This window comes from Bombyx mori, chromosome 17 (genome assembly GCF_030269925.1).
Source record: "Bombyx mori chromosome 17, ASM3026992v2".
NCBI classification, from domain to species: domain Eukaryota; kingdom Metazoa; phylum Arthropoda; class Insecta; order Lepidoptera; family Bombycidae; genus Bombyx; species Bombyx mori.
The window spans coordinates 3,894,194-4,038,372 of record NC_085123.1 but is presented as its reverse complement, the minus strand read 5'-3'; the positions used below and the strand labels follow the sequence as shown (position 1 = coordinate 4,038,372).

General features: G+C 38.6%; 2 protein-coding genes and 1 long non-coding RNA gene across 3 annotated transcripts; 1 reads left to right on the top strand and 2 right to left on the bottom strand.

Moving 5' to 3' along the window:
- Positions 1–38,685: 38,685 nt before the first annotated feature.
- Positions 38,686–100,849, top strand: LOC101740529 (homeobox protein unc-4). Its single transcript, XM_004921896.5, has 4 exons — positions 38,686–39,395; positions 73,986–74,158; positions 96,154–96,293; positions 97,320–100,849. Exons 1-4 carry the CDS (start codon positions 39,182–39,184, stop codon positions 97,837–97,839), a joined length of 1,047 nt encoding a protein of 348 aa, XP_004921953.1. The 5' UTR covers positions 38,686–39,181; the 3' UTR covers positions 97,840–100,849.
- Positions 100,850–102,253: 1,404 nt separating this feature from the next.
- LOC119629784 (uncharacterized) lies at positions 102,254–110,156 on the bottom strand. The gene is made up of 3 exons (XM_038016955.1): positions 107,694–110,156; positions 102,784–102,935; positions 102,254–102,452 (listed from the first exon to the last, which is right to left on the bottom strand). Exons 1-3 carry the CDS (start codon positions 110,154–110,156, stop codon positions 102,254–102,256), a joined length of 2,814 nt encoding a protein of 937 aa, XP_037872883.1.
- A 4,416-nt stretch (positions 110,157–114,572) lies between these two features.
- LOC134200400 (uncharacterized) lies at positions 114,573–115,431 on the bottom strand. The gene is made up of 2 exons (XR_009975298.1): positions 114,878–115,431; positions 114,573–114,764 (listed from the first exon to the last, which is right to left on the bottom strand). It is a non-coding gene; the product is annotated as an uncharacterized LOC134200400 (long non-coding RNA).
- Between the last annotated feature and the right edge of the window lie 28,748 nt (positions 115,432–144,179).

Below are 144,179 nucleotides of genomic sequence, written 5' to 3'. Positions count from 1 at the left end.
TATATTATTTCGGATAGTTTACAGTTTTCGTGGTCACAGGCGACTGCGATGTCATTGATGAAAAAAAAAATTTGTTAAACCATAAAATTGGTTGTAATTATATGTGCGATTCAAAAAATCCGAAAGAAAATACTAAAATGTTTACTTTCAAATAAACGTTTAATGTATCTTAGGAATTCTCGCAAGTTAGGCGAAAACGCGAGAACAATACATTAGAAACATAGCACCGAGTTCGAAGGCAGTGAATCATATTTATTGCCGTTTCCACCGAACATTTCGGCGTTTTCCTGAATTATTGTATTTTCTATAGCGTTATACTAACATCGTAATGTAAAAGTGTCTCTCCTTGGATTTATATATAAAGGACATTGACATTAAGTATATTTTTGACACAATGACCGACTTTGAGTCAATGTTAAGCGGCCCGACGTGCCGCTGTAAAGACCGGCGTTGTTGGTCGTCGACGATCGCCTCAACGACCCGTACGTCAGGCGCCGCGAGTCTGGTTGTAGTGTTGACCGCGGGAACACCCCTACTCTGGCCGGGTTCTGACCCCAGATGGAGAGTGAAGGGGAGTCGTTTCGTGCGGTAGGGCCCTATAATACCCTTGGACCAGCGGTCTGCTCCCAAGATCTGCAGACCGTCAAGTCCCACATACCCTACGTCCCCCTAGGTGCGGGTACCTCGTAGGAGATTCGGCCCCCAAGCCGAAAAAAAAGGTTGTAAAGTATACACTACAGCGATCATGCAACGCTCATATTGACACCTCACGTCGGAATCACATTGGAATATCTGCTAAGGTAGAAGGAGCGAATGATTCATAGTCGAGTTAGGTAGGACAGTGGTTGGACTCACTATTACCGTAAAAACTAGGGGTAGATGATTTTAAAGAATGGAACTGAAAGTTGGGCGACGAAAGTAAAGCATGAAAGAGGAGTACATGCGGCAGAGATGCGAATGTTGAGACGGATGTGTGGAGTGACAAAATAAAGAATGAGTATATTGATTAGAGGAAGCGTGAAAGTAGCCTCGGTAATCAACAAATTAAAGATCGGACGGTTAGCGTGATATGGACATATGAAACGTAGAGAGAAGATGCATGTGACTAGGGAATGTATGGAAATGTTAGTGCAAGGTAGAGGATGGATACGAATGGAGTGTGTGAATGACGATATGAGAGAGAAAGGAGTAAGTGTTGACATGACAGCTGATAGAAGAGAATGAAAGAGAAAAATTTGCTGTGCCGACCCCACCTATTCGGATAAAGTGGAGAAAACGAAAGAAGAAGTACATAATTTGTACATAATTTTCCTATTACTCTGTACTGTGTCTTGTTTTCTGTGTGTACATAAATAAATAAATAAGAAGACGATTTTAAACAAGTTAGTTTAGGATATTTTAGGATCGGACTGTGTTGTTGTGTGTCCGTATTCTTGTTTATAATTATTACATACTGATCAACTAGTTTGCTTATCACAACATGACCGAAACTATTTTAAAGTCAAATTTAATTAGAAGTTAGCAGTCATTTAAATTATTTGCGCATACGATTACATAAACAAAATTTACAGAGTAACTACAGAGAAAAAAAAATCGCGTAAGATCCTCAAGTCTGAAATTTCATGACTAGTGCTTTGGAAAGTAAAAGCATATTTTCGGTATTATTTCAGTATTCTTGAACTTATAAACCGACTTCTAAAAAAGAGGCGGTTTTTTTATTGCTTAGATCGGTGGACGAGCTCACAGCCCACCTGGTGTTAAGTGGTTACTGTAGCCCATAGACATCTACCACGTAAATGCGGCACTCACCTTGAGATATAAGTTCTAAGGTCTCAGTATAGTTACAACGGCTGCTCTGAAACGCATTACTGCTTCACTGCAGAAATAGGCAGGGCAGGTTCTGTGTTACTCGAGCTTGGACTTAGTTAAATTTTATCAAGATCTGCCTAGCAGTTTTTGTTCCTTAATAATGCAAATTTAATTGACTTTGACTAAAGTGGTAATATTCTCATATTCCCGTTTTCTTTTGTCGAAATCAGTATGTACTTTTTTGTTTGTTGTTAAAACGTTTCATTAAATCAGTGTGTTTAATTGCGTCATAGATTTTTTCATTTAGCAATTGCCAGTCGAACGCCGGTAATGCATCACGGCGACAACGAGGTCCCACCAGGGACGCATAAGTTGCGAGCAGCCGATCAAAGCGCCCACGGCACGATGGACCGGCGCTGGATTTACGACGACGCCCTACGGACTGATACAACGATACGCGACGATGTAGTGAAAAATAATGACGGTTATATTGCTTTTACGATTGTTATTGTTGGCTTTGCTGTATCTTTTGTCGGTTATTGTCCTAGAACGAAGTTTATTTGACAGGGAGAACTTTATTCGGTGCGCGGTAATAAATTCGCAGATTCATAAGCAATAATTCGCACTCAGTTCTTGTATTCGAAATGAGGTTCAGCGGATTATTTTTTAACACAGTTTTTATTGTCATTAATAAAATACATTAAGGTATTTTATAATACAGTTCCACTCTATAACGTAAAGAATATTTCCCGAAAACCTTCTTATAAACCCGAAAAATAGATTTTTGTTAAAAAATTAAGAAAATGCATAGAGAACACATAATGTATGGGAATAACCGAAATTTTAGTGCTTATTTTTATGTATAATTAGCTGGCCCCGCAAACGTTGCTTTGCCATATAAATTATTTCTAGGAAAGATATATAACCTAGATATCCACTGCAGCGCCATCTGCCGGGCTGATTTTTAAATCCAAACCATTCTCGAATCCACCTGAAGGTACACAGAAAATTTCATTACAATCGGTTCAGCCGCTTAGGAGGAGTTCAGTGACAAACACACGCACAGAAGAAATGTGTCATTCAGAAAAATTACTCTGCTTTTTGGGAGTGGCTTCTAGTCTCACATAACACGGTTTGACATAACACGGAACTTTGTAGGAACGTATCTGTCGTGTTATAGGAGAGTTACCTGCATAAGAAAGTTACTCACAAATCTACTAGTGTTAGGGCGTTCTGTTAGCCCGCACGGGTACATATCACTGCCATGTCTGCTTCTGCTACGAACTAGTGATGTGTTCCAGGTGGAAGGATGGCATACTTTTTTTCCTTTGCTTAGGTGGGTGAACGAGCTCACGGTCCACCGGTATAGCTCTCGAAAAGTCTACTTCGAAAAGCTGTTCGACAGTTTCAACCCTTTGTCTATCCGTCCAATACGGGCCGCAGAAACTAGAGTTTATTTAATTAGCTTCGATAAAATGTGAAAACGACCCAACTGCGGCATTGTCATACTTCCTCCGATAGTGTCAACTCATATAAGTTAACAAATTGATTTCGACATTTCCTCGGAGATAAGTGCAGGAGCCGTCAAAGTGTTTGCGTTCAACGCGATAGGTTTATCACAGCGAGCGGATGCAGGAGTCGTCTCGGAGACAAGATAACCTATTGCGAGATGTCGAATTTAGACGGTAGATACAGTAACGAAATTGAGCTTTTGATGCGCCGACTTCGGATGTGTTCATGCAGTTTTGATCACTTTTAAATGATTGCCGTAATATATAAGTAGTGGCGAAGATTTTTTTTATTGCTTAGATGAATGGATTAGCTCATGACCCACCTGTTGATAAGTAGTAGTTACCGAAGAGCCCATACACATCTACAATTTAAATACCGTCACCTACCTTGAGATATGAGTTCTAAGGTCTCAGTATAGTTACAACGGTTGCCCCATCCTTCAAACCGAAACGCATTACTGCTTCACGGCAGAAATAGGCAGGGTGCTGGTACATACCCGTGCGGACTTACAAGACGTCCTACCACCAGTAATTACGTAAATTATAATTTTGCGGGTTTGATTTTTATTACACGATGTTATTCCTTCACCGTGGAAGTCAATCGTGAACATTTGCTAAGTACGTATTTCATTAGAAAAATTGGTACCCGCCTGCGGGATTCGAACACCGGCGCATCGCTCGATACAAATGCACCGCACGTTTTATCCTTTAGGCCACGACGACTTCAAACGATTTTATATTCGCATATTTTTCGTAATGGTATTGCCATTGCCAGCTGTGTTTGCTGAAAAGCAGTCGTGAATTCCGGCCTGAAGAGTGGGACATGGTACATATAGACATGGACAGTGGTACAAAAAAATGTGATTTTCACCTTATATCTCAAAGGAACCTTATGTTCACGAGGTTGCTCGTTTGTCAGACAAAAATAGAAAAAACTTAGTACATTCTATTGCATACCATCCTGACCAATTTAATTGGACTTTTAAACACAGGGAGCTTGTGATTTGTGCATACATTTATCGTTATGATATTATGTAGTTAATTATTATTCCTTCTCATTGAATAGTGTGCGGTGTTCTTTGAGATCGGTACGTTCCGACCTAAATAAATGTGTTATCACGACAATTCGTCATATCGGTTGTAAATCTTAACTAGATCATTATTCCGTTCCAACTAATTGCACGTAATTATGTTTGTGTTTATAAAACATCCGGTGTATAATTTGTGATATCTATTTTTGGTATAAAGCTATCTAATTTTTTGCTCAAGTCCACCTGGCTTTATGCGGCTTCTGCAAGCAGCGGTATTAGTTAATACTCCAGTCATCGTTCTCGTCGAACCCGTCGCTTACGACGAAGGGCTCGACGAGTAAATTAACCCTCAGACACAGCCCACTGAGTTTCTCGCCGGATCTTCTTAGTGGGTCGCGTTTTCGATCCGGTGGTAGATTCTGCGAAACACGGCTCTTGCGAGGGTTCGTGTTAGCAACGTCATCAGGTTTGAGCCCCGTGAGCTCACCTACTAGTTAAGGCGACGCTGATGTAGCCTCTCAAGGCTTAGGTAGGAAAAAAAAGAAAAAAGAAAAGAAAAAAAAGTTAATACTAGTCAAACAGGGTTCGCGTTACTGGCCATTCTTTGATTTGACATCGATCCAACCTAGGCTCGTGTGAGTGCTCTGAAAATTTCATCGAAATCATTTCAGAGTCTATTAATAATCAGGTCAGGTAGTGAGTCAGTGTGCTAAGCCATCTTTGTCCGTTTCATGTAAGTGTTCATGTGTGTTATTAAGTCTTCTTCACATTAGATATTATCAAGTGGTCGTAAGCTAAAGATGAACTCGAGAGCAACTACATCGGTCTTCAAATCCTGTAAGCATGTACTATTTTTTTTACAGATACGTCCTTGGCGTTGTTGACGAATGACTTTCACGATGGTATTGTAACCCCGCCCGATATATGGTAAGGCTTATTGTAAGGCCGCATGAACCGGTACCAGCACCGTGTCTGCCGTGAAGCAGTCATGTGTTCCCATTTTATGGGTGGGACAGCCATTTTACAATACATTTGAGATGTACTTGCACACGACTAAACGTAGTTCGACGTCGTATGACGCCTACGTCATCTCACCTGACGTTTCGTACCGGCCAGTATTATTATGAACTAGCGACCCGCCCTCGCTTCACTGCGGAAACATTAAATTTTATTATTGATAGGCGAGTCCCGCCATGTTGCGCGCGGTACGACAATAACTCCGGGTGACGCCGCGGGGCGAAACTAGTCTAAAAAATAAAATAAAAAAATAAAAAAATATTTATATGTATAGAAGATTAATTTTGGTGAAGTGTTCACTCAACTGTTCTTCCTAGTTCTAACAAACTCGTCTAGTTAAAGCCCCGTGAGTTCACGTACCGCTCGGCGAAGCTAACATAGCCCCTCGAGGCTACCGACGTAGGTACGATGAAGAATAATCATTCCGTGTGCTTTGTAAAATTGACCTGACCAATACAAGAACTAAAACCTTCACCATTAACGACGTTGTATCAAGCGGGCCAGGAGCTTGTAAGCCCGTATGAAAAAGAAAACATAGGTAAGGTAATTAATTAAATACATAAACAAAGATATATCAACAACTTCGGAACATTAAATTTTATTATTGATAGCTGAGTCCCGCGATGTTACCCGCGGTTATTGTCGTACCGCGGGCGATGCCGCGGGGCGAAGCTAGTCTAAAAAAAGTAGCCTAAGTTACTCCTTATATCATCAGCTGCCTACCAGTGAAAGTCCCGTCAAAATCGGTCCAGCCGTTCCAGAGATTAGCCGGAACAAACAGACAGACAGACAGACGGACCGACACACAGGCAAAAATTGTAAAAAATGTTATTTTGGTGTATGTACCGTATATATATATATTCATATGCATGTAGTAAAAGGGGCTATTTCAATATTACAAACAGACACTCCAATTTTATTTACATATATAGATATATTGTATATTTAAATTATTTAAAAAAATTAAAAAATTGCGAACCTTACATTCGTCATTACGACATTGTACCTTACGATGTATGAACGAAGTACCATTTTCTTTTGTTTATTTGTCGATCGATTGTCGTTTTCTTTTTTGTTTAGTATCTAAATGACGAGATTACTTTATTCTATGCGACATTCAACGTCTTGAAAGGAAAGTTAATAATGAAGCCTTCTTTATGTGACGACAACAATAAATTCAGTCAACAGTATCCCAATGTCTTAATTAACTTCTGAAAATTCAATTGCAAAAAGCAGAGGGTAATTGACCAGAAGAGTTATTTGCTGGTATGCAAGGGCTTTGTCAACGTCTTCCTGGATTTTGCTGCACAGCTTCGCCTTTTCGAAAAACCCGTTTAATTTTCTTTATGCATTTTTTATTATTGAATCTTTCGTCATCATCATCTGTTCCTATCTGCAGCTGAGTGCAGAGCATCGTGCACTGTGGTATCCAGGGTTGCACGAATATGGTCCGTCCAACGGGTCGGGTTCCTGCCTCTTGGTCGCTTGCCCTCGACCTTTCCAGTGACCACCAATTTCTCCAAGTTGTCACTGTCTTTCCTTACGATGTATCCTTCGCATGCAAATGGTGGAGAGTCTAGTCCGGATCTTCAACTGAGCTAGGATGGATACATTGGTGCGACGTGCGGTCCAGGGAATACCCAACATCCTCCTCCAGCACCACATTTCGAAGGCATCGATCCGATTGCGGTCAGCTTTCTTTATAGTCCATGTCTCTGCTCCGTATATGAATATTGAAAACACTAGTGTTTTCATCTAATAGATCCTCAATTAAAAATGTGTTCTAGGCCAAAGCGAAGGGTTGAATTAACCAAAAAAAACAAGCTTATTTTAATTAACTTCAGCCGTCGAACGTAAAATAATGATGTGGTTACATTCTATGGACTCGTTTTAACACGTTGGCATTTATAAGCTACCCATCATTTTTTTTTCATTTACAGCTTAAGGTAACTTTATTTGGAAAGGCATAATTGACTTGACGGTGATAATAATTCTTTACATTCTTTGCCAAAGTTAAAACCAATTGAAATTTGTGTTCAAGATTGGGATTGGGGAGAGGAAATAAGTTAAGGAAATAATAATAACTGGGAACAAACCATGCACGGCCGTCCGGCGCCAATTTAGGTTTCTCTGTGTTATGGGTACTAGAGACTGATAAAAATAGTTATATAATATGTTTATATAAATACATGTATAGATAATAAACAAAGAGCAAATAAACCTGTTTTTCACACGAATTTTTGCTTTATCTGGGAATCAAAGCGACTATCATCAACTAGTATCTACTGAAAATTGAAACGGCTTATAACCTCTGTATTTTGTACCGTATGTTCTATGGGGAATGCTCTGAGGAATTATTCGAGATTATACCATCATCTCGTTTTTAATATCGCACGGCCCGCTACCGTAGTAGAGTTCACCCACACTACCTACACATTATAAAATATTCCGAAAGTATATAGATTTTCATTCAATTAAAATAATCGATATTGCCTTTTACCGAACGCTGAGTAATATCAAAGATAAATAAAACTGACGTGAATTCAGTGGGCTGGGGCGAAAAAATGGCCCGCGGTGGTAAAAATTAGCATTTTATCTTTGTTAATCTTTTATTTAATTGAGAGAAGCGCGAAAGTGCATCGTTGTCTTAATTAACGAATGATTAATGATCGCCGTCAAGTATATCGATTTATTTTAATCGATAACATCTTTGAATCGATCAAAGGTGCGAACAGAAATCGATATTGCAGCTACCGTGGCATTTAATTGTGTTCATAATTAGTTTTTTGTATGTATTGCGATATTCAAAGGACTTATTTTGTATTGTAAATTATCGAACCTATCTATTTGTAAATGGACTACAGTAGAATTGTATTAAAAAGTATTAAATTATCCCAGAGTCATAATTAAATTCGCACTTGATAGCGGTACAATACGAGATTACGACACAACAATAAAATATCAAAATCTTAACAAGCTCAGCCTTGATTATATGAGTTAGGTATGAAGGGCGCCCACGCTTGAACATAATGTGGCTCAATAAAAATCGAACAAAAAGCTTGTGATATATCTACCACAGTCATTATCGAAAAGCCGAGAACATTAACAACGGATCAAGTTAAGTTTCCAATTTTAAACAATGTATAGGTACAGATAAAACCTAAAATGATTTTTTATGAGAGAAAAAAACCTTAAACTTTTTGTGGACAACCTTAAGAAAACCTTTATTAATGTAGACAAGAGCAATCACACATAGACCATTAAAAAAGTTGTTTAAACGATTTTTGGGATATATCTGGCTTTTAGGGTGTTTTTTCAAAGTTATACAAGCTCATCACACTACACAGTCTAATTTTATCATACTGCCAGTGTTAGTTAAAAGGGCAAATGCTAGGCCCTTCTAGGTTTACTAAGGGCGTCCCGTTTTTGGGCACTCAAGGCCCGAAACCTTCAATAATGTAGACAAGAGCAATCACATATAAACCATTAAAAACGTTGCTTAAACAATTTTTGGGATATATCCTGGCTTTTAGGGTGTTTTTTCAAAGTCATACAAGCTTACCACATTACACAGTCTAATTAATTATCATACTGCCAGTGTTAGTTAAAAGGGCGAATGCTAGGCCCTTCTAGGTTTACTAAGGGCGTCCCATTTTTGGGCACTCAAGGTCCGAAATTACTTAGTGATTCGATTTCAGCGTTTTTTAAGTTGACTTCTTCTACAAGCTTAAGGAGAGCTCTCCGTAGTAGACAGAGGCACTGGCCTGGCACCGCTGACGTCAATGAGTCCGTTGTATACTTACAAAAGCCGACGAAAACTTTAAGAAATACTACAGATTATAACTAGTTTCATTAACCAACGGAGTTATCCACAATTTCCAATAATTGGAACGTCACAGTGTGGCAACACAATTGAGATTTATACAGCCATACGTAATAAGCGAGTTCCCGATCTGTCATCCGTCAATTTTGGTTATAAAATCACTTCCTACGCATAACGATACGGCCACATAACTTTTATTAACACCTTCGTTTTGATTTATTATTTTAATACTAATAATAAATAATTTACGTTAAAGATAACAACATTCAATTTCGTTTGAGAAATAAAGCGTTTTTGTACGAGCATCGGCTATTTAATGGGATATCGTTATTGATTGAATGCCATTAGTCTTTTGTACAGTTATAGTTATTATAAGCGCTTAAAGTGTAATTTTAACGTTTTAATTTTTTATTCTCTTAAGCATGGTTGTTAATGGTTAATGTATTTTTTTTTTTCATACGTATTCATTTGGGGGTGTTTGAAACGATATATATATGAAATAATTTATCGTATCACGTTCTATGGCTAAGCACACATACTTTAGCTTACGTATCGTACGTTTACACTGGTGGTAGGACCTCTTGTGGGTCCGCGCGGGTAGGTACCACCACCCTGCCTATTTCGGCCGTGAAGCAGTAATGCGTTTCGGTTTGAAGGGTGTGGCAGCCGTTGTAACTATACTGAGACCTTAGAATTTATATCTCATGTTGGGTGGCGCATTTGCGTTGTAAATGTCCATGGGCTCCAGTAACCACATAACACAAGGTGGGCTGTGAGCTCGTCCAACCATCTAAGCAATAAAATATATATATATCTACACTGCTATTTGAATTATTGAAAATTCCGCGAGCTGTGACATACGATAAAAAATTGGGAAGAATATACTTACTTTTCGATATAACAAAATGGCAGCTGAGGCCTGCATCGACGGATCTTAAGCAATATGAATATGGACTGTATTACTCTGTATTTTAAACAATACATGTAATATAAATACATGACGGGAAAATATTCGTGCGACGAAAAAAAAAGGTTCTTAATATCTATATTCGTATATTCGTCCCTGGTTTCCCTAATACTTAATCCTTAGTACTTAAATAACTCTGGTTCGAGGCCAGATTATTGTTCCCGACAATGTTTAATAAGGCCTTCAAGACATTGCAAGACGAAGGCACTCACTACGTTTGTTAAGCCGTCTGTACCATCCAATTCGCTTATTTTCAGTGACAAGTCCTAAATTAATTCCTTAACTTAATAAATGCAAGGTAACCGTCATTTAATTACAATTGGACGTGGTTTCGTACATCTGAAATCAATTTGATAATTGAAAATGTCATTCTCTGTAGTGAGCATAATTTGCGAAATAATGGGACAGAACTATAAAAATTTGATATAATATGAATGGTTCGAACTGCTATAAAGTATTTATAATTTTATTTAGAGGACACGCTAGAACAACAGTTTTCGTGGTAAGTTGTAGAGGGCCTTTGTTATAAAATCGTGTGCTATTCAACAAATTTTTGTAGTTTATTTTCATTAAAAAATGTAGATTAACGCAATGAAAAATAAAGCACAAATGTGTAGATATTTTCAATATATTTAAAAAAAGTTGTATAAAATACCACATTACTTTAAGTAATTTAATTTCCCAGGGTAAATTTTTGTGGTCATGGTGAACCTACCATCAAGGATTCTTCATTGCCTCGCCGGCCCCATGCCGCGTTCAGGATCAAGCCCAGCAGGACTTCTCGTCTCACATTAATTAATAGTTTTCAACCTTAACTGAGTAGACCGCTAAATACCCTATTCCCTCCGGGTTCCCGCTAAGTGCACTAATTGTGTGCGTAATGTGTCGTTTTTTTTTAACCGATCCAATTTCAATGATTGACATTTTAAAATGAGTTTTAATGGCCGAATTTTACCTGTTTGATGTTTGTACGGAGTGAGGCGCTCTTAACAGTTTCACGTATGCCAAATTGTGCGTGACTCGTTTTCTTGGTGAAAGGTAGTATTTGTGAGAAATTTGTTAACCGATGTTTTGACGGTGTGCACTTTGGGCAATTTTGGCGTATGTTTTTTTTCTTTTTTCTTATTAAATTCTTACAACTGTTGAGCGTTCAATATACGTGGGTTCTGCATCATTTTTGAGTGCTTTAAAGTAAATATGATACACATTAATTTAATTGTAAGACTGGGAAATCGATCTCGAATTAAAATAGCTCGTCTGATAGAACAACATTTCGTAAAAGTCACCAAGCCTACACCTGATCCGTTACAAAGGAAATTCTATTATTGTAAACGCTAGGAATGCGCATGACCAATCGGCCGAATTTATCGATACGATTGAAAAAACATGAAACGGAAATGATCGAGCCACGACAGATGAGAATGACCCTGGAAATTGAATAAGTCGAATCGATAACACCAAACTTGGAATTGAAAGACGATTGACTGAAAAAAATCGATCGACGCACGGTTACGGTTGATTTTGTGAAACTTAAAGCATTCGGTTGGAGATTTTATATCGATAAAATTTATCGGATAAATTATGAACACTATTTTCGGGTTCTTATCATGAAGTTAACTTTTATTTAATTCGAGATTTTTCGGCGGTATTGCAATCACAATTATCACACGTTCATTTTTACTGGTGGTAAGACTTCTTGTGAGTCCGGACGGGTCCGTGAGTCCGTGAAGCAGTAATGCGTTTCGGTTTGAAGGGTGGGGCAGCCGTTGTAACTATACTGAGATCTTCGAACTTATATCTCAAGGTGGGTGGCGCATTTACGTTTTAGATGTCCATGGGCTCCAGTAACCACTTAACACCAGGTGGGCTGTGAGCTCGTCCACCTACCTAAGAAAAAAAGAAAAATCTGTTCATGTTAGGAACAGAGAAATCCATTTACGCTCCTTCTTGTTAGTTTTGGATGTTACCACTGGAACTGGTTGCCCGCCCCCATAACCATACTTACGGTATCGACAGTTTTCACCGACATTTTTAGAGCAAAATGTGCACATGGGTCGATGACGTCATAAGAACGCTTTGTACTGGCGTGCAGAAAAGAAATGCGAAATAAATGCTGTTGTTTAGGAAAACTTTAAACTTTACAATGAAAAATTTAAATAACTCAATTAATAACTTCAGTTATCCGATAACTTTTGGACGGACTATTTCACATGTATTTTACTGTAATTTTGTCACTACCGATTTAATTTTTTGTCGAAAAATTCACTCCAAGCTTTTTATCGATAGAACCTATGTCGATAGGGATTTTAAGCACATCACGAACGTCGTTTTCCAAGTCAAGAATGACATTTGAAAACGGTAGCCGTTTCACAGCATGGGGGCGTTGCTTCGTCAGCCATCTTTACTTTTATTGTTTTTTTTTTAGGCCTTGTTTATCCAGTCCGGATCGTTTCGCTTGAGTGGCTGGTGCAATCAATAATTCTGTGTGACCGTAGAGCGCGGAATTAAATACGAGAATCTGCGTTCTTCGTGCGGCGGGAAGGCGTCACGGCTGTTAAGACTACCGCGTGTTAAGCATTGGTGATGTGAATTAATCGAAGTTCATTATGGGATATTTTAAATTTCAATTCTATCGTTCGTATCCCGAAACCTTTGGGTCTCCAGCGAGAATTCGGTCTCTGTGTTTTTCATCATGTCTCCCACGGAAGCGCTGAGGATTTGTCCAAGATAGTCTTTGCATCTTTTATTACCGCACAATTTGTCACCAGTATTGCTCCTACTACCTGGACGCCCACTGAGTTTCTCGCCGGATCTTCTCAGTGGGTTGTGTTTCCGATCCGATGGTAGACTCTGCGAAGCACTGCTCTTGCTAGGGCCAGTGTAAGCAACACACCCGGTTTGAGCCCCGTGAGCTCACCTACACGTCAAGGAGAAGCTTATATAGCCTGTCAAGGCTATAGGTGATCACAGAGCGTTTTCATAAATTATTTTAGCCACGTATTATTCGGCGTCCCGGAATTAGCTCAGTCCTACTGTGTTTTGTCGGCAATATAACATGTCTGTCAATAAGTCTCAAAAGTTTTCTTCGCGGTAGACAGTGGCCGTGTATCTGAATTTGCCATTGACAATTTAATGGGCTCTAACCACTTAGCTTCAGCTAGGCCTTATCGTCGGCTGCCGTCGATGGCAATAAAAATCGATGCAAAAAATTGAAGGAAAAATAAACAGTATACTAGTATATCATTTTCGTCACTTTTCACGGGTTTTTTTTAATTATATATTATCTTTATAATATGTAAATTATTTGAAATGTCGAAAAAATATAACATTATTAATACTATCAATAATGCATATTTATTATATTTTATTGTAATGCTAGATAGTAATTACAATATAAAACGTGATTTTGAGCCCTAAAAGACTACTTTTAAGCCACTGCTATTCGGAACAGTACAACAAAAGGTGAATCAATATTATCTTTTTCTTTAATAATATAAATCATTACCCGTAAATTCTGACGAAAATTTTGTAAAAATCTGCTTAGATGATTGTTGGCAATCGATAGGTATATTTAAGTAAACAAGAATTAACAAGCTCTGAGTTAAAACATTTCCCCCAGGGTAGTCAAAAGAATCTAAAAGAGAATTATTATAAACATAGAAGGCCGGTGGCAATTTCACACTTTATTAATGCAAGTATTAGGGCTAATTCCACCAGTTGACACGTGCCGAATTTGCTTTTCCCATAAACCGATGACACTGTACCCTACACAAAAAATTGACATGAAGAATTGGTCCTTATTTCTTAACGCGTAAATTACAAAATTTTATGCATCAAATTTTTATAGTAACTTTATTGAAATATAAACCACAAGCACTGACAACATAGGGTTGAATTTCAGTCGATGTTTATAGTACAGTAATGCACGAAATCACGTCCTCGAGATTTTCATGTCGAGACTGCACTGGTGCATAGAGAAGTTGGTGGATTCTGCGGACCATAGATCACAGAGTAATGCGGTCACGCTCTATGGTATTAAGTGTCAGTTATCGTCTCCGCGGAGCTTAGAGCGGCCGTATAATACATTTTTATGTCTGCAAACTCCCCTTGTTGTAATAGCAACATGAAGTGAGGTTTACTCGGATTGAATACGGCATTATAATGAAATGATTCATATTTAAGTGAGTCTTTCCCCTCGCGTTGTGATTTGATGGTGTCGGGGCTCGGAAGTAATGTTTCTTATTAAAGTGCTGTTATGACTGTCGTTTTTATTGTATTGCTTATTGGAGATTTAAAATTGTCATTTTATGGGTTTTTTTTTGTTGGTACGCCTGTATGATCCCACAACGCTCTTTCTGTAGGTAACGTCACAACATACATACCATCACTCACTTTGAGACAAAATATAATTTGAATAAACAGGATATTGGTATCGGCACGTACGAACTCTTTATACTTACATCTACTTACCAGTACTCAACAGGAATTCTCGGGAAAGTTAACTAGGAAAATTATGTTAATTACCATAAATTGTAGTGATAATTGCTAGATGTATTTTTCAATGTTTAGGCAGAGATACAATTTCTTTATAATTTGCAAATGCCTGGCCTAATTAAAATAATATACTGCTAATGAGAATATAAATTCTAAAGTTAAACGTAACTTGCTTAATACAATATATTTCATAATATCACTTAGACCATTCGTATTAAATTTAAATCAGTATTTAATGTTGTTTTGGTAATTTTAACGCGACTAAATCTAACTGATTTATAACATGTATATTGTGTATGTTTCATGAAAACCGTATGCGCTATTAAATCGTTGATAAATATATAATGAGTCATGACGCACATACTTACCAAATATATTATTATGTACATATATATAATAGACATAACTAGAGGTCCCGCAGTAGTCGAAATTCGACTATAATTAATTGGAATTGTAAGTTTGTACACTATTATGATTGTATTTTATACTTCTAAAATCACAAATTTCGCCAAGACTACACTATAAAAAATATTAACAAAGACAAACAATATTTAATCTATTCTCAATTTGACAACAAATACATGGTATGTAGTGTGTGTAATGTTTTCTTTATTGATTTAATGCATCTTATATGCATTATTTAAAAAATATATTAGCATTGTGCACTTCTTCTCTATATTCTCTATAAGTGTGGAAAATTTCATATTCCCCCGTCCGCGCAATTTTCGTAAAAAGGGATACAAAGTTTTTGCTTCACGTATTAATATATAGATTAAAACTACTTTGACAGCTTAATTAAGCATCGTTTCGAATACTTCACTTTAGTTTTCGTGGTCACAAACGACTAAGGCATTATTGAACCTGAATATTATGCTAAATAAAGGCTGATAGAATATCCTAGTACATCGAATGGTGCAAAATGGCAACGATATAGTTTTCTTGCGGTTCCCAGGGCACGCTTAATCCAGGACGAACCGATCCTCCGAAGATAACGCGATAACTGTCCAGTAATAGTTCGAATATCTCTGTAATGCTAACACAATCGCAGCGCACGCGGCAGGCACGTGACCGCGCGCCTTCATTTGTTTGCGCTCATAGATTCACCGGGATTAGCACTTTCGGCGGCGCCTGTACCCGATACGGGACTTTGTTGCTGTTCCGTTTTAATTACTGATTGATCCAGCCGATACGTACGCTATCCGGCGCTCGTAAATTACACAAAAGGATTACAGCGAGACACGATTGCTCAACGCGACATAATAACAATTACACGTCTGTGCGGAACAATGACTTTGTTGCGCTTTCGGCGCTAGAAAATCTGTAATGACATTTGTCGAATTTTGTTTTTTTTTTAATACGCTTTTATTAGCTTCAGACGTATATAATATGTATGTTTGTAACGGAATTTTTGAACATGATTTTGACCCCCTTCAAAACGTCGGATTAACTCAAAATTTGGTATACTTATTGAGGACCGATGACAACTCAATATTTAAAAAAAAATTGAAAAAAAAGAAAAAAAAATTGAAATTCAATTAAAAAATTAAAAATAAATAATAGTTTAAAAAAACTTAAAAAATATGCTTTTATAGATAATCCAACTAAAAAATAGGAAATAAATTTTAATAAATTTGAATTAAAAATAGTTTAAGAAAAAATGATTTTATTGTAAAAAAAAAAGCGTAATGCAATCTTAATTCTAAATTTTATTAAAATAAGTTATTTTTACCTTACGCTGTTACTCATTCATCCTGGACAAACTTATTGTGTTAAATACGTTATAAAGAATTTTATAATATTTTCACAGAGGATTTAAACATCGGTATAGTCGTATCGCCGCCATTCCCATCCTTTAGGCCACGACGAATTCAAATAATACGTCATTAAGAGGCCACGTATTCAGGTACACCTTCAATAGCGTCAATCGCAAAGACAGTCCTCTACCAAGTAGACCGCGTCAGCGTTTGCCAAGAAAAAAATGAACATAGCAGATGTACCAAATAAGAAAGATCAGCGGTCACAGAACACCTTATTTTGTGGGTCGCTCCTAAATACATCATTCTAGTTTATTTGTTTCGTCGTCCACGTTTGAATAAAATAAAACGTAATGCCGCTACGGTCGGCCAGGAAAAGGTCACACGGAATAGATTGAGCTATTTTGTTAGCCAATGACGAAGTGCGCAAACGGAATCGTGGAGACATTTATGCGGTAAGTACGCAAGAATCCAGGATTTTTTAGAACAAATGTAACTACGGACTCGCGACATCATTAACAAATCGCTTTGTGGCGTTTTCAATTGTTTTTTTATAAAATAAACACGTAAATTTCTAGAACATGATTAAAATTACTTTTACGATTCAATTTCGCTTTCTATATCGTCATTATATTATATCCAACTAGCGACCCGCCCTCGCTTCGCTTCGGAAACATTAAATTTTATTATTGATAGTTGAGTCCCGCAATGTTACCCGCGGTTATTGTCGTATCGCGGGTGACACCGCGGAGCGAAGCTAGTCTAAAAAAAGTAGCCTAAATTACTCCTTATCAGCTACCTGTCAGTGAAAGTCCCGTCAAAATTGGTCCAGCCCATTGAACTTTTTTATTCAATATTTCGCATGTGTTTATTTTGGTGTACAATAAACTTGATCCTATTCTATAATAGTATACTATTATATTCTGCATAAACACGTCCAGTATTAAAGTAAAACAGCTACAAAGCTGTAAACAGATAGTGTATGCAGCGCGCACAGATCAGCGAAACCCGGACGGTTCAATCTTGTTTTATGTTATCTGTGCCTGAATCGACAACTTTAGATCATAACCTTTCCCTTTGTCTTTAGAAAAAAAGTTACCGCAACCCACATTCGTATCGCAGTTTCACTATAACGCTTTTAGTGGAAGCGAATCATTTTATAGCTAATATAGTACATTAATTTTTACTGATGGTAGGACCTTTTGAGAGTCCGCGCGGGTGGGTACCACCGCCCTGCCTATTTCTGCCGTGAAGCAGTAATGCATTTCGGTTTGAAGGGTGTAACTATACTTGAGATCTTAGAACTTATATCTCAAGGTGGGTGGCGCATTTATGTTGTAGATGTCCATGGGCTCCAGTAACCACAGAACACCAGGTGGGCTGTGAGCTCGTCCACCCATCTAAGCAGTAAAAAAAATGGATTTCAGCATAAACGAATAGATGAATATTGAGTTTCATTGAAAGGTTGCTACTGCAATAAATATGGTAATAGTCACTAATGCAATTTCAATATTGTCAATTGAAATCAATACGTCGTCAAAACAATATGTACCAGTGAACGCAAACGTCTTTGAAATTGTAATTTCACTGAGATGAAATTACGTTCCACTAATAACGTTAAAATTGTGGGAGTTTACTGTGATTTCAGCGGGCTTTTCGGAGGAATTCGTGAAGTCACGTCCAGGAACTTAATTTTACTTACCCATACTTGTGCACTTTTATAGATGCTAAATAGTTAATAACTGTTATTAAAAACCACCTTTGATACACATTTAATCCTGAAGAAATACTAACAAAATAAAACAATTTACACAAAAATTATTGACTTCTCGATTTCCCATCAAAAAGTCATCAAATCCTCTATTCTAATAAATAATATTATAATAATAACCGGGAATAAGGCAAACACGGTCATCTGGCACCAAACTAGGACTAAGTATACTAAATATATCCGTATACTAAATATATCCGTATACTCTGGGAACTAGAGAATGACAGTCATACTTATAACCTTTAAATATACTAGTGATCTCGCAGTAGTCGAAATTCGACTATAATTATTTGAAATTATAAGTTTGAACATTATTATGGTTCTATTGTCAAAGACTATTATACTTCTATAATCACAAATTTCGCCAGGACTACACTGCAGACAAATAATATTAAAGATGAACAATATCAACCTGTTCTCAATTTGACCATAGACTTTAAGCAATAAACGAAAATTTGACAATAAACAAAAAGTATATATAGTACATTATGTGTGTATTTCAAATACATGCCAGTGTGTGTAATGTTTTTTTTATTGATTTAATATGTAATTTAAAAAAAATATATATCATTCTCTACTATACTATATGTTTCTACTCTATAAGTGTGGGAAATTTCATACTCCTCCGTCCGCGCAATTTTCGTGAAAAAGGGTGCAAAGTTTTTTTTTTCGTATTAATTTATAGATTATGTACATATATAGCTATTAAACACCCAGACAATGAGCAAACATACCTGCTTACCACACAAATGTTTCTCTAATTTGAAAATCGAACCCTCAGTCCAGCAGTCAAGAGCGCTAATTACTGCAGATCCTTTTTTTCCTACCTATTCGTTAATAGTTTGAGGGACCATTGCAGCTTGGCAGAATTTGCTAACATTGGCCCTAGCAAGAGCAATGCTTCGCAGGATCTACCACCGGATCGGAATCGCGACCCGCTGAGAAGATCCGGCGAGAAACTCAGTGAGCTGTGTCCACATATGATATGTGGCTGTGTCTATCGGATTACCGCACCACCGAGGCGGTCGTTGTTCATATTCCTCAACATGTCAACAAAGAACACATTTGCGCATAAATGCTGGATTTGTGGCCATGTCGTAATTTCTACTCCAAATTTTACAATTCCCGTACACTTTAAAGCTCAAATACTTTCCCTTGACGTGTTTTTGGCCACATCACAATTGTTTATCTGACGTATAACTGATGCGTATGAAATAAGGACGTAGGTACCATCCCAAAAATGCGTTGTTGAAATTTTGTTTTGTTTTGAGATTATGGGAGTTTCGGCTAAACTATTACACCTTAATCAGGGTTTGTTGGTATAATGAATATTGATTACTTTTTGGCAAAAATGTGATGTTTCTAGAAAATTGATTTTGGATTGTTTAATTTCATGAACCTGACTTGAACACTAGGTAAAAGGGACAGAGGTAGACCATTGACTCGTTGGGAAGATGAGATTATAAGGACAGCCGGTCCAAACTGGAAAAAGATTGCAAAGGACTTTACCTAATATGAGGTTTCTACTTAAGACTACCAAAGTGTATTAAATTAGTTAAGTGATTATACTTGTTAATAATTGATAAAATATTTAGTAGGAAATAAAAAGGCTTAAATATTATTATTATTATTTCACGAACCATTATTATTAACCATTAATATTAACTGAATTCAAAATGTTCGATTATCTTGAAAATTTGCACGTGCATCAAGTACCTACCGATGTCAATACAATACATAATAATTTTATTAATGTGAATGTGTGTGTTTGTTTGTTCTTCTTTAAGTCAAATCGAATCAATGGATTGATATATTTATTTATTTAAGTGATAGTTTAAGATCAGGAGCGTGACACAGGCTACCTTTTATCCCGAAAAATCATCTCATTCCCACGGAAAACTTCATCTAACACTTTTCTTTAATCACGCCGACGAAACTGCGGCTAAAACCTAATAATTTTAGAAATACTGTCTGAATCACAATTGAATATGCAATTTCGAAAAGGGCACATGTCGCATATTTTGTCAAATACGTTTTTTCATATACATGTAGTTTTGAGGCTTACCTACACCCATTCTATAATAATTCCAGTAATTTTCAATTGCTAATTAGCACTAAAATATATCTCAAAAGTTAATATTTTAAATTTTACACTGCTTTAGAAAATAATCAGTTTTTTTTCATTTTACATTTTCAGAGATGTCAGCCCTTTTCGAAATTGCATATTCAATTGTTAATTCGGTTTGCTAATAAATTTGCTCTTTTTGTTTATTTTTAAACGACATATATTTTCCTTTTCGAATAGAAAAACCAACTCTGATACAGGCGGTTTACCTTAAAAAACACATTGTACCATCAAACAATATCATCAGGAGCGCGTCCTATAAAAATAATAGGTGCATTTGTGGGTGTGTATCGCAGTAAAAAAAAACAAAACGGTCGATGTAATACCGCGTCGGGGCCCGGGGCGATGAAAAATAAATAAAAACGAGACGACGACCGAGGGCCGGGAAAAATGAAAATCCACTTAATGGGAGGGCAGGATGAAATTCAAGATAGGGATTCCGTGACAGACCAAAAAAGCGTTGCTTTCCAGAATATTCTTCTAGCAATTCCGATAACGATGACACAATAAAAACGTATTAAATACTACACGGATGAAATTAATACTTTGACGGAACGTGAACGGTTAATGCGAGCTTTAAGCTAAGGTTTCCTCCTAGATATATCACTATCACTATATAGTATAAAACAAAGTCGCTTTCTCTGTCCCTATATACCTATGTATGCTTAAATCTTTAAAACTACGCAACGGATGTTGATGCGGTTTTTTTTAATAGATAGAGTGATTGAAGAGGAAGGTTTATATGTATAATAAGATCCATGGAATAGTGGAGAAATCAATAATAAATTATAGTTTCCGAAGCGAAGCGAGGGCGGGTCGCTAGTATTATTTAAAATAATGTGTAGTTCCGATTCGCCATTCCATCTTTTAACAGCTTAAGAACACGTATGCGATGTTTTTTTATTGAATGTACTTGTATTAATATAAATATATATTTTATATTTAATTTTTAAACACATCCACGAAAATTATAGTTCTACTTTTCCTCATAAACTTTAGCCGGTAGCCAGGGCTAACACAAAGCGTCCGTGCGCGCAATGTGCGTTTTTTTTTTTCCTACCTAAGCTGGTAGCCTTGAAAGACTATTCCAGCGTAACCTTAACTAGTAGGTGAGCTCACGACTGACGTCTGACGACGTTGCTAACACGAACCCTAGCAAGAGCCGTGCTTCGCAGAATCTACCACCGGATCGGAAACGCGACCCACTGAGAAGATCCGGCAAGAAACTCAGTGGTTTGAGTCTGAGAGTTAATTTACTCGTCGAGTCCTTCGTCGCAAGCGACGGGTTCGACGAGAACGGTGACCGGTGCTTGAAGTACCTAGAAGCACCGTTAGTGGATCGGGAGGATCCGAGTAGACGTGTTTGGGGCGACGTCGACTGCTCTCCATTCTTTCCGCAGGATCGGGAATGTAGTTACCGGCGGCCACGATGAGAGGGTTCTCGTGTCGTGCCGCTTTATCGAAGTGGGTGCGTAAAAAAGAATTATAATAATATTTAAGTCGAAGACGGTCATTAGTATGGTAGCTAAACGAAACGCAGCACGATTCCCGAGAGATGGCAGCACGATTGCGGTATCGTCGGAGCTCGGCTAACGTGCCACGACAGAGCCTATCCGATGGAGGCGTATAGACGCCACTACACACTTACCAACCAGCCTTCTTGAAGAGCGGTGTCTCCGTCCTAAGAACTGTCATTCGTTTTCGTTTGCTAACGTCAAGAGAACATTTCTAAATAGTTCTAAGACAACAAACGTGGTTAGTGTACCTATTAAATTTTTTTTTTAGCTCGATCACCCTATCGCCCCTATGATGTCTGACGATGATGTTAATAATTGTGGGTTCTCCTACATATATTAAAAAAAAAACTGTCAAAGATTATTAATTAATACTGTAATAGGTAGGTACTACTTTTACATTTTAATCGCGATTTTCTTTTTTCCTTTTACTATTTCGGTCATTTCAAATACTTTACAGTTTTCGTCATCACGGACGATTCAAAATGAGAAACTACTGTGGATTTTTATTTATCATATAATAATCTATACTAATATTATAAAGCTGAAGAGTTTGTTTGTTTGAACGCGCTAATCTCAGGAACTGCTGGTACGATTTGAAAAATTCTTTCAGTGTTAGATAGCCTATTTATTAAGGAAGGCTATAGGCTATATAACATCACGCTAAGATCAATACAAGTGGAGCACCAATAAAGAATGTTTCAAAATAGGGGTTTAAATAGCTCCTTAACATTCTATAATTCAAAAATATTTTCACTTTCTACGTAAATGAAGTGGGGGGGTAAAATTTACCGTTATACCAAAGTAACTATTCCACGCGGACGGAGTCGCGCGCAAAAGCTAGTCTATTATAAAGCATCTACGGTCTGAATTAAGACACGAAACTCAGCGATATCAAAAACACTACACCTAAATAATACGTACCTATGTATTACCTAACAATTTTTCGTATGAAAATAGTAACTAAATCCCTATTCTTTTTTCGTACGACTTAAAATTTACGAGTACTAATGACACGGAGCGGTGGATCCGTGAATCGGTGGCGCGCCCATATTTCATCATTTTCCTACTTTCCTTGGCAATATATTATTTTTTACGCTTACGTCGCGCTTGTAAGGAGGCGAAGCGTTCTGAATATGAATCGAGACACGTCTCCTTGTATGTACACTGGGGCGTACGAGTTGTTTTTATTTATTTTAATAAAAGCTGACCCGGCAGACTTCGTAGTGCCTCAATCGATAAATAAAAGACCTAAACTTTTGTATAAAATAAATTTAAAACAAACAAAAGGAATCCGTCCGACGGGGGACGAATCAAAGGAAAAACAAAATTGTAATTTTTATTTAATTCCGAGTATTTTCATATTTATTTACCTTTTAAACCTTCTCTGGACTTCCACATATAATTCAAGACCAAAATTAGCCAAATCGGTCAAGCCGTTCTCGAGTTTTAGCGTGACTAACGAACAGCAATTCATTTTTATATTATATAGAGATATTTATTTTATTATTTTTATCGTAAGCCGTAGTAGACATAATTAAAACCACTTTTACGAATTAATCTTCTTCGTCATGTAAAATTTTCGAAGTTTTAGCGGTCAACGACGACTGGTAGAAGTGATTTTAATAATATTTATTTGAGCAGAAAATATGCGTATTTGGAAATAGATAAATCGAAAAATTACATGCGACTGATTTGTTTGAATTTTTACATATTTAAAGAATTCCTCATTAAATTTATAATTACTATTAAGTTTTGTTGTAGATTTATTACACTAAATTTTGAAGTCGTCATGGCCTAAAGGATAAGACGTCCGGTGGATTTGTATTTAGCGATGTACCGGTGTTCGAATGCCGCAGGTGGGTACTAGTTTTTCTAATGAAATATGTACATAGCTAGGTACTTAGCAAATGTTCATGATCACTTCCACGATGAAGGAATAACATCGTATAATAAAAATCAAACCCGCAAAATTATAATTTCCGTAATTACTGGTGGTAGGTAGGACCTCTTGTGAGTCCGCACAGGAAGGTACCGCCAACCTTGATATTTTCTGCCGTAAAGCAGTAATGCGTTTCGGTTTGAAGGGTGGGGGAGCCGTTGTAACTATACTGAGATCTTAGAACTTATATCTCAAGGTGGGTGGCGCATTTACATCATAGGTGTCTATGGGCTCCAGTAACCACTTAACACCAGGTGGGCTGTGAGCTCGTCCACCCATTAAAGCAATAAAAAAAAATAGATGTTCCGAATTAATTTCTGATTTGAAATCGAACCACAAAAATGTATAGTTGTAATAAACATAGGGACCCCTTGACTTCGCAGCTCGCCACCCCGCCGAATGTTGCCAGATGCGACAATCACAATACTAAGGTCTCGATTGCGGATGAATACGTTCAGATAATCTTTTAAACGGGTACACATTGTAATGCGTGGCTCGGATTAACAGGTTTAATTTTTATTGTTGCATGGAAATTCGTATTAAGAGAGTTTATTTTTGTGAAGACAACGATTTTTTTTTGTGCTTATATGGGTGGACGAGCTCAGAGCTTGTGTTAAGTGGTTACTAGAGCACATTGACATGCACAACGTAAACGCGCCACCCACCTTGAGATATAAGTTCTAAGCTCTCAAATATAGTTCAAACGGCTGTCCCACCCTTCAAACCGAAACGCATTACTGCTTCACGGCAGTAACAGGCAGGTGGTGGTACCTACCCGCGTGGACTCACATGAGGTCCTACCGACCGAATTGAAACTGAATCTACTCTGTTTCAAATAGAAAGTTGTATGATAATGTAAAATTTTAATTTATTGCACCTTATCTATTTGTTTATATTTGTAGATTTAATGCGTAAGTCATTCGCTAGTCAACCCAAAGTAATACAGATAAAATCCATTATTAAATCGATAAATAAATTGAAAACACGTACATATACACAAAAATACATAATTATTAGCAGTTATAATACTTAATATATTGGTGTATGGCAAAGAAATTAATTTGCTTGTTTTAGTATGCAAGTGAAATTTTACTTAATGGGTATCTACATCCACGCTGTCATATAGAGTAAGCATTACGAGTTGATACTTAAGAATCATGCACGTAATCATATATGAAGGCCGTTGTAACCAATAGGTCAATAACTAAATAAATAACTCTGCCTATTTATGTAAGTAAAGAAGGTACAATGATGATAGATTGATTAGGTATATTGTTTATCTGAAATATAAATAAACGCGATACGATAATAACGCATCACAATTGCATCAAGCAGTATTTAATGAGAAGGCATATGTATACATAGATAGGAAATTAGTAATAAACACAATAAGAAACAAAGCCAAAGCGAGTTAGTTACCAATGAAATGAGACAATAAAATTTTCATAAAATACGTTGCAAATCTGCCAAAGAAAAAAATGTGTACACAATTAAATTAACAGCAACGATTATCGCGTGCGTTAATCTACACCGCTGCGATGCGAAATCAGAATAGGGTTGTACCAAATGTCACAGCAGAATATCTCTAGATAACAATAATTGAAACATGTGTCATTTGAACATAAACTTACATTGTTTATGGCTCTTTTAGCGGTTATCGTTTATCTTTATATGGAGTAATAAAAGCTGTTAACGTGACAGCTGTCACTCATGTTTCGTTGCGTATCAACCCTACTGCCTACGTCGGATTGTAAGCTGAATCGAAATGGCTAAGATTATCGGTACGATTGTTGAGTGTTTTTAGCCGATCGAAAATAAAGTAAGGTTATCTGTTATTGGTGTACGTTTTGCATTATAAATATTTTAAGTGATTATCGTAATGTAGATCCCGCAGATGCTTTGGGATATGAGGCCCAATTGTAATGGCGTGATTACACTCCACAGGAGTCAATTAAGTCTTCAGCGGGAGGTCATTTAAAAGGTGTGCAGTAGGATGACTTCGAGCAAAGAGAGATGGCGGACGCATCAAATCTGCCCCCTCCAATGCTACATAGTGGTTACAACCATTCTGCCTAGAGTGACGATTAAGAAGAAGACGAAGAACTGCTGTCCCCTCCTTCAAATCGAGATTCACTATTGCTTTAGAACAAAAATAAACTGGATGGTGTTACACTGAAAGCCGCCAATCAACTTGAGCCTCAATCACGATTCTGCAGGATAGCCGTCGGAGCGCCTTGGTTCCTTAGGAATGTGGATCTCCACGACGACCTGGAGCTCGACTCTTTTAGTAAGTATCTACAGTCGGCATCGCTGCGCCATTTTGAGAAGGCGGCACGACATGAGAACCCTCTCATCGTAGCCGCTGGAAATTACATACCCGACCCAGTAGACCGAATGGTAAACCGTCGACGTCGCCCAAAGCACGTCATTACGGATCCTCCTGATCCATTAACGGTGCTTTTAGGCACCACAAGCACCGGTCACCGTCCTCGTCGAACCCGTCGCTTGCGACGAAGGGCTCGACGAGCGAACTAACCCATAGACACAGCCCACTGAGTTTCTCGCCGGATCTTCTCAGTGGGTCGCGTTTCCGATCCGGTGGTAGATTCAGCGAAGCACTGCTCTTGCTAGGGTCAGTGTTAGCAACTCTCCGGTTGAGCCCCGCGAGCTCACCTACTAACGTTAGGGTGAAGCTGAAGTAGCCTCTCAAGGCTATCAGCATAGGTAGGGTAAAAATAAAAAAAAAAAAAAACTTGAGCAACATTTATCAATGAAGGCGAGATTGGACCTTTGACTTGGATTGTGATATGCTTTCACACCCAAACATAGCTCCGTAGCAAAAATAGGCAGGATTGTGACAGCTATAAAGTAATAACTTTGATTTTGATAAGTCTAAGTTTTATCCCGTAATTTTATTTCTTCAGCGCGGAAATTGATCATATGTGCGTGTTAAGTGCTTTATTTATTCCGCCTCCTCCGGACTGGTCTGTGACATTTGGCTAATAATAGCGAAATAATCTTTCCAAATGAATGTGTAACTCAGTTTCATTTTAAATTCGATCATAATTTAATTGTAATTTCAAAAGCCGTTAACATATTACCTATATTTTCCTACTATTTAAATTAGATTAAGTACTTATGATATTGAGCCACTACAACGTTTTTAAAAGAAACAAAAGGTAGAGAAGATAAGATAAGATAGAAGAAAAGATAAATTAGACAAAGGCAGTTTTTTGAACGATAAAATAATCGAAGATAGGATACATTTTTGATTCGAATGATCGGATCGAAAAGATTTGACCGATATTCGATTTAAAAATCAAAACAGATAAGTGTGTAGTGAGTGTCGCAACAGATGCGCTAGTTTGCTGTTATGACCCGACTGGGATGTGGTCTCCGGAGATAAACCTCGTTACTAAAGCCCCTCCGACGCGGTTTGTATTTACTGCAGTGCGGTGTATATTTATTGAATACTTTTACTATATGTTTTTTTGGGCTTTTCATAATAAAAAATACGAACTCATCTTTATTTTAACTATACGTGAAAACTTAATAAATGAAGTCAATTTAATGCTACCAATAACAAAATTCTTTGCTGTCGATATAAAACTTAAATAAATAATAGTTTAAAAAAACTAACAAAATATTTTATAAATATTTTATGAATAATTATTTATACCATGCACCCCACGCTTTTTTACAATAAAATCATTTTTTCTTACACTATTTTTAATTCAAATTTATTTTCTATTTTTTAATTGGATTTTCTATAAAAAGCGTAGTTTGTTAGTTTTTTTTAAACTATTATTTATTTTTCATTTTTTAGTTGAAATTCAATTTTTTCAAAATATTTCTTTTTAAATATTTTTTTAGTATTGATTTGTCATCGGTCATTAATAAGTATACCAAATTTCGAGTTAATTCGACGTTTTGAAGGGGGTCAAAATAATGTTCAAAGATTCCGATACAAACATACATACATACGTCTGAAGCTAATAAAAGCGTATTAAAAAGGTATGATTAGCAATATAAAAAAAATATGTTAATTCTATTGGTCAATGTTTGGTTGATTCGAATTGAACAGAAACAAAATATTTGATGGTGAAACCGCTTCATATCGTTCAGTTATCCGGTCATCGTTCTCGTCGAACCCGTCGCTTGCGACGAAGGGCTCGGCGAGTAAATTAACACCCACAGACACAGCCCACTGAGTTTCTCGCCGGATCTTCTCAGTGGGTCGCGTTTCCGATCCAGTGGTAGATTTCGCGAAGCACTGCTCTTGCTAGGGTCAGTGCTAGCAGCGTCGTCAGGTTTGCCCCGTGAGCTCGCCTACTTGTTAGGGTGACGCCGAAATGGCCCTCAAGGCCTAGGAAAAAAAATCGTTCATTATTAACTTTGTGACGACATTGTCACCACTAGAAGAAATAATTATTTAGTATATGACCAAACCACACACGCACTCAAGACAGATAGACTGACACATTTACAGATATAGAACTTTGATATAATTTTTCTTGCAGATGATACATATTCAGAATTAAACCGATCCTTACTTTTTTTTAATTGCATATATGGATGGACAAGCTCAGTCAACGAGTGGTTACCGTAGCCAATAGACATCTACGACGTAAATGCCGCCACCCATCTTGAGATATATGTTCTAAGGTCTCAGTATAGTTACAACGGCTGCCCCACCCTTCAAACCGAAACGCATTACTGTTTCACGGCAGAAATAGGCAGGGTGGTGGTACCTACCCGCGCAAATCTACAAGAAGTCCTACCACCAGTAAATCCAGTATAAAATCCAGTGATAATTGTGGTGTTTCAATATACATAACGAAAAGGACTCGCAGTGTTTCTATTATCTCGGAACTCTCAGCGAATCTCTAAAATTTTTTACAATATTATCGTGTAAAAAAGACAAAGAGCATTGAGCCTATAAAGCGAAATCTAATTTAGGAAATGAACTCAACACTTGCAGCAGTCATCAATCAAGTGTTAATATCGCTTCGACGGACACGGTTCATTGTGCACGGCTCCGCGCACCTAGTTTAAATTTAGTGGCTCTTGAACGATTTTAGACTCAGTTTTAAATTCGTTCTTTTCATATTTTCATTAAAGACCTATATCTCTAATCGGTTATGTGCGTTTGTAATCCATGGTATGACGTTATTAAGTTTGAATCGCATAAGCGAAGTACCAAACTTACCCACTTTAACTCGAGGTTATTTAATTCTGTTTCTGCTAAATAATTCTCGGAGCACGTTGGTATGTGATGTATGTGGATCCGCAAGTCGTTCTAGAAATTGAATCACTAAGTAAGTACCTTAAGTACTAAGTACCTGAAGAGAGTCAGAATGCTACTTCGCAAAAGCGGTGCTAGACGATAACCCTCTTATCGTGACGACCTACAGTGACTTATCTTATCGGATCCTCTCTATCGGCTCTCAGTGCTTCAAGGCATTCCAAGCCTCGGTCACCATTCACGAGTTCGACCTACAACCTAACCCACAGATACAACCCACTGACTTAGTCGCTGGATCTTCTCATTGGGCTGCAATTCCTACCCGATTGTAGATTCAGCGAAGCACTGCTCTTGCTATAGCTAGCGTGAGCTCTCCTACCCATCCGGTGAGGCTGGAATAGTCCCTCAAGGCTACCAGGCTAGGTAGCAAAAACAAACCATCGGAGCGTGGAAGATTGAGTGACCTAGTGACGTGGTTTTAGCAAGCAAGCGACCGTCAACGAATTCTCCTTCTCCGCCTAGTCTAGATGTGACTACATGAACATAGTTGTTAAAACGATAAGAGACCCAATAATAATAAATAGAAGATTAGAATACCGTAAAAATTCTACGTAAGATTTATGTTTATAAAAATGTAAATAAATTTGGACAGAGTACGTACTTAGTAGCTGCTGTGTGGGTATAATATTGTATTAAACATAATTGGTCTCGTTTGAAATTGAACGCAAATAATTAGGAAGGTGTCACGGCGGACACAACGAATCCTCTCTATAGACTCACGCTGCCTTTTCTAGCGTGTTCCTATTCTGTATATTTTAAGAAACATTTTAACTTTTAATATTGCAAACAGTTAAGTTTTCAACCTTTTTTTTTTTTTTTTTTTATTGCTTAGATGGGTGGACGAGCTCACAGCCCACCTGTTGTTAAGATCTACAACGTAAATGCGCCACCCACCTTGCGATATAAGTTGTAAGGTCTCAGTATAGTTACAACGGCTGCCCCACCCTTCAAACCGAAACGCATTACTGCTTCACGGCAGAAATAGGCAGGGCGGTGGTACCTACCCGTGCGGACTCACAAGAGGTCCTACCACCAGTAATTACGCAAATTATAATTTTGCGGGTTTCAATTTTATTACACGATGTTATTCCTTCACCGTGGAAGTCAATCGTGAACATTTGCCGAGTACATATTTCATTAGAAAAATTGGTACCCGCCTGAGATTCGAACACCGGCGCATCGCTCAACACGAATGCACCGGACGTCTTATCCCTTAGGCCACGACGACTTCAAAACCTTTTTGGAGTAATTTAATCTGATGGGTTCTTCCGTTTCTCTTTAGGCTTGCGATGAGAAAAAATTTAAAACTTTTTTGCGTTTGTGTTGGCAATTTGCAGATAAGGTAAATATGAATTATAACAGTGCTCTATAAGATCCAATCTATAAGATTTGCGTATTTATTTATCTTTAAATGTGTAAAATGGCTCGCTTTGTACCCCGCACTCGCGTGCAAACTTTTACCGCGAAAATAATTCAGACTGTCAAAATTTGACAATTCGAATAATTTGACAGTCATACTTATATTTTTCTCCTTTTCCTCCAAAGTAATCCTATCGCATAGCTTTAGATATGTACATATTAGATCTGTCTGTCTCTATCTTTTTAGCTGTAAAAAAAGGAGATATTTGCTAAGGACCTGAGTTCCGCATCCTATATTACGTGCTCATTGTTGATAGATAACTTAATACTCTTACTCAAGTGTTTTACTAATATGTATATTAAAATAGGTTATTAAATATGTCTTGTATACAAGAATAAGTAACGTTTGTTTTATTAAAATGGACTCTTTTTTTTGTTAATTTTAAAGCACGTATAAAATTCCTCAAGCTCATATAAAATAAATGTGAAGTTAGCAGACACAGCCTCCAGAATACTTCAGTTGGAGCGAAGCCACAGCCCCTCCCTGAGTCGGGGGAAGCTATTAAGCCAAGCCAAAACTAATTTAAATTAAATCCTAGTGAATTACCCGAGGAGGAAATTGTCGAGCGCACCCTCGATGCTTTGAGAGAGGTACTGGTGATGGCTAAAGTGATACGTTTTTAATTTCTAAGTGAAATACTACATATTTAATACAAGAAAAACAATCGTGGCCCCTTACAATTGGTGCATTCTAATGAAGTATTATAAAATTGTAAAATTGTTCATTCTGATTGCTTACTAAAGTACGCTTATCCAGTATGTTTAGTTTAGATTTATATATTTGTAGATATTTACTGCAAATAAAATATTCTACTGAAAAAAACAGGTATGTGAAAATGGAAGTTCCGAAGGTAGGAAGCCGGAAGTTTTTAATGTTCGACATTACTGCGCTGACTTCACGTATCGTAACTTCAACTCTGTGACGTCATTTGGGGCAAAAATACGGTACATGCTAACCATAGAACCATTTTTTTCTAATCAACGTTTTTCTTCTGATGCATCGCTACTGATGCGTGTAATAAAACCGAATATTACAATTTACACTAAAACTTGATGATTGGTCACTGCGTCCATTGTAAATGGTTATAATGTTGGTAGAAGTTTCTCTTTAGTAATTTAAAGTGTACACTATTAGATAATATTCCCTAAAAATCCTTTGATGATTATTTTGTTTTAATTAAATTAAATTATTTAATTTAACATCGCTTACGACTTGACCAATGAATTTTACGAAATTTTGCTATTGGTGTCCGATTATCTAGTAAATTTGAAACTAACAGAATGTTAAAGGCTGGGTCTCTACTATCTTCAACCCTGGCCTTTACAATCTTCGGCCACCGAGTCCCACATATCCCGCACGCCCCCTAAGCGCGGAAACCTTGTAGAACATTCGGTCCACTGCCCGAAAAAAAAAAACCTTTACAGTTCTGTTCTCGACTGTACGTTCTATATTGGTTGCGGGCGTCGTGCCTCGACGGGGCATCGTTACATGTACCATTTGAATATTATCTCACCCCCCCCCCCTCCCCACCACAACCCCTACAGAGTTTAGACACAACTGTGAGGCTTCAGAGCCTTAATTAATGCAAATTTTAGTGCTAACAAGATTATGAATCCGGCCGCTTTTTGACTTCGCGCCCACACTTAAGAAGCGACTCACTTAAGTGGCTGTATACATATTAAGGACGAAGTTGGAAAGTTCGAGAAACACTTGCGTTTGTTTAAATTTAATGTTCCGAGTTTATTTTCGATGAACCGTGAGGAGTTTGGATCGGTTTAATATGTAAATTTAATATGTTCTTTAATGTTGATAAATGCTTATGTTTTACTTAGTTTTGTTGTTTAAGTTGACAATAATTTCGTCTGTCACGACTGGTGGAGTCCGAAATGTGAATACCAACCACATTGAAATACTTTATCCAGTTTAAGATCCAACTAAAATAGGGGATGAAAGTTAGGGAGGTATTTAGCCTGAGTTCAATTTATGGGGAAGCTTAAACCCACTTTCATTTGCTGCGAGCATTGTTTAAGTTAAGATTTACTTTACCGCTATCGTTGCTTAAGGATGTACTAACATGTTTTCAAGTATCTCTTGATTTTTAGGCAGCGGCTTGGCTCTGCCCCTGGCATTGCTGAAGTCCACGGGCGACGGTAACCACTCACCATCAGGTGGGTCGTATGCTCGTCTGCCTACAAGGGCAATAAAAAAAAACATATTTTATCGAGCAAACGAACCATGAAGCCGTGAACGGGAAACATCGTCTCGTCAATTCTGCCGCGAAGTTATCCGAAGTTATTCATACCCTGTAACCGTATGTTTTAGTAGAACAAAATTCACCGCAACACATGCACTGTGATTTTCTAGGCGTTCCACTGTTTTCAACAGAGACTAGTCGTGACGAACTTTTGATCAATTATATTACCGTATTTTTTTTAAACGTTTTAAAAATCAGTTAGTTAATAGTCAAACAATTTATAACGTCAAATAGTGTCGGTAGGCCTCCCATACGACCGACGATTTATTGGAGTTCGCAGGGATCCACTGGATGCAGGCATCGCAGGACCGATCATTGTGGCGAGGCTTCGAGAAAGCCCTATGTCCAGCAGTGGCGTCTGTGGACTGTTAAAATAATCAAACAACGTCCTCGATAATTTATTTAATTTATATTAACTTTAAGTTTCAAATTTCCCGTTTCTAAAATGGAATCTCAACCCGTCCGTTACTGTTTCGTACATATTGATAAAACATGATGAATGAGAGGCACGCGCGACACCAATTGATTTAAAATCAAATAGCACTGATGCAACAAATGATTGATGTTTGCGACCGTCACGCCCCAGCTTCCTGGGAGCCCGCGTGAACGGGTTTAATCATAAGTCTTTTTTTTTCATTTCGCGAGTCACCGATATATTGAAGTGAAAACTTCTTTATCGAATCGTTGTGATTTCAAACCGGATGCAACGGAAAAAACGACAGGTAAGAGACACAAATACAAAAATGTGTAGGATGAAGCCAGCAAAGAATGAGACAGAAATATACATACTATTTAATACAGCGCCATCTGTGAGATTTTTTAATACTAACGTGTGTATGAAAGCTCTTGTAGTGAATTTTAATTTAGGATTATACGTGAAATTAAAATATCAATTCACAGAGGGCGCTACCTTACAATTATTTACTAATGACAACATTTTACATATACTTAAGACGTTTAGGATAATTGTATTTTAATTTTGGACGGTTTCACTTTTACCACGTGTGAATTGCACACATGTATTTTATTTTTTTTACATACCTATTCGCTGGTAGACTAAGAGGCTATTCCAGCTACGCCCAGACGGGTAGGTGAGCTCACGGGCTCAACCTGAGACAATTTGCTAACACTAGCCCTAGCGTGAGCAGCGCTTCTCAGAATCCACCACCAGATTGGAATCGCGACCCACTGAGAAAATCCGGCGAGAAACTCAGTGGGCTGTATCTATGGGTTAGTTCTCTCATCAAACACCAAAAGCTTCTCAGCGCCTCTACCGCGGTTTGTAGTCAGTACTAAGTATCGTTTAATCTAATCTTTAATCTAAAATTTGTAGGTCTCTTAGAACTGCAGATGTTTTTTGGAATGAAGTTCCTTATGGGATGATGCGGAGGGGAGGACTCCAACGAGGAAAAAACGTCCGTAACGTAAGATTTTTATTAGTAATGCACACAGTGTACGACTTAAATTTTGTAATAACGTACAAAAAATAACATATTTTTTTATTATTCAATGACTACGATCTCAGAGCGTTCGTTTGCGCAATACACTAAACAATCGTGAATGAAGTGTACCACAATAAGTTCGCACGTTACCGAATGACCGTGGAAACCGTTTAAACCCTCCAGTTTTATTTTCTTTATACCTCGAATAGAACTTAAAATTAATATTTTTATAATAAGGAACTTTATAATAAGGAGCAACACACATCTTTTTTTTATGATTGTGTCATTACTGGTGGCCCGGAGGCATTTTTACTTTCACTAGGACAGGTGATCGGCGAGCAAAGGCTCAGCCAGGATGGGTGGGACTTGAGAACAGCGCCTCCGAAGGATACCTAACAACTCAAGAGACCTAACAACTTAAGCAAATGACTCTACTACCGGATCGGAATCGCGACCCGCTGAAAAGATCCGGCGAGAAACTCAACGGGCTGATGCATGGGTTAGGTTGCACGTCGAACTCTTTGCCGAGTTTGACGAGTACGGTTACCAAGCTGCAGATGTATTTCAATATCAAGAAGTGTCTCGTTTTATGAATGTAGCGGTGACATTGAGAATTGCTCAGAAGAAGATGTCGATTCTGAAGCATGTAGCAAAATAATATTCGTGAGCAAAATGTATTTATTATTGGTGATTATCTATCTTCAATTTACAATTGGTTCGTACGAAACATGTGATTAATAATACAATATACAGGATAGTGTACACTACATTCTTTCACAACTCAGTTAAGAGTTGTGTGTGTTGTTTTTTATAGTTGCAAATTCGATTTTTTTTTATTGATTAGATGAGTAGACGAGCCCACAGCCCACATGGTGTTAAGTGGTTACTGGAGCCCATAGACATTTATAAAGTAAATGCGCCACCCACCTTGATATATACCTAAGTTCTAAAGTATCAAGTATAGTTACAACGGCTGCAATTTCTGTGCATTTGACTAATAATGTTGTTGGACGTAATAAATTTCGTAAAGTAAAAAAAAAACTCTTTTGACTTTCCCCCGAATTCGCTTCGAAATTTTATAGGACTTAATAAATTATGTGCCCATAATTGACTTCTTCTTCTTCTTCTTCTTCCAGTGCCTCTTCAATCCTGAAGGTTGGCCGTTAGCTTCCTGTATTCCTTTCTGTCAGCAGCCAGCCGGAACAGCTGTTCGACGGAGGCAATACCGGTCCACTCCCGGATATTCCGGAGCCATGACTTTTTTCTTCGCCCTGCACGTCTCTTTCCCTTCACTCTGCCCATAATTATCAGCTGCAGCAGCATGTATCGATCGTTCCTGAGCACGTGGCCGAGATACTCTATCTTGCGCTTTTTTATAGCAGGCAACATTTTCCGGGACATATGAACGCGCTGAAGCACGGTTTCGTTCCTGACCCTCTGCGTCCAACTAATTGACTATACAAACGTAACAATAAAGTGGACAAACGTTAAAAAAATAATCACTTAAAACAATCCTTTAAAATGTTTAACACAAAAATAAGAGTAAAGATAACGTGGAATAAAAAAAAAATAACTACGAGAACGCATCAATAAAGTAAAGCGTCCCATTCCAGTCAGACAATACATAACTGCGACTATAAGCCGCGACGTAATGAGGAGTAACGGTCTGCGCGTGCATGGCCCGCGTAATGACGCGAAAGAGCCAAACGTATACACTCACCGTAAGCTGAAACGGGATGCAAGACATTCTGTTTCAACTCGGAATTTGGTTATGTATGCGAATGTACCTACACTCGTTGAATATATTTTTTGTTGTTTGATTTTTTATTGTTTTCGTGTATTTCGTTTGAAAAATACGTCGGTAATATCCATTGTATGTGAGTAAATAAGTATTAAAAAAAAACATATAGCTCAATTATATTAATCCATCTAAAATGCATTAAAATTAAACAAATTATTATGATAGATAGCATTTCCAAAGCTATGGTATGATTGAATTATCACGTTATTAAATAAATAGCAATTAATTTACGATTCTCAGCATATACACGGAAGACATCCTATAATTTTAGAATTGTTTTATTCATGATATTATATTTCCTGATATATAGGCATTTTCAATTACTAAGTTTTGTTACGGAGTTATACAAGTTGCTTTGAATTAATGAAATGAAAATTATAAAGCGGTTTCCTGTGTTTTGTCTCTTTCGTTCCTGTTCGAAATCGAATGTCAACGTAAAGGACATAACATAATCTATTTATTTGTTCCAGGGCCTTTATTAGTGACGCCAAATGAACATGATGGGTACTTTTGTTATGACAAAACTAGATGTAATTTAATAATGATAATATATATTTTTTTGTATATACTCGTATTATTGTGTATTTTTTATATAGGTATTTAATTCATTTATATTATTTATTTAACTATAATCTAAATCTGTGTGAAAGGCAATAAATGTTTTTATTTTATTTTTATTATTATAATTAGATGTCTGACGATATATCTTTAAGGCTGATCGGAATGATATAGTTTCAGCAACACATTCGCGTGCTATATCAATTAATACACAAGCATTTCGGCTAATAGGCTAAGCTTTGAACAGACAGAAAAACGAGATATCTTTTTTTGGTATGAACCACAATATTAGAAAAAAATTCATCTACCATCCGACTTTAAAGGAGTAGGTACTCTCCACGGTGCTCCCAGAGCGGGATGACATGTCCGTCTTCAAAACGAGATCTGCAAAGACTCTTGTCTCTTGTCTTGTCGTGTAGCTACTGCTGACCACTTACCATTAGACGGACGTACAACATTCTTACCAACCTTCGAGATAATTTAACGAGAATAAAACCTACAACGCAAACGAAAATCTGAAAATATGTTAAGAACGAAAGAAACCACCACTCAAAAATAATGTCTCGTTCGTCGAAGAGAAGTGAAAATCCTAACGCGAACGGCTATCCTTGCTGAATCCCACAAAACTCTCATTAACCGAGCTCTAATTAAAAACTAATTAAATCCGCAAGAGAAAAAGAGAACATTTAACTGATACTAATAAGATCGTCAAACAATTACGGGCGGCTCATCCGAAGACAAAGAGGTGCTCTCCTGTCTCGCTCGCACCCGCCGCTCTGTCTATTTAACTTTTAATTTATACTCATTCCTTTATATCTTTTATTGCTTCGCCCATCGCGACTCCTAATGCGCCCGAGGTGCTCGCACTAATTAAATTCATGCAACACTAAGCTTTCCGAACTCCCTTTGAAGGAGGCCGCGCCGCCCTCGGGCCTCAGCCCCGACCAATGGGCGACCGTCGGCGGTGAGATCAGAGCCGAGGGGCGGCCCTCCGCACTCAGTACCAGATCCCTGATAGAGCTGTCATGCCGCGTCCGACCGGTCCTTACGCTCTCTCACGACATATTTTATTATTATTTATGTCAATTACGTTATTACTTTTTTTTTTTTTTTCATTTAATGGAATAAGGAATTGCTCGTGAAATTGATTGCCTTTCGGTCGCTTATGATTCATCAACGTCAAAAAATATACGTTAAGAAACGTGTTAATTCTTTATGATTGATAGTTTTGTCTGTCATTAGGCGGACGTCCCCGTAATCTAGTTTTACGTAATACTATTGTACGTGGATAATGACCGCCTTTCACGTTATGTACGTTTGACGTAGATTACCCGTCCGTCAGTGTATCAGCTGTCAAAAGTATGGCCGCCATTTTTAAATTAAACGTCAACTTCTAATTAGATGCATCCTTTAAGATATAACTAATAAAGCATTACTTATTTATTTGAGTTAATGGTATAAAAATGAAGTATGTAGGAGATTAGGGAAACTATCTAATTGTGACTCGCAAAATAAAACGTCAACATTCAATATTAGGTTTTGTATATGGATGCTTTATTACGATTAACTTCCGATACAGATATTTAGATTGAATCTTGCTAGACAAAATTCAACTGAAGACAATTCGCAATAAAGCTTAATTCAGTACGGAACTACAGCTATTTTTTTTTCTATATCACCTACCTGTTTCATAATGAGACGGCGTCAAATAAATATGTACATGTATGTTTACATTAGATACAGTGACATATTGAAGAATCTTTCAACTGTATCTACCTATATGTACTCTCACAACGCCATGCGGCTAAAAAAGATTATGAAAACCCCACAAGCCTGCACAAACATATAGGAAACCTATAAATCCAAAGTCGGTTAAGACTGTACAGAAAAATAGGCTCTGTCCCTACGACACAGAGCTCGCTTTCAATCGAGATCGCTTGTCGTCTGCGGCACAGTTAAGTCAATGCATGTCTGCCCTTAATTTACAACCCGTTATTCAATACAGATCTGTAACTTTGCGGCATAAGGTTCGAAAGCGTTTAGCAGCCGTGGGCGATGTACCGTCGGAAGAATAAATCTATAATATGAAGGAGGCGGAGAATTAATTTGTGGTCGGGTGGGGGACCGGGGGCCGACGCTCCGCCCAGCGGCCGGCGCGCCATCTCAGTGCCGGGCCTGGCGCGTCACGAGGCGACCACACTCATGCACCCGCGGCAGACTGCGAACCGTATGTAAACGTGCCGATCATCCGGACTCACAGTGACATGAACATAAATCAGTGCTGGTGATTATTATTATTTATTTTTGTATTCGCAATAATAAATAAACCTTTGCCGTTTTTTGTCGTGAATAGAAAAAAAAAAAAACATTTCCTCGCATATGTTTGCACCGAAAATGACAATCGAGAATGTTAGATTGTATCATCAATAATAAATAACCCTTTGCCGATTTTTTTTGGTGAATAGAAAAAAAAATTGAAAAAAAATAAAACATTTCGTCGCGTATGTACGTACGTATGTATGCACCGAAAATGACAATCGAGAATGTTAGAAGCGCAGTGCTCCGTCGGTGAGCGGTGTGCTGGCTTCCGCGCTATCGGCAGTCAAGATATCGAAGGGCGCGCGGGTCGGCGGCGGCGGCGGCATGGTGCTAGAGGGCGGGCTGCCGGCGCCGCTACAACTGTATGCGGCGGCCGCGGCGCAGCTCGCTCCCCGACCGCCTTGGCCACCCTTCCTACCCTTTTTCGGTGTACCTCCACCGTTCCTGGCAAGACCAAGACTACCACATCCGCTACCTACAAGAGCTCCACACGGACCGCCCAGCGAAGACTCCAACGAGGACGGAGGAAGCAGTAAAGGTGTGTGATAAATTATTTATATGCAGCTTATTAAGAATTTAGGGGGCACGTTAACTTTAATTCGATTTAGGCCTCAACAAAAATTATTTCAATTGTAACGTGTCAATTTCAAGCGCTCGTTCTAATTAAGTACCAAGATTAACTAAGTTAATTCATTAGCAAAAAATATAAAACATCTCTCAATATTAATCAGTTGACAACAGAATAAAACTTCCGTAGCGCATAGCATTTTAGCGTTAGGTAAGTAGTTGTTGTGGGGCCGTTTGCTTTGACAACTATAAAAAGTGAATTCGAACGGCAAACGGCTCATTCTTACTTTTTGTTGTCGACAAAGCGCCGAAAATGATTAAATCGAAAATAAATCACGATTAAATTGAATAAAATCGGCCACAGAACTGCGGTCCCGTTCGGCGGATTAATAGAAATCGCCAAAAAAAAAAACACCGTAAAAAATCGTTCGCTTCACGGTTTCTTAACAAATTTGGTTATTTAGATTTTGCAAAGGTATCCGGTTGCGAAGAGACGAGCCGGCCTTGAGATATTAAAAAGGTTTTGTGTATCGGCGATCTGTGAACAGTGATAGATCTATAATCTTATGAAATCGATTCCTAGAGTTCTTTCGCAATTTAAAAAAAAAAAAAACATAAACTCAAACTATGGTTTGTGTACACGCGATCCTAATTTCATTTAATTACGTTGTAGTTTATGCCTTCAATTAATTTTCTTCGATGACTGAAAATTAAGCACTTGTCTCAAACTATAAATATCAATTGTATCTGTCTTAAATATTGTCAATGTTTTATAATTACAAAAAAAACGGTTTCAGTTGAAAGTTGTTTTTCGAAAAAAAAAATGGCGTTATTTTCCGACGGGAACATATCAAGTAAGGTTACTACTGCACCAATACACTATTACAATAAATACATACTACATAACTATTTTCTAATAGAAGTACTATTATAAATAGATTCAATGCATAAATAAATTACTACATTCGAAAATGTCAATTCATTGTATTTGTCGTAGAAACTATATACATAGATTTGAAACGCGGCAATTTTTTTTACTTTTTTAATAAAAAAAATGCTGTGAAAAATAGACATACGATTTCAGGAAGCCCTTAAGAAGGAGTCACCTCATTAAAATAGATAGAATAGAAGACTATTACTAATAGAAATAATAAGAATACAATATATTTTTTTAAATAGTGGCCATGTTTGTTTCTTTTTCTTTTATGGTTTCGCGCGATATTTACTGTGGAGGTTTTTTATTCAGTAGCAACACACACTAACCAGTGTTGTACTTTTAAAAATGCAAAGTCATAGTACGGTACATACCTGCTCTATTAAAAATTCATAGGTTAGTTTAAAGATTTGAATCAGATAGTTTTTAATTTTGTTATAAATTTAAAATATGAATGGCAATGTTCGATTTTCAGTTATAAATTTAAGCCGGTAAATCGCAAACCCGTTTCAAAGCACAATTGTTGCCGTTTCAACTACATAAAGCGCTTATAAATAAAAGAAGTATATACAAAAAGTATGAGAAAATCTCACATATAAATATTGTAATTATAAAAAATTAGTTTCCAATTACAGCTTCGCTTATTTATTTATCGGAATGTGAGAATAAAAAGGTTTTCTTTACGACGTAATAGATGACTTATTACGTGATTGTATGTTAATGTTTTTCCGGTCGAATGAACGAACGCGGTATGTATGTATGTGGTTCGCAATATAAGAATAGCCCGCTGATTTTCTTGCCGGATCTTCTCAGCGGGTCGCGATTCCGATCCGATAGTAGATTCATTCGCGAAGCAATTGCTCTTGAGTTGTTAGGTCTCCTTCGGAGGCGCTCGGGCAGTTGTTAGCAAATCCCACTCCTCCTGGCTGAGCCTCTGCTCGCCCACCTGTCCTGGTGAAACAGGAAAGGCCTCCGGGCCACCAGTAATCTTTCAATTGACTAAGACTCGTCGGATCTTTTCAGTGGATCGCGATTCCAATCCGCTGGTAGATTTTGCAAAGCACTGCTCTTGCTAGGGCCAGTCTTAGTAAATTCTCTCAGGATGAGCCCGTGAGCCCACCTGTCAGTCCACGAAAAGCTGGAATGGTCCTTTCGTTTACCAGCGAATAAGTAGGGAAACAAATCGGCATTCGGAAAGTTATTTTTTTAAATACGCCGCGTTAAATTTTACAAAACTAATATCTATTTTAAAACAAAAAAAATTGTTACGCATAAATAAATTAAATCAATTATGAAAATAGTAAAATAAGTCCAATTCAAACGGTGAAAATTTATTAATATCCAACAAAGCACCGATAAATCTTGGCCGGGTTAAGTTAATTCTAAAATAATGCATGTATATTAGTCGCTTAGGACACGCGCTGATAATGGTGTTCCAGGTAATAATTGTTTATATTTTTACATGCTTGTGTGCCTATTTAATGACTATTGTCCGATTTCGATCATTGTACGGACTCTAATATATGTTGTTACCTTACTGTAAATGTATTGTATTGAAGTCGTCGTGGCCTAAAGGATAAGACGTCCGGTGCATTTTTACCGGTACCAATTTTTTCAATGAAATACGTACTTAGCAAATGTTCGCGATTGACTTCCACGGTAAAGGAATAACATCGTGTAATAAAATCAAACCCGCAAAATGATATTGAATTTGCGTAATTACTGGTGGTAGGACGTCTTGTGAGCCCGCGTGGGTAGGTACCACCACCCCGCCTATTTCTGCCGTGAAGCAGTAATGCGTTTTGGTTTGAAGGGCAGAGCAGTTAAAAGTTACAATTCATTTCTCAAGGTGGGTGGCGGCATTTACGTTGTAGATGTCTATGGGGTCCGGTAACCACTTAACATCAAGTGAGCCGTGAGCTAGTCCGCTCACTTAAGCAATAAAAAAAGGCAAAATTGATGAAATCTAAAACACAAAAAGGAAACAATTTGTAAACGTTCTCAATTGATTGTCTTTCAGTTATCAATCGCATCGGTCAACTCACAACCGTCGCTAAGTCACGACCGGTACAATTAAAAACAGTACTATAAAAGCATCGGTGCAGGATTAGCAATGCATTCAAAAAGTAACAACCAAATAAAATAATTCAAAAGTTAATGTTATTTCAGAGCTGATAGCTAAACAAAACGCTAATCAACCGATAAGTTTAATTAATCATCGTAAGACATCAATAATGCAATATAAAAAAAAAACTTATTAAAACATCGTATCGATTCATTTTCACTGTGATTCTAAACGAGTAATGAAATGATGACCATTCCTTCGTTCAAGCCCTACACATCCTTCCACTCGTAATATATCGCCATTGTAATATCGAACGTATTATTCCCGAAATATTCCCGAGTTCTCGTTTGAATAAATTATGTATTAATAAAAAAATAAACGTCGGGTAAGGTGCTAAGAGGATAACGAGCATAATCCAAATGTAAGTTCGAAAATGCGCGGGAAGGTCGCCCGCTGTGCGCGGACTCTGCTCCGCTGTCTATAATACAGATTATATCGATTCTTTTGTCGGCACTGGCGCTGAGGTGTTACCCACGAAATTAGGATGTTAAATGTTTTGTAGATGACGCATGCTTCGATGCATCGAGCTCTTTGTGTTTTTCGTTTCGGTTTTATGATGCGTATTCCTACTTCGTTTTTTTTTTCTTTATTTTTTTTTCAATCATAATAGATATATCAATAGATGTGTTTTTTTTTTTTTTTCGAGACGCAATAAATTACAATGGTAATGTGTTAAGTTATTATTTATACAAACTAGTTTCTCGGGTCGTACGCCTCTGCAGCGGGACCGATAGATGTAACAATTCTAGATGTTTTTTTTTTTAAATAAATAAATTGATTTTCGTAAATCTTTGTCGGATTGGCTTCGATTCTAAATTCGATTTGTTATTAATATCTTCGTGACATTATCCTTGGAATTGTTGTGAATTATTAGTACGTCAATAAGTGAGTGCTCTTCAAACAGTCAACGTCCTGATTACAATATTAACACATACATTATTTATGTTAATGATTAATTTGTTGAATACGTCTATCGAGAGCTAATTAAATCATTCATTGAGTGATACGTGTTTTCCAGTAAACACGTACATATTTGTAGAATTTTCTTATCAAACCAGCGACATAGAATGATTATTATTTTCAATTCCTTAATTTATTTAATGTTCGTTGGATTACTTGTCGCATTATGTTAATAATTAAATAAAAAAATGAGTTGACATACATACCGCTTTTAAGTAGGTAAGCTGTCTAAAAAAATACAAACCATATTTTCCGCAGTCATACAATTAGGCACCATAGTGAATAGAAATAAAAAAATATAAAAAATACTTACTACAAATATGAATCTTTAAAATAACAAATAATCACGTTAAAACCAAAAAGGTCAGCGTTACGCAATACCCAAAACCACTTCTCAAGCCAAACGAAACATTAGCAAGGTCCAATTTAGTTTAAAAAAAAAAAGAAAAAAACAAAAAAAAATATGGCGAAGATATTCAAATTTGGAAAGCGGGTAGCGACTGTGACCGTCCGAGTTTTCGCGTCGGTCGGTGGCGAAGCAAAAACAATTGCCGTATTTCTTGCTCCAACAAAAAAATGTGCTTTATACGAAATCGATTAGTCACACGAAACGCAACTATGACCGATCCGATTTTGAATGTTTATCTTGACAGTTTACTCGGACATCTTCCGAGCTAAGAACGAGATAATCTATGACAAAATAAAACCTTGTTACGGGCAAATGGGTGAAGTGCTTGAACGGCAATAAGATTTACAAAAAAAAAGTACAATTCATTGTTAAAGTTCTATTTTTAAAAACATATTAATTTTTAATCAACGGCAATCTTTCTTTTTTCGGCCTGTTCATAAATTGTATTACGACCAAAGAGGATTCGATATTTATTTGTCCAACTTTCATACGGCACGGAAATGATCTTGCCTATTTCTGCCGTAGAAAATTCCGGTTCAAATGGATGGGCAGTCGCTTTATAATAACTAGCCTTCCGGCAGCGGATTCGGAAGCGTGGAAATTTCGTCAAAATCGGAGATACTCATGTTGATTATATTAGTACAGACTAGCAACTTTAAGATTTGCAACTTTAATGGACATCGGTATCCACGAAGATTCTGCGAAGCATTGCTCTTGCTAGGGCCAGTGTTAGTAATTCTCTGTTTGAGCCCGTGAGCTCATCAACCAGTCCAAGATACCAGCTGTTATATTCCCATAGGCCACCAACGAAAGAAAACAATTCCTCTAAAATAACATTTGAACATAGAATGTTTTCTATTCTTGTATTTATCACTGCTATCTATAAGCTATTTACATATAACTAACAAAGTATTATACTATTTTCTTTAGTTTTCACGAACCGTACGAATAATTAAAACTATTTTAACGCATTTTAGTGTTATTATATTATTACTGATGTTTCGAATAATAATATTATACATTTTTCAGTATTCGTAAATCACGACCACCGCCATGCGAGATAAAGCCGTTGTAAAATAGTTTCAATAACAAACAAAGTATTCTTACTGAACAACGCAACAAACAATGATAACAAAGTTAAAAGGGTTAATAAACAGAAATCACGGGCAGTCAAAAGTACATCAATAAAGGGTAGGTCGCGTGGGGAGCTCTGGCTTGAATGGCACAAACATAAATTATCAACAAGCGCGCCCTCTTTTAGAGACAGTTAAATAAACCAACTCGTTCAATGCAGAATCGACAAAAGCAAATTGTTTTGTACAAACAAAACTGCATTGCGAATTCCACTTTAAAGATCTTCAACGAATCGAGGGTGTGATATGACTTTAAGGACACAATAACCATCGCAAGGCTCTTTGTTTGTTTCCAATAAATATCTCAATTAACACATGCTGCGGGAGTTTGTTTATTATTAGAAACGATATAAATCCAGCGTTTCTCAACTTTTTCATATATTGTATCGAAAGAAAAACAATAAGATTTTAAACTTATTATTTATTTTACTACGATAGGTACTATACCTTCATAGTGAAAGAAAATCGAGAGCACGTGTTAAATACCTAGTTCAGGAAAAAAATATATACGCATGCTTGATTTGAACACCGGCACATTCGGATCGCTCAAGACGAATTATACTAGGCTTCTTATCGTTAAGACCACGATTACTTTACATCTCGGACTACCAATTCTTTGCGGCATTTGGTGTACCTCCAATACAGGGTCAATTGCAGCCACGGTTTTCTGCTTAGCAGAGAATATCGTGTCGCTTGTTAAAAAAAAAGAAGATGAACCAACTAAGAAAGGTCCATCCGTCACAGAGCATTTTGAACCCTACAAGAAGTATATCAAAAAAGAAAAACGCTAAAGAAGACGACCGCTGAAATTCTATATAAAAAAAAAAAAAAAACAATGACACATTTTATTGTATGTTACATTTATTTTCTTTTATTATTTAACCAGTAGAACCCGCTCCGTTTCGAATATCGCTAATTGTATGAATAGCATTGATTTCTTGATACTATAAACTTGCCGCATGTGGTACATTAGTGGTATTAATTATAATTAATATATTTACTATAGTTCAACCTTCCCTGGATCACCATCTACAACTGCGTAATAAGTATATCCAGTTTCTTCACAATCGATTGAATGACTTATGAACACACATATAAAGATAGAAGATAGATTGATTTTTCATTTCCCTTTAATTTGGTTCTTTAGTCCCCAAATTAAATGCAAGACTGAGTGAATATAAAAAAAAAAACATAGCATGTGTATGTTTTCCTCAATGACTCAATACAGCTTTGACCTTTTAACGCAACTATGTTGCATTTGTACACGACACGAACAATTATTAATTGCATAATTGTTACAATAGAGTATTAATTGCATCGCTTTCTCAGATAGTTGAATAAAAAGTGACAATTTGATTAATGTGGCCGCATACATGTTTAACATTGTGTGTTTTTTTTCTTTCTAATAAGCGTAGACAGACGGAAGAAAAGCCCATCACGAAGAGCTCACGTGATCGTGGGCATTTACCGGAGTCTATTGACAGGTAGATCTTTACCGCCTTTATCCTGCTGAGCTTCTCCTTAGCTCTAGAAAGGTCCTTGAAGATACACCTGCAGCTTAAGCACAAGGAGAAGGAGTTCGATGTGAAACCTAACACATAACATCAGCCAGCTGGGTTTATCAGCGGGTCGTTATTCCGATCCTGTTTTAAATTCATTAGCTATATTATAATAATAATATACAAAGAAACAGCTATTTATATGAATAATAATAATAACCGTCATCACGTAGACTATACATTAGACACTGTATAGCCATCATACTAAGACTATACATAACTAATAAAAATCTTACGTTACGGACGTTTTCTCCCCGTCCGCATCGTCCCATAAGGAAATTCGTTCCAAAAAAAAAAAAAAATATGTGAATTCAATAACAAATAATAAATGGTCCTATTACAGAGGACATTGGCACCGAATTTAACATTTCTAATAAGGATCTCGTTACACAAAATAAGTGACAAGAGCCCCCCAAAAAAAAAAACTCACGTAATAATGAGTATTAGTCAAGTCGCAAGGTGCGCAAAACGCAACCGGCTGGCAGCCAATTTCAAGGGCCATTTCCTCACACGCCCAGTAGGGAGTGACTTTGTGTTTAAAAATAAAAATAGTAAGACGCTTTTTGTACTCGGTTAACTTTTGATACATTGTACAGCTGTCGGTTTGAATGAGTGTGTTCATGAGTGAACTAGGAAGTTTTTGTCACATAGACACAACCCGTTGACTTTCTCGTTGGATCTTCTCAGTGGGTCGCGATTCCGATCCGGTGGTAGAAGTCTTGATAACGCCAGTGTTGGCAAATCCTTTCAGATTGAGCCTAAGTAAGCAGGTTTTTATTTTTTATTGCTTAGATGGGTTAGACGAGCTCACAGCCCACCTGATTTTAAGTGGTTACTGGAGCCCATAGACATCTACAACGTAAATGCGCCACCCACCTTGAGATATAAGTTCTAAGGTCTCAAGTATAGTTACAACGGCTGCCCCACACTTCAAACCGAAACGCGTTACTGCTTCACGGCAGATATAGGCAGGGTAGTGGTACCTACTCGCGCGGACTCTCAAGAGGTCCTACCACCAGTAAAATGGGTAGGCCAGGTAGGGACAAAAGTCTTTGTATTGGCCGAACGGGCAGATAAGTTGAGTTCAGACGGACTGGGAGCTAACAGTGCCCGTAAACCTCATAACGTGGATGCTACTACGAATGTGTAATAATAATAATTGAATTTAATTAATCGTGGCACCAAAAGCTAGTTATCATCGTCCCCTTCATAATCTCGCTACCGGTGCGGCCCCTAAAAGTCAAGATACTACATTACAAAACACCACAATTCCTAACTCACACATTTATACGACTACAGAGATCTGTTGTTGTACACCCGCTCAATAGTTCTACGGTTTACAAATCCAGCTATGCCTAACTGCACTCTATAAAATCACGCCATTCAATCATTTAATATTGCAGAAGCAAGCAGTTTACTTGGCATACGCTCGTAATAGGTTCTGTAAAGAACATACATCACATCAATACATAACATCACTACAACATAGTATAAAACAAAGTCGCTTTCTCTGTCCCTATATCTGTCTGTCCCTATGTATGCTTAAATCTTCAAATTACAGTTTCCGAAGCGAAGCGAGGGCGGGTCGCTAGTTAACCATAAAAATTAAAGCAACAAATAAACAACAATAGATGTCAGATTTGTGTATATAGTTTCATAATAACGGAATTGAGAGGCATACTTAAGTGATGAACTTGGCGGATGAGAATCACGAAACGTATCGGAAATTAAGTGTAACTACTGTTACTCTTTACGGATGAAAAACTTAATGTTTTCAAAGCGATTCAATATTCAACCTTACCACAAACGTATACGATCGCATTTCCTTTTTCTTAATCGCATGTTTAGCTATGTTAGCAAGTGTGACAAGGTTCAGGGGTGTAGGCTGTTAACCGTATAACATACGAAGCGTTAAAACTGCGTGAAACACCATTAAAATTCTTGATTTCACCGAAAAACACACACACTCGTATGGCGACGTTAGCGCAGCGCGTGTCAGATCGCGTGTCGCGTGCCCCCAAAACATGCATTTGTCAAATTCGATTCGCTTTTTTTTTTATGTTTACCTTTTTTTTTTTCACAGCGTAATCTTTTCGTGCTCACCCCTTCTAGGAATCGGTCACGGGAGACTTGTGTGATTTCGGGCCAATATGTCCTTTAGTTTAGCGGTTTATCGGTCGTGATACTCTAACTTGGCCCGAGAGTATTAGAACGGATCAGGTATATAATAGTTATCAATGTGTCTCTGGACTCGAATGAGATTAAGGGTCCGACGGAAACTTAAAAGACAATTGATAGATGCTTTATAGCAATATTATAAAGATACTAGGCCTGCCCTAGGGTTGCTTCTGTGTTGATTTTTTAATTAATTTCACAGGCATTCGTTGAGAGAAATTCTGATTTTATTGTAACCCTCGATCACTGTAGCGAAATATTATTGAAATTACAACACTAATTTTAAATCGAATCCTATCTTTTAAATGTAGTTTTCATAAAAACCTAGATGTTTTTTGTGATGCTCAAACGAAAACATATATGTAATAAACAAAATAACAATTATTAGCTCCGAATTATTCTACGGTAACAAATCTGACACGGTCAACTGGTTCCAAAACAGGATTACATAGGACTATACTATGGGACAAGATTATGCTACAGGACCCAAAGACTTATTATACATATATAGAGAGTATTACGAATATTTGTAATGTAGGTACTTAGTTTAATACGATAACACCGAAATTATCTATATATTAATACGTGAAGCAAAAACTTTGTTTCCCTTTTTACGAAAATTGCGCGGACGGAGGAGTATGAAATTTTCCACACTTATAGAGAATATAGAGAAGAAGTGCACTATGCTAATTTTTTTTTTTAAATAATACATAAAAGATGCATTAAATCAATAAAGAAAATATTACACACACTACATACCATGTATTTGACGCACACACGCATGCATAGGTACTATTTATTGTCAAACTTTTGTTCTTGACGTCTGTTGTCAAATTGAGAATAGATTAAATATTGTTTGTCTTTGTTAATATTTTTATAGTGTAGTCTTGGTGAAATTTGTGATTACAGAAGTATAAAATATAATCATAATAGTGTAAAAACTTACAATTCCAATTAATTATAGTCGAATTTCGACTACAGCGGGACCTCTAGTCTAAATAAATTACTAAAAACAGTATCTGTTTATGTGATAGTATTTGTTTATTTCTATGAAAGTTAAGAAGGTGTAAAATTAAAAATGAATAGCAGAAATATTAAATTTGTTCCCTCAAAACAAAAAAAAATAAGATAAAAAACTTTTAAAACTGAAAAAAGAACACGTGTCGAATGAAACGTCAAATAGATGACCTCAGGATATCTTTATCAGTTTTTTATAAGAATCATGTCGTTCAATTTGACCCTGATAACATTGCCATAACAACATGAGCATAGATTATACACAAAACACGAGAGCGGTATGTGAAGAAGTCGCTGGACATCCCACGTGTAATGAAGTTTTTTTTTTTTTTTCCACAGGAGAAAATCGCCGGATTTGAACCTCACTAAAAACTCCTGCCGCTCACAACCGGCGCCCTACCTCGGACCGGGCCGGAGCCCAGTCGGGGCTATTGAAACGGCGGGACAGGGTTGACGCAGAGCACATTACATCCATCCCACCGTCCCACGGACGCCGGACCGGTGGCCGCCAGCGAAACGACCACCGGTTCCCTCGTTCAGCGGGCCGAGAGCCCGCTTTGATGGCGCCGCGTTACACCTTCCCCCAGAGCGGTCGGGGGAACGCGGTCTGCCATCACCCGGCTTCCTATTGCGGGTGAGCGTGCAAGCACGCCACCCCACGTCTGGGTCTCTCCCCGCACAAAACGGGTGGGACCCCTAGCTCTTAGGGGGCCAGGTCACGGATACGACCCCGGTCCCGACCCCCTGCTCGGCGGCGGCGGGTTTCTGCGTAGTGAGGAGAGCTTTCCCTCACTCGCCCCGCCGCCTCCTTCTGCGAGATGGTGCACTCGCAGAAGTCGAGCATAGCCTTCCATGACTCATCGCTGCCAAGCATCGACGCCACGACGCCAGGCAGCGACAAGTCAGGTCCTATCTTTGCGACCAGGACACGGCGCTGCACCTCCCAAGCGGGGCAGACAGCGAGCGTATGCTCCGCCGTGTCCAGGTCGTGTCCACAATGGTGACACCTCGTCGTCGGCTCAGCCCCTATCCGGCGCAGGTACTTCCCGAAGCATCCGTGCCCGGTCAGCACCTGCACCAGACGAAAGGTGAGACGTCCTTCGCCACGATTCACCCAGTCATCAAAGACCGGGTAAACCGCCTCGACGGTCCGTAGCCCCCACGTGGGGTTGGCCAATCGCCTCGACCACGACTCGAGCACGGACCGCCGAGAATGGGCCTTCCGCGCCCTCAGCTCACTCTCGGGGACACGCCCCACGCCCCGAGCACGGAGCTCGCTGCGCCACCGGTAGTCGGCAGCGAGCGACTCCGCCTCCAGCTCCCATGGCGGCGTCCCCGCCAAAACACACGCCGCCTCGAAGGAGATGGTGCGATATCCGCGGATGACCCTGATGGCAACGGTGCGCTGCGGCCGGCGCAGAAACCGAGCCATAGTGGCCCGGTTGCGCGGCTCAGCCCACACAGGTGCACCGTACAGGGCCATCGATCGCACCACCCCCGCGTAGAGGCGGCGCACAACCTGATCCGGTCCCCCAATATTCGGGAGCAGCCGGCTCAAAGAACCGGCCGTCCCCATCAATCGGGGGACCAGCTCCGCAAAGTGAGCACGAAAAGCCCACCGGCTGTCCAACACGAGGCCGAGGTACTTCAACTGCACCCCGACCCCTATCCGGACGCCTCCAACCACGATGTGGGACGTGTAATGAAGTTAGGTAAAGCTTAATGTTTAAATAAATAAAAAATTACATAACCTGCTTTGCATAAGATATACACAATGTATGAGAACGCTATGCAAAGAATTCAAAAAATATTCCGAAATTAAGTTCCTTCTAAGTGAAATGACTATATTTAAGACAACAAATTTCTAGCATAATTCAATAGTCACTTGTAGTTATTATCGTCATAAAATAAATATAGCTACATTTTACATAAAGTCAACTCAGTTTTATCCATTCTATATTATGTATTTTAATTTCTGTTTTTTTTTTGTCAAGGCTCAGATAGTTTTCTAATAGTTTTTAATGTTAAAACATGATATCATCCCATAATTTATATTGTACCGTTATTAATAAAACTATTTTTATGCGCCATTGTTTTCCAGAAGGCACCGGAACGAATTGATTCAGCCTAATAAATGACTAAATAACTTTTTGCGTGGGATTTGAACAAAAAATGTCACCCACGTTTTTTTACTTTTAAAAAAAACAATAAACAAATTTAACGCTCCAATATGTGTAGTGAATGTATTTTAATTGCTTTTTTCTATGGGTCTGATGTGGTACCTTTTTTTTAAATGTACTGGTTGTTTATTTACAATTAAAAAAAAAATCCAAATTCATATTCTTAAGACTTTTAACATAATAGAAATTGAACTTAAATGGTGTTTATTTTTGTCCTATTGTAATTAATCAAAGAAAACTTTAGATATTATTATTAGGTATACCTAATATAATTACATTAATATTAGATTAATTCGTTCCTAAGCTTCGTGCTTAATAAAGTCGATATGTATCAATTTGCATCGTAATTAAATAAAGCTTCGACAGCTGAATAACAAAATCCTTAATATCATCCACTTCGAACTACTTACTACATAAAATATCCTTTAATAAACCTATTGAAAGACGACTACTATACAGCTATTACAAAGTATAAAACACTTCGACATTTTACTCGAAAGGTCAGCCTAACAAATAAACAAAGAATTAACTCTGCAATAGGAGATAATCCTATCGAGACAAACCTATAACATATTGCTAATCCTGAGAAAGGGGGCGCCGTAACTAACCCTATTAAAAAGTGGTTTAGCCCTCCGGCACCATTAATGTAGCATAAAATTAAACCGCGCGTCATGGTTGAAACGCTGTGTACACTTTCGGGGGCCCGGGAGACTTGTTAGACGTATCTAGTTAAGCCTCGTTGAGTATCTCTGATCCGAATTTTATTACAATTCAAGGAATTGAAATAAGATTTGCTGTGCCTTTTGTTATTGTTTTTAGGTAAGATTCTTTGGACAGCAGGTCGCACGTGCGTGTTAATACAGCAAGAACTCAAGATACAGACAGGGCTGTGTTACTATCTGCCTGCGGAAAGATCTCGAATATTTTCGCCATATTGTCAGAAACGATGACTGGCAAACAGAATGGAAGAAGACCACGAGGTAGGGGCCCTGATGTGTTGTTGCGACCAGATCCTCTCTGCTCTCGACTACACAGCCCACAAAGCTCTATACTCGGCGGCCGATAGGAAAATCATGCTGATAGCTCATGTTTAGTTTGGAGATGTCCAAGCTTACCCACCACAACTCCGACTTGGAGTGGCTGGAGGGGTTTTCGGAGCAGCGCCGCGTCCTTGACGCAATAATAGGATGGCAACGATGCTCGCCAGAGACGTATCCTGGCAGGCGATGCTCGGCTTCTGTGAGTCCACTATCTCGCAAAAGGAAGAAGGTGGCGCAATGGGAGAGAAAGAGCTCTTCTTCCCTATTGGCACCGTGCCGCCGACGACGCCGAGCCGGGGGTTGGAGGAAGGCGTTTTTTCAGCATCAAAAAACACAAGAAGGATGCTTTCATTTTGTTTCATTTACATTGAGAAATAAGGTCGAACGCATTCTTTAACCAGCAATAGTTTTAGATTTAATCAGAGTTAGCAGCCCAATTGAATTCTATAGGATGTTCAAATATTCGAAATCACCCAAGCAATAATTGGGTCATTTACCCTGAGAGCTATGAAAAAAATTCAACGCTCCCGGTAACTTGTGGAGCATAATCCAGAAGATATAAGAAGATCGTATTCAAGTATTTATAAGTCTCTGATTTGTGAAGTGTTTATTTATAAAAAAAGGGATTAAATCGAAAAGAAATCAATTATAACAAATATTTTTTTCTACCATTTCCTCTGTTAACAGAGCTGTTTGTAAACGTAGGCTAACAGAATAATGAGGATAGTGAATTTACAAACAGTGGACTCAACAAATCGATCTAGTTTTTTTTATAAAATTTAATGTTAGATGTTTTTTTAACACGCTTTCAACTCTTTAATTTAAGTTATTTAAAACGTTAGTTATTTAAAACAGTTAGCGACTAGCAAAACTTTGGGACGGTATGACTAAAATCCAAGGTTGATTTGTTGATTTCATTCCTTTTGCATATAAATCGGGGTGTATTACTGCTTACATTCCTCTCTCCGATCACACCAAGGACTAATGCATCGATAATAATGTTTAGACTGAACTAATTACGGCCCGCTGCTTATGGTCGACGTACAGATAACATTAGTTATCAGTTAGACATACCCATGCGCGGTGAAGCTTTAGTGCAGTTCAAGGCCCTCTTAAGGGCAGTTTTAATAACTACAATAAATCTTAGGTCGAACTGGAGCGTGAGTAGTCCCTTGGGATCGTCGATGTGATGTACGTTTTAAACTTGAATTTTGGTTGGATATGAAAATTAATTGTTTGTTGAAATGGGTCTACTTTGGGTGGGGCTTACTGTAAGCTCACGCTGGTATCACAGTTAATAGTGATTTAGCCGCGAAGTGCCTTCCGCTTACTGGTGGTAGGACCTCTTGTGAGTCCGCACGGGTAGTGGTATCTACCACCCCGCCTATTTCTGCCGTGAAGCAGTAATTTCGGTATGAAGAGTGAGGCAGCCGTTAAGCCGCAGAAAAATTAATACCCGCCTGGGCCGAGAGGGCTGGTGGTTGAGGCGCCGGCGACCACCGGTCCGGGGTCCCGAGGGGGAGGGTGATGGGAGAGATGTGCTCCGCAATAAACGCTTCACTCTCCCCCTTTGCCTATTCATGAGTTCTGTCTTATGCGAGGTTTGGACGTGGGTTGTTGAACAACAGGAGGTTATAGTTCGACTCCGATATGCTCGTCCTCCATCCGCAGTGGAGGGCGGAAGTCCGACGATTTCCTCCTGACCAAAAAAAAAACTATAATTTTAATTAGATCGAATTACATTCACCCGAAAGACGAACTTGAAAAGCGCACCGCGAGTATCAGTGAACATAGATTACACAATTCATAGACAGATCAAATACAGATTAATCCTCACGGCTTGGAGAGTACGGGCCGGCTCCCTCATCACTACAAACGTCAGGGTCGGCGGCTTCAGTAACGTCTGATATATCGCTCCCAGCGGACACGGCGCACATTGTTTTGCAATACGAACCCCGTACGAATGTGGTGGATCTACCATTTGTTTAGTTGATACGAATGCGGGAACTTTGCTTTCTGCTGCACCATTAAATATTGTAGATCGAGAATTATCCAAATCTAAATTGTTTATGAAAACAGAAAAAAAGGGAAAGGTATAATGAAATTTTAATGACTACAAATCGTCGCCTTCATCAATGACCCAAAGAATACACAGGCAGATTGTCGTGTGCATTAAAAAAAACCTTACTATTAGTATAGGTTGCATTTGTATCCCCAACATCTAGTTTAAAATATAAAACTATTATCACTAGTACGATAGATCCACTTCAGCTTAAATAATTACCGAAATCCATATAACTCGCCTTATCACTTTGAGACAAGGTCGTGAAATCGAATTCTCAACTCATACAGCAAAAGACTGTCTGAACCTAGAATGTAAAGACGCGCATTAGAATGTGTTTACCGTCAATTGAAGCTTAGCACTTTAACACTGCGCTTTAACATTAAATACGAGTATCTTAAATTAACCCAGTCAATAAAAATATTAATTTTAGAGGGACATGACAGTCTGACTAGCTATAAATAAAACACAAAGTGCATCAAATAAAATTCTCAGGTTGTGTCTAACATAAAAATTGAAGTATTTATCGAGCAAAAACACCAAAAAAACACACTTACATCATGTAATATTAATTAGACACGCAGAACAAGTAATAATTACATTCCAAATTTATTATAAATACATTGAAACTTAAAAGAAAATTATTCCTCCAACTATGTTAGCACAGATATGTAGAGTATGAGGCTTATCTTTTACACAAATCCGCATCAATTAATAACTTGTTCTATTAACATAGAGAAGATGTCCAATCTTTAATTTAGTAGCTTTCCATCCACAGTCTATTAATGCTATTTATATCGCAATTTACATAGACTATGCTTTATATCGCGTGGGCAGAGACTCGTGCTTAACAATGAGACAAAAGGTAGTCTATATTCTTTCGCAGACTTCAAACTATTTTCATACCAAATTTCGTCAAAATCTCTTCAGCATTTTGGGCGTGAAAAATTAATAAACACACAGAATCATTTTCTTGTTTATGTTATTAGTATAGATTATTATTTTGTACCGTATGTTCCATGGGCAGTGCTCTGAGGAATTGTTCGAGATGATACCGGCATCTCGTTTTTACCATCGCACCGCCCGCCACCGGAGTAGAGTTCATCCAGACTACCTGGAGCCACTGCGGTCATCCACAGTGCATTTCCAGAGGTCTTTTTTGCCACGTACCTTCCGGCTATGGAATGAGCTCCCCTTCACGGTGTTTCCCGAGCGCTATGACATGTTCTTCTCCAAACGAGGCTTGTGGAGAGTATTAAGCAGTAGGCAGCGGCTTGGCTCTGTCCCTGGCATTGCTGAAGTCCATGGGCGACGGAAACCATTCACCATCAGGTGGGCCGTATGCTGGTCGGCTTACAAGGCATTTAAAAAAAAAAAATCCTACAATGCCAACAGTAAAGTTAACGTAAATTAAACACATTCCCCTCAATCCTAAAACTATTATAATCGTATGTAATAGTAAATTATTAAATAAACCCCATCGTATCGTGTACAAGTGAACGCAGAGTTTTGAAGCCGTGAGTTACAGCTCCCGAGAGAGGCACAAGATAACCAAACATGCGGTCACATTCACATATGTGTATATATACGCTATAGTTCGCCCGTATATAGCTCAGTGTTCACTTGTTTTGAGAAATTTGTGTTGTAATGATAGTAAGAGTAGGCGATATTTTTTTTTTTTTTTTTTTTAATCCTCGGCCCACCTGGTTAAGTGATTACTAGAGCCCATAGACATCTACAACGTAAATGCGCCACCCACTTTGAGATATAAGTTCTAAGGTCTCAGTATAGTTACAGCGGCTGCCCTACCCTTCAAACCGAAACGCATTACTGCTTCACGGCAGAAATAGGCAGGGTGGTGGTATCTACACGCGCGGACTCACAAGAGATCCTACCACCAGTAAATAATGAAGTAATAGTAAGAGGTAATATGAGCCTTTTTACCAGACACCGTTGTAATTATTATTTTTATGATTGAGGATTTACTGGTGGCCAAGAGGCCAGTTTCTCCAGGACAGGTGGGCGAGCAAAGGCTCAACGAGGAGGGGTGGGATTTGCTAACGTCAGCCCGAGCGCCTCCAAGAGAGACCTTACAACTTAAGAGCAGCTGCTTCGCGAATGATTCTACTACCAAATCGGAATCGCGACCCGCTGAGAAGATCCGACGAGAAACCGCTGTAATGTTTTCCGAGGGTGTAGATGCCCAGCTTAAGAACTTTGAATGATTTCACTATATGAGGAGGTGTCATTAGCTTTGAGTCCATTGTGGAAGTGATTATATTTTTTCTTGTTGTTAATATGCTGGTGTGGAATAGTTATCGAAGCCCGTTGACATCATAACCTGGAATGCCGTCATCCACCTCGAGACGTTAGGTCGTAGTCCCAATTATGTCAAGCTGTCCCATCTTCAAACCGGAACATGGCCGCTTCGCAGAATATATACAGAATAGGGACAAAAAAGGGCTGATGATGAATATCCGGGCGGACCACAAGACGCCCTACCATTAAAAAAAAACACAGCCCAAACATCTAAATCAAAACAATAGCGAAACAATCTTTACACGACAATGCATGTTTCTTTTTGTTCTAAATTGATATAATAAAAAAAAAAGAGTTCGTGATCACAAGAAAATGACTGATATAATTGTTAAAATGATTTAAGTCGAATTTTAGTTAGTAGTTTAGTTCAATTCTCAATGAAATTATTTAACCCACAGACACAGCCTACTTAGTTTCTCGCCGGATCTTCTCAGTGGGTCGCGTCTCCGACCCGGTGGTAGATTCTGCGAAGCACTGCTCTTTCTAGGGCCAGTGTTAGCACCACTCCAGTTTGAGCCCCGTGAGCTGATCTACACGTTAGGGCGAAGCTGATATAGCCTCTCAAGGCTATCAGCATAGGTAGGAAAGAAAAAATGAAATTATATTAGGTACTTTTATGTTATATATTTGAGACCTATTTCTCCAATAAAACAAGTATATATCTGCTTGATGAAACTCCATATCTCGTTTTAGCATACAAAACGTGTTAAAGTTAGAAACTTACAGAAACACCGAACTTATGCTAAGATTTTGTCATTCCGCAGAGTGTAGAGAAACGATAGTAAGTATTTCGTCGGCTAATATTCGTTTTTGTATAGTTTCTCTCTGAAGAAAGTTAGTACAAAGATTTAGATTAGATTTAGGTTTAGAAGAAGTAAAAATAGTATTTTCTTCGGGCTTCGGGGGCTATAGACATAATTGCTAAGATCGAACACTCATCTTTTTCGGACATATCACGCGTTCTCCAAGGAATAGTTTGGAAAAGCTTCTCATTCTTGGTCTATTCGAGGGGAAAGGGGCCAAAGGCAGGGCACCAGCAAGACTGTCGGAAACTATAAAGAAGACAGTTGAAGACAGCATCTCACAGGCAGTCCGCTTCGCAGCAGACCGATCATTCCGATAGAGGCACCCGTCACGTGCGGACGTGCTCATCGACCACTCGATTGCCCGGTCTTTGTTCGCCCGGCTTTTGTTAGCCCGGCCATTGTTCGCGCGGCCTGTGTTCGTGGTACATCTGCCGACTAAGTGCTCTTCCTGGAAGTTTTTATTTGTTTTGTTTCCTTTTGTTGTTTCTGTGTTCGTGGTACATCTGCCGACAAACTGTTTTCCTGGAAGTGGTTAATTGTTCTGTTTCTTTTTGTTATTTCCGTTTTGTTGTGTTTTTTCTTTGTCCTGTAGTAATCGTGCCGCATCGCCACCTGTGTTCAATAGAACCGCTCAGGTCCGAGAAGTTGGGGCCTCGCCGCAAGGCGAGTGTTTTCAAGACCCGGGGCCGCCCCACCTGGGCACTCAGCGATCATGGACGCTGTATTCGCGGAATTCCTCCGACTTCGCCACCCACAGCTCGCCTCAGAGTTTCTGGCCTTCAAGGCCGATCACATCGCGAGCCCTCTCGTGGACTCCGCCGAGCTCGCTGCTCCTGCGTCGCCTGTACCTGCGTGCAAAGCTTCTGCATCGAGCACCGCAGCCTCCGTCGTGCCTGCCGTTCCCGCGTCGCCTATACTGGCGAGTAAAACTGCTGCGTCGTCCGCCGTGGCCACCGTTCCAGCAGCGCGATCATCCGCAGCCTCCGTCGTGCCCTCCAAAACACCTGCTCGTAGGTCACCTGCGCCCGCCTCCTCGTCCTCCGACTCTGACTCGGAGATGGAGGTCGACCTCGCTCCCACCTCATCGACGGATGGATTCACCCTGGTACAAAAGGGTAAGAAGCGTGCCGCGGAGTCTCGAGCTCCCGCGGCCGCTAAAATTAGCAAAGCCGCGAACGCGTCGCGCCCCCGCCCTCAGACTCCCGTTGCGCCTCCAGCCCGTGCCACTCCGTCGCCGCGTCCGGTGGCACAAAATAAAACCCAGACCCCTCCGCCGGTAATCCTCCAAGAGAAGGCAGCTTGGGATCGAGTCTCCCTGGCCCTTAAGGCCAAAAATATCAACTTCACGAATGCCCGTAACCTCGCGAACGGCATTCAAATTAAGGTTCGAACACCCGACGACCATAGGGCCCTCTCTTCTTACCTCCGTAAGGAGCGTATAAGTTTCCACACGTATACGCTCCAGGAGGAGCGCGAACTCCGTGTCGTCATACGTGGCATCCCTAAAGAGTTGGATGCCGAGCTAGTCAAGGCCGACCTTCTCGAACAAGGCCTACCGGTTAACTCCGTACACCGCATGCACACAGGTCGCGGAAGGGAGCCATATAACATGGTTCTCGTCGCCCTCCAGCCTACCCCCGAGGGTAAGCAAATATTCAACATCCGAACGGTCTGTAGCCTTTCCGGAATCGCCGTCGAAACCCCACACAAGAAAGGCACACCTAGCCAGTGCCATAACTGCCAATTATACGGGCATTCTTCCCGCAACTGTCACGCGCGCCCCCGATGCGTCAAGTGTTTAGGAGATCACGCCACGGCCCTCTGCACTCGCGATCAAAAAACCGCGACGGAACCGCCTAGCTGCGTCCTGTGTCGTACACAGGGTCACCCCGCAAATTACCGCGGATGCCCCCGAGCCCCGAAAATAAATCGCCGCGTCGCCCGCCAAAACCGCCTCCGAGCTTCCGGCCCAGACATCAAAGCCTCGGCACCCTCTGTGTCGCAGGCTAAGCCAGCGTTCGTTCCGGCGCCGGTGCCCAGTGTCTCGGCTTGGGCGAAACCGCTGTCGTACACGAACACGGTTACAACTCCCTCCTCCGCGATTCGTCCCGCCCCCGCAACTCGTCCCTCTCCCGCGACTTGCCCTCCGACCGCGTCCGACAATCTCGCTTTAGCGATCGACTTCTTTCAGTCGATCAACTTTGAGCGCGTTAACGCTTTGGGCGACGCCATTCGCGCTGCCTCCACTGCACAACACTTTATCGCCGTTGTGCAAGAATACGCCGACGTATACGCGTCATTAAATACGTACGTCCTCCCCTCACTCCGCCGGTAATCAATGGCGTATATAAGTAGAATAAAGCCCCTATCCGTAACGATAGGATTTTTTAACGCTTACGGTCTCGCAAATCAACGTGATCAGGTTTCTGACTTTTTGCGTGACCATCAAATTGATATCTTTTTAGTGCAGGAGACCCTACTTAAGCCCGCGCGCCGTGACCCTAAAATCGCGAACTATAACATGGTCAGGAACGACAGGCTCTCTGCCCGTGGTGGTGGTACCGTCATTTACTATAGAAGAGCCCTGCATTGCGTCCCGCTCGATCCTCCCGCGCTCGCTAATATCGAAGCATCAGTGTGCCGAATCTCACTGACGGGACACGCGCCGATCGTTATCGCGTCCGTTTATCTTCCACCGGATAAGGTCGTTCTAAGCAGTGATATCGAGGCGCTGCTCGGTATGGGGAGCTCTGTCATTCTGGCGGGCGACCTAAATTGTAAACACATCAGGTGGAACTCACACACCACAACCCCGAATGGCAGGCGGCTTGACGCGTTAGTCGATGATCTCGCCTTCGATATCGTCGCTCCGCTAACCCCGACTCACTACCCGCTAAATATCGCGCATCGCCCGGATATACTCGACATAGCGTTATTAAAAAACGTAACTCTGCGCTTACACTCGATCGAAGTAGTTTCAGAGTTAGATTCAGACCACCGTCCCGTCGTTATGAAGCTCGGTCGCGCTCCCGATTCCGTTCCCGTCACGAGGACTGTGGTGGATTGGCACACGCTGGGCATCAGCCTGGCTGAATCTGATCCACCATCGCTCCCGTTTAACCCGGACTCTATCCCGTCTCCTCAGGATACCGCTGAAGCCATAGACATCTTAACGTCACACATCACCTCGACATTAGATAGGTCATCGAAACAAGTTGTAGCGGAGGACTTCCTTCACCGCTTCAAATTGTCCGACGATATTAGGGAACTCCTTAGAGCTAAGAACGCCTCGATACGCGCCTACGACAGGTATCCTACCGCGGAAAATCGTATTCGAATGCGTGCCCTACAACGCGACGTAAAGTCTCGCATCGCCGAAGTCCGAGATGCCAGATGGTCTGATTTCTTAGAAGGACTCGCGCCCTCCCAAAGGTCTTACTACCGCTTAGCTCGTACTCTCAAATCGGATACGGTAGTAACTATGCCCCCCCTCGTAGGCCCCTTAGGCCAACTCGCGGCGTTTGATGATGACGAAAAAGCAGAGTTGCTGGCCGATACATTGCAAACCCAGTGCACGCCCAGCACTCAATCCGTGGACCCTGTTCATGTAGAATTAGTAGACAGTGAGGTAGAACGCAGAGTCTCCTTGCCACCCTCGGATGCGTTACCACCCGTCACCCCGATGGAAGTTAAAGACTTGATCAAAGACCTACGTCCTCGCAAGGCTCCCGGTTCCGACGGTATATCCAACCGCGTTATTAAACTTCTACCCGTCCAACTCATCGTGATGTTGGCATCTATTTTCAATGCCGCTATGGCGAACTGTATCTTTCCCGCGGTGTGGAAAGAAGCGGACGTTATCGGCATACATAAACCCGGTAAACCAAAAAATCATCCGACGAGCTACCGCCCGATTAGCCTCCTCATGTCTCTAGGCAAACTGTATGAGCGTCTGCTCTACAAACGCCTCAGAGACTTCGTCTCATCCAAGGGCATTCTCATCGATGAACAATTCGGATTCCGTACAAATCACTCATGCGTTCAACAGGTGCACCGCCTCACGGAGCACATTCTTGTGGGGCTTAATCGACCAAAACCGTTATAAACGGGAGCTCTCTTCTTCGACGTCGCAAAAGCGTTCGACAAAGTCTGGCACAACGGTTTGATTTTCAAACTATTCAACATGGGTGTGCCGGATAGTCTCGTGCTCATCATACGGGACTTCTTGTCGAACCGCTCTTTTCGATATCGAGTCGAGGGAACCCGCTCCTCCCCACGACCTCTCACAGCTGGAGTCCCGCAAGGCTCTGTCCTTTCACCCCTCCTATTTAGCTTATTCGTTAACGATATTCCCCGGTCGCCGCCGACCCATTTAGCTTTATTCGCCGACGACACGACTGTTTACTATTCCAGTAGAAACAAGTCCCTAATCGCGAAGAAGCTTCAGAGCGCAGCCCTAGCCCTAGGACAGTGGTTCCGAAAATGGCGCATAGACATCAACCCAGCGAAAAGTACTGCGGTGCTATTTCAGAGGGGAAGCTCCACACGGATTTCCTCCCGTATTAGGAGGAGGAATCTCACACCCCCGATTACTCTCTTTAGTCAATCCATTCCCTGGGCCAGGAAGGTCAAGTACCTGGGCGTTACCCTGGATGCATCGATGACATTCCGCCCGCATATAAAATCAGTCCGTGACCGTGCCGCGTTTATTCTCGATAGACTCTACCCCATGATCTGTAAGCGGAGTAAAATGTCCCTTCGGAACAAGGTGACACTTTACAAAACTTGCATAAGGCCCGTCATGACTTACGCGAGTGTGGTGTTCGCTCACGCGGCCCGCACACACATAGACACCCTTCAATCTCTACAATCCCGCTTTTGCAGGTTAGCCGTCGGAGCTCCGTGGTTCGTGAGGAACGTTGACCTACACGACGACCTGGGCCTCGAATCTATACAGAAATACATGAAGTCAGCGTCGGAACGGTACTTCGATAAGGCTATGCGTCATGATAATCGCCTTATCGTAGCCGCCGCTGACTACTCCCCGAATCCTGATCATGCAGGAGCCAGTCACCGTCGACGCCCTAGACACGTCCTTACGGATCCATCAGATCCAATAACCTTTGCACTAGACGCCTTCAGCTCTAGGAGCAGGCTTAGGGACCTCGGTAACCGTACTCGTCGAACTCGACAAAGAGTTCGCCGTGCAACCTAACCCATGAATCAGCTCGCTGAGTTTCTCGCCGGATCTTCTCAGCGGGTCGCGATTCCGATCCGGTAGTAGATTCATTCGCGAAGCAGCTACTCTTGAGTTGTTAGGTCTCCTTCGGAGGCGCTCGGGTAGCTGTTAGCAAATCCCACCCCTCCTGGCTGAGCCTTTGCTCGCCCACCTGTCCTGGTGAAACTGGAAAGGCCTTCGGGCCACCAGTAAACTTTCAATCATAAAAAAAAAAAAAAAAAAAAGCAGACCGATCCTCATGGAAATAGCTATACTTGAGGCCTTAGAACTTATATCTCTAGGTGGGTGGCGCATTTACGTCGTAGATGTCTATGGACTCCAGTAACCACTTAACACCAGGTGGGATGTGAGCTCGTCCAGCCATCTAAGCAATAAAATAAAAAAGTGCTGTCGCGATCCTTAGTAATGATGAAACAACGAAGAATAAGAGGACATAATTAAAACTACTTTTACGATTAACTTCCATATGTTTTTACTTACCATTCGCGGTATTTCGGATACTTTACCGTTGTCGTGGTCAAGGGCGACTGAAATAATAAAATGACAATGAAAAACTTGAGATTATACCGTAAAATAAGTTTCAATAAGTAGCTATAGTAAGATCGATTTTATTAATCTTACAATGTGACTACTATAAGATCAATTGAAGTTACTGTATGGAAATACTAAATTAGATACAAAAACGACGATAAAAAGATGCATATGATGATGCCAAATACGTTTCACACCCAATCCGTACGGGATCAAAATCACGATCTACTTTTAAATAAACATCAAGCTCCAAAAACATGACCAAATTATATCAAAATTTTATCTTACGTCGTGAAAGTGGTACGAATTAAACACAATACCGAGGAGTAAAAGTTCAATTTTGTTCGGACCATGGTCAGGTATAACGACTATGTTTACTTGTTCATACGAAATTACGTATTTTAAAGATTAAATAAGCGAAACAACCGTATAGGTATTTTTTTATTGGCGCTCGTCCCGAACTCGAGCGAGCGCTGTGTCGCGTACTCAGTAATTTTCTTACGATCCTGAGAAATTAATTTTCGATAATCGACCGTAATAAAGTTATAATTTTTCACCCGAATCAGCGGAATTTAGCGGGTCCGGCGCGACAGAGACGCACGCAGTCGGCTGTTAACACTTCAAAGATGTTATAGATGTGACGTATACAAGATATTTGATGCAGGCTTATAGGGACCGAAGCTACGTCTCTTTAGGAATGTTGGAGCGTGAAATTGAGTTCACTAGAAACATCGTTCTGTGATTCAGTCAGTGTTTTGAGTGAACAGTCGTGTGTAAATGACGCACTAATATTTTTTCGTAATAATTTAATGAGACTGTAAGATTCGATAAATTTGATTCTTTTAATATAACTAGTCAGGTCATAAGTATTGTCACACAGTAAAAACTTTTCTTTTAGAATGCTGGCCACAAAAAAGTTTATTGAATTCGAATTCCGAATCGTTCATGAAAATAAAAATGTATACTTTTAGAATTTTACTCATTTTTAAATATGGAGTGGACGCTTAAAGAAGACCGTGTTGCAGTTATTGCGTTGCATCGTTGCGGTTACGCGCCAATTCAAATTTTTAACATACTGAAAAATTTGAATATAACCAAAAGATTCGTTTATCGTACCATCAAACGATACAATGAAGACTCTAGTGTAGATGACAGGTCAAGAAATGGTCGCCCTCGGTCTGTTAGGACTCCAGCAGTAATAAAAGCTGTGAAGGCGCGAATTCAAAGAAATCCCAAACGTAAGCAGAAACTGTTGGCCCTTCAGATGGGGTTAAGCAGAACCACGGTGAAAAGGGTGTTAAATGAAGACTTAGGCATCGGGCATATCGAAGAAAAACAGGACATCGTTTGAATGCTCGTCTAATGGACCTGAGACTGAAGAGATGCCGCGCTTTGTTGAAGCGGTACGCGGGAAAAAAATATCGGGAAATTCTTTTTTCGGATGAAAAATTTTTTACTGTAGAAGAGAGCTACAACAAACAAAATGATAAGGTGTACGCACACAGTAGTGAAGAAGCGAGCAACCGTATTCCGCGTGTCCAACGAGGTCATTTTCCATCCTCGCTCATGGTATGGTTGGGAGTTTCTTATTGGGGCTTAACAGAGGTACATTTTTGTGAAAAAGGTGTAAGAACGAATGCAGTTGTGTATCAAAATACAGTCCTGACGAACCTTGTGGAACCTGTTTCTCATACCATGTTCATTAACAGGCACTGGGTATTCCAACAAGATTCGACGCCAGCTCATAGAGCGAAGAGCACACAAGACTGGCTAGCGGCGCGTGAAATCGACTTCATCCGGCACGAAGACTGGCCCTCCTCCAGTCCAGATTTGAATCCGTTAGATTCCAAGATATGGCAACACTTGGAGGAAAAGGCGTGCTTAAAGCCTCATCCCAATTTGGAGTCACTCAAGACATCCTTGATTAAGGCAGCCGCCGATATTGACATGGACCTCGTTCGTGCTGCGATAGACGACTGGCCGCGCAGATTGAAGGCCTATATTCAAAATCACGGAGGTCATTTTGAATAAACTTTAGTGACATAAGAATCTATGTTTTGTTAAGTTCATTTTGATATATGAATGGTTACATAATGAATAAACTTGTTTCAATTATTTTACATTAAACATGTGACAGAATTTATGACCTGACTAGGTATAAACGCTAAAAACTGCACTTGCAATTTACATTTTTTTAAATTTCATAAATTGTTTTCTCTTTTCAAATAAGCACATTTTAAACTTTAATGCTGTATTAGAATATTTTTTTTATATTGTGGGATTGGTAAGAATGGAACGTATGAAAATAGTGTGAAACGGAGCGTTAAGATCTGAGTAAGAGAAAACGGTAAGAAAGGGAAAAGAGAATGACAGACATAATGACAGAGAAAAGTAAGATTGCAAAGACGGTTGAATAAGCAAAGCGTAAAAAGTGTTAATTGATTTTTAATAAAGAAGATTTTAGAAAAGAAGATTAAAATTGTGATCAACAGTGGAATAATATTATTGTTATGTGCCAAGATCCCAATACTACAATATTAAAACTTTTACTGTCTTTACCACTTAGCACTAATGCGGTTTCATATTTTGGAAATATCCCTCCCTCTTTTACCTACGCTTTATATAATATTTAAACATTTTATCATAATTCATATAAAAAAAATTGTGTTTGCAACCCGATTGCAAGCCTGTACATCTCAATGAAGACATTGCTTACAAAAGTGGCATTATTAAGTAGGCTGGAACTGGTTCCACGAAATAAAACCAAGATTGACTTTAGTCTAATTGAATTTGTACGTGTAAGTTCAAAACTTTGAAAGAAATACCCGAGATATTCATGAGGTAAATTATTAACTTTATATGTTGAACAGAATTAATTTAAAAAAATATATATTTATTGCAATGCTCTTTTTTTCATTTCTAAATTGACATACGATGTGTTTCCATTTGTAAATCTTAACCAATAAAAATCGGAATAAAAATATTTTTGAGACTTTACTACACACGAGATATTGTGATTTTTTTTACAATTTTAAATTAAGTAAAACATTGTGTTAAACTCACGCGAAGCGAAAATGAAATTCAGAAGTATTCTATCTCATTATCTTCCAGGCTAAATCCTATAAATGTATATATATTGCCCGTATACGTTTTTAGATTGATAAGTAAGCTTATATACAACGATATTTTTAATGTACTTTTCAACGACTTCAGAACGTCTGCTTAACTTGGAAATTTAAACACGCATCAAGGACTGATGACAGTACAATAATTTTATAAATTCGCTTTCATATAGGTATTGTATCTTCCCTAGCGTCAACCTTAAAATTAATTGTAAGGTCTGTACGCTATTTAAGCGTGCTTTTACTTTAATTATAAGCTACTTTTTATTATTAGTAGCGCTTGTCGAATGTCAATATCGTTTCATTGAGTCTCAAATCACAACGACGCTTAAAAAGTTTTCTCTTCAAAAAACCCCTACAGTTTGGCTGCGAAAATATCGAACTGTGTCATCGTTGATAAATTTTATCGCCTTAAACTCAATTGATTCGAAGAATGATGAAATTATAAAGCGGTGGGAGTGCTTCGACATATAGCCGGGAGTTTTACGACTTCTTCGGCGTCTGCGCGTGTACTTGAAGTGTTTTCCAGGGAACCGGATCCCGGATTGATCGTTAGAGACTGTTTTCATGTGTGTTTCGTTTTATTTTTCAAATCGTAATCTTAATGCGTTAAATAATCCGCGTTATTAAACGATAGGTAACATAATTTATTTATTTATTTATATAGACACACCAACAGCAATACACACAAAACATTCAAGCTTAAAATTAACTTATATATAATTAAGTACTGGTATGTAAGCCAGTTACAGGCATGTACAGCAATATCTAATAACAAACTATGACATGTTACAGCAATTTTACAAATAATTAATAATTTCAACCGCCAAACTATGGTACTTTTGAAGATTATTTTTTTTATTGCTTTTGATCAATTAAAACTGCTTTTGCAGTTTGGTTTACTCTCGCATTCTTAATGGTCATCAGATTATTTCTGACGTTTCGGATACTTTTAAATTTTCTTGGTCACGGATGACGTTCAAACTATATTCTCCAAGGCAGGCCGTTCACTGGGTACACGCTATTTCGTGGGTTTTTCTTAGTTAGTTACAAACAGTAGAAGTGGTCACTGAGGCTTAAGACCTCAACGTGAATACCACTTAATTTAATTACTTCTACGAACTACGAAAACCGAACATTTAAGCCTTTAAGGACAAAATTTTTAGAAATCTGATACAAAAAACATGAATTGATGTATTCTGAATTAAGATTTATTAATAATTTTGCATTTTACAAAAAAAAAATTAAGAAGACAAAAAAAATACCTTACTACAAATTTGTAGCTATTTGGCGCTTAAGAGATTAACTATCTAAATTAGATTTTATATAAGCAGTGCCAGTTTTATATATAACTATAACGAAAATATAAATGAATTACTATATAAAATTAATCTAGAAACAACCTTAAATGGAAATTAATTTCGCCTCCAACTCTTAAAGCTTAATAAACATAGTAATTACGTACGTATGCCGATACCAGAGATTATCGATATTAACATATATATACTTCCAGTTACTTTCAAGGCAGACTTGTAATCGATAAAAATAGTTTCCTATTCACTAAATGACATATTCTTTGTATCGCAAGGGCACAGGAGAGCGATTGAAATAAAAAAAAAATCGGTTGTCTGTAAAGTCGGTTTACTGACGATAGTTGAAAGTGACAACGTCATAAGAAAATACTGATGGAATGGTTTCATTTTTCAATCATCGCAATTATCGTTGCTATAAACAATTGACAACACATGCGGTAGGCAGCGGCTTGGCTCTGCCCCTGGCATTGCTGAAGTCCATGGGCGACGGTAACCACTCACCATCAGGTGGGCCGTATGCTCGTCTGCCTACAAAGGCAACAAAAAAAACACATTCACTATTCACTGAACTTCATACTTCGCCTCAGAGCGAGGTAACGCCGCATGAGTCATGTTTTTTCGTGCGTGCAGCCGGCGCCATCGAATTATAAGACGTTGTCACGTCAAAAAAAGGAGCAAAATCAAATAGAGTCGTACCTACACCTTAATAGACTTAGACAAACACAAAGAGAGTACGACTTAGTGTCTCAGCTCATAGTCATGCTACTGGAGGGTTATTGGGGTCTAAGTTGCGTTAAAATATCGATAGCTCGCTGTTTCGCTCGTTTTAACGTTATATTTTCTTTAACATTATTATTTTTATTGCTTACATGGGTGGACGATCTCACAGCCCACTTGGTGTAAGTGGTTACTGGAGCCCATAGACATCTACGACGTAAATGCGCCACCCACCTTGAGATATAAGTTCTAAGGTCTCAAGTATAGTTACAACGGCTGCCCCGCCCTTCAAACCGAAACGCATTACTGCTTCACGGCAGAAATAGGCAGGGTGATGGTACCTACCCGCGCGGACTCATAAGAGGTCCTACCATCAGTAAAAACATGTTCTGCATTCCGCCCCTAATATGCTAGCGTTGGACAAACGATTTTTTATAACTCATAAAAAAGGAGACAGATTAATTCAGGATTTTTAAGCACTTATATATCTTAGTCCGGAAGGAATATTAATAATTATTTTCCAATCAACAAATATCAATAAACAAATACATACATAATAGCCTAATTTCATTAGCATTTTAATTGGTTCTTGTCATTTCCTAACGTTATTTTATCAACATAACATTAGCCTAGATTTAAGGTGAATATTTTATTGCATCGAAATTGAATATTATATATAATTTATGTCACATTAAAAACAGAGGTCACTATGTTTATATCAGCCTTACAAAATTTTAGTTAATTGAGAGACATCATAATTTAGACTTCGAATTAACCGACATGGTGGGCGTTGGCATTTATTTATGTTGTCCATGGACTAATACCAAATTCAATATCCGAGGCTATTTCTACGATTTGATACAATGACTACTTTTGAAAGTACTTCTGATACTCAAAACTAGCGAAAGTGAGGCAGCCATAGTAGCTATACTACTGAGACCTTAGAATTTATATCTCAAGGTAGGTGGCGGCATTTACGTTGTAGATGTTTACGGGCTCCGGTAACCACTTAACATCAGGTGGGCCGTGAGCTCGTCAACCCACCTAAGCAATAAAAAAATAAAAAAAACAACACACAAACAACATCGTAATGCGTATTAGTTAATGCTAATAAACGAACGTGCTTTCATTAGAAACATAAGAAATATTGTGAAACCTAATTGAATTTCGTAAAATAATAAATTCTATGAAAATCTGTTTTATTTTTACGTTTAAACACTTTAACGAAACCAACATTTCTTATCTTAGCTGATATAACCACAATAAATCTACATAATAGCCCAATGAAAAAGCAATCAGACAATACACGAATAAAGATATGGATCTCGCCAAAATATCACGTAAATTGCATGTGATTCATGATACCCTCTTATACTACGTCTAATAGAAATATAAAAATGTAAATTGTATTTATTGAAGCGAAATTTCTCGTATGTTAATAATGTATTGCTATTTCTTTTTTAATGTTATCTGTTTTATCACTTTATATAGTAGGTAATAGCGACCTGCCCTCGCTTCGCTTCGGAAACTGTAATTTATTATTGATTTCTCCACTATTTAATGGATGTTATTATACATATTAACCTTCCTCTTGAATCACTCTATCTATTAAAAAAAACCACATCAAAATCCGTTGCGTAGTGTTAAAGATTTAAGCATATATAGGGACAGACAGATATAGGGACAGAGAAAGCGACTTTGTTTTACATACTATGTGCTTATGCTCTTGTTCAATTAACACGTGATTCAAATCGAGGGCTCTGGAAAACGAGTCTAGTTTTCCAAATATTTAGTTAATTTAATGTACCACAAAGTTCGTATTCGGATACCATCATCTCGTTTTTACCATCGCACCGCCCGTCACCGGAGTAGAGTTCGTTCATACTACCTGGAGCCACTGCGGTCATCCACAGTGCGTTTCCAGAGGTCTGGTCTCCACGGTGTTTCCTGAGCGCTATGACATGTCCTTCTTCAAACGAGGCTTTTGGAGAGTATTAAGCGGTAGGCATCGGCTTGGCTCTGCCCCTAGCATTGCTGAAGTCCATGGGCGACGGTAACCATTCACCATCAGGTCAGCCGTATGCTCATCTGCCTACAAGTCCAATAAAAATAAAACTTCATTTTTCTCGTATGTGTGTTTCTTTGTGCTTAGTGCGAGTGGTAAATGAAGGGAAGCTGTTCTCTCCATTAAATTTTAAGTTAACTTTTACGTGATCGAGAAGTTAAAAAAGTCGCACTAAGCACACCGGTATCCGTGACTCAGGATCCAAAGTAAAAATATATATAATCTTTAAAAATTATTTTATTGCCGACAAACGAATTGAGTTTGTGGAAAGTGGTTCCCGGTATTTCATTAACATTAGCAACGCAGCCCATCACGATGTAATATGTCGAAATCTGAATTATATTCCGACTGTTTCACTCTTCTAACAGGACGCACGCAATCCTCTGCGGCAGAAATGGGATAATGGTACCCGTGACGAATTACAATACGCTACCATTGGAAATTACGCTAATCCCTAACATTTTCGGGTTTGCTTTTTATTACACGAAGTCTTTCCTTCAGCGTGGAAATTATTTGTGAGAATCTATTTGGTACGTATTTCAGTAGAAGTCTTAGAAACTGCCCGCGGGTTTTGAACATCGGCACGGTCACAACGCTCGATACGAGTACATACAAGTTTTTTAATAAAGCCAACGTAATTGCGTAATAATATATTTTGCAGGTTCGAAAGTACCTTAACTTACTAAATTTATCAAAACTCAAAAAAAAAAAAGTGTGTGGTGTCGTGGGACACCGGATAGGAACGAAGTTCCTTATTATAAAAATATTAATATTAAGTTCTATTCGAGGTATAAAGAAAATAATTATTCGGGTATACATTTTTTATTATGATTTTTCTATTGATAAAAATAAAATAAAACTACTTAACAAAGTTATCAACTTTATTTTATTCACAATGATTTATAAAAAATATACAATAATAATATGCAAAGAAACAGCTATTTATATGAATAATAATAATAACCATCATACTAAGACTATACATAAATAATAAAAATCTTACGTTAAGGACGTTCTTTCCCGGTTAGGGTACCCCTCCGCATCGTCCCATAAGGAACTTCATTCCAAAACTTCGTTCCAAAACAATAAAACATAGTAACTCGTCAAAGATTAAAATACCTTCCTTCGCCGTTCTAAATAAAGTAGAAATTATTCACTGAACCAAAATTATTAACCGCGCTACACCCTCTATAGCAGATATTTAGAACGAAGAACACCCCTCCCCCAACGCCCCACCCCCGACCCCTGCGACACTAAAACATGTAACAGACTAAATTAAAGTGCGCCAAAACTGTTGTCTGTGGGCCCAAGGCGATCGTTTGTTTTAATACAATAACCATCATCTGTTCCTTTCGCGCCTACGTTAATTGCCTTAAGCCGGTCTCTTTCGTTCGTGAATAATTTACGATTTCTCTTAAGGCGACAACATAACGTATCGATGTATGTAAAGTTTGGCTAACAGTGAACGAAGGTTAATTGAAATGCTTCAGAAACTGGACAAGTTATTTTTGTTCTCGCACAAAATGTTAATAGGTTTCAATAAAGCTATCGAACTTTAGGCTTTTTTTTTGTATACCTATTTGCAGGTAGCCTAAGGGGCTATTCCAAGTTCTCGCGGACGGGTAGGTGAGCTCACAGGTTCAATCTGAAAGAATTTGGTAACCTTAGCCTTAGCAAGAGCAGTGGCTTCGCAGAATCTATCACCGGACTTGGAAACGCGACCCACTGAGAAGATCCGGCAAGAAACTCAGTGGATACTTTAGGCTTTCGTTTCCAAACAACACATTCAAAGATTAGCTAGCGAGAATACAGGTTTTGTTCGCTTATTAGTTCCGAAACAAGCCGATTACGTTAGCGCGAGTGTTAGTACAATAATTCGCTTTTAAAAAACGACCGAAATCACAAAACAACGACACACAACAGAAGCGTGTTCTCTTTAATCACTTGTAATTTATTTAGCCCCACCGAGGGCCGAGCGGGTGATTTACCGTCGTCCCTGTCTCTCTTGTCGCGGTGCGGTGCCTGCGTCCCGCTCTCCGGGGAACGTTTTTAATTAAAATCACCGAGAGAAAATTAGAAATTATATTCTATTTTCTAAAACTTGTTCGGACGCTTTGTAGGAGATCATTTGTTTTTTATGGGCCCCCGTACGCGGCTTTGTTTTAACTGCGCAGGAATTGTCTAAATGGAGTTTGTCGGCTGCCGGTGTCTTTATTACTGTTCCGTCTTCAATTTTCGACTCTCAGATTCGATTAAGGGATGCTTTATTAATTGAGTTATTAATTTTTGACGCTTTCATCAATATTATAATTCGTTTGGAGATTTTAAAGGCTCTTGATTTGTTGTATGCTCGGTGGTGGTGTGAGGCTTTAAATCGAAACTGGTTTGTGTTATAAAATATTGTAAATATGCAGTTATAGGTGAACGTAATTCATTAATTAGTTTTGATTTTCAACTTATCGGCGGGATAAATCAGATAAAATGTTTTTAATACGCTTTTATTAGCTTCAGACGTATGTATGTTTGTAACGGAATCTTTGAACATGATTTTGACCCGCTTCAAAACGTCGGACTAACTCGAAATTTGGTATACTTATTAAGGACCGATGACAATACAATAACACACAACACGCTTTTTTTTACAATAAAATCATTTTTTCTTACATTATTTTTAATTCAATTTAATTAAAATTTATTTTCTATTTTTTTAGTTGGATTTTCTATAAAAGCGTATTTTGTTATTAGTTTTTTTAAACTATTAATTTTTTTTTTATCAAAAATTTACTCACACTTTCATATGCTTAAATACTGAGATAAGTTCAGTGATGCTAATCGGTAACTTCAATTTCTTGTAGGTGGGGTAGGAGATGATGATGGCGACAGCGGAAAGAGAAGACGGTCGCGGACTAACTTCAACTCGTGGCAGCTGGAGGAACTGGAACGAGCCTTCCTGGCGTCCCACTACCCTGACGTGTTCATGCGAGAGGCGCTCGCCATGAGGCTGGACCTCAAGGAGAGCAGAGTCGCTGTAAGTACACAGATTTAAAATAACTAGCGGTCCCCCAGTAGTCGAAATTCGACTATAATTAATCGAAATTATAAGTTTGAACATTATTATGGTTCTATTGTCAAAGACTATTATATTTCTATAGGCACATATTTCGCCAAGAAAGATAAGCAATATTAACTGTTTCTCAATTTAACTACAGACTTTAAGCAATAAAAAAAGTTTGGCAATAAACAAAGAGTACCTATATCTGTGTGTGTGTCAAATACATGGTAGTGTGTGTAATGTTTTCTTTATTGATTGAATGTATTTTTAATGCATAATTTTAAAACCACCTTGAGATATAAGTTCTAAGGTCCCAAGTATAGTTTTTTTTTTTTTATAAAATAAATCCCGTTTTCCCCTGACTTTGTCAGAGCTCTTAGAAGTGGTTATGTGAATTATTGTCATTTTTTATTATCTGTTTACCTAGAGTTTTTGATTTTTTAATTTTTATTTCCAAAGTTAGTACATTCCGTGAAGTTACACTGTTTTTTAACAATAAGTCCCCATGCTTACCAGGCCATATTATTTCTAATAAGGTGGAAGCATGGGTCAGGCTTTATTACGTTTTATTGTGCGTTCGGCTATTTTCGTTGTATACTTCAACAGAATGTCCCTTTCCTGTTTTTCTCGCATAATGTGGCTTATGCTGTTAAGGCTCAGCCCCATCTGTAGCTCCTGCTCCAACTCGCACCTCTCAGTCGCAAAAACAGGGCATTCCAGAAGTATGTGAGGGACAGACTCAATCGCGCTGGGCTCGCAGATGCACGATGGGCTCTGCTTACACTTAAATCGGTACAAATATTCGGAGAACCCACCGTGCCCTGTTAGTACTTGTGTTATTACCCCCCGTGGCTTTATTTTGCGCACGATTTGGTATGCATCTCCAGCGTCTGGGAAAAACATTTTTGTGACCCCCGCGGTTTCTCCGCTTTCATACCTCCGGTTCCATTCAGCCAGCTGCAGCCAAGTATAGTTACAACGGCTGCCCCACCCTTCAAACCGAAACGCATTACTGCTTCAGGGCAGAAATAGGCAGGGTGGTGGTACCTACCCGGGCGGACTCACAAGAGGTCCTACCACCAGTAATTACGCAAATTTTATTTTTGATGGTTTGTTTTTTATTACACGATGTTATTCACCGTGGAAGTCAATAACATTTGTTAAGTACGTATTTCATCAGAAAAATTTGTACCTGCCTGCGGGATTCGAACACCGTTGCATCGCTACATACGAATGCACCGGACGTCTTAACCTTTAGGCCACGACGACTTTTAACGCTATGTGTAACGCACATAGAAGTAACTAGTAATGGCTTGAGGTGTGGCAATTTGGGGTTTCGTCTTTGCGATAAGAGGATCCCGCGTATTGAATAATTTATATGAGGGTTCCAAGTGATACTTCTATACTCACATAATTGCCTTAGCTTCGTTTAAGGATTTTAACATAGTTCAATATCTATACTCTATACTAATATTATAAAGAGGAAATAATTGTTTGTATTGAATAGGCTCCGAAACTTCTGAACTGATTTGAAGAATTATTTCACTGTTTGGAAACTACACTCTTCCCGAGGGCTATAATCTTTTTTGAAAAAAATTAGATCTTTATCGTGTAATAAAAAAATCAAACCCGTAAAATTATAATTGGCGTAATTACTGGTGGTAGGACCACTTGTGAGTCCGCGCGGATAGGTACCACTGCCCTGCCTATTTCTGCCGTGAAGCAGTAATGCGTTTCGGTTTGAAGGGTGGGGTAGCCGTTGTAACTATACTGAGACTTTAGAACTTGTATCTCAAGGTGGGTGGCGCGTCTACGTTATAGATGTCTATGAGCTCCAGTAACCACTTAACACCAGGTGGGCTGTGAGCTCGTCCACCCATCGAAGCAATATAAAAAATAAAAAAAAACTCCAATAATGTGTAAAAGCCAAGGTGTAAAAAAAATACATAAAATATTCTTAACATCGCGTGCCCTGCAAAAACTATTTATTGATCATAAAACAAAATAATGTACTACGACTTTGTAGAACACATTATTAATCACAAAAAGTGTCGCGACAGCATATGTCTGACTATTGTAATTATGCCGCAATTTATTTTTAATAAAAGGACCACTTTCTAAAAAAAAACCTTCAAATATCGTTGAAATTTTTGTTATAGAACCGAGCGGAGCCGGAACGGGCCGCTATTGCGTATAAATGAGAGATTAATTCTATTCTAAGATTGAGAATATATTTATTACAACTAGGTATTAAGTATGGTTTAAGTTAATTTTGAGCAACACTTATCTCATACGGGTTAAACAAAAAGAAATTAAGAAATATAATAATTATATTTCGACAGCAATCCGTAAAGTACAGCCCACATGAGAGTTGCATTCGACACGAAACACTCGAAGAAATTAAGACGTTAGGCGTGAACATGTGTTATTTTCAACACGTGCCAAATATAATTTAATCACCTTTGAGTCATCCGACAAAGGGTTTACGCGAAGTTGGAGCACCGTGACGAAACCGACAATGCTCTGTGTAATAATATATACGTTTCAAATCAAAGCATTAGCGATGCTTAGAGTCAACTTAATGATCATCGAATCGTTTTAAGAGTCAGTAGCTAATACTCCGGACTGTAAAGGAAGTGAAATATTCACGCCTTTAGTATTTAATTCGTTTTTTATTTTTTTATTCGTGATTAACATGCGACACGTGTATCCTGTGTTATTAAAATGTCGAACGGCTATATTTATATTATCATTGTCGAGTAGCTAAGAATAAATAGCCTCGGTTCTTGTTTTGACGTTAAAATTTTAACTTCCCTCATAACTAATTGGGTCCTCGTTTAAAAAAATCGAGAATCATTTGCATTTAATTGTCATTTATTATGTTGTCAAGACTGTTTTTTATTTAAAAATAAAGCTAAAGAAATAAAACTTAAAGCCTAAATTGAATAGCTATTTATGTTTTTATATATTATTGTTTCCCGAGCGCTATGACATATCCTTCTTCAAACGAGCCTTGTGGATAATACTTAACGGTAAGCAGAGGCTTGGCTCTGCCCCTGGCATTGCTGAAGTCCATGGGCGACTGTAACCACGCACCTTGAAGTGGGCCGTATACTCGTCTGCCTACAAGGGCAATAAATTTTTTTTTTTGTTAATTTTTATTTTCCTTTCATTTCAGATTCAATGATATTTTCCCTATTTGAAAAAAGTATAAACAATTATTTTGAAGTTTTTTTTATACTGGTCCTCAGTCCATGCGGATGGCGTGCAATAACATTTCTTTGTATTTTCACAAAATAAAACCGAACTGTGATACCCTAACGTTCTATTACACCCAATTCGGTTTCCCGCCCACTTAGGGGTGTCCATCTGAAGATTTCCTTTCAATATAAATGAGGAACGTTTTTCCCTTATTTTCTCGACTTTCCCGGGGCTAAGCGGCCATCGGGGAGCCGGCCGACCACCGCTTTTTATATAACCTTTAGCCGAAATAATGTTTCAATACAGATAATACAGTTTTGAATGGGGCACCATTGATAGGATTCTTTTAGGGGCGTATCTTTCTTATTTCGTGAACTTCTTATTCGAAAAGACTTTTGTATTACATATAGCATTTGATTTATTTAGTTTTTTTGTTACGATTGAAATTGCAATAGCAATTAGTTTAGTACATAGTTTTGTTTCAACACTTCTTCTACACTTGTCGTTGGTTTTTTTTTTATAAATCAATACTTTTACCAGTGGTAAGTCGTTTCATGAGATTGCATGGGTACACACCACCACCTTTCCTATTTCGCCCGCGAACTGTTTCGATTTGAGGGAAGAGATATTTGCGTGATTACTGGCGGTAGGACGTCTTGTGAGTCCGCACGGGTAGGTACCACCACCCTGCCTATTTCTGCCGTGAAGCAGTAATGCGTTTCAGTTTGAAGGGCGGGACAGGGGCTGTAACTATACTAAGACGTTAGAACTCATGTCTCAAGGTGGGTGGGTGGCATTTACGTTGTAGATGTCTATGGGCTCCGGTAACCACTTAACATCAGATAGGCCGTGGACTCGTCCACCTAACTAAGCAATAAAAAAAATACGCTCATCTCTCATGTCTAAAGGTGAAAGGCGACATTCAGGTCTACTGTCTCCTGTAACAACCTAACATCACATAGGCTGTGAGTTCTGTGCGATAGCAAAAAATCACTCAATAGGTACTTCTCTTTATACATTTCTTTTGGTCAGAGATTCGTTGTTTCCCTTCATAACAAAGAGCACGTTGAATTGAGATATTATTGAAAGACTGATTGAAGAATTTAAAGATTATATTGACATAACTTTTCTATAATTTACGCTTTTGAGGTTTATTTTTTTTGTATGCAACAAACTTAAATAAGGTCGATGTTACGTAATTTAAAATAATCTAGATTTCTTTTGATTTTTTTTTAATAATCAAACTTAAACGACACTTATTCTTTTAATTGTATTTTGTGCTCATGAAAAAACTTTATAACTTTGTTGCAATTTGCGTAATTTTTCACGGTCTAGTTTAGATATTACGGCTTCGCTACAAAAATAATTAAGTTACAATGGCAAAATTTTGAATATATAATAAGTCTTTCAACGTCATAAATATAATAAAATGTGTGACGAAGTTTTTTTTTGTTGTTGACCACAGATGTCACAAATTATTATAATTCAACAAGATCTCAAAGATTTCAAAACAAATCGCGCCAAACATAGAGAGCGAACAAAACAATTGATTAAAATAATATTTTGAAGACTTAACGATAATTTAGATCGAATCACAATACCGATACATCTGTGATGTCCCTAAAATTGATGAACAATGCTATTCTGTATACGAGCAATAAATAAATATATTTCTATAATCAGCACGAACGTCGATTGTATCCGAGTTTATCGCGGAGATCTCGTTCCGACAGACATCCCGCGCCACTCCTAATAGTTGGTATAAATCAAAAGATTGCAATCTCGGCGGCACCCCTGGGACGCGAGCGAGACGGCACGATTGAATAGCATAGATTTAAATGGATGGGTCGGATAAGGACGGCTGTAGAGCTCGCGGCTCCGACCCCGGCTTAGATCGTAGGGACGTCACAATTCGATTACAGCTCAATAAACTTAAAGTGACTTGTTTGCGTCTGTAAAGTGGATTTTTTCCTCTTCTTTGATTTCTCCATTCCTTAAGTTGATACGACGTTTTCAGTAGGATCGTCTGCAATTTTATAGGTTTAAGAGGCGTATCAATATACTTATTAAAATAGATTTTGAAACGGCAACGATAAGTTTTACTGCTAATAAAGCTTTTGCTGGTACTTACATCTTAATCGATTAGAGAGCTTGGTTATTATACTTGTGGCGTATGAATAGCTTTTGATTAATAGTCCATATCGTAATTTAATGCGAAGTAATGTTTCCTTTTCATTTTGAATCAAATGTCTCCGGTTGGTAGTGCTCTAGACAAATCTAAGAGCAGAGGTTGTAGATATGAATGGTCACTATTTGACCAAACCAACGTCAAGTACCTACTTCAGAAATTAAGAACGCGACCTAGAAAAACAAGAAGACCTAGTATCTAGTTAATTTTAATGATAAAAGCAACATAAGTCGAGCCAACCTGAGCTAGGGGCTGAAAGCTATTAAAGGATCATCATTCACCGAAACTCGTCTCGCTAAAGTCTAATTTCATCCCTGCCCGACGTAAAATCGCTAAAACGGCTCGGCGGCTTCACCGCAAGCGAGGAAATATCGACTCCATTTTAAAATTCATAGCATAAAATTTACATTTATATGCCAATTTCATTCCATAGCAGGGCTTCGGCGGTCGCACACATTTATATTCCGCACACACCCGAAGCGGGTTACACCCTTGCAATGAAAAAAAAATCACCTTACGTCTTCCGCGGAGAAAAAAGAACGGCGCAAGGTTTAAATATGGAACACTAAATGGAACGCTTAGACGACAAAATGTGGGTAGAATATAAAATTTTACTCAATTCTCTTTCCTTGTCGCTCTTGCTGGATTCCTATATGACTCTCTTGTCCAACAATATAGTACAGCTAACCGCTATAGGCTTAGCGGAAGACAGACACGGATCCTGTAAGTAGGGTTGCAGCAAAAAGGTTTATTAACATACATGAATAATGTTCGTCGTAAATAAGACTTGATGAATTTTAATGGTGGCTCCGTCTAACGCAATTATAATACCAATTTACCGAAGTTTGATACTTCCATTAATAATATATTCAACGTGTTATAATTCGTAGTATGTTTTCGCATAAATTTTACTTGAGTAACACGAAACAATAGATTTTAGTTATAGGTTACGAAAATCAGAAGCTTCCATCTAATATTTATACGCATTGAGCTCTCTAATATATACTAACTAACGCTTACGTCAATAATAGAAAAACACATTCAACCTAACTAAGATATTATAATAGAATTCAGCGGGCACAAACGCACAGACAAACAGACAGAAATCTCAACAACTCTCGCAAAACCTTAAATTGACTTGAAAGATACAAATATAATAAAACAGAATACAATCATAATGATATTAATAAAAACCTAAATAAATAAAATTCGAAAACGGATCTGGAAGCTTCTATTTTTCGGAACTCATGTCAGTTTTTAACTGACTTCAAAAAAAAATAAGACTGTCAATTCGAATGAATACAGTCGAATCAGAACTTTTTTCTAAGTTAAATAGGTGATTTCTGAAATCTAATTCTTTTCAAGTATTCCTATTTAAATTTTATCCAAATCTGATCAGTAGTTTTTTTATTTATGCTTAATAATGCATATTATTTAATTGACTTTCACAACATTGAAAGAATATCAGAATATCATTTCTTTCGATTTTGTTTTGATTTTCAGTTGTAGACTGATTTTGATTTTGTCGAAGTAGGTTTTCATTTTTGTGATTTTTTTGTATTAAGAGAACAGACGCTTCCTTACCACATTAAAAAATATTAAAAGCAACCCACATTATAAAGGTATATATAATACTTTGAGGATACCCAAAAACACAACAGAAGCAACCCTGTAAAAAGAACGCTGAACCGGCACGCCGCGCACGGACGTGATCAACTTATATCTGTCTCTGTCGCGCACGAGCGCTCCCCAATATCAATTTGTTAAGTTCCAAGGTGAAACAGGAGACAGCGTAACACCACCACGATCCGCGCACGAAGCCATTTCTATTCAGTAGCCCGTATTTTATTTACTATCCTGAAAGGAGTTGTAGGTTTTTTTCTTTCCTTCGACATATCGCACCTTTAGAATTGAAGTGGTTTAACTAAAAATATTAAAGAAAACGAGTTTTATACTTTGAACGACTTATAAATAAACTAGCTTTTGCCCGCGACTTCGTCCGCGTGTTATTTTAGAACAAATTTGGTTAGCATAAAATACGTTATAGTAAGCCAACCTTAATATATAGACATATGCTGACGCGGACTTTTTTTAGATCTTTTAATTTTTTTTTCCTACGTAGCCTTGAGAGGCTATTTCAGCTTCACCCTAACGTTTGTAGGTGAGCTCACGGGGCTCAAGCCGGAGAGTTGCTAACACTGACCCTAGCAAGAGCAGTGCTTCACAGAATCTACCACCGGATCGGAACGCGACCCACTGAGAAGATCCGGCGAAAAACTCAGTGGGCTCCTCTTTTAAAGGGGAACAATTCTGTCATACATTATTTTAACGAGGCTTTAACCGTTTCTGCAGCGCATGCAGCGAAAGCTCTCAAAAGGGAAAAAACCCCGATTTTGAAACATTATTTATTGGTGCTCCGCTTGTATTGGTCTTAGCGTAGTATATAGCCTATAACCTTCCTCGATAAATGGGCTATCTAACACTGAAAGATTTTTTTAAATCGGATCAGTAGTTCCTGAGATTAGCGCGTTCAAACAAACAAACTCTTTAGCTTTATATTATTAGTGTAGATATTATTATGTATTCTTTCAGCTTATAAAATTGAACATTTAAAATTAAAAACCAAATATAAATTTTAATCTAGAAAACGACAAAGTATACTTTCCGTTCTTAAGTACAAGACATAACAAAGCACACCTTCCGTCCGGCTTTAAGGTTTAAAGTATTAAAAAATCAAAACTGAAAAATTACAATTCTTCAATTACATTTTTCGTGTTTACCAACAAACAAGACTTTTGGATTAAGTCACTTCAATTCTAAAAACGCGATATTATTGCAAATATGCCGTACAAGGTTATCCATATATTAATACGTGAAGCAAAACCTTTATATCCCTTTTGACGAAAATTGCGCGGACGGATTGAAATTTTCCACACTTATAGGGAATATAGAGAAGAAGTGCACAATGCTAATAGTTTTTTAAATAATGCATAAAAACTACATTAAATCAATAAAGAAAACATTACACACACTACCATGTATTTGACACACACACACACACATATTTTTTTTTTTATTGCTTAGATGGGTGGACGAGCTCACAACCCACCTGGTGTTAAGTGGTTACTGGAGCCCATAGACATCCACAACGTAAATGCGCCACCCACCTTGAGATACAAGTTCTAAGGTCTCAAGTATAGTTACAACGGGTGCCCCACCCTTCAAACCGAAACGCATTACTGCTTCACGGCAGAAATAGGCAGGGTGGTGGTACCCACCCGCGCGGACTCACAAGAGGTCCTACCACCAGTAAAAATATACCTACTCTTTGTTTATTGTCAAACTTTTGTTATTGCTTATAGTCTGTAGTCAAATTGAGAATAGGTTAGTATTGTTTATCTTTAATATTACGAGTATTTGGCGAAATCTGTAACAATAAGACCATAATAATGTTGAAACTTATAATTTCAATTAAATATAGTCGAATTTCGACTACTGCGGGATCACTGGTATATTACAATTTTATGAAGGTCTCAATCGAGACTGATCTATTTATAATACTAATACAGGAGGAATGTATTAGATTATCTTTGGGCATATAATATAATAATTATATAATTAAATAAATAAAATAAATAAATAAAAATAAAATAATATATGTCGAAGAAACCGCATTATTAACACCATCGTCAGACATCATTAGGGGCGAATAGGGTGATCGAGCTAAGAGAAATATTGAGTACACAAAACACGTATGTTGTCTTAGAACAATTTAGAAATCTTCTCTTGGCATTACCAAAAGAAAACGAATGACAGTTCTTAGGACGGAGGCACCGCTCTTCAAGAAGGCTGGTTGGTAAGTGTGTAGTGGCGTCTATGCGCCTCCATCGGCTAGGCTCTGTCGTGGCACGAAGTTAGCCGAGCTCCGACGACATGGCGATCGTGTTGTTACCTCTCTAAACTAATGACCGTGTCCGACATATATATTTAATATTCTCGTGAGAAGCGTCAGTGCGAAAAATTCCTCATGAATATCACAAAGCAAAAGACGGGGAAACTGAATACCTAGAAGATAATTAGTGATCTGGCTGCATAGTTGAGGGATTGATAGAGTTTATAAAAAATATATATATAAAAAGAAGGCAGAAAAAAATTTGGACTAGAATCGCACAAGCTTCGAACGATATATCTTAAAAATATAATTAAAAGTATTTTTACGGTTTACCTTCGCATATTTTTATTGTCATCACATTATTTCCGACCTTTCGAATACTTTTCAATTTTCGTGGTCACGGATGGCGTTCCAACTATATTTTCTAAGGCAGGCCGTTCACTGGGTACATGCTATTTCGCGGGTCTTTCTCCATATTAGTTACAGACAGTAGAAGTGGTCACTGGGGCTTAAGACCTCAACGTGAATACCGCTTGATTTAATTACGGCTACGAACCACAGAAACCGAATATTTAAGCTTTTAAGGACAGAATTTTTAGAAATATAATGCAAAAAAGATGAATTAATGTATTCTGAATTAGGATTTATTCATTTTGCGTTTTACAAAAAAAAATCAAGCAAACAAAAAAAAATACTTTATTAAAAATTTGTGGCTATTTGGCGTCGAGCTAAATATATAAATTATAAAAAAAAAGCACAAGCATATGCCGATGTCGCTGAAGAGATTAACTATCTAAATTGGATTTTATACAAGCAGTGTCAATTTTATATAGGTATATCACGAAAATATAAACTTATGGCTAAATAAAATGAATCTAAAAACAACCTTAAATGGAAATTAATTTCGCCTCCAACTCTTAAAGCTTAATAAACATAGTAATTACGTACGTATAACGATACCAAAGATTATCGATATTAACATAGATATACTTCCAGTTACTTTCAAGGCAGACGCGAGTAGCGACTTACAAAAAATAGAAGCTTCCAGATCCATTTTCGAATTGATTTTTTTGGTTTTTATTAATACGATAATTTTACTATACAGCTGAAACTATCTCATAGCCCAGGTTCCCTTAGAAGCCTAAGTCTCAATTGTACTATCCCACCCTCTAAACCGTCTGCATTATTCCTTCACAGCCGAAATAGGCACGGTGGTGGTAACTACCCGCGTAAACCCGCAAGACATCCTACCGCCATCACTAATGGAGCAACCATTTAATTCGCGTTGACACCCTCATTAGTGACAACAGAAATAAAAAAATTGGAGAGTAAATAATATAAGTTACAACACGCTCCAGTTACAACACAGTTATAACATGCTACTTTCAGCCCACTGAGTTTCTGGCTGGATCTTCTCAGTGGGTCGCGATTCCGATCCAGCGGTAGACTCAGCGAAGCACTGCTCTTGCTAGGGCTGGTGTTAGCTAATTCTCTCAGGTTGAGCCCGTGAGCTCACCCACCCGTCCGGGCGTAGCTGTAATAGCCCCTTTAAAAACCAACGAATAGACAGGAAAAAAACAAAAAACAAAAAAAAACGCTAACCTTTATCAGTATATTATAAAATCATTTTGAAACATGCTGTATCTATCAGTGTTTATTTGACACACGAACAGCAAAAAAAAACAACTTAATTCTAATTCGGCGGTCAAATAAAAATGGAAATAAACACATCAATTTTTCCCCTTCGTCCTCTTGTAATGATGCCCGTAACTCCGGGGTGAGGGTGGCTCATTAGTGGGGATGCCACCCCCGTGTGCGCGCCGCAATCAATGTGTTTCGATTAGGAAACTCGGGCTTAATGAATACGAGGTATAAAGTATGTAATAGCTTAATGTTCTTTTTTTTTTCTTTAACTGGAAAATAGTTTTTAAATTTATCGTATCTCCGAAATATCAGTTATGAAAAACTACTGATAAGACCTAGTATAGTAGTGATTGTGGTTCTTTTTTACTTTTATTTTTTTAGGAAATAAGGATTACGTTTTTCCCGTATGCCTTTCCAGTTTCACCAGGACAGGTGGGCTATCAAATGCTCAGCCAAGAGTGATAGGATTTGCTAACAGCTGCCCGTGCGCCTCCGAAGAATTAACAGCTCAAGAGAGCTGCTTCGCGAATGCCTCTATTACCGGATCGAAATCGCGACCCGCTGAGAAGATCCGGCGAGAAATTCAGCGGACTGATGTATGGGTTAGGTTGCACATTGAACTCTTTGCCGAGTTCGACGAGTACTACTGTTCCTAGTGCTAGTGCTAGTTACAAGTGGTCTAAAGCTCTATACTGGCGTTCAAATCTCATCAGCATGTACCATTTTTTCTAATGAAATACCTACTTATCACATGCTCACGATAGATTTCCATTTTGAAGGAATATAGTCACTACATAGTATAAAACAAAGTCGCTTTCTCTGTCCCTATATCCCTATGAGTATGCTTAAATCTTTAAAACTACGCAACGGATTTTGATGCGGTTTTTTTTAATAGATAGAATGATTGAAGAGAAAGGCTTATATGTACAATAAGATCCATTAAATTGTGGAGAAATCAATAATAAATTACAGTTTCCGAAGCGAAGCGAGGGCGGGTCGCTAGTCGCGTAATAAAAGACAGATCAAACAAAAAACAAAAAGTATTCATTATTGTCGGTGTTGCGTTTTGTGAGTCCGCCCGGGTAGGGATTGTTGTCCTGCCGATTTTATGCCGCGAAGCAGTTTGTAGGCCGGGATGACCGTTATAAAACCACGCGCATCGACATTTTTTTTAACTGATAAGCCATCGATCACAAAAGACCTTTATAATGAAGCTTAAAAGTATAATATAACGTATGAATGTCTTACCTGATTTCAAAGTTAATTTATTATATAAATAAATCACACGTATAATAATAATGAGAATGAGTTTACGGCTGTCAGTTCCAAATAACAGCATGTTGAATAAATTTACAAAAATCAATTTTCTCTATCGAATAAATGAGGCATTAAGAATCGATTGATGAATAAATTATTATTCTTTTATTGTAATTCGAACAAATTTTAAGATTTTTAGAGGCTTACATAATATGTAATATTTTCGTATAAATAATGTTTAAGAGTAGAGTAGAGTAGTGTTCTCCCAATAATACAATCTATTTTATATCATAATTTCTACTATATCCTATTTTTTTCTTTAGGTAGATACGTAAATTTCCTATACTTTCAATGACAAATGTAAAGACCACTATTTTAATTGCTTGTTTAAATGTATACACGTTACAAAAGAAAAGCCTCTAATTTCATTATCATCATTATCATCATCGGTACCCAGTCGTCCATTGCTGGACATAGGCCTCTCCCAATTCACACCAATGAACCTCGAATTTACTACGATTAATATTTTAAATATACACACTACTAGATGATGACCGAGCTTTCCCCCTTTTTTTTTTATAACACCATCTTGTTGTGTCTTTAAAGCGGTTAGTTGCCCTCAATTAAGAAAAATAGTATTATTATTCGCCAATAGATATCGGGAAGAGTCATAAATTTGATTATCGATAAAGTTGATTATTGAAAACACGATTAAAACAACATTTTCTTAAAATAAATCGTAGCTAGATCGATTTATCGCCCCCGAAATCCCCTGTATACTAAATTTTATGAAAATTGTTGGAGCCGTTTCCGAGATTCAGATTATATACAAGAGTTGCTCGTTTAAAGGTATAAGATTTAACTTAATTTTCAATCCTATCAGAAACCTACTACATTGTCACGAACGATATTAAATATTCAGGTAAATAGCACCTGAAAGCATACGACACGAATAAATAAATAAATATGCGTGCTATTAAATTTTATGAATTAAATTATTTTTAATTTGCACATATTTAGTTCAATAGCCGATCAATAGATTTAAGCTTTAAAAAAATAAATAAATTACGATATTATTATAATACTAAAACTTCAAGCGTCAAACGTCAGTATAGGTCGTCGCGATGTTGGCATCTATGTCAGTAAACCCAAGGTGTTACAGCCAGCGACAAAATCACGAACATATCCGAATTTCGTGACTTAAAGGATAAGATAAACTGTTTACCCGTATCGAGCGATGCGATTATGTCCCGATTCAAATCCCGCAAATAGATCACAATTTATTTAAAGAACCACTCAGTTGACTCGAGTTCACGAATTACTTCCACACTGACAAAATAATTTTGTTTAACAATAAAACGCGGTTAAATAATCATTTTCCGGAATTGCTGTTTATGGCGTATTTAAATAATACTGATATATTGCCTATTTATATAATACTGATATATTGCCTATTACGGCAATAAAGAAGTCATGCGTTTCGACTTGAATGGTGGTTGGTACATCATAAGGAAGGTGACGACATTTCCGTTTTTTCCTATGGGCTCTGGTAATTAGTTTGTAGTTGTCGTGGCCTACGAGGGCGGCACTGAAAATTTCGGGAATTAACGAAGTGACACAACATTACTATTTAAAAATGTATTTATTGCTTTTCGAAGTGTTCTCCGCGAAATTTGACACATTTTTCCGTACGATAGAACCAATCATTGAAGCAACCATTCGGAAGTTGGGGTCTCCAAAATGGCCGTTTTGTAGGCGTCCACCGCTTCTTCAGGTGATGAAAATCTCTGTCCACGCAATTTATTCTTTATTTTAGGGAAAGTATAGAAATCATTAGGGCTTAGGTCGGGGCTGTACGGCGGATGTTCTAATAATTCTATGTTTTCTTGCTCTAAAAACTCTTTTGTTCTGTGCGCGGTGTGAGAACTCGCATTGTCGTGATGGAGGATGATGCGGCGGTTGCAGTTCTCTTTATGGAGTTCAGAAACGACCTGTGGCAAACAAATGCTAGCATACCATTCTGCATTAACCGTTCTTTGTCCCTCAAGAGGAATAGTCGTAACATGACCGGTTTTGGAGACAAACGTGGCCACCATTTTTTTTGCAACACTTCGTGAACGAACAATTTTTGTTGGCTTTAACTCATTTTCGAACACCCAAACTCGTGACTGGTTTTTTGTTTCGGGTTCGTACGCATATATCCAGGATTCGTCACCTGATACAATGTTGTATACAGCATTTGAGGATCCTGCGTGGAATCTTTCGAGAGTTCTGACGCACCAAGTAACGCGAGCCGCTTTTTGCTCATCACAGAGCGAATGCGGTATCCATCGGGAAAACAACTTTTTTACACCTAATTGTTAATGCAAGATTATTTGTATTTGACTCATGCCAATGTCTAAAGTTGCCTGAATTTCGCGGTATGTCACATGTCGATCTTTCTCAATCAGCTTACGCACAGCATCAACGTTTTCTTGGGTGACTGCAATTTTTGGACGACCTTGACGGGGATCATCACTGAGCTTGACACGTCCACGTTGAAACTCAGCAAACCAGCGATAAATTGTGGTTTTGGATGGGGCTTCATCACCAAATGCAGAAATCATCCGGTCAACACACTGTTTTTGTGTTAAACCACTTCGAAAGTCATAATAAATCATCGCTCTTGAATTTTCTCGAGTCAATTCCATTTTCTCAACGACTAAACAAGTTTGACAAAACCTCGTGACAAGACCGAGAATCTTTTTTTAAATAAATAAATGGTATTCGATTTTTAAAACCAAGGAGTTTTCAATTAAAAATATTTTAATATGACAGGAACAGTGGAAATATTCCATTCCCGATACTTTTAGTGCAGCCTAGTAAAGGAAAAGATGCTCGGTGCATTCGTTTCAAGCAATGGTATCTGAGTACTACAGCCAGAACCAATTTTTCTAAGGAAATACGTACTTAATAAATGTTTACGATCGAGTTCCGACGGTGAAGGAATAAAATCGTGTAATTAAAATTAAACCCGCAAAATTATAATTTGCGTAATTACTGGTGGTAGGACGTCTTGTAAGTCCACACGGGCAGATACCATCACCCTGCCTATTTCTGCCGTGAAGCAATGACCTTTCAGTTTGATGAGTGGGGCAGCCGTTGTACTGTTAAAACTGAGAATTTAGAACTCTTGCCTCAAGGGTGGGTGGCGGCGTTTACGTTGTAGATGACTATGGGCTTCGGTAACAACTTAACACCAGGTGGGCCGTGAGCTCGTCCACCTATATAAGAAATAAATAAATAAAATGAATACCAAGTGAGCCATCTGTCTAGAGCCGGTCTAGTCCGCTCAACTAAGGAAAACAAAGCAAGCAAAATTTTCGAACATTTTATCAATGTTTTAATAGCTTTGTGGTTATTTTATGCGAGCATCAGTGTTCTCGGAATTTTATCTTGACTTTAAGCTCTTTTGTAACGTATAGACGTAACTTATTTTCTGAACAACGAAATTATTCTTGGAAGGCTTCAAAAGATTTAAAGTCTTAAATTTTTTAATAAGCATATGCTAATAAGCGTCAAAACATAAGCAAATCCTCAATATTCTTTATACGTCACAGTACTTGTTCTGCACAGCAGAAGAACAATTCATTTCTTGAAATTAACTAACGGGAATAGATACTCGCTCATAGTCAAATCGCAAATGAAAGTTAATAGCCCCAGGTTAATAAACCGCTATAACTACAAGTTAAAGCTTAAAAAAACACTAAACCAACAATATAAAATAATTCACATATTGGCACTCTTTGCGTTTCTGTCAAAAAATTTAAAAATTCTAACTACTACCGTAAAAGCGAGTAGAGCGAAGTTGTGTAAATTGTTTTATTTTCTTAATTTAATATTTCTACAGGATTAAACGTGTAATACCCATTTACCATGTGTAAAAGTGTGTGGAAAAGTTAAACAAACTGGCTAAATGCGCCTTCTCGGGTTCTTCCAAAAAGTCCTCCGAAGCCTCAGTAATTAAACAACATTGCTTTTATTTCATCCTATCTCATCTCATTTTATTTCATTTCATCCCAATTGATAACATTCTCAAATCTTCATCTCATTTCTCTCCATATCATTTTCACAAAACAGAACATGTTTTAAATATTTTATTATTGAAGAACATTATACACTCGACGGTGACAGCAATGGAATCAAAAGAAGCCACTTGCCATACATAAAAAAAAAAGAAGAAGCTATCCCGTAAACATACTAATCGATAATTACAGTTGACCAACCTTCAAATACTAGATAAAAATAATTATGCGATCGCTTACAACGTGACCTCGGCTGAGAACTCGTTTTTGGTTTATTTTATTAAAATTAATCTAAATTAATCCGCAAACAAGAGCGACATTAAACGTATCTTTTGTAATAAAATGATATGGGTCGCTCGTAAAATTGACCCCAGCATTTCGCCGGCGGCGTAGTTGCCAGTTTGAGACCTTTTTTTTTCAATTTCAATTTGTCACGTCCGTTCATTGACCTCAGCAAAAAAGCTAAATCGAAATTTATGTATCTTAGCCATCATAAACGTCTTCTTAATTAACTGAAATATAATTTATTAACAAAATTATGGATAAAATAAAGAATTGGTATATAAAGTTACCGGCTGCAGCAATTTTATTCTATTCGTTAATAATATTCGGAATTGATTTTATATTATGTTCTATGGAAATAAGTTTATCAATATCAATGTTTTCCGTAATAGTGAAATGCCTTTAAAGTTACAAAATATTTTATTTCGTCTTAAGCGATTATCATCGTTCATAGATTGGCCCGGCAACACCAAAGGCATTAGGAGGAGCCTGTCCATTACATTTTTTTTACGTAAGCTGCTAACCTAGAGTGTTATGCCAGCGTAATCGAGCAAGTAGGTAAGTTTACGGATCTCTAGCCTGAGGACGTTGGTAACACTAGCCATAGCAAGAGCAGTGCTTCGCAGAATCTACTACCGGATCGGAAACGCGACCCACTGAGAAGATCCAGCGAGAAACTCAGTGGGAGTACGCTCTAGGTAACAATGCAATGATAATTTAATAACACATGTAGGTATGCGGTAGGCAGCGGCTTGGCTCTGCCCCTGGCATTGCTGAAGTCCATGGGCGACCGTAACCACTCACCATCAGGTGGGCCGTATGCTCGTCTGCCTACAAGGGCAATAAAAAAAATAAAAAACATGTGCTGCCATCTGTTCTTAGGTTCTTATATTACGTAAGATATTTAATGGTATTTGTTTAGTTTAAGTGTTACCTACGTAAAGTTGTTTAGTCCCGAAATATTCCAACAGAAACTAATACAATTAAAAGAAATGGCCTTGACTAATATTATTAAACATCATGCTAATCATTAATGCAATGTTTAATATCATGTATAAAAATATATACGAGTATGTGTATGAGTATATAATATAAAGTAGGCTTTTGCTGAATTGGCCTTTTAGCGTGACATTTAAATATCTACAATAAAAAATAGATAATAAAATGAGATAACAAAAGATCTAAATAATTTAGATACAATACTTTTTAATATTTAGTTGCTATTTTATATGGTCTATATTTGAATGACGAAATATTTTTTAATAACTTTATCGTAAAATTTTACTTTTTTTATGATTGACGGCTTACTGGTGGCCCGGAGACCTTTCCAGTTTCACAAGGACAGGTGAGCGAGCAAGGGCTCAGCCAGAAGGGAATTTTACTACTACACATCAAAACTTCGTATCGATCTTTCAAATGACCATAATTCCCAACGACTAAACTTCAAAACAAAATCGAGTGGGCTATGCCATTGCTGGAAAACAAATTCTGTAATTGTCAAGTGCTTGCCTAAAACACAAGTTATATGACACATTGTCACATCCCACAGACACAGCCCACTGAGTTTCTCGCCGGATCTTCTCAGTGGGTCGCGTTTCCGATCCGGTGGTAGATTCTGCGAAGCACTGCTCTTGCTAGGGCCAGTGTTAGCACCACTCCGGTTTGAGCCCTGTGAGCTCACCTACAAGTTAGAGCGAAGCTGATATATCCTCTCAAGGCTATCAGCATAGGTAGGAAAAAAAACATTGTCACCTGGTCCCTAAAAACCCATTTCCCATTTATAGATACATACAAATATACGTATAAGCATGTACATGCAATCAACCAATCAGATAAAGAGGAAACAAATTCGTTCATCATATACACGTTAGCGTGGTCTGGGAATTGAACCTACAACTCTGTAGTCAAGCGCGCTAACGACTGCACCTCCAAGACAGTTGAATGTACCTTTCAAAGTACCCTAGGGTTCAGAGCAGATTAGCTGTAAGCCCATCATGCATGTGTAATGTGATAAGAACAGCATAATTCTAACATCAATCTGTCTTCATTAGCATTGTATTAATTTGCGGATATTACTGTTACATTGGTAGTTCGGAATGTGCTCTGAATTTAATATTAATTGTATTATTCATAATGAATTATTATCGGAGTTTCATAAGTCTGTATAGCGTGTTTTATATACTTGAGGCTACTCAATCCTATTCTTTTTTTATTGCTTAGATGGACGGACGAGCTCACAGCCCATCTGGTATTAAGTAATTACTGGAGCCCGTAGACATCTACAACGTAAATGCGCCACCGACCTTAAGATATAAGTTCTAAAGTCTCAAGTATAGTTACAACGGCTGCCCCACCCTTCAAACCGAAACGCAATTACTGCTTCACAGCAGAAATAGGCAAGGTGGTGGTACCTAGCCGTGCAGACTCACAAGAGGTCCTACCACCAGAAATTACGCAAATTATATTTTTGCGGGTTTAATTTTAAATTTTATATAATATATAAATTTAAATTTAATTGAGTTCTAAAGTCTCAGTTTTAACAGTACAACGGCTGCCCCACTCATCAAACTGAAAGGTCATTGCTTCACGGCAGAAATAGGCAGGGTGATGGTACTCGTATTTACCCATGCGAGCTCACAAGACGTCCTACCACCAGTAATTACGCAAATTACAATTTTGCGGGTTTAATTTTAATTACACGATGTTATTCCTTCACCGTGGAAGTCAATCGTAAACATTTGTTGAGTACGTATTTCATTAGAACAATTGGTACCCGCCTGGGATTTGAACACCGGTGCATCGCTCAACACGAATTCACCGGATGTCTTATCCTACAGGCCACGACGACGTGGTAATTCTAACTTAGCTTTAGCTTAACTTCTTTAAATATGCCGGCTTGGAACGCAATCTTACCATTTTGTAATAAAAAACGTAATTAGATGAATGAAATCGAAACTTTCCCGGTTTGATTTAGGTCCACGTCCTGCTAATTCTCAATTTTGGGGCTAATACTTACTCATACAGCACCCATTCCCCGCTTCCCCGCGCTTACTTCTCACATTTGGTTCGCCGCGTAGCATGCAGTTATGTGGATTTGGGATTTACGACAGTGAGAAGATCTTCCACCGAGCGGGTGATATTGCTAGGTAAACCGACGGTCCCAATGTTGTTGTTCGGAACTTGTATATATGCAAGCTTATCTTGAAAACGTCGTAAGCAAAATTCAGGCATCTGTCCAATATCTTGTGTTCCACCACATAGCCACACATAAACACAAATAAAAGTGTAATTTTTTCCCTACCCGACCCAGCACCCTGTCGACACCGACCAATTATCTCAGAGTTTGTTTTTCAAAAAGCAACCCTTGCTACAGCTGCTAATCATAAGTAACAATACTAAAAGTGTTTAATCATAAAAAATGAAGCAATTTATCAAAAAGTACTTAACTGAGGTCGGCCATGTTATTATTATTTTGAATACTTATAATGGTATTATAGTTTGATTCTGGCTTTTTGCTCTATCGAACGAATATGAATAGCACTCTTTGATAGTACTATTACAATGGGCTTATAAAGCTTCTATGAATCATTACTAATCCAATGATGGCGACGTTCAAATTACGTTTTAACTAATATTTATTTGATCATCCATCTCTTTACAAAAACTGAAAAGCCTTCGAAACAACAAAAATAATAGAATGACAGTTTGAAATCGTGATTTTAAAGCGTAAAATGAGTTTTAATTATGTCTAAGACTCGCCAAATTCGAAGACTATATTATGATATGTATGTATTCTGACTGACTCGGTGGTGCCGTAGTTAGCGACCCTGGCTGTTGTGCCAAGGGTCGTGGGTTCGATTCCCACATCGGACAACTTAGTTTGTTCTTTGTATGGGTGTTTATTGTCTAACCATAACACAGGGAATTCTTGCTTGAGGCCGGATGATCGTGCGTAATTTGTTCCCAGTTATTCATTATTTTATTATTATATTATTTTATGGGTAGACGAGAGAGTTCACGGTCATAAATTGAATGCCAATTGGCGATTGTAGTACGCTGGTTTGACATTCAGATAACGTTGCTGCCCATCCTCCATTGAATCCCTTAGTCGGCTTTTAACGACACCCACGGGAAAATGCTATTTCAGGCTGACATCACAGAGCCAACAATATAGGTTCATACCTTCGATAAACGTTGTATTATTGTTAATGTATCGTGGTTCTCGTTATTTACTATGTTAAGGCCAAAGCATTTCAATTCGTATGATGTTTATCCGGCTAAGAAGATATGCTCATTATTATAGAAGATATGATTTTTAGCGGTGATAGGACGTTTTTTGAGTCCGCACGGATAGGTATTGCAAATCTGTCTATTTCAGACGCATTAATGCGTTTCGGTTTGAAGAGCGGGGTAGACGTTGTACTGTAAAAACTGAGACCTTAGAACTCATGTCAAAATATGTGTGGCGGCATTTGCGTTGTAGATTTCTGTGGGCTCTAGTAACCATTTAACACCGAGTGGGCCGCGAGCTCGTACACCCATGTGAGCAATAAATAATAGAAAATATGCGATTGGACTTCTAAAGGTCCTAAGGGTTTAAAGTTATAGCTGGATTGTTGCAACCTGACGAGGTCGAAATGTCAATAGCTATTTTTTTTTAAATCGTTTTTAACAGTGATTTCCTCACTTTAATTTCTCAACCAATAGTCTATCTTGGTTCCAGCAGAAGGCCTAATTTTGAGGAGATTCTAATCAGTATCACTCCTCCCTTTGAATCAGCTAGTTTCTCATCGATTCTCCTATATAACGTATTAGTATGAATCCTTAGTAGAATATTCAATAACTACGTGGTTTCTGAAGTATTGTAATCAAGTTTAAGTAAATTAGGTGAACCCAATAAAATTGTTGAAACCTTTTATACTCACATTATAACATATATGTATACCTTAAAAAAAAACTACTACGGATATTTTAATTTTCCATATCAGACAACCCCACACGCCCACAGATTATAAACGCGGCATCTTAGATACAACCAATATGATCTGTGGATACAACGCAGATTTAATGGCGCGACAAATGCCGGCGCACGATCCCATCGCATTTGCATGAGAAAGATGGGCCATTGAAATTTAACGTCTCAATCTAGACTGGCTCACTTACAACCTGAGGCGTACGGTTTAAAGCCTATTAAAACAAACCTTTATTAAACTTTACGAGTTGTTAATTATATAACCCTGTCTATAATTTAGACTCGGAATATTCTACAGTAAGTCCTTATGTATGTGTGCATATCTATCTACTGTAATGGAATAAAAAAGCTTAAAAATATATTTGTATTTAGAACTGAACAAAAATTGTCTACGGAACACGTGACTAACTTGGGTGTTACCAGCCTTTATTACCACAAATTCATGACTAAAAGCAAATTCTTCTTCCATAGGTGTGGTTCCAAAATCGGAGAGCGAAATGGCGTAAGAAGGAGCATACAAAGAAAGGGCCGGGGCGACCAGCCCACAACGCGCATCCTCAATCCTGCTCTGGAGAGCCTATCCCTCCACACGAACTTAGAGCCCGTGAACGGTAATTATTAAATAATCTTTCTTCTCGGTCGTTCCGTTCTCTTTAGAGCGGTCATTATCGTTTTTTGAGAGTAAATGACGTTTCGCTCATAGTTCACCATCAATTTGTTACACTCATAAACTGGGACTACCAAAGCAAACTTGATCTGGTCAGGTCTTTGCGTCTTCTAATTTGGTCAACTCAATCCGTCTCTGTCACAGAAATTCTACTCTGAGACTAAATTTCGGGATCTAAGAAAACTCTGAACACGAGATATATTGAATTTGGAGGGTAGACGTTAACTGTAATTTTTTTTTTATAAAAATAGGCTTTGTAATTTCTGAATTCGGACAGTTTGGTTACACTCTTTAAAGTTATGCTAATCAATTATCGAATGGGAAAGACATGCAATTCTACATTTACATATATATGTGTATGTAGGTACCAAAACCCGCGGTATTCCACAATGACATCACCCTTGTTAATTTGGTAACCTACAAGACACTCAGCGTTATCTTAGGTTTAAAATAATGATGAAATACTAGGAAAATTAATAAGATTTTTTTAAAAATAAAAACAATAAAAACAAATGTCTTTAAATTATTAACGCGCTCGTCATTAAAATATATTACAACTGTAACACAAACAAAGCGTATCTCATTTCTCATTAATTACATTTAATGATGGTTGTAAAAACATAAAAATTATCTAGAAACTAATTAATAACAAATTGTAGGATTGCATCAGAAACGAACGAACTGAACCGATTATAACCCGACGATGTTTCTACGTAGTAATGCAGGTTATATACTTAGTATATTATATATAGTACATTTAAGCTTCGTCAATCGCATTGAGGTCATAATTTTGGCTAATTTAATTACTTCGGGTCCACCTCCGGCGATAAAAACGATAACCCCGCGATGGCCACATTATCTGAAAGACTTTTCGGGCAATTGAAAAACATTCATTACATAGTAACGCAAATCGTTTTGTTCGATAATTCTGGATAACGTACGCTAATTGAGACCAATTAAATGTTATCAGGGCGCGCAGGAGGAAGAAGCTGGCCAAGGCTCTGGACCGGCAGGCCAGGAAGCTCAGAGCCAAGGGCATCGCCGTCGATCTAGAGGCTTTGAAGTCCGAATACTTAGCGCAACACCGAAACACCGGCGTCTACTCAGACTCCGATGACGGAGAGGGCGAGGACAGCATGATCGACGTCGTCGGAGGAGATTCCTGTCACGATTCCGGCCCTGAAGATTTTTCTCTTTCCGGCAGAATCCGCGCGCCCTCTGGTGCCGACGGCATGAACAACTCGGACAGCTCGGCGTCGGACGCTCATTCGACGAGGAATTACAGTCCGGGCCCGGATCCTCAGGCTTCGTTCTTCAAGAGCTTCACGAGTGTTGGTGCGAACTTCGAAAAGTTTGACTTCGATTCGGGGAGGGCCGTGTCCTTAGATTTGAGCGGCGGCGGAGGCACGTCGACCGAACAAGACTTATCGAAAAATGGTGGGACGCGAAAACACAATCCCTTTAGCATAGAATCGTTGCTTAACACGTGAAAATGACTTGTGCACATAGAGGCTTATGTATTTGTGTATCAGTGACTGATCGGAAGTTGTCGCTCGTTCAGTGAGTAAACAGATTATCATTAGTTGTAACCGGCTTCAGTAAAGACTTGGTACAGTTGACATATCCAGTGTGAATATTAGACGTAGGAACCGTGTATTATATAGTGTGTAGTGTAAATAGTCTGTCTTCTCTTCTTTTTTGTTAATTAAAATAATTTAATATATTTATTTCTTTTTACATTCTGGGGCAATAATTTTGTAGATCATGTTTTTTTTTTCATATTTTATTACTTGACTTTTAGAAAAGTCGAACTGATAAGACTCATGTCGTCATTAATATTAAAATAAATCATATGATTGATTTGAAATTTTTAGCGCTACCCTTAAATTTATCATATTTATTTTTACAATTCATTGCATTATCATTCATCATACAAGTTTTACTTACATATGCTACATGATGACAATATATACTATAACGTAACATACACAAGAATTTATAAGTGCATTTATATTATTTTAATGTTATTTCAGTTCCATGTCGTGACTTCATAATATATAAAACTCCATAATATAATATAATTCTTATTATCAAAAATACAAATTTGTTATAGAAACGAAAACATATTAAAAACTACTAATTAAACCGATAAGAAAATAAGATAACATCGCAGTAAGAGACAATAAAAAAATAATTACGATCGAATTAAAAATAACAAAAAAAAACAAAATGGCGTCGTTAATACAATTACGAGCGTAGAGTGAAACAAAATATATTATTTCGTGAAACAAAGAATATTATTGATGAATATTTAACTCTAACGTCGATAAGAGAGCCAATTAGCAAACAATATATGTGTTATGAGTGTGATTTTTATTACGTTTTTAACTCACATTTAAAGTTACACGACAAAATGGCGAAGCGATTCGATACGGAGCATTGTTTCGACGCGTTCATCCGTGTAATTGCGCTAATTATTTAAACAAATAAAATTGTTTTAAAAATTTTAATATAAAATATTTTATAACGCATAAAATGGTATATCGGTTTCACTTTTTATTATGGTTTCAGTGTTTGTTTTTCACAATGTTTTTATACGTCTATATTAAATTCATGAAACATGTAATATGTACATACGCGAGCCGACGCCAGGTCACTTACATTTGTCAATAGAATTATCGATCAACATAATTCATTTAAGACACAGATAACACAATTGTCCAATTTCTTTTTTCTAAAACTCCGAAAAAAGGTTACGTTTCTTAAAGTATAAATTTTTTTTTGGACGCATTAAGTTTTCCAGTCGTTGTCTGGTACCAATCATTTAATAATAAAGTGAATAAATCATTTATATCAAAGAGATTTTAAAATTTTAATGTACCTATTTACCATTTCAACTAGAATACATTTGTTAAACATAACAAACAGCCTTACGAATCATCGAAATAAACTCAAGGAATTTGACATTTTTGATTGATATTTTTTCATTATTCATGACAAAGGCATATCAAATTGAATGCCAGACTATAACCCTGGTGTAACAAATGTTTAAAACTGTAGTTATTAGAAAAAATAGAAAATTATTGTTGCAATATCGTAATGGGAAACTAAGTCATCATATTTTTGTGTAGTGAAACTAATTTAACGCCTATCAAAGACGCAGGTCTATAGACGACATATTTTTCGTAGTTTTACAATTAAAAAAAAGATCTCGGAAAGTAAAATTGATAAAGACTTTAAATAAAATTGTCACTAATCGATCTCTTAATACAATAATACTAGGCGGCTTTTTCTCGAATCGTCCAAAACCTTATTTTTCTGGTTGGGAAATGTGATAAAATCCTTATTTTATTTTTTATACAAAAAAATTCAATTATTTCATGAATTATTTCGTTTAGTCTTCTTAAAATTTAACGGTTATCTTAAGAAAAAAGATTTTTTTTTAATCAAAATTTTACTACAACTGTATTTTTTTATTATTAAATTTTAATCAAAACAGACATCAAAATAAATCTACCTACTTTGTTCACACCTATTGCAAAGTCATAGTGTGCGAGCAAGACAGACGCAAATTTTGAAAGATATCTTACTGACAGCTTACTAAATAATAAAATTGTAGTTCTCTGGCATATTTACTTGTTAAAATTTTGTTGAAAAATCTCTATAAATTCGTTGTAACGGTTACTATTTGATTTTTGGAAACAAATAACTTACTTACATATATATGGTCTACAGAACAAATCGATTTTTTCCTTTGGATATTAATAAGCAAACATAAATGCGACTAAAACCTATTACAAAACCTTGAAGAATTGAAAAGGTTAATGAACTCTTGAAATAATTTCATATATTCTCACATACACATAGTAATATTTAATATTATTAAATTCAGTTATGATCGACCCGGGTAATTAAAAAAAAGAATCGAAAATTGTAAACAACAAACTTCTCATCGGTTAAAGAAAACCATTTGATAAATTAAGCTTATATATTTTTTGAAATATCTCCATTTGACAGGCACATGGTGTGTACTTTTTTTAGCGTAAATCATTTTTACAGAGATTTGTAATATCTCAAAAATTTTACAATAGTTTTAATAATACCCGTCATTAATATTACATCTGTATTATAACAAAAGAATCATCACAATTTGGGCTTTGTATTTCAATTGACTAAAAGTAACTTTTGGTTACGAATTTATGTAATGCTTCTTCACGAAATACCTACTACTGCTAATTTATTATAGCATCGATTAAATTTTAATATAGTCATTGTTGTAAACATGATTAGAACGAGTCGATCGAGAACTATTAATTACCCTGGTTGATCATACGTACAATATAACATAGGTACAAAGATAAGTTATTATTTATATAGTCGGCGATGAGTGGATGGATTAATTTGTAAATCTATCATATAATATTAATATTGTACGTAAAATGTATAAAATTTATGTTAATTGAGTAACTTATTGAATCAAAATATAACATTTGAAAAGTTTATTTCTTGTTTTTTTTGTCTTGATTTTTTCATCTGTTTTAGGTTACACAAAGATTGCCTTCGATGTAGGTATAATGTGATTGATTCATGACTTAGTAATACGGATGCTCCCCTAAAATCACCATATTTCTACTATTATTATACTGATGGTAGGACCTCTTTTGAGTCCGCTCGGTTTGCCAGCTTAAGAAGTCGTCGTTGCCTAAAGGATAAGACGTCCGGTGCATTCGTATTTAGCGATGCAACGGTGTTCGAATCCCGCAGGCGGGTACCAATTTTTCTAATGAAATACGTACTTAACAAAGGTTCCCGATTGACTTCCATGGTAAAGGAATAACATCGTGTAATAAAAAATCAAACCCGCAAAATTATAATTTGCGTTATTACTGGTAGGACCTCTTGTGAATCCGCACGGGTAGGTACTACCACTCCGCCTATTTCTGCCGTGAAGCAGTAATGCGTTTGGGTTTGAAGGGTGGAGCAGCCGTTGTAACTATACTGAGATCTTAGAATTTATATCTTAAGGTGGATGGCGCATTTATGTTGTAGATGTCTATGGACTCCAGTAACCACTTAACATCAGGTGGACTGTGAGCCCGTCCACTAATGTAAGCAAAAAAAAAACTATAAAATTATGTAAACTTGTTTGTTCTGTAATTCTCATGGTTGTTGATTTTGGATATTAAATGTTCATCAGTGTTTACCAAAATGTAAATGCTGTGACAGACTTTGAGACATGAGTTCGAATTCTCAATTGTGTTTTAGCGCCACTGACCCCACCCTTAAAAACGGAATACATGAATACTTCGTGTTTCCAGTAGACTCCTGCCATACAGTGTTACCAGTCCTTTTCCCCCCTATTCGCTGGAAGCCTAAGGGGCTATTCTAGCTACTCCTGGACGAGTAGGTGACCTCACGGGCTCAATCTGAGAGAATTTCCTAACACTGGCTAGCAAGAGCAATACTTTACTGAATCTACCACCGAATCGGAATCGTGACCCACTGAGAAGATCCGGCGAGTAGCTCAGTGGAAATCAGCCCCGGCCAGTAAAATCCCCTACTGCTAATTAATATGCAAATGGAAACACGGGATTTCATTAGAAACGAAAAATATTAGGGATTACGTAGCTAGTCTCATATTTTGAACTAGGCTTTGTCTAAAGAATAAGACACTCGTGCAATCATATCGAACGATGCAACTATGCTGGTATTCAAATCCTGCAGGCTAGTGATCGTGATTGTGATGTGCCAAAATGCAATATCCGACAGCCGCTACACAATATTGAGGAGTCAAACTCATGTCTTAAAGTAAGTAATGGCATTATGTTGTAATATCTGTAGGCTCTAATAAATTCTGAGGTTAGGTCGACCCTGAACACTGCAACCAGACTCGCGGCGCCACCCCTAGGACGCCCGACCGACGCGGCGACGGGTTGTCGAAGCGATAGTTGACGACTCTACGTCAGCCGTCTGAATACGGCAGCCCATCAGGCCGCCCCGGACGGTGCCGCCGCTATTCCGGAATACCCTGCTGTACCAGAACCAGTCTCCCGGGTCGGTGCGATACACCAGCAACCGGTTGCTACGTAGAAGTTCAGTGGAACTGATGGCATGTAGCGCACTAGAACGCAGTTAGCGCATCGCGCAATCTCTCGCTCTTAGGTCGCGCGATACAATTTAATTAGCATTAGCGAGCTCACCATGAACGATAGGCTTAAATCCTACTTCTTCGATATAATCGATCAATTGAAATGTATATTAAAGTCTCAGCAAAAAATAATAATATTCTATTCGAAATGGCCACATTTGGGTTTTAATCCATGGAATTACGCACTGTTTCCAAGGGAAATTTCGCCACTGCTTGATTCAAAGGTTTTTTATGAAACTGAATGTCGTTTTGTCGTTTAGAGCAGACCATGTCCTTTAAAACTGACCATAAGTTGAAGTCTAAATTGAGGAGGAATAATTTGAGGTCTAGGCTAGATGAGGGCCAGTCTTCAGCTCTTATAAAGTCCGGAACGTTGGTTTCAAGCCAGGCCTGGGAAGTTCGTGCCTTGTGACCAGATGCCTTCCTTCCAGATTCCTTCTGGAAAGTCCATGGTATATTTAAAAAAAAAGTACTGCTCAGCGGTTTCACAATTTGACCCAAGACTGTATGTATCTTGATACACTTTGACTGATGTGTTCACTCCTTTTTCACAAAAATGTAGTTTTGTGACTCCTTGATAAGATCCCAAGGTCCCCCAACAAATCATCACTGACGCAGGATGATGACCACGTTGTACCTTTCCGACCACTTGAGCAGCTTCTTTAGAAATGTGAGCGTACGCTTTATAATTTTGCTTATCGTAGTGTTCTTCAATCGTGAAAATTTTTTCATCGATAAAGAGGATATTTCTTCATTTCTCGCGATAAGATTTTTTGCTTTTTAATGGGGTTTCGATGAATTTTGGCTATAACAGTATTAACAGCCTTTGTAATTCTAACAGCACGCGGTCGCCCCGATCTTTTCTGGTCTTCGACAGACGAAGTATTATTGTATCTGTTGATAGTACGATATACGAACATACAGCCGTAGGCAGCGGCTTGGCTCTGCCCCTGGCATTGCTGAAGTCCATGGGCGACGGTAACCACTCACCATCACGTGGGCCGTATGCTCGTCTGCCTACAAGGGCAATAAAAAAAAAAAAAAAAAAAACATACAGCTGATACCAAGCTTTTGAAATGTCTGGAATATGACAGAGGCAAGGCAATCACCAGAATCCTATTTTCTTTAACACTCCATTTCATATTGTAATTTGATAAAGAGTAGTATTCTTGATCGAAGGATAAAGAGCACGAAAAAATATGTGAAATGGCGTAAAATCGAAATAAGTTTTTAAACTAATATGTGTTTCAAATGCAAAATAATTAAAAAGATTAAAAAAAAGAACAGTTTTTATGCAACAGTATTTATTATGGCCAGACTAGTTACTTATATAAAGTGGATACCGAAACGAAGCTGTCAAATATAATCCTTTAGTTTTGATTCTAGTACGTAAAACATATTATGCAGTGTGGGTATGCCAGAAGGTGGACCAAAGACATATGATGGTTGCGGGAGCCCGATGGATGCATGACCGGTTGTAGTGGTGAGGCTTCGGTGAGACCGCCAGCAGTGGACGTCGGTGGGACTGATAGTTAGATAAATAAATATGTAATATTCAAGCTGTTATGCCATATGCGTATCTATTGAATTTCATTGGTTCATTTCATCACAAACTTCCTTCATTTTACGTATTAAATCTTATCTTATCTTATCTTATCTTATCTTATCTTATCTTTTTTTTTATGCCTTTCCCCGATCGTGAGATCACCGGGTCTTTTTAGTCTAAGTTACTCATTCATTCCAGTTCTCTCTTTTATGCTTCTCGCACTTTCATGCTTCATACTGTTTCTTTCTTGCATTTATCATCTGTCATACTTAGCCGGGTGGGACTCCCGCTACTTTAACCTATTATTGTTTTATTTTTCGGGGTAAATAACATTTTGCTCATTTATTCATAAATCAATTACAAAAATATTGTTTGAAACTTATGTTATCTTATCTTTATATAATTTTTACAATTTCAATATTATTATCTTATTCCTATGGTTTACATTTTATCTTCTTATTCTACTGCTTATTATATTACGTGCTTATTCTACTTTTTCCTATGTTATTTGTTACATTTCTCTTCTAGTTCTATTCTAACAATACTTTTTAATTTTGTTTTCCAGGGAGCTGGACAGGAGAAGAGGAAGGTAAGTTTTAATTTATGTCAAGCCCATTTGCTTTGTTTTCTTATTTTTAGTGCTTACATATGTACTTTTGTTTTTGCTTAATATATTGTATGCTTATATCTAATATATCTTAATATTATTGTAAACATACTTTATTTTCTATTTATTTCTTTTTATTACTATTCCAATGATAGCTATGCAGTATTTCAAGAACTGATTTCTATTTGTATCTATTATTATTTCATGCAACGTGTCAAGTCCAATTTTCACGTCCAGCTTTTGCTCGATATCATGTCTAGCCTGTGCAAAGATGGGACATTCCACCAGCACATGAGGAACGGTTTCTCTCACTGCTGGGTCGCAGATGCATGACGGGCTCTCTTTACACTTAAATCGACATAAGTATTCCGAGAACCCGCCATGCCCCGTCATGATTTGTGTGAGTATGTTACTGGGCTGTATCTTTCTCACTATTCTGTACGCCACCAGTGCGTCTGGGAAAAATAACTTAGTGACGGATGCCGTTTCGCATTTGAAACACACATCTTATCTTATCTTATCTTATCTTATCTTATCTTATCTTATCTTATCTTATCCTATCCTATCCTATCTTATCCTATCTTATCTTATCTTATCTTATCTTATCTTATCTTATCTTATCTTATCTTATCTTATCTTATCTTATATTATCTTATCTTATCTTATCTTATCTTATCTTATCTTATCTTATCTTATCTTATCTTATCTTATCTTATCTTATCTTATCTTATCTTATCTTATCTTATCTTATCTTATCTTATCTTATCTTATCTTATCTTATCTTATCTTATCTTATCTTATCTTATCTTATCTTATCTTATCTTATCTTATCTTATCTTATCTTATCTTATCTTATCTTATCTTATCTTATCTTATCTTATCTTATCTTATCTTATCCTATCTTATCTTATCTTATCTTATCTTATCTTATCTTATCTTATCTTATCTTATCTTATCTTATCTTATCTTATCTTATCTTATCTTATCTTATCTTATCTTATCTTATCTTATCTTATCTTATCTTAGCTTAGCTTAGCTTAGCTTAGCTTAGCTTAGCTTAGCTTAGCTTAGCGTAGCTTAGCTTAGCTTAGCTTAGCTTAGCTTAGCTTAGCTTAGCTTAGCTTAGCTTAGCTTAGCTTAGCTTAGCTTAGCTTAGCTTAGCTTAGTTTAGCTTAGCTTAGCTTAGCTTAGCTTAGCTTAGCTTAGCTTAGCTTAGCTTAGCAACAAAGTATTCTTGTATCTGTTGATAGTACGATATGCTAACATATAGCTTATACCAAGCAAAACAGACGACTCCATACCCATTTTGTGCAAGGCGATCACCAGAATCCTATTTTCTTTAACACTCCATTTCATATTGTAATTTGATAATGAACACGAAAAAATATGTGAAATGGCGTATAATCGAAACAAGTTTTTTAATTAAATTAAATTTAATGTTTCAAATTCAAAATAATTAAAAAAATTGAAAAAAAATTTTAAGCAATTTCTTTTTCTTTAATTTAAAAATTAATATGTGTTTCAAATGCAAAATAATTAAAAAGATGAAAAAAATTAACAGTTTTTATGCAACAGTATTTATTATGGCCAGACTAGTTACTTATATAACGTGGATACCGAAACGAAGCTGTCAGATATAATCCTTTAGTTTTGATTCTAGTATGTAAAACATATTATGCAGTGTGGGTATGCCAGAAAGTGGACTAAAGACATATGATGGTTGCGGGAGCCCGATGGATGCACGACCGGTTGTAGTGGTGAGGCTTCGGTGAGACCGCCAGCAGTGGACATCGGTGGGACTGATGTAATATTCAAGCTGCTATGCCATACGCGTATTATTGAATTTCATTGGTTCATTTCATCACAAACTTCCTTCATTTTAGGTATTAAAAATAAGCAAAAATGAAACACCTAAGTATTCTTGGCGTTTGTTTTTAATTCGATTTTCATTACAATTTTTTTTCACAAGTAGTAGAAAGTATAATAAATAGTGTTGGGTACGCAGCACGTCACCCGTGTCGATAAGGCGAGTGACGCCAACCCAGGTTGGACGGGTTTATGAATCTTATAAGATTTCTTGAAATCCTATAAGACGCCGGATGCCCGTCTCGTGGCGATTATTCGTGTCGATCTGAAGCAGTCGATGTAGGGTCCTGAGGTGTACGATATCGTACAAGCTCGCTCGAAATTAAAACTCAAAACTTTGCTACTGAACGTAAAACCGAGCCGACCGATCTGTCAATACAACCGAATTTCTTCTATGTTCAATAACCGACGATCTTTTCAACAGTCTTCAAGTCTTCAATACAAATCTTTAATATTTCAATAAATTCTTCGAGGCCCAGATGTCTTTACTCGTGCGTTTTTTGGTGATCTTCGTTCGGAGGGTCGGCGGCCGGCGGTTGGCAGGTAGTCGGTCGAGGGTCGGTCGGTAGGTCGGCAGGTACCTGACAGCGTCGCAGGGTCGCTTAACTACCTCGGAATGTTACCCTACAGAGATCTCGTGTAAAATACGGCTCTCGTCGAGATCATTTTCACTATGATCGGCTCGGTTTATTCGTTATATCTATTTATTTAATAAATGTATATACTAATGCCTTATACTTAACTATTCTATGTTGTAATCCCTATCGATACATATAACTTATTCTATGCTTAATCTATATGACGCGCCCGTATAAACAAAATACCCGGTCCCGAACACAGATAAATGCTGTTTGTTACATCGTTTCGGGACGCGGGCCGGGCGCGTGTTCATTTAAGTTAATATGCTAATCTTAAAACGATCGGGAATAATAAAGCAAAAGTGTATACTATTTATTTCAAAGCAACTTACGTTCTATTCTTAGTAAAATATATGTGCACGTTATCTATATCCTTATCTATCTATATGCACTCTATATAATTTATCTATTTGTTATTTATCTATTTGTTATAACTCTATGTCTATGTACGTATCTATATAAATCTATTATTCTATTCTATATTCTATTATATTCTTCAACTTATTCTATAATTATGGGGCGACGCCGCTGTCGCCAACATCCTCCCCCTCGTGCGTAGCACCGACTCCTTGTAGTGGCGACTCTATGGGCGTGGGCTCGTCGCTCGTTGCAGGCACCAGCAGGATCATCTTGGAGGCAGGTCTCTTAAGCAGACCGCCGCTCGTTCTGACGTCGACGGTTCGTACACGGTTGTCGGGGCCTGGATAGGTGTGGACAACTTGCCCGCGCGGCCATGTGTTGCGTGGCAGCGTGGAGTCCACTATGAGGACGGTATCCCCACACTGCAAGTCCTCGCCAGCTGCTCTCCCGTTGATCTTCCTGGGCAGCAGCGTAGGCAGGTATTCCTTGACCCACCTACTCCAGAAGTGGTCTGCCATACGCTGCGCCACTCTCCATGTCCTTTTGCCGGTCAGGTCTTCGTCTGTGTAGTCGCCGATGCTTGGAGCTCCGCAAGACTTCCCTATGAGGAAGTGGTTCGGCGTGAGTGCTTCTGACTCCCAACTCTCTTCCCTGGCGACGAGCGGTCGCGAGTTGACGACGTGCTCCGCCTCCAACAGAAGAGTGTGCAGAACTTCTTCCCTCGGGTGTCTTTCCTTCAGTGTGACCGCCAGCGCGGTCTTCACGGACCGCACCAAACGTTCCCACGCGCCTCCCATGTTCGGCGCTCCTGGCGGGATGAACTTCCATTTTATGTTCATCTGAGCGGCCCGTGACACGACGTCTGCTTCCCTTGCATTCTCGATTGCCTGCTTGAGCTCCTTGTTGGCGCCGACGAAGTTAGTCCCATTGTCGCTGTAAATGATTTTGGGCATTCCTCGTCGGGCGGCCATCCTGCGCAGCGCTAACAGCATTGAGTCTGCCGTCAGTGACGCTGCTAGCTCCATGTGGACTGCTCTCGTGGTGAGGCATGTGAACAGCACGCCCCACCTCTTCTCGTGACGTCGTCCTACAGTCACCGTCATCGGCCCGAAGTAATCGACGGCAGCACAGGTGAACGGCGGCTCTCCATGTCGTAGCCGCTCTATCGGCAGGTTTCCGGTGGGCGGTAGGCGTGGTGTACTCCGATAGACCTTGCACCACTGGCATCGGACGGCCGTCGCTCGAATGATCGATCTTAGACCTAGGATCCAGTAGCGCTGCCGCACCTCGTTCATCACTGTTGCGTGGTTACCGTGCTGGAACGCCTCGTGATAGTGTTTGATCAATAATCTCGCTATCACGTGCTTCCCGTCCAGCACGATCGGTCGCTTGCAGCCTACATCTATGTATTGCGCTGCGTCGACACGTCCGCGCAGGCGCAACAGGCCATCTTCCATCACGACGTCGAGCCGTCGCAACTTGGGGTGACGTTCGGGATCTTTTTCACCGAAGCTCTCTCCTTGGCTGCTCCTCAGTAGGATCTTCTCCGCCTTCTTCAAGTGGGGCGGATCGAGCGGCAGCCACGCTTCTGTAGGTGCTTCTGGAGTCCTTATCTTCCATGTTGATCGGGGCTGCTTCGCTCGCGTCGTCCTCCACGTGGGATCTTGCTGCTCCAATTGTCTGGACACGCAGGCGCTCTCCTTCCGGGGTCGACACAGCTCGATAAATTGGAGGACCCTGGCTGTTGCTCTCAATAACTTGACCCAGCTCGAGAATCTGTGCGGATCGGGCGTGGGTCTAGCGTCAGCGGTCCTCGCCGTGGCGACCAGGAAGGCCTCTTTCTCTTCTCCAGACGGTTCTTGCTTGAATGTTCGTGGCTTGGGCCAGCGCGATTCATCCCACGCCAGGAACTCGGGTCCATTAAACCACCGGTGCGTGTGGTCGAAATCCGCCGGCGCCTCTCTAGTTGCGTCGTCTGCTGGGTTTTGCGAGCTAGGCACCCATCGCCATTCTTGGGGCTTCGTTGACTGTTCTATCTCGGCGAGTCGGTGCGCGACGAAAGGTTTGAACGTGCGTGGGTCGGTCTTTATCCATGTCAGGACTGTGCTGGAGTCAGTCCAGTACGTCCTTCCACCGACCGCGATGTCCAATTCGTCCGCTATCGTCTGTGCCATCCTTGTCCCCAGCAGTGCAGCTTGCAGCTCCAGCCTTGGGATGGAGACTGGTCTCAGTGGGGTCACCCTGGCTTTCCCTGCTAGAAGCGTGACGCGGTAGGTGCTCTCGTCTGTCTTCTGACGCCAATAGACTGCACACGCGTCGGCCTTCTCGCTGGCGTCGGTGAACGTGTGCAGCTCCCCCTCAGTGCTGCAGCACGAGAAGCACCTTGCTATTCGGAGGCCTTGCAACATGCGGAGGTTCTCCATGTAGCGTTTCCACGCCACCTCGTCCTTTTTCAGGATGACGTCGTCCCAGTCGATCCCGCTCCGCCAAATGCTCTGAATGAGCGCTTTCCCTTCTATTAGCACGGCTGATGCCAGCCCCATAGGGTCGAAGGTTGACATTACCGCGCTAGTCACTTCTCGTTTGGTCGGGGTCCGTGCTTCTATATCCTTTGGGTCTCGTGGATGTGTCCGGAATCCCATCTCGTCCGACTCGTAGAACCACCGCAGGCCCGGGGTCTTTTCTTCCTTCGACCCCAGCTCTATGTCTGCTGGGGTCACACCGCCTGCGAGGCTCACCAGAATGCAGCGCCTTCTATTGCCCGCGCGGCTTCTGAATATCGATGTCTGTAATCCTTGGCATTCTTATTTGTAACGAACGACGCCGCGCTCGGTGAACAGGCCGCTCCCAATATGACCGACGTCATTCTATACTCTTTTGGAGCGGCCTCGCATCAATCTTCTCTATAGAGGAATCTCAGGCTGTCGCGGTCCTCGTCCCTGATTCTTATCTGCAGGAACCTCTCCTTGATGTCCGCGATAACCACGACGAGCCTTTTCCGGAACCGCAACAACGCTTCGAACAGGGATTGTAGATCCGAGCTTCGAAGCTGCCATCATCGCGTCTCCAACCTCTGTCATCCTCCTTCTCCAAGATGTCGAGCGCCTTTGTCTCCATATCCGTGCTCGGACGCTTGGGTGCAACTCTATCGTGATGTGCTCCTTCACCAGTCTGTCCAAGGCCTTTTCGCGCATCGATACATGGGTGCAGGTGAGGAAGTTGACCTCTTTGGCGTTGTTGCCGTCGAGACCATGTAGCACCCATCCCAATTGGGTGAATGAGGCTACCGGCTCGTTCCTCCTGCCTCTGCGCGTCTTCTTGGCGGCGATGAGTCCCCAGTTGTCCTGCCCGATCAATAGTTGGGGGAATTGTTCATCGTGACATAACTGGTCCGCCAGGCTCCTTAGGTGCGCGTAGCCTTCGATGGTCTCTCTTTTAAGTCGCTGGGGTGCAAGGCTCATGTTGTCCATTGTGCGCGCTCCGAAGATCGTCCTCTTCTGCCGCTGGTGAAGCCCTCGAACTCGGATGTTAAGCTTCATCGAGTCCTTCTTCGTTAGGGTCTTCCCGCCCACGGTCTCGAGGCGGAGCGTCTCCTTGGGTCCCTTCAGGCCGATCTGCTTCGCCACGCTCGAGTCCAGGAGAGTCACCGTGGAACCTTCGTCCAGCAGGGCCAGCACCGTCGTCGATCCCGATGGCCCGTACACTTCAACGGGCACCATCTTCAAGTACGCCCTGCTGATCCGAGTGCAGTTGATGGGAAGTCGCACGTTGTTCGCGACTTCCCTGTTCTCTGCTGGCTCTGTCTCCGGCTTCTCGTTGTGTAGCGAGTGGTGATGCCAGCGCTTGCACGTGCGGCATGGCGGTCGTTGACATGTTTGCTTCCGGTGCTTACCGTCGAGGCACTTATAACACAGGCGCGACTCCTTTGCCATTCTCCATCGTTCCTGCACCGTAGCATCCTTGTACCTCGGACAGTCGTACAGTGGGTGCCCTTCCTTACACTGCGGGCACGCCGACTTAGCTCTCAATGCTCTGTCCGAAGTTGCGCGCTCGGTACAGTCAGTTGTGGCGTGCGTCGCCTGTCGCCTCGATGGTTGTCTTTTCGTTGCTACTTCAGCCACGGCGTGTGGCCCGCACCGGTCCGCCATCTTGTTTAGGAAGCCGCACATCGTGTTGAGGTCCGGGTCTCCTTCAGTCTTTTCGATAATGTGATCGTACCACCGGAACCTCAGGATAGTCGGCATCTTGTCGACGATGCTCTTCAGCAGTTCGGGCGACATCAAATATTGGGGTTTCCGCAGCCCCCTGATCGCTGCGACGGTATTGTTAACATTGCTCGCCAGTGAGCAAATGTCGTAGGCGGAGTCGCTTATCGTCGGAAGCCTTCGTATGCGGTCTAGCTCCGCTAAGACTAAAGCGTCCGCCCTTCCATAGCACCGCCGCAGTGATTCCATTACTTCCTCCGGTGTGCTCTCGGAGTACAGTTGGCTGCGAACTCCTTCCCTGGCTTGTCCTTTCAGCGCTCTTCTCAGCCGCGCCATGTTTTGAGCGTTTGAGAAGAGTGGAGCGGTATCCTCGTAGACAGCCTTGAATGCCACCCACTCTCTGCAGTCGCCTTCGAACGTCGGCAACTGGTGCATGTAGTCGGGTTGTGGTGGCAGCTCCTTAGTCGTCGCGCTCCTCACCGCTTCCACTATCGCCTTAGCCAGGTCCCTGTTGCTGCAATCTTCCATGTTGGCCTTGCTGACCGGGTGGTTCTCAATTTGCTCGCCTGCGGGCTCCTTGTCCATACTGCCCGCTGACGTCTGGACCCAGGCCCTTACCTGGTCCTCCCGGTCCTTTGGCTCTTCTATAATGGAATCATCGTCGTCTTCGCTTTCGGCCTGAATCAATTGCAGGCGGAGTCTGGCGGCTATGGTGGCTGCTTGTGCTTCTATCAATTCTTTTTCCGCCAGCTCCGCTCTCGCTGCCAGTTCCTTACGTCGTAGCGATTTCTTCGACGCGGGTCTATTTTCACCACGTGTCCGCGTCGTTGTCTCTTCAAGTTTTGTGTTCTGGGTCGTACCGGTCGCGGAGCTCTCGTATGTTTCGTACGACGTCGCTTCTGTTGCCTCCGGACTGGATTCATGAACCGCAGGTTCGAGTGGCTGTTCCCTCGATGATCCCTTGTTGCTCCTGGTGATCGGCATCGTTGAATAATCGCTGTATCCGGCTCGAAGGACCAGCTGTTGGGTACGCAGCACGTCACCCGTGTCGATAAGGCGAGTGACGCCAACCCAGGTTGGACGGGTTTATGAATCTTATAAGATTTCTTGAAATCCTATAAGACGCCGGATGCCCGTCTCGTGGCGATTATTCGTGTCGATCTGAAGCAGTCGATGTAGGGTCCTGAGGTGTACGATATCGTACAAGCTCGCTCGAAATTAAAACTCAAAACTTTGCTACTGAACGTAAAACCGAGCCGACCGATCTGTCAATACAACCGAATTTCTTCTATGTTCAATAACCGACGATCTTTTCAACAGTCTTCAAGTCTTCAATACAAATCTTTAATATTTCAATAAATTCTTCGAGGCGCAGATGTCTTTACTCGTGCGTTTTTTGGTGATCTTCGTTCGGAGGGTCGGCGGCCGGCGGTTGGCAGGTAGTCGGTCGAGGGTCGGTCGGTAGGTCGGCAGGTACCTGACAGCGTCGCAGGGTCGCTTAACTACCTCGGAATGTTACCCTACAGAGATCTCGTGTAAAATACGGCTCTCGTCGAGATCATTTTCACTATGATCGGCTCGGTTTATTCGTTATATCTATTTATTTAATAAATGTATATACTAATGCCTTATACTTAACTATTCTATGTTGTAATCCCTATCGATACATATAACTTATTCTATGCTTAATCTATATGACGCGCCCGTATAAACAAAATACCCGGTCCCGAACACAGATAAATGCTGTTTGTTACATCGTTTCGGGACGCGGGCCGGGCGCGTGTTCATTTAAGTTAATATGCTAATCTTAAAACGATCGGGAATAATAAAGCAAAAGTGTATACTATTTATTTCAAAGCAACTTACGTTCTATTCTTAGTAAAATATATGTGCACGTTATCTATATCCTTATCTATCTATATGCACTCTATATAATTTATCTATTTGTTATTTATCTATTTGTTATAACTCTATGTCTATGTACGTATCTATATAAATCTATTATTCTATTCTATATTCTATTATATTCTTCAACTTATTCTATAATTATGGGGCGACGCCGCTGTCGCCAACAAATAGTATTTGTGCTTGTTTCAAAATAAATTGGCACTATCCATTGCGAAATTGTAGTATTAACTTTAGACAAAGCCTACTACAAAATATGACACGGGCTACCTTATCTTATCTTATCTTATCTTATCTTATCTTATCTTATCTTATCTTATCTTATCTTATCTTATCTTATCTTATCTTATCTTATCTTATCTTATCTTATCTTATCTTATCTTATCTTATCTTATCTTATCTTATCTTATCTTATCTTATCTTATCTTATCTTATCTTATCTTATCTTATCTTATCTTATCTTATCTTATCTTATCTTATCTTATCTTATCTTATCTTATCTTATCTTATCTTATCTTATCTTATCTTATCTTATCTTATCTTATCTTATCTTATCTTATCTTATCTTATCTTATCTTATCTTATCTTATCTTATCTTATCTTATCTTATCTTATCTTATCTTATCTTATCTTATCTTAGCTTAGCTTAGCTTAGCTTAGCTTAGCTTAGCTTAGCTTAGCTTAGCTTAGCTTAGTATTATTGTATCTGTTGATAGTACGATATGCTAACATATAGCTTATACCAAGCAAAACAGACGACTCCATACCCATTTTGTGCAAGGCGATCACCAGAATCCTATTTTCTTTAACACTCCATTTCATATTGTAATTTGATAATGAACACGAAAAAATATGTGAAATGGCGTATAATCGAAGTAAGTTTTTTAATTATAATATAAATAAGTGTTTCAAATGCAAAATAATTAAAAAGATGAAAAAAAAGAACAGTTTTTATGTAACAGTATTTATTATGGCCAGACTAGTTACTTACATAACGTGGATACCGAAACGAAGCTGTCAGATATAATCCTTTAGTTTTGATTCTAGTACGTAAAACATATTATGCAGTGTAGGTATGACAGAAGGTGGACCAATTGTGAGTACCTCGTGGGATTCTTCTAGTTCCGAAAAATGATGAATCTAGAATGTTTAGAATTAGATAAAAATAATATATAAACACTTTTGTAAATGTGTGATCATGAGTTGGAACTACTTTAATGGGAGTTGCACACTTTTACAAGTCATGTACTTACCTCAAAATGATCCACTTGTGGCTATACGATATTTGAGTCGACTATTATCAAAGCCGGCAATGTGACTTTTGGACAATTATTGGTAAATCAGAAAAACGAATTATTGACTTTGTATTCCATTGGCAGTCACAAAACTCTTCGGAACGACATCTTAGATAAATAACAGGTTAAGTATTAACCTTTATTTAATGCAGGTTTTGAACCGTATTCTTTGAAGGAGACGATTATATTCAAATCAATCTGTATTGACATATCAATAACATTTTTTTGTCCAAATGCACAGATTGCCACCTTTGATAATAGACGACTCATTTGCGTCTTTATATAACCTTTAACTTACACAATAACACGCAATCCTGTGATTTTAATGAACAACGCGACAAATGAAAATTAAAAATACAAAATAACAGCCGAGTCGGACATATTGCGCACCGTAACCAATCCGTCTACAATACGAGTTAAACAATTTTTAAATGTTCCCAAATTATACGGCGTATGGTTTGAAAGGGCGCCGCTGACTTTGACACCCGATAACCGTGTAATATGTACTACATGTTTCAGACGTGCTGCGTTTGTAGTTTGCATTATTTTCTGAGTGCAACGCGTCGTGGACACAGAAACTATATCATTCTCTTCGAACTTCGCGTGCCGCATAATCTTTATATTAATACGTGAAGCAAAAACTTTGTACCACTTTTGACGAAAATTGCGCGGACGGTGGAGTAGGAAATTTCCCACACTTATAGAGAATATAGAGAAGGAGTGCACAATGCTAATATTTTTTTTTAAATAATGCATTAAAGATACATTAAATCAATAAAGAAAACATTGCACACACTACCATGTACTAGGCTGCACTAAAAGTATCGGGAATGGAATATTTCCACTGTTCCTGTCATATTAAAATCTTTTTAATTGAAAACTCCTTGGTTTTAAAAATCGAATACCATTTATTTATTTAATAAAAGATTCTCGGTCTTGTCTTGTCTTTCTGAACTCCGTAAACAGAACTGCAACCGCCGCATCATCCTCCATCACGACAATGCGAGTTCTCACACCGCGCACAGAACAAAAGAGTTTTTAGAGCAAGAAAACATAGAATTATTAGACCATCCGCCGTACAGCCCCGACCGAAGCCCTAATGATTTCTATACTTTCCCTAAAATAAAGAATAAATTGCGTGGACAGATATTTTCATCACCTGAAGAAGCTGTGGACGCCTACAAAACGGCCATTTTGGAGACCCCAACTTCCGAATGGAATGGTTGCTTCAATGATTGGTTCCATCGTATGGAAAAATGTGTCAAATTTCGCGGAGAATACTTCGAAAAGCAATAAATACATTTTTAAATAGTAATGTTGTGTCACTTCGTTAATTCCCGAAATTTTCAGTGCCGCCCTCGTATTTGACACACAGACGCATGCATACTATTTGTTTATTGTCAAACTTTTCTTATTGCTTATAGTCTATGGTCAAATTGAGAATAGATTAAATATTGTTTGTCTTCTTTGTTAATATTTGTCTAAAGTGTAGTCTTGGCGAAATCTGTGATTATATAAGTATAATAAATAGTATTTAGACAATAGACCCATAATAATGTTCAAACTTATGATTTCAATTAATTATAGTCGAATTTAGACTATTGCGGGACCACTAGTTTAATCTAATTTTGCGATTTAATCTCGCATTGTTTTTACTGTCATTAAATTAATTCTGACGTTTCGAATACACTATAGTTTTCGTAGTCACAGACAGTCAGTGAGCAAAAATAGTTAATTATTATAATAAAACAGAAAGTATTTCGAATTCCTTCGGAAAGGTTATTAAGTGTTCGAACGAGCACACACTATTTTGTATATGTAACGTTGGATTTTACAAACTACGCCACGAATACGCGATGTATGTTGCAGGATTGTATGTACAACTAGCGACCCGCCCTCGCTTCGCTTCGGAAACATTAAATTTTATTATTGATAGTTGAGTCCCGCGATGTTTCCCGCGGTTATTGTCGTACTGCGGGTGACGCCGCGGCGCGAAGCTTGTCTAAGTTATTCCTTATATCATCAGCTACCTGTCAGTGAAAGTCCCGTCAAAACGGTCCAGCCGTTCCAGAGATTAGCCGGAACAAACAAACAGACAGACAGACACACAAAAATTGTAAAAAGTGTTATTTTGGTGTATGTACCGTATATATACATGTATTCATATGCATGTAGTAAAAAGCGGTTATTTCAATATTACAAACAGACACCCCAATTTTATTTATATATTATATGTATAGATAATCATTGATACTCGATATGCGCATATTTCTTATTTTGTTTATATTATATATACTCAATTTGAGATTGCGACGTCATTTATCATCAAGTGACATTCAAACTGTGATAATCAGCTCCAGTAACCACATGAGATCTGATAGGCTTTAAAATTGACTACCCACAAAACACAAATAATAAAAAACAATAACGCTAACTTAAAAAATAAAGTACGTCATTGCGGATACGACGAGGATACGGTTTTTATCTATTGCCATTGTAGGCAGAAGAGCATACGGCCTACCTGATGGTAAGTGGTTACCGGTGCTCATAGACATCAGCAATGCCAGGGGCACAGTCATGTCGCTGCCTACCATTGAGGACATGTCGTAGCGCTCGAGAAACCCCGTGGAGGGGAGCTTATTCCAAAGCCGGATGGTACGTGGCAGAGAAAAATCTCTGGAAATGCACTGTGGATGAACGCAATGGCTCCGGTTAGTATGCATGAACTCTATTCCGGTGGCGGAGAGAATGAAATGAAATGTATATGTTACGGTAAACGTACACTCTTGGGAAATGTACATTTTTACCGGTAAATGTGCACATTTGCCAAAAAGTTAGGTATATGTGAACTGAATTTAATGTATATGTACATTTCCCGGCAAATGTGTAGTAGTACCCTTGCCTACATGTTTTAAGAAAAGTTAGAATACAAATATGTAAATTAATAATGTTGTTGCTGTAAAAAAATATTTATTTAAATAAACATAATACAAAAGGCTTTAATAACGAAAATTATTTTAATTAAAAAATGTAAATGACAAACAAAACATAATTTTCTTTGCATATTATATATGTCGTAGGTTAGATTAGGTTAGGTTGTAGTGGTGCGCATGCGTCATTGTGAATTCAATGTACATATCCCTTCTTTGAAATTGTAAATGTTAGTTGAATGCACATTACCCAAACGAGGAGGTAAATATGCACATTTACCGGAAAATGTGTACATTTGCCGCAATATCTACTTTTACCGTAACATTTCCATTATTCAGAATCTCCAAACTTCCAAGATGTATGGTTGTTGATTACGAATTTAAAATTGTATTTCTGACGCTTATGTACCTACTATGTATAAACATAACTAACTATACATACGTAGCCCAACGAAACTATACAAAAAATTCCGCTACTGAAACAAAAAAAAACATAAACTCAAAGCTGTTCGCTTACAACATACCTACACTTATTCAAACACAAATTATTTTTCTCAAGAACCTCAACGGTGCAATTAAAATACATAAATAAAGCTCTGAAAGCATCTAATTAATAACTTATTTACATTTTAAGTACATATTTAAATACCATAGTCTTCAATTAAGACGTTATTTGAAATTTATTTCCACAATGGTGTGATACGTTCACAAGTTGTTGAATGTTAATGAGGATTCACGAAAATTCCGGATGTGGTATTGTTGATTTCTGGAAGATCGTTTGTAAAATGAAGTTAATAGGCGGTTCTTCAACTCAAATATTAAGAAAAAAATATATATTCACTTAGTTTTCTTTTATTGTGTTTGTTTGTTATAGTTTTGTTCTAAATGGACACAATATTGCGACGGGTCAAAAGCTTTGTTTGGTTTAAGCGATATTTTGCGTGACATTTATCTTTGTAATTAATGGTCCTTTTTGCAGTGAAACTTCTTTATCGACGTAATGAAGAAAAACGTATGTAACGTTTTTCGGTTACGCGCCATCTTAATTTCTTCCGTTACGCGCCATGTTTATTTTATTTCTATTTAGTTTGTTATCAACAGATGTCGCTGAACGTAAATTCAACAATTCCTGAATCGCGGTGACGAGATGTTATACAATTGATAGACGTTCTCGTATTTCTCTTGCTAAATCATACCTAGCTGGCGTCTGGATACCGTGATCATGCAGGCGGTTCTCCCGGGGTGCGGCTGCTCTATTGCACATTGCGGAGTGGTTAACCCTTGCGATTATTTTTATATTTTATAAGTTTTACTTCTACCACCGTGTTTGACTTGCTCACACACACATTTTTTATTATTTGGAATTAGTACCAACAGTTCGGTGTTTTTAATTGAACTTCAATTAAGTTTACCCCATTCAAATAGCTGAAGAAGTTTTGTTGTTATGATGTTTTTTAGGCTCTCCTGTAAAGTTTGCAAAAATATCGCTTAAACCAAATAGCCTTTCACCCCTTGGGACTGTAGATTTGTTGCCGTCTTTTCAAGAATGGAGCCCGAATTGTTTCGACAAATAAGTGGAAGGGGATCATTAGTAATTGATGTTAAAATTATATTAAATGAGGTACAAATGTCACTCAATGATGGGCAGTGAATTGTATGACACTTGCCCAAAACACGTCATTACGGATCCTCCCGATCCATTAACGGTGCTTTTAGTTACCACAAGCACCAGTCACCGTCCTCGTCGAACCCGTCGCTTGCGACGGAGTGCTCGATGAATAAATTAACCCATAGACAAATACCTCACGTCCAGCGACTTGCTTCCAGTTTCTCACACTTATTCATATTCATGCATCCATTTAGCATCCATCCATGGAATTCATCGTAAATTATTTAATATTTCATTCCTTTGTGATTCCTTTTTTGTTTACTATACTTAGCCCTAAAACACGAACTTCAACTAATACTACTTCATAATAATATAGATCACAAATTATTATTTTAATTCTCTTTTTTATTACTTAGGACAAGGCTTTAAAATAATAGCATAAACTGTTTCATATTATACTTTGTTGAAACCTTACTCAAACTTGCACAACAAAAGAAAGTATTTTGTTAATAATACGTTGATTAAATCAAAGAAATTGACAAAGCGCTTATGAAATTTTTGTATATTGTTTATTTTAAAGTCAATAAATTCATTCAAAGCAGTGCGGGTAGGTCGGCGTATGCTAATGGCGGTTCTGATACAAATCGCAGTGGCGGCCGACACGCGTTCCTAACGTAATCACTTAATTATTGAGCGACACCTAACTTGTGTAGGGCTGCCGACTATATCTTAGAAACGAAAATGTATTAAGCATTTAGCTTTGTTCGATAAAAAATCTCCCATTCAATGAACTAAAAAAAAATTAAATGGCTTTATGGTTACGAAATACAGAGCCTAGAAAAAGTCGAAAAATTAAAAACAGAATTGGCTGTCACAGATAATATAAAAATATACTTAATGCTTACGATGCGGCAGATGTCAAAGTTATTGCTAAAGCGAATTATAGTTAATGTTAAAAAGAAAGACAAAGCGTGATTGGCAGCAGTGAAGGAAAAATAAAAGGCATATGCATCACTCGCACAGAAAAGCAATGGAGTGTCTGGTATGCGCACGCACACACAACAGATTAGAATGTGGTAGCGTAGAGGGGGCACGAGACGAGGCATGAAAGTACGAGAGAGCGTTATGCCGATTACCATCGCGGGACAAGTTTCGATTTTACTGCCAAGGCATCCTTTTGGAGGTTCCTTATTTAAAAAAAACCGCTTTTTTTTTCAAATATGAATTCCTTTTCTTAGATCTCGTAAATTTATTTTCTACGTCATTACTAATACTAATATAATAAGACTAATTTCGAAGATAGAAACTTAGAAAATATTAAAACATTTAATCTTTAGGAACGTTACATACAAAACTATACACGGACGTAATTTTTGGACGTAATAAAAAAATAAAAAACTGAAATTTAAAAAACGACCTCAAAATTAAACCTCGAACCAGCAACCCTCGAACTACATCAAAGTTAACCATGCTACTTTTTATTATATCAATTTGTGCCCATTGAAGGCGTAATTTCGAGTTAATCCATTTATAATTGCGGGATCGGCCTTTCGAATGCTATGTGAACATTGCTTTATCTGATTCGAATGTAAGCGTCAAAAGCATTAGGAAAAACGGAAAAGTTCGTTTTAATGACTCCTTCAGGGAGTTAGTTGCAAGGGGCAAGTCGCTGTAACATGTTGTAAACAAAAAACAAAAAAAAAACGTTATTTATGTTTTAAATAATTTTGTAATAGCTTTATTGTAAAGCGTTTATGAACTTAGCCTTCTTCCCATTAAAAAAAGAACACACCATTTTTTTTATTTTCTTTATTTCCTGGATAGGTGGACGAGCTCACAGCCCACCTGGTGTTAAGTGGTTACTGGAGCCCATAGACATCTACAACGTAAATGCGCCACCCACCTTGAGATATAAGTTCTAAGGTCTCAGTATAGTTACAACGGCTGCCCCACCCTTCAAATCGAAACGCATTACTGCTTCACGGCTGAAATAGGCAGGGTGGTGGTACCTACCCGTGCGGACTCACAAGAGGTCCTACCACCGGTAAAAAACATGTCTGCATAATGTAATTTGATTTTACTTACTATCGGTAATGGTCATTGTAATGTCATTTCTCCTTAGAAATAGTCCTTTTTTTTAATGCCCTCGTAGGGAGATGCGCATACGGCCTGGTGGTGAGTGGTTACCATCGCCTATGGACGTCAGCAATGCCAGACAGAGCCAAGCTGTTGTCTACTGTTAAGTATTATCCACAAGCTTCGTTTCAAAAAGGACATGTCATAGCACTCGGGAAACACTGTACAGGAAAGCTCATTCCAAAGCCGGATGGTACGTAGTAGTTAATCGTAGATACTGGATACGAATTAATTGGTAAATTTAAAAAACTAAACATGTAGCTTTGTATTCATCGTTTGGAATCTGGGTCTGCGGAGGGACTTCGGTTCCCTCTGTATTTTGTACCGTATGTTCCATGGGGAGTGCTCTAAGAAATTGTTCGAGATGACACGGGCATCTCGTTTTTAACATCACACCGCCCGCCACCGGAGTAGAGTTCATCCATACTACCTGGAGACACTGTGGTCATCCACAGTGCGTTTCCAGAGATCTTTTTTGCCACGTACCATCCGGCTATGAAATGAGCTCCCCTCCACGGTGTTTCCCGAGCGCTATGACATGTCCTTCTTCAAACGAGGCTTGTGGAGAGTATTAAGCGGTAGGCAGCGGCTTGGCTCTGCCCCTGGCATTGCTGAAGTCCATGGGCGACGGTAAGCACTGACCATCAGGTGGGCCGTATGCTCGTATGTCTACAAGGGCAATAAAAAAAAAAACAATTAGGCTTCACATGTGCTCTCCTCAAATTAATCATTTCACAACCATTATATAAAATCAGTAAGTTCTCAGGGTTTGGTCTTTTCGAAACATATTATGCAACTAGTCTGGCCATATTAAATACTCTTACATAAAAACTTTTCTTTTTTCAACTTTTTAATAATTTTTAATTTGGAACATGTATATTTTATTAAAAACTTCTTCCGATTTTGCGCCATTTCACGTATTTTTTCGTGTTCATTATCAAATTACTATATGGAATGAGGTGTTAAAGAAAATAGGATTGCAGTGATCGCCTTGCACAAAATGGGTATGGAGTCGTCGGTCATATTCCAGACACTTCAAAAGCTTGGTATCAACCGTGTGTTCGTATATCGTACTATCAACAGATACAACAACACTTCGTCTGGTGAAGACCAGAAAAGATCGAGGCGGCCGCGTGCTTTTAGAGCTACAAAAGTTATTCGTGCTATTAAAGCCAGAATTCGTCGAAACCTAGGAAGCAAAATAAATTATCGCGAGAAATGAAGGTTCTCGCTAGGACTTTGTCGCGTATTATAAAATAAGACCTGAAGCTTGGTGCTTATCGTCAATATACAAAACATGCTCTAAATAAATATAATAATATGTAATAATAATATAATAAAAAAAAAATGAAAAAAAAATTACGATTGAAGAACACTACGATAAGCAAAATTATAAAGTGTACGCTCACCTTTCTAAAGAAGCTGCTCAAGTGGTCGGAAAGGTTCAACGTGGTCATCATTCTGCATCAGTGATGTTTTGGTGGAGCGTATCTTATCAAGGAGTAACAAAACTACATTTTTGTGAAAAGGAGTGAAAAGTTCCGCCAAAGTGTATCAAGATACAGCCTTGGATTATGTTGTGAAACCTCTCAGCAACATTTTTTTTAAATATACCGCGGACTTTCCAGCAGGACTCTGCACCTGGTCACAAGGCATGAACTTCCCACGCCTGGCTTGAAACCAACGTTCTGGACTTTACAAGACTGAGAATGTAGCCAAACCTCAACCCTTTAGACTTCAAATTATGGTCAGTTTTAAAGGACATGGCCTGCTCTTAGCGACCAGTACCAGTATGGAGCAATGAGGTTTAAGTTTTCATGAATTTGAACTTAAGTAGGCAAAAAGATAATACGCGCAAAAATAATGTTTACAAAGATATCTGTTATCTATGGGTGGAACTGTAGATAGGCCGATTTTGCATCAAAATTTATTATTTTTAAATAAATTGCAATACACATACATAATTATAAGCATTATTATGAAAAGTGTGGGTTAGGCCACTTTGGCGCTGACGGCCTCATATTATGTCCTCTACTCCGATAAACATATTTAATGAGACCTAACACGTTCAAATCTGTAGAAAAGTTTACGCTCCAGAGCAAGCCAAAAAGAAATTATGGCAATAAACCTAACCTTCTATCGCTAGTCAGGTAAAAACACTGTATCAATTTTCCCGAAACGATTCAGATATATTAAATTCGTGACCGTCCGTATAATGTTTAGCATATAAATGCGGTACAACTGAATTAACGCTCACAGGAAATTACTTGTCGTTAATGAAAACAATTTGTGAAACGCAAAACGTAACTGAATTAGTATCGAACCGTTTCTTATTGTTCAGCTTACTGTTTTATTATTTCGTAAGAATTTATATGATTATTATTTTATGTCAGAACAAGCCACAGTTTATATAGAAAGTAATAAAAGTAAAAAAATAACGAAGACTACGTTCATCCACAGTGCGTTTCCAGAGATCTTTTTTGCCACGTACCATCCGGCAATGGAATGATCTCCCCTCCACGGTGTTTCCCGAGCGCTATGACAGGTCCTTCTTCAAACGAGGCTTGTGGAGAGTATTAAGCGGTAGGCGGCGGCTTGGCTCTGCCCCTGGCGTTGCTGACGTCCATGAGCGACGGTAACCACTCACCATCAGGTGGGCCGTAGGCTCGTCTGCCTATACGGCAATAAAAAAAAAGAAGACACTTGTTTATTTTATTGTCGAATGAACGAGCTGACACAGCCCGCCTCGTGTTAAATGTTTACCGACGCCAGTAGATATAATGAACGTTAATGCCGTTACTCATCTTGAGAGATTAGTTCTAGGTCTCATTTCCATAATACAACAGCTACCCCACCCTTCAAGCTGGGACGCCCTACTGCTTCGCGACAGAAATAGACAGGGTATAGAAATTGACAGTATTTTTAATGGTAGGCCCTATTATGAGCTCGAATTGGTGGATACTATTATTCTACTTAATTTTGTCGTAATCATGCATTCTAATTAACCCATTGACTGCCATATAGGTACAATATCACCGGTGCTCTATGTGGCGCACTAGTTATGTCGATTTCTGTCACAAAGGCGCCAGAATATCTAGTAGACTCTGGGAAAGACGAATCCGAAGATACTGACAATGAATCTATTTCTAAGAGACCTAAAAGACCAAAACATACATTAACGAACAAAAGACGGCAAAGTTAGGCAATCCAGGCGCTTAGTAACAGAAATTGACATAATTACTTCAGTGCGCCGCGTAGGGCACCGGTTATCTACGAGTATATGGCAGTCAATGGGTTAAAAAGGTAATATTATTTATTGGGTACGAGCTATGTGCCCTGCCCATTACCTCTTCAATGTCGCAAAGCTTGGGGCCAGAAAGTTCTTGATTGGCGACCGCGTACCGGAAGACGTAGCGTGGGTAGGCTTCCCACAAGATGAACCGACGACCAACTGAAGTTTGCATTGATCCACTGGATGCAGGCAGCGCAGGACCGATCTTTGTGGCGAAGTTTGGGCCTATGTCCAGCAGTGGACATCTGTGGGCTGATAGATAAATAGATAGATTAATAGGTAAAGGTAGGTGGGTTCTAAAATATATTAGTAAATTTAACCTCCTGTCTCAAGATCAGGTCCTTCTTCAAACGAGGCTTGTGGAGAGTATTAGGCGGTGGACAGCGGCTTGGCTCTGCCCCTGGCATTGCTGACGTCCATGAGCGACGGTAACCACTCACCGTCAGGTGGGTCGTATGCTCGTCTCGGTCTCGTCTGCGATATACGAAGAAGAAAAAAACAAAGAATGTAAACATTTCACAACGCCTTTGAAATACCATTTGATAAAGTATTTAGTTTTCATGTCGGCAGCAAGAGCGACTACTACAGTCAAAAAATGTTGCTCTCGTTTAGCCAAACAAATAAATAGCTATGTAATTTTTCAATTTAATACTCACCTCGTATTTTTGTAACACGAAATTGGTCCAAAAATTAAAAAAAATACTCAAATTTATTCGTAGCATAGTATCGAGCTCGCGATCGCTGTGGCGTGGCGTTCCAACAAGCCACCAATTTTTCACGATTTTCATTCTTTTTGTGTATCATACATTAGGGTAACCCTCTTTGTACGGTATCAATAGATATTCTTGCATATATTATAAATATGCATTCACCGGAAATGTGGTATAGAAAGGATATTTGCAAACGCTCAAAAAAATTTATTATGATGTACATAACATCTGACTGACTCCGTGGTGCAGTTGTTAGCGCCCCTGACTGTTGCACCGAGGGTCGTGGGTTCGATTCCCACAGTGAGCAAACATTCGTGTGATGAACAAATTTGTTTGCTTTTTGGCTGGGTGCTTATAATCTATATATGTATGTTTATCAGTCTCTGGTACCTGCGATTAAATTAGGGAATCCTAGATTGGATCCGGATGACCGTGCATGATTTGTTCCCGGTTATTATTATAAAAAATTCTTCTTCTTCTTTTTCTCCACCTTATTCCACTAGGTGGGGTCGGCACAGCTAATTTTTCTCTTCCATTCTCTTCTATGCCGTCATCTCAACACTCACTCCTCTCTCTCTTATATCGTCATTCATACACTCCATCCATGTCTTCTTCGGTCGACCTCTTCCCCCTCTACCTTGCACTATCATTTCCATACATCTCTTAGTCACATGCGTCTTCTCTCTACGCGTCACATGACCATACCACGCTATATATTAATATAATTATTTTATTTTATTAATCTGTTATCTTTGCTGGGTTATTGATAGTCTTAAGCGAATAGATCGCTGCGCGTATGTTATCGGTTCATTCCATTGCAATTTCATGTTCGGCTACAAGTATCGGGATAAGTGTTTTCCGAGAGCTATGACATGTCCTTCTTCAAACGAGGCTTGCGGAGAGTACTTTATGGTAGGCAGCGGCTTGGCTCTGCCCCTGGCATTGCTGACGTCCATGAGCGACGGTGACCACTTACCATCAGGTGGACCGTATGCTCGTCTGCCTACAAAGGCAATAACAAAAAATAAAAAAAGTGTAAGTGAAAGTCACTCTTCTTTGGAATCGCTGAACTAGTGGAGTAAGTGGGTATTTATAAATCAGCGCCAAGACTTTAACACAGTTACGTATGGTCACAAGGAGCGTGACCTGATTTCGCTGGACGTCTTTTAAAATGTATCCACAGGAATCATGGTGTCAACAAAGCCCTCGGCACGTAAGGTAGCGTTCTATAATGAAGTGATTACGTCACAGTCGCATTACAACCAAGAAATTGTAAATTGTATTTTTCATTCTTGCTCATAAATAACATAAGCGTTTGTACTTAATGAATATTTTATTTCGCTCTTATGTATTGAGACGTAACGTTTTGATTCGATTGAAAATAAGCCAGTAAGCTTCGTTTTTGTGAACGTATGATTTTTAGTTCACGTGAATGAATGATAAGGCTTATTATTAGCTGGTGCTAGGGCGTATTGTGAGTGTACACGGGTAGGTACCACTACTCCGCCTAATTCTGCCGTAAAGCAGTAATGCGCTTCGGTTTAAAGGGGGAGACAGCCGTTGTAATATAAAACTGAGACGTACAACTCTCAAAAATGGGTTCCAGCGCTTACATTGCTGATATCAATGGGCTCATCAGGGAGACGGATAGCTCACCTAAGCAATAAAAAATTAAATTGCATGTCTCAAAATTCTGAGAAAATCTTTTCTGAACGGGTACGATGGTTAGATTAAGTCCATTGCATTGCAAACTCTTTAAGCAAATTTCATTAGCGCGATTCAGGTTTCTGTCAAATATCTTCTAGTCTAAATCAGCTACATTTACGTGTAACACAATTACTTCTAAGTGGACTCAACGAGCTCCATCCAAAAGCCCTCAAAGAATAACAGGTTGAAACATTTCAATCCTATCATTCGAATAATCGTTGCTCTAACAACGCCCGGGCATATAATCAAAAGGGAATCAGCCGAAATCAATTTTTCACCCGTGGAATCGATTCGGAAATTATCATACGAAGCGAAACCCGTCCCGCCCAATACGGATACTCTGTGAAAAATCACGACTATATCTAACACGTGGTTTCACTTCTAAATTCCTGTAGATTTTAAGTAATTAATTTTGATTCAACATAAATCCTGTAATTGAATACAAAGAGTATGATCGTGGCCTGCCAGGTCAGACGTCCGGCATTCAATATTCAACACACAAATTACAATTTTAAATTAATCTAATTTGTTATGTTACTGTAGAAAAATACTTATATTAGAAAAGATAAGCAATAGTATAACTTGTGAAATAAAAAAAACCCATACGTTCCAGTTGAAAAGTGAGATTGCCGTTATATTGGAGTCATAAGTTTGATGTTTAAATTTTTTTAGACTTCGACCATCGACGACTTCGTGAACCATGGTCGGTGTCAGCACTCATGTTGTGGTATCTATGGGTTTCGGGATCTCTTAACGTGAGATTATCTGCCTAACATGATTATCTGCCTAACGTAAGATTATCTGCCTAACGTGAGATTATCTACCTAACGTGAGATTATATGCCTAACGTGAGCTTTTCTGCCTAGCGTGAGATTATCTGCCTATACCAAAAATAAAAGTGGTTTAAAGTCAACAAAAACATCTGATGTCAAAAGAAACCTAACAGAAACGATTTTTTTACGGATTTAACATAAAAGTACTATGCATTTAAAAAACTAGTCAAAGTCACTTACGTTGGAGATTTATTTGGGTATTGGCGTGTTATCAAGATACTTCACGATACTTGGCGATCAGCCAAGCGAAATCGCAGAATTTGAGAGAAAGATTTCAGTCCAAAAAATGTCATCAAGCAAACGACACATCAGCTAAGCAAATTACTGGTGGTAGGTAGGAGGAGGTAGGTCCGGTAGGTCCACCCATCAAAGCAATAAAAAATAAATAAAAAATTATCTGGTCAGAACGCGCACCAGTACATCTGAGTGAGAGACAGTAGTAGATCTACGTACAATGGAAGACGAAGTATCAACGGAACTAAGAAAAAAAACAACACTAAGGATTACATACTTATTCTCGAATAAACATGACATACAAACAAATACGCAATAAATTAATAAAATAGTTTTTCTATAAAGACAGACCATCCTCAACCGGTTGTGTGACTACATAATAGCTTTAGCGTTGTATAAATTGATTTAGATCTGATATAAGTTTAGTGTTTAGGGCAACGTTTTTAGGAAACCACAATTAACTGTTAACACTTGTTAGTCGGTTTAGTTTCGTTTACATCATCGACTGGTCCATAATAAATCTTGTGATCGACCTGTAAAAAACATATCTAGGAATCGGCTTTTGTTATCACCTTTGTGTTCGTAGTTAAAGAAGATGATTGTGACTGCGCTACCTTTTATTTTATTTTTTTGAAGTTATACTTCTTTAGGCGCGTTATGAAAAATTGATGAGAGTGAAATTTTACGATGCGGGCGCACCGTGACACAAAATTAACAGAATGGAGTTGCCCACTATATCGCTCATTACAATACGACCGACGTAACTTGGCGAGTCTGAACATAGCCGCAGGTGAACTTTCCGAACCGTACCGAGAATTACCGAATTTATACGATGTCAAGAAAAGGGATGTCCAATATGCGTGTTTGAGGATGTTGTTTAATCTATTTTTTTTCAAATTGATTAAAATTTAAATAAAAAAAAGAAATAAATTTAATAAAAATAATGTATAATTTCTTACGCGCGTACATAATTATGTACACGCACCCTTTTTTTTATTGCATAGGTCGGTAGACGATCACAGCCCACTTGGTGTTAAGTGGTTACTGGAGCCCATAGACATCCACAACGTAAATGCCGCCACCCGCCTTGAGATATGAGTTCTAAGATCTCAATATAGTTACAACGGCTGCCCCTACCCTTCAAACCGAAACGCATCACTGCTTCACGGCAGAAATAGGTGGGATGGTGGTACCTACCCGTGCGGACTCACAAGAGGTCCTACCACCAGTAAAATTGCTTTTTGCAATTGCTTCATTCGCTTACATTTCTCGTATTGAATGACATTAAGCGTGGTACGCAGTTGTTTGGTAAAACGCTGTGGATTATTGCGTGTTCGGCGACGGAGTTGGCGCGGCAATTTGCACGTCGCTCGGAACAGAACCAATTTACTTGTCAGTGAAACTCCTGGGGTGCTCTCGTCTAGCACAGCGCCTCGGAGCAAAGGAACTTCGTGCCGGCTGCCGATGTTATTGAAAATAACACCAAATTTTGTTGTTCTCTTCTAAGATCACAATCTGAGAACGAGCGTTAGTTTTACTAACGTTATAATTATTATTATTTTTTATAAAGGCCATTATTACAAAGGCCAAGAGTAACCGACTATGATGTTGAGGACTTTTACTGGTGGTAGGAACTCTTGTGAGTCCGCGCGGTTAGGTACAACTACCCCGCCTATTTTTGCCGTGAAGCAGTAATGCGCTTAGGTTTGAAGGGTGGGGCAGCCGTTGTAACTATACTGAGACCTTAGAACTTACATCTCAAGGCGGGTGGCGGCATTTACGTCGTAAATGTCTATGGGCTCCAGTAACCACTTAACACCAGGTGGGCTATGAGCTCGTCCATCCATCTAAGCAATAAAAAAACATAAGTGCCACATATCGATGGTTCATGGTACTATGACCAAACCATTCCATAAAGTGCCAACTTAGTGATACATCACCCACAGTTTCATCACAATCAAATGAGTCGTATAGGAACGCATAGAGGACAAACGATACAACAAAATGTAATTCGCGTATGAACCTTTAATCTCTAATTCACAATGTTAGGAGTAAAATTTTGAAAAAGGACCATACATTTATATGTACTAGAGGTCCCGCAGTAGTCGAAATTCGACTATAATTAATTGGAATTGTAAGTTTGTACACTATTATGATTGTATTTTATACTTCTAAAATCACAAATTTCGCCAAGAATACACTATAAAAAATATTAACAATAAATATTAACAAAGACAAACAATAGTTAATCTATTCTCAATTTGACAACAGACGTCAATTTTTTTTTTTTTTTTTTTACGTCAATGACAAAAGTTTGAAAATAAATAGTATGCATGCGTGTGTGCGTCAAATACATGGTATGTAGTGTGTGTAGTGTTTTCTTTATTGATTTAATGTATTTTTTACGCATTATTTTTAAAAAATAATAGCATTGTGCACTTCTTCTCTATATTCTCTATAAGTGTGGGAAATTTCATACTCCTCTGTCCGCGCAATTTTCGTAAAAAGGGATACAAAGTTTTTGCTTCACGTATTAATATATATAGGTAGATATAGATAAATTTCTAAACAGAATCATGTACCTATATGAAATTTCCATTTTACACTTTGAGAATAACTTACTTATAAGTCTTATTTTAGCGCTTTAGACGTGAAATTTTCGTATCTCCTTCCTTAATAGATGCTTGCAACGAAAAAACAACCAAATGGAAAAAAAAGAATTATTGTATCCCCGGCGGCTTAAGCTCTGCAGTGATGAATCAGTCAGTCACTCGAGACAAGTCATTATATATGTATAAATATAAAGTTATAAGACATTAAAGACAAACGACATTCGGCGTCTTCGAGCAATGTTTGTGAATAATGAGGACTTGATAATGAAGCATGAGTAATGAAGACATTGGCGGCCAGCATCATGAAATTTTTTTTTCCTACCTAATCTGATAATCTTACCAAAGTTAACCACCTTAACTAGTAGGTGAGCTCACGGGAATCAAACTTGACGACGTTGCTACCAAGAGCCGTGCTTCTCAGAATCTACCACCGGATCGGAAACGCGACCCACTGAGAAGATCCGGCGAGAAACTCAGTGGGCTGTGTCTGTGGGTTAATTTACTCGTCGAGCCCTTCGTCGCAAGCGACAGGTTCGACGAGAACGATGGCCGCTGCTTGAGGTACCTAAAAGCACCGTTAGTGGATCGGGAGGATCCGAATAACGTGATCATCAAGATAGCCAACATTATTATTATGAATTTTATTAATTTACAATAACAAACAAAAACGCGGTACGGCGCTACGTGATTGAATGTAACTATACCAAAAAAACTTGTGCTAACAGATTACAATCCAATTACTCCGAGTCAACATTCGAAGTTGGGCCGGTACGTGACGCGATCTGCGACTTCATACGAACTGAACCCGAGCCGAACGATACCCGATAATTTAGCCACCATCACATTCAATCGCCTCAGCCTAACGACCGGCCGCAAAAAACTCACGACAGACTCTCAGGAAGTCGGACAACAATAAAAAAACAAATAATCAAGCCGAGCAAATTAAGTTATAACCTAAAACACGTATGAAGCCATCATCCGAACGGTGTAATCATATTAACGACTACAAAAGGAGAGGCAAAAAACAGAAATTAGGGGATCGAGAAATGTGGGCCAAACAAAAACGTAACGTATAGCCTAATTATAGGCGTTGTTCGAAAAAACAATTTTATGTGGAGCGGGCCGGCGCACACGGCCGCCTTTTATGATGTTTGATTACAGCATACGAGGTAGCAGCACCATTATGGGGTAGTGAAGACAACGGAACACATGGAAGCGTGACCTTCCGATATGTACACAATATGCACGAACTGAAAACGAAACGAGGCCACTATTGTTAGACGAAACACGTGATCACGATAAAGCAAACTAAAAAAAAACAATTTTTTAATTCAAAACGACACAAAGTTTTGATTTTGGAAATTAAATTCGAACAGTTTGATCTCAGCGCGGACTTAAAAATCACGCCGTACGCTCCGAGGGTCCAAGGCGAATCCTTTATTATTACGACGTGTTTATGTTTTTATTTTGTGTTTCTTCCACGATTATTATTTATGAATTATTATTATTTGAAATTTTTATTATTAGCTTCGTAGGAGCAGCATGCGCGTCCCTTTTCAATTTGCCACAAGGTGCGGGAATCATGTCTTGCAGGTATTCGAGAATCCACATTAAAACCTTTTTTTTGTTTTTTTTTTTTGTTAATACCTTTTTGACATGTCCCGGTTCGGATTTAATTAAATTTCTGTTTCCTTTGGTACAAATTGATTCGGTTCGTAATTTAATTATCCAGTTAATATCTTGTCGGGAGCATTAAGCTTTGTATTTTGCTGCAACAGCTCGCAAACTGAGATCGGAATGTATGGGAGACAGAGCTTAATGCCGTCGTATGCTCCGCAGTTATTTGAATACTCGGAAACTAAATTAAGTTCTTTATTGAATTTAAAATTGTATTTTAGTATTTTTAATCTTGGTTATGATTATTTTTTTGGAATAATCAACTGATAATCTAATCGGGCTTAAGCCTGTAGTAAATTTATATTACTCTTTAACAATCTATAAATTTACATAATAACACGACTAACTTTGTAATAAGAAGAAGAACATCATAGTATTCTTTCAGAATTTTTTAAGTGCTCCCTTGAAATAATACTACGCGATATATTTTATGAGATGTAAAATATTCATGAATAAATTCCTTTTTTTTTTTTTTTCATTGCGTTGCTATCAGCCAAAGATGTATTCCAATTCACATTTGGACTGTTTTTTTATTCTCAATGCTTCTTAAATATATAAAAAACAATTAGGAAAAAAACCTTTTTTCTTAATTGTTTTACCTTCATGTATCCTTTAATCATGGCTGAACATTAAATCAATAAATAAATTATTGGGAACAAATCACACAGGACATCCATCCCTAAGCGATTTATTAGGATAACCTCTGCACTACGGAAACCAGAGATTTTACATCCATATTTAAAAACGTCTAATAAATACATAGCTAATCACTAAACACCTAAATATTGAGAAAAGAAGAAAGAGAGGGGAAGAAAGAGAGAGAGATATATAGTTTTATAAAGGCACTCTAATCGATAAAAGCGATCTCTTCCAAACAACCGTTTTATTAAGAGAAGTTCTGGAAAGATAAAGATACAGCAGGTATGTTGCGGTGTACTTTTAACAATACATTATTAAAGAAAATACTATAAATAGATATATATACCCTTTACATTTATTATGAAATCACCATAATATGATTTGTTGACGAACGTTTGTTCAAAGTGGGAATCGAATCCTTGACTTTACCTAGTGCGCCATCGAGTCAGTTCAATACAAAATTAATTTAATAATATCCCAAGCGAATTCTCGTCGTTTTCGTAATAAAATCACGATGACTCTAATAGAATGTAGTTTATCTTTTAATAATAACATACCGATCACCGCGACCGGTGTGAAGTGCCCGTCAGACGGGGCGTTGATTGAAAACACTGAGATTAATAAGTTATTACAAGTAATATTATAATCTACATAAGGTTGTATAACCAGAAACAAAAAGGCTTATTATTAATATTATTTACATGTCTGTGACATTACCGTACGTACCTTTCATATAGAAGTCAGATAGACAAGTCGACTTTTCAGCTAGAACTTTTTTTTTTATTTGGTAGCTACTCCCCTTTCGTTTATATTCTTAGTTCATTCATTATCCATTATTATATTATGCTGTAGTTTGTCTGTCTGTTATCGAACTAACCCCTGTATATATATGTTTTATGTATATTGTATGTATATTGTTTTAGGTAAAACAACAGAGATCCTGTCATCAAACATTCTTAGCTACTCACTTAATTCTTAGTGAATATCTGTGACCTTGCTCGTTCACGAAGCCCGCTATAGAAAGCAGAGTATTAAATACACTTGACATTGGCGAAATCTAAAAGGAAACGCCATAAACCTAAGAGATAGATAGATAGATATTTGGTAGCTAAGGAACTATTCCGACAATTGCCGCACCGGAAGTTGAGCTCACGGGCTCAACCTGAGAGAATTGCTAACGCTAGCCCTAGCATGAGAAGTACTTCGCTGAATTAGCTTCGGAATCACGATCCACTGAGAAGATCTGAAACTCAGTGGGTTGTTTTAAATAAGTATCCTAAGTCCGCAATGTAAGGTAATTTCACAATAATTATCAATTCAATAGAACACAATACAAATCGAACATTTCTATCCACTCTGGGTCAGCCTTTAAATGTGCTGTGTGTGTGTGTGTGTGTATCCTAATCACTGGATTTGCTGTATCGATATCCTATATAGCATCAACCTCTATGGTCTTTTGAGAGGTATGTAAATTATATGCCGCTGAAGCACGAAATCTAACAGTATTCAGGGGAGTAAGTCTAAACGTCACGTTCACGTAAAATGTCTTTTGAAGTCTTCGTGGCCTAACGGATAAGACGTCCGGTGCATTCGTGTTGAGCGATGCACCGATGTTCGAATCTCAGACGGGTACCAATTTTTCTAATGAAATACGTACTCAACAAACGTTCACGATTGACTTCCACGGTGAAGGAATAATATCGTGTAATAAAAATGAAACCCGCAAAATTATAATTTGCGTAATTACTGGTGGTAGGACCTCTTGTGAGTCCGCGCGGGTGGGTACCACCGCCCTGCCTATTTCTGCCGTGAAGCAGTAATGCGTTTCGGTTTGAAGGGTGGGGCAGCCGTTGTGACTATACTGAGACCTTAGAACTTATATCTCAAGGTGTGTGGAGCATTTACGTTGTAGATGTCTATGGGCTCCAGTAACCACTTAACACCAGGTGGGTTATGACCTCGTCCACATATCTAAGCAATAAAAAAAAAAAAAGTCATATAATATTTATGTGTGTTTTTTGTCCTTACATTAAATCTGTGGTCTTTAGCCTTTATGAACGATCTCATAATAAGCACTCTGCATTCGATTTGATATAATTAACTTCAGAATAGTAACGCATAAAGGGTGATATCTTTATTAACCTAATTCGTTGTTAAATTAAAATTCTGTTTATATATCTTATAAACTTAAAGAAAATCGATACCGCGTGCACGAGCCGGCAGCAAATCTCGAGTGTGAGGCTTGAGAAATTACCCGTAAAGATAACCCCGTACCTCGTTGTATTATTGTCGGTTATAAATAACATGAGTTATTTGTGTCGATAAACATACCTTAGGCTATGATTTGTGGCGTGCTAAACAGTGGTCCACGAAAATGTTGCTACGTGACGCGCGGTTAGTTACTTTATGAGTTCCTTTGATTGGATCCCGCTCATGTTTTCTTTTAAGGCGTACAAGCAAATTACTACGAGCCTACTAATTATGATCATTCGTGAGCAAGTTTTTTTTTAAACTAAAATTTATTGGTAAATACCTATTTTCACTTTTTTTTATTGCTTAAATGGGTGGACGAGCTCACAGCCCACCTGGTATTAATTGGTTACCGCAGCCCATAGACATCTACAACGTACATGCGCCACACACTTTGAGATATAAGTTCTAAGGTCTCAGTATAGTTACAACGGCTACCCCACCCTTCAAACCGAAACGCATTACTGCTTCACCGCAGAAATAGGCAGGGTAGTGGTACCTACCCGTGCTGACTCACAAGAGGTCCAACCACCAGTAAGAATGAAGAAGAAAGAATGTTAGATACCTATTTACGCATTTGGCACCTCCATTTAATAATGCTGCAAATGGGCAATTCATTTGATACATTAGACGTGCAAGGGAAATTTAACCATTAGGCCAAATTTTTGTAACACACCCCGAAATCTATTGTATAAAAAGTGAAATAGAACAGAATGAAATGAAATTGATGATGGATAGAAATTTGGTGAAACAAAGCCTCAGTGAAACGCTGGGTATTTATATAGGATTTAATAGGACTTTTAGGAAGAACCCGAGAAATTTTTCAGTTTCATTTCTCCACAGCCAAATGCGCCTTGGCCAATCAATTAATAAACCACCATAATTATTCGTCTAATTATGAAACTACGCTTAATTAACAAAATAAAATAATACACATAGCTCGATACATAGAGATACTAGAGTATAAATAAAGCCGGCTGCTGAGACATGTCAAGACTAGACATCACAGTTTAAGTACCACCGCCCGCGTTGAGACATGAGACTGACATGAGGTGAGGTAGACAGCGGCTTGGGTCTGACCATGGCATTGTTAAAGTCCATGGACGACCGTAACCGTGCCTACAACGACAATAAAAACAATGTGTGTGTGTGTGTGCAAGTCACACACGGTAGAAGTGAAACTTATAAATAAGATATAGATATACTGACTATCCCACTACACAGGAGCATACATATGGACAATGTTTAATAGACGATAGTGGGGATGCTACGAAGAGTCGCACAAAGAGGAGACCGAGAACGTCTAATGTGTTCTATCTCATTCTTTCGCCGGCTGAATCCTATACATTTATGTGTTTGTGTCTCTATGGACTTATTTTTTCGTTTCATCGAGTTTGGAATCACAACGATCCTAAAGAAGTTTCACTTCAAAAAAGTTACGATTAATTTCATGACCTCGGTCCGGTCCTTCTAAAGTTCGAACTGCAACGCATGATTGCTCCACAGTAGAATAGGCCAGACTGTAGCCCGTACAGTGAATAGCCAAGAAGGTCCATCAAACACCAGTTAATCTCCAGTATTTTATTAAACCCCATTAATAATCCGAAGGTGGTTTTATTCGCACTCGGGCGGCTATCGGATCGGGGAGGTCACGTCTCGTACGCCCACTCATTTGTATTGTCCGTGCTTTACTGAATAACGTAAGTCAAATTAAATGATTTTTAATGCGCCCTTTTGAAACTCCTTGGTTATTCTGTGCGAAATTTGCGCCCTTTTTTTTTGGTAACTGATTACGATCGTTTTAAAGATGTACGTTCCATTGAAGCAATTGAAATGACTTTAAATTATTACGCCGTGATTTGTGGTTAATTTTTTTCGTGAGTATTTTAGTGGCGTATTCGATGGATGTAGTCGATATATCAATCGGAGGATTGAATCTCTTTTTGTTGTATAGGTTAAATGACTTATGGTCTCGACCTCCATAGTATGATTTTGGCATTGTGTAGACGGGCGATTGGCTGACGTTACACCCGGGGTTACAAGGTTACCGGGGCCCATAGACATCAAAACGAGAACGCAGACATTTTGAGTCTTGAGGTTTATATCATTCGTGAATGAAGTAAGCGTGCTCTTTCAACAAAAACGGTACCAGCCTGTGGGGTTTGGATAGTCGCTTTGCTCGATGCGTTGCCATTGAGCGTCCTAATATCCCTTTTGAACCAAGATGAAGTATGTTTAAAATTATTTTAAGAAACATTTTTTCCAAACTTGGAGCAAACCTTTTAAACATTACATGAAATTACCACATTATGTAAAATTGATATTTTGTTATGCGTTAATTAGCCTCTAATATCGAGATTTTTTTGGGTATTTCCTCACCCCCCAAGCTCACCATTGTGTCTACGGTGAAGACCGAATCAACAGCAGTGCTCTCACAAAAATGCTGAACGATGTGATCCAGGTAGGCCACGGGAAAACTAATTTGTCTTGCTGTCTGTAAACCCAGAGACAATGAAAGCTGAATAGGCTCTTAGCCAGAGACCAAGAAGAATTGCAGTCGGGATCAACTACCATGAAACGCTTACCATTTATGAATTTAGAACGGGACCAATAGGTCATCACGATGCAACGGCATGCAATAGCATGCCGTTGCATCGTGATTCCAGTAACAATTATCTCTCAGACACAGCCCACTGAGTTTCTCGCCGGATCTTCTCAGTGGGTCGCGTTTTCGATCCGGTCGAAGCACTGCTCTTGTTAGGGTTAGTGTGAGCAACGTTCAGTAGATTAGAGCCCCGTGAATAAAAACTTGTGAACGCAGGGAAGTTTCGGCCAATTTCCACATGACCATCATAACGAATAACAGGTTTGACGCTAAAATCTAATATCAATAGTGAAGTCAGTGATACAGATACTTTTTAAAGTTTAGCAAAGTTTCCAAAATGACTTACAAAAAATATTAATATTACATGTCAACAAAAAACTATTTGTATGTTCTCTCTGCATGCGCCAAGTTAAGTGTAAAGTAAAATCTATTACATATCTTCAAATAAGATTACATAAGAAAGAGTCCTAATTGGGCAGGTTTTCAGTTTCGCTCTTGTTACATATGTTTCATTTTCCTTGGAAGTTGTCGTGGCCTAAAGGATAAGACGTCCGGTGCATTCGTGTTGAGCGATGCACCGGTGTTCAAATCTCAGGCGGGGGTACAATTTTAATAATTATAATTTTAATAAATTTTACCAATTTTTCTAATGAAATACGTACTCAACAAATGTTCACGATTGACTTTCACGGTGAAGGAATAGCATCGTGTAATAAAAATCAAACCCGCAAAATTATAATTTGCGTAATTACTGGTGGTAGGACCTCTTGTGAGTCCGCGCGGGTAGGTACCACCACCTCGCCTATTTCTGCCGTGAAGCAGTAATGCGCTTCGGTTGGAAGGGTGGGGCAGCCGTTGTAATTATACTGGGACCTTAGAACTGATATCGCAAGGTGGGTGGCGCATTTACGTTGTAGATGTCTATGAGCTCCAGTTACCACTTAGCACCAGGTGAGTTGTGAGCTCATCCACCTTTTCGATGCCCATGGGCTCTGATGACCATATAAAACCAGCCGTGGCACCCAATGCTGAGTGTAGGTCTCTTCACATGAACTCCATTCCCTTCGGTCCCTTGCCTTTTCCATCCAATCCCTACCGGATAGACCTAGGAGCTGGTCAAAATAACCAGCTCCTTGGTCTATCTCATTGGACGTCTGCCCACGTTACGACGTACGAGGTCTTCACTCCAGTACTTTTGTTCCCCACCACCTCATCAGAGTAAAATCACTTAATATTTACTGTTAGAGGCTTAAATTGAAATCACAGTGGAACCCAGTTTGGAACTCGATGTAGTACTAAAAAAACAATAAGCAAAATGAAATTCCGTCTAGCTATCAGCGAATAAGTAGTTATTTTTCATTGAAATTGTTATTGCGCGGCTCGTTTCAAGTCCGTAAACGGTTAAAAAACCATTAAGGAATACATAACCGGTTATTATTTCGATAAGCAGCTGTATTGCCAAAACAAATACCAACACACCGGTGACTGCCTGCACAATGACAGTGTCGCTTTCAAGTAAATTCCTATTTAGGTTTGCTATTGAATTTGGGGACAGTTTGCCTGATTACTCAAGCACCATCTATAGAAGTGCCAATTCTAGAAAATTTTCAGCCTATTCACGGAAACGACTAGATAAGCAAATGAAATTTGTAGTGATATTATAGGTATCTATACTAATATTATAAAGCTGAAGAGTTTGTTGGTTTGAACGCGCTAATCTCAGTAATTATTATTTCGTTTTGAAACATTCTTTCAGTGTTAGATAGACCATTTATTGAATAAGGCTATAGGCTATATAACATCAGGCTAAGCCCAATACAAGTGGAGCACCAAGAAAGAATGTTTCGAAATCGGGGTTTTTTTTCCCCTTTTGAAAGCTTCCGCTGCGTGCGCTGCAGAAACGGTTAAAGTTTCGCTAATATAATGTATGACAGAATCGTTCCCATTTAAAAGATCTAAAAAAAAGTCCGCGGCTGCCTTTTTTTTTATTTTATTTTTTTTATTGCTTAGATTGATGGACGAGCTCACAGCCCACCTGGTGCTAAGTGGTTACTGGAGCCCATAGACATCCACAACGCAAATGCGCCACCCACCTCGAGATACAAGTTCCAAGATCTCAGTATAGTTACAACGGCTACCCCACCCTTCGAACCGAAACGCATTACTGCTTCACGGCGGAAATAGGCGGGGTGGTGGTACCTACCCTTGCGGACTCCCAAGAGGTCCTACCACCAGTGAAAAATATTTATTTCTTTCTATTTATATCTTAAGGTCAGGCTCATTATGCTTTTTTTATGCAAACCAAATTGTTCTAAAATAAACCATTATTTGTGTCTATTCCACGCGGACGAAGTCGCGGGCAAAAGCTAGTTATATTGATATTCTGTATGTACTTATAACTGGTGTTTGGTTATCTTGTGAACTCGCACAGGTGTGTACTACCAGCCTGCCTGTTTCTGGCGTAATGTAGTAATACGTTGGGATTTGAAAGGCGGAGCTGCCGTTTTACTGTAGAATGAGAAATTGAACTCACATATCAAGATGGCTGACGGAATTTACTTTGCTGATGCCCATGGGTGCCAGTAACCATTTAACTCCAGGTGGGCCGTGAGCTCTTTGACTCATCTAGCCCATTAAAATGCATGTATTAGGAACTCAAAGGTTTTTTGTAGAAGGAGTAATTCGCTGTATTAACTCTCCATTTGCAGGGGGCGTTGGAATGGTAAGACCAAGCATTGGACGTGGAACCATCAAGTGTGTTGTCAGCATGCTTTTTCAGCGCCAGCAGGTTTACTTTCAAGTAATAATAAAACCTAATCAAAACCAACAGACATAACTTAAAAAGAACTGTAGAAACAAATTGCGGTTCTTCCTGAGCATCTGCTTTCTCCACCTCGCCTCGACCATACGAGTAAATATCTATAATTATCGAATTACGGAAGTGTCAGACATTAAGAGAAATAATCGCGTCATATCATGTTGCTTTCTTGAAAAACTAAACAAAAAAATCTGAACCAAAATGATGAAGAGAAAAAAAACTGACAAACATTAATTATTCTGTTTCGTACCTTGTACGATGAAACGGATGTGCTAGTTAATTAAATAACGACGTAACACAGACATAATTAACAGAAGCAAGTATGTACATTAATTGAATATTTAATTTATTGAAAATTACGCTCGCGGTTCTGATGTGAATTAGCTCACAATAGAGGTATTTTTTTTGCTCTGATTTAATTATTTTACGTACATATCTCTTCTCTATCGTATTAAAATACTTTTAGTGTCTAATTCATGAGGGTTCTCTCTTTGTGTAGGTATATATAGACAGCACTTTATCACTTACAACTGGTGTATGAGCCGATTGACGTAGCTACTGACGACAAATTTAATTTTACTTAATTCTGCTTACAACCAAGATGTCTTACACGTACATATGTGGTATGGTTGGATTCAAGCAAAATCAGTGCCTTTTGATTCTGATGTTCTGAAAGGATTCACTGTCAGTAACTTAAAGGGCGTAACGTGACGTGGGACGCCTCCCAAAAAGTTTTTTTTTTTATTATATATTACCGAATGATTATAAGAGAAAATACAATGCATGTGATAGGTATTTACATACGTAGATCGTACGTAGTATTTAGATACGTAGAAACAAAAGGTTAACCTACTAAGTTTCTCGCCGGATCTTCTCAATTGGTCGCAATTCCGATCCGGTAGTAGATTCAGCAAAGCACTGCTCTTGCTAGGGCTAGTCTTGGCAATTCTCTCATGTTGACTCCGTAAGCTCACGTACCGGTCCGCGCGAACTTGGAAATACTTGGAATAGCCTCTTAGGCTAGGTTAGGTAGGGAAAAAGAACACAACGTAATTTTTGAAAGTGTTTATATTATTATTATTCTTTTGTAGACGACGAAACTCATGATCAATCGGATTTCAAAACCCCGGTTAAATGTCAACTGATCTTTCTTACATTTATCAACAAAGGTACATACGACAATCACTAGTTAAGACCCTTCCCGAAATTGTATCTTGTAACTTGAAAGTTAAAGTCAAAATTACAATGAACTCATTAAAATAACAAAACGTCGATGAAGCAATAAATATTGTATAAGTGACGAGAAGCAATCATCTTTAACGAGTAAACGAAAAATATCGAAAATCATTTCGAAGACCCGTTTGAAGTCATACGATCTCGAAGCGATGCGTTCACAATTATTTGTTTTCGGTGTTGACTTGTGACAACGTTTTATTTTATCGGAATGCCAATAAATTTCTCACAAAATCATTTCGTTTTGATAGAAGATGTTATTATTATATCTAATACGTCTCATAAGAACATTCTACTATAACTTATTTTTTAAGGAACAAATTAAATAGGTGGCTGTAGATTTAGAACCTTATGCCGACCTATTTAAGAGGAAACACTTTAAAGATTCATCGTGATAGTGGTTTGTATTTGGTATAAAGAGATAGCTGGGAGCTTGGAGGCTTTACCGGCTTCAAGAGATTTGCTAACAGCTGCGCTACCGACAGCCTAACAGTTCAAAAAGGGCTGCTTCGCGATGACATCTACTACGGAGCTGGAATCACGACAAGAAGATCCGACAAGAAACCCAGACTATTCCATAGAAGGATGAATGGGATCACGGCCAACCTTGTGTGAAATGGTTTTCGGAACCCACTAGCGTAAGTCATTATAGAGCGAATACAAGATGTGTGAAGTGATCAATATCCCACTAGCTTCAGTGCTGGTAGTTATTTGTGGCGCGAGTTCGTCTTTAATTGCAACGTCGAAGTCACGTACCAAGCAGTTCGTGAGTTCGTCAGGTAATTCAAACGAACGTAAACAAAAAACAGCCAAACACGTCTAATCATTAATTTTTAATTTTAGTACATGGCAACCCTAAAGTATGGAAATGGATAGCGTTCCTCAAAAGAGAATAATTCAAGAAACACACATCTCGCACGCTGCGATGTGTGATTAAACTCGAAATTAATTTCTTTTAGTGTCAAAATTTACATCGTAAAAACGTTGTATTACAACTTCATCAGGAATGTTAACATCGTTGATGAAATTTAATTATGTGTGATTGAAATTATTCTATCTTAGTTCGTTACGTTAAATACAGTAATATTTTAAACATATTATTATTATAGTTTTTGTTTTTTAATGACTTCATCGATGTTGGATGATTTCATCATACGATCTCGGCACTCAATAATGAAACTTTAGCCCTATTTTGAAAATAGAAAAACAAAAATTCACTTAAAAATAAACAAACCTTCTTGCGTGTCAAACCCTTAATGTATGTATAATTGAATTAAACTCAAGGAAAATTCGTCTATATTGTCTTTGATCAGTGCTTTGCACCAAAAGTTTACACGACGGACCGATGGAGGAGTGTCCTGTTTTGAGTGAAACTTAAATAGTCTTTAATAAGTATTCCTTAAAAAATTATAATCGGTTCCCACATAGAACGAATATTTTTAAACAAAACGTGACGAAATAAACAAGATTCTTTACAAACGAAAGCCGAACAAACGGTCCGTTAATAAAATAATATTGACAAAGAAGGCTTCGATAGAGATATCACAATATATTGTAATGATTGGTGATGAATAGATAGTACTCGGAATCGAATGCGGTGCCTTATTGATTCGGACAATCGCACCGATTAGCCGCTTTTCAGATAAATCGATGGCCTAACTTGATAAAAGAACGATGAAGAATATTTTGGAGGAGGCGTTTTTTACTGAAAACGCCGCAAGAAATCCTCAATATTTAACGTACAAAAGAGATAGAGTAAATCAGTTTTAATAATTCATCGGCAAGAATAATATACGTTAATGCCAAATATGTATTATGTCGGACGCAACCGACAATGCTTTACAAACCGTTAAACTCGCTTCATTATCTTAATTATTTTCACGTTCAATTCATTACGGCTTTATAACAATTTAGATTATCTCCGTACATCGACGTCTGTTTAACACCTCTCACGATAAACTCGGCGCGGCGTTGC

What these genes read in the sequence shown, in the direction of transcription:
- LOC119629784 (XM_038016955.1), bottom strand. Translation starts at nt 110,156, where the DNA reads ATGGGATTCCGGACACATCCACGAGACCCAAAGGATATAGAAGCACGG. An exon ending in CTACGCACGAGGGGGAGGAT is followed by an intron (nt 102,936 to 107,693) that starts GTTGGCGACAGC and finishes TGGACTTTCCAG; the next exon opens with AAGGAATCTGGAAGGAAGGC. An exon ending in AATTTAGACTTCAACTTATG is followed by an intron (nt 102,453 to 102,783) that starts GTCAGTTTTAAA and finishes ACATGCCATCAG; the next exon opens with TTCCACTGAACTTCTACGTA.
- LOC101740529 (XM_004921896.5), top strand. Translation starts at nt 39,182, where the DNA reads ATGGTGCTAGAGGGCGGGCTGCCGGCGCCGCTACAACTGTATGCGGCG. An exon ending in GGACGGAGGAAGCAGTAAAG is followed by an intron (nt 39,396 to 73,985) that starts GTGTGTGATAAA and finishes AATTTCTTGTAG; the next exon opens with GTGGGGTAGGAGATGATGAT. An exon ending in TCAAGGAGAGCAGAGTCGCT is followed by an intron (nt 74,159 to 96,153) that starts GTAAGTACACAG and finishes CTTCTTCCATAG; the next exon opens with GTGTGGTTCCAAAATCGGAG.